General features: G+C 42.1%; 1 protein-coding gene across 2 annotated transcripts; it reads right to left on the reverse strand.

Moving 5' to 3' along the window:
• Positions 1–5611: 5611 nt before the first annotated feature.
• Positions 5612–100486, reverse strand: trim9 (tripartite motif containing 9). 2 transcript variants are annotated; one of them, XM_061743786.1, is made up of 11 exons: positions 99520–100486; positions 60734–60829; positions 56871–56993; positions 36488–36598; positions 35973–36126; positions 34246–34391; positions 24445–24583; positions 16964–17002; positions 11147–11450; positions 8450–8612; positions 5612–5705 (listed from the first exon to the last, which is right to left on the reverse strand). In XM_061743786.1, the coding sequence occupies exons 1-11, from the start codon at positions 100393–100395 to the stop codon at positions 5628–5630; spliced, it is 2229 nt and encodes a 742-aa protein (XP_061599770.1). In that variant the 5' UTR covers positions 100396–100486; the 3' UTR covers positions 5612–5627. The 2 variants fall into 2 exon arrangements, with proteins under 2 accessions (XP_061599770.1, XP_061599771.1); XM_061743787.1 differs by lacking the exon at positions 16964–17002.
• Between the last annotated feature and the right edge of the window lie 43693 nt (positions 100487–144179).

Here is a 144179-nt window from a genome sequence, read left to right on the forward strand (position 1 = left end):
CATTTTAACTAGAAATAAGACAAATATTCTTTTTAAGATTTTGAGTTTTTGCAGTGTAGCGCTAATTTTATTTTTATTCCTCGTGACAGGGGTTTGACTTTGGCCTGGGCTGGGGAGTTAAGTTCAGCATTTGCTTTAAAGATATCTGGCGCCATCTAGCGTTGTGAATGGGTATAACGTCTAGACCCCGAATGTAAGACGAACCCCAACTTTTTCAGTCTTATTTCAATGCAAAAAACACCGTCGTATATTCGGGCCAATACGGTATTTATTTACAACCGCTGCAAGCACTGAGGGGAACGGCGCGTGACACTCACATCCAAACATGACTGATTGATATTTTCGCCCTTTTTTTTTTGCGATAGAAAAAAGTACGTAGCAGCACGTGAAGTCGGGCATCACAGATGTTACCGTTGACTCTGCTGAAGCAATGACTCTCGTTTGTAGCAAAGTTTCATAAATCTTCTAAGAGATGGAAAGACACTAGCCCGGCCAGCTGCACTCTTTTCACTGGAACGTCTGCTATTTCCACCGGTACGTAACGTACCGGAGCTACAGGGCGGGATTTATGCCACGATTCAGAGCAGGCAAGGCTGCTGTTTCTGTCTGGCGGTCGACCTTTCCAGTGACATCCAAACGCAGTTTCTTCTGCTCGGCTGGAATATCTACTATTTCCACCGGTACAAAACGTACCGGAGCTAGAGGGCCGGATTTATGCCATGATTCAGAGCAGGCAAGCCTGCTGTTTCTGTCTGGCGGTCGACCTTTCCAGTGGCAACAAAACGCAGTTTCTTCTCCTTGGCTGGGACGTCTACTATTTACTCCGGTACAAAACGTACCGGAGCTACAGGGCGGTATTTATGTGGCATCGAGACGCAGTTTCTTCTGCTCGGCCTCCTGGAAATCAAAGCTGAACTCTGAGGAGCCAGAAGAAAACAGTAATTATGACGGCTGGCCGAGCTAGAAAGGCACACCCATGACGCTCAAACACAGGTTAGCAGCTCGGTGTATGCTAGGACGTGTGCTGTGTGTCTCCGGGCTACGATACTCTGGGAAACCTTTCAGGCGGCGGCTCCCTCCAACCAACCAGTCAACATTCTCCACTCCAGCTGTCGGCCGTCATCAGCACAGACGCACTCAAGAAACTCGAGTTCAGACGTCATTCATGGTCGTGCATACGAGAGTTTGATAGGCTAAATTACTGCTGCAGCTGATGGAGCCGATGGTTTTGTAATGAGATGAGCGGAAATTCAACGTTATATCAAGTTCCCGGTGCCGTTTTGGTCATGTTTCCACATGCACTTTGTCAATATTAAGGATCAAGTTAAAAAGCTAAAAGAAAACTAAAAGTTCACACCAGTTTTAAAGAAAATGGGGCCTTTTTTTCTGCAAATAAACGAAGCTCAATGCAGAAATAATTCCTACAGGCGTCCCGGCTTTTAAAAGATATTTAAAAACTCGGTCCATCCTTGTAAAAGCTGCACTGCAGAGGCGAAAAAAAGTTGTGAATTTCCAGCAGATTGGTGAGAAAAAGTCAGGATGAACCAAAAAAAAACGAATGAGGAAACAACTGGATAAAAGGCTTTAAGTGTCCAAACTTCACGTCTGGCTGGTTTAGCTCAACATGGAGGGAAAAACTACAGCAGAATACCTTGAAAAACTTTCATCACTAAGTTTGAAAGGATCTGAGGATTATTTTATGACATCAAGGTGAAAGATCCTCCTCAGACTTAAAAAAAATGACACTTAGGACTAAAGAAAGTGAGGCGTTTTAAAACCTTTTGAATGGAAATGTCGGGGAAAATAATACAAACATCAAGTAACAGCAAACATAAGAGTGTAATTAGTTAATATATTTAGTTGTAATTACATTTAATCTGTGAAACGATGAGGAGAAAAGAAGGCGAAATTGTTTCCATTAAATATCTGCGATTTTTAAAAGAAAAACCTGAACAAATCTGTCCTTGATGCCAAAAACACACCAGAAAGAAATAAAGAGTTTTCTAGACACAAAGTAAGTTTAGATGGACAGTTGTTCTGTGATCTACGGAAGAATATCCGGCCATGCAGGAGAAAAAATATTTGAGAGGAGAAGATTTTCTTTATTGTGCACTTTGAGAAAAAAGTCGAAATGTCGAGAAAAAAGTGAAATGTCGAGAATAAAGTTGAAATACAATTTCGAAAAAAAGTCGAAATGTTGAAATTAATATTGAAATACAATTTCAAGAATAAAGTTGAAATTTCGTGAATAAAGTTTAAATTTCTCCTCCTTCAAATCCAGTTAGCAGAGTGACTGTCAGCTACGCAGCAGCAGCCGTAACTAACTAACTAACTAACTAACTAACTAACTAACTAACTAACTAACTAACTAACTAACTAACTAACTAACTAACTAACTAACTAACTAACTAACTAACTAACTAACTAACTAACTAACTAACTTACATCCTTGGAGTGTAATGTTAAGGGTACGTTTCTGAAGTTATGCAACTGCATATGTGTGATATGTGTTTACAATCAATATCGTAAAGCCAATTCGATTTTTTTCTCGAAATTGTACTTCAACATTAATCTCGACAATTCTACGTTTTTCTCGACATTTCAACTTTTTTCTCGAAATTGTATTACAACATTAATCTCGACATTTCGACTTTTTCTCGAAGTGCATAATGAAAAAAAAACTTCTTCGTCTAAAATATTATTTTTATTGTTCTCCTGCCTGGCCCTGATACTCTTCCGTAGTGATCAGACGATCAGAAACCCCACCTGGGCTGTGATTAATGAGGTGGACGAGCCTAGCATTCCCTTCCCCGGCGCTCCGGCGTCATTTACACGACGCCCTCAGCTGACTGGCCTGCAGTCCTGATTAAAAACATGAAAAGCTTCATGACACGACGGCGAACGAGCCTCAAGTTTCCGTAGCGCGCTGATGCCGCCACGTTGGCACTGCAAAAAATCAAAATCTTAACAAGAATATTTGTCTTATTTCTAGTTAAAATGTTTCATTTTTAGTAAAAAAAATCTCATTACACTTAAAACGAGAGTCATCACTGGAAAAAAAACAATGATTTTCACCTGTTTCAAATAGATTTTCACTTAAAATAAGTAGAAATATCTGCTTGAAACAGGTGAAAATAGTCAAATAAGTTATTTTTCTGGTAATGACTCTTGTTTTAAGTGTAATGATATTTTTTGACTAGAAATTAAACATTTTAACTAGAAATAAGACAAATATTCCTGGTAAGATTTAGATTTTTTGCAGTGTGAGATTTAAAGCCGTGAATAACTTCCTAACTTTGTCAGTTTTTCATCTCATACCTGAAGATCCTGCTGTGCTTCTCTGTGTTTGTTTGGTGCTAACTAGCGTTATGTTATCTTATCTTTCACATTTGCATTACAGGGTGTTAGTTAAATGTCTGTGTTGCTCTTATTTTTATAGGAAATAAAACCAAGAAGCATTTTCATCTCAAGAATATACGTAAAACTACATTTTTAAAGCAACAAAAAGTGTCATTCTGTCCTCTTTGTAATAACTATACATCAGCCAAAGGAACAATGATGACTCATCATTGGAAAACATCAATAACTTATAACTTTACACCTTTTTCTCAATAGATCATTTCAGTAACAATATTACAAAACTACCAGTTTTCAGTCACCAACAGTAAAAAAAAGAAGAAGCTAAAACTATGCGAGCTGCTGTAGCACCTTATCCAAACATCGTCACAGTCATGAACTCGCTCCTGTAGCGCTTTTGCACGGCAATACTGCTATTGTTTGTTTTGTTTTTCATGAAAAAGAACAGCAAGGTTTCACTTCAGCTAAGCCACAAAAAAATGCTTCTCATTCACATGAATAAATGGACAGAAAGTCGGTCCGCCGCTCTGAGCGGTTCGTACTCTGATCCCGTCGTTCTCCGGGGTTTTAAATGTTTTAAATGTGGGCAGGTCAGAAAATGAGGGACAGAAGAACATTAAGTGTTCGAGAACGGTACGATGGGGGTCGTTTTTAGTACTGAACTCATTAACAAAAGCAAAAACCATCCACACTGCAAATACTCAAAATCTTAACAAGAATATTTGTCTTATTTCTAGTTAAAATGTCTAATTTTTAGACATTAAACTTAAAACAATTTTCACCTGTTTCAAGTAGATTTTCACTTAAAATAAGTAGAAAAATCTGCCAGTGGAACAGGATTTTTTGCTTGTAATGAGAAGATAAATCTTGTTCCACTGCTTGAGATTTTTTGACTAAAAATGAGACATTTTGACTAGAAATAAGACAAACATTCCTGGTAAGATTTTTTGAGTTTTTGCAGTGCATTAACTTCTGCTTATCCAAGGGGGGGCAGCAGCTTCAACAGAAAGGCCCAGCATGCACTGGGGCCCACTGGGGAGTCCAGCCACCGCCCGGTTCCCCCCACGACAGACCAGTACCAGTACCAGTACCAGTACCAGTACCAGTACCAGTACCAGTACCAGTACCAGTACTGGTCCGACTCCACTGCTCCCTGGAAACAGCCTTGTGTTGAAAGCAGAGGCTGATGGGAAACATCTTGCAGGAACTTGGAGGAGAAGAGTGACCTCTCTTTTATCTTTTACACGCGTCTACTAAATTCCTTGTGCTGCTGCAAAGCAATTAATGGAGTGGTGGTTGGTACACACACACACGCACATATATATATATATATATATATATATATATATATATATATATATATATGCGATGAAAGGCGCCTGACAAATAAAATGTGTTATTATTATTATATATATTTATATACATTTATATATATAAAAATATAATATATATAAAAAATAAAATTATATATATATTTATATACATTATATATATATATAAATATTATATATATATGTACATATATATATATGATAAATAAAAATTATATATATATAATTTGATTTGATATGTATATATACATATATATATTTATATACATTTTTTATATATATATATACAGTACAGAGCAAAACACTTCGCCATTTGTTTGAATGAGAAGGTGTGTACTGGTCTTTACTGTGTATATAATAATAATAATTTTAATAATAATAATAATAATAATAATAATTTTGTTAGGCCCCTTTCATCGCATATATATATATATAGACATTAGGTTGGTGTCAATCTTCTCCTTCAAGTTCTGACTGAAAAGCAGATTAATATATTTTCCAAAATGCTAAATTGTTCCTTTAATTCCATCATGATCATTGATTTTGAAGTGTTCACCGGACGTCGGATGGAAATCCAAATAACATTCCAGCAAATTGATTGAACTGTCTGCAATGAAATTTAAATTAAAAAATCAATGGCTTCCCGAATCATCATGTCCCCCGCCAGGATAATCAGATTGTGTCTCTGACCCCCAGTGTGACGACTGACGTCTTAAACTAAACTACCTGCATCACATCAAAACACAACGTCTGCCGGGACGGCGTCCTGCAGGGCCGACGTGCCCAGAGGCTCGGCATGGAGAAGGCATTGCTCAGGGCTGGACGGGGGGCGTCTCTCGGGGGGGGGCGTACAGAGATGAGGCTGGATCAGAATTACTGGCTAGCAGGATGGTGGAGGGAAGCCCGGTGCAGAGGGAAGCCCCGGGCAGCGGTGAGTCCTCAGCAGGACGAGCCGGTGGGGTCGGCCTCCCCAGGAGTGTAAAAGTCCGGGATGGGGAGACCGGTGTGCAGCGTGACCTGCACAAACACACAAACATACACAACTTCATTCCTACAGTCGCTGGTGTAATGATGCTTTTTCTTCCCTAGAAGGCCTGGGGCCTCATTTATAAAAGAGTGTGTAGGATTCATACTAAAAGTGTATGTGCGCTCAAAAGCCGAAAATGGTGTGCACACAAAAAAATCCTGATTTATAAAACCGTGTGCACGCACACTTGCACGCACATCTGCACGCAATGTTCGCTTTATAAATCACAGTCCAGCTGGAAGGTTGCACACGTGAATTCGCCTCATACCCCGCCCTCTACACGCCCACTTTATACCATAAATGGTCAATGCAAACTACATGATGACTGTATTTGCATATAAATGAGCCTGCTGAGCATGCGCAGCGCCACCTGCAGTCTGTTTCTGCTGTGCGTCAGGATGAATGAGACGTGTCGAGCCACCGTGCCACTAAATTTCACGGAGACTGAGATGGAGATGTTGTGGATGAGGTGGAGGCAGGAAAACCACATTATTTGGTGGTCCCAGTAGTGGCATCACTAACAAAAAGAAAACGAGTGAGCACGTCGTTGCTGCGCTAAACACCGTGAGTGCCATGGACAGATCTGTGGCTGAAATAAAAAAGAAGGGGTGTGATTTGAAGGTGGAGGCCCACAGGTACGGAGCCCCTAAAGGGACACAGATTTTTTTAATATAGCCTAATGAGTTTTACGTGCGCGCGTGAAACCTTTATGCGCACATAAAGGTTTATGTTAACTTAACATAAAAATAACTATGAAAGGGTGTCTAATATTGGGATAAGTTTTTATATTCATAAAAAAGCATTACTTTGCTCTTTAGATACATTTTCTAGATTTTCATCAGGTTTGTATAAGAGGATGCATGCTATTTTGCTATGTCCCAAGCACTGCTCATTCAATTTCAATGTGGGTAAAATATAGTCAAATCATAAAATATAAAAAAAAAAATGTCAATTATTTTTTTGTTAAGTAAGACATTATTCATCTTAAGTGTATTGATCATTTGGTAATAAAAATCATATTTATATTTAAAGGAGCATGAGGCTCCTTTTAAGAAATGAGACTCTCTAGCGCCACCCTTCACCACGACGGCCGTTGGGGGTACTGCAGCCAACAGTGAAGCCGGCACGGGAGAACGGGGAGAACGTGCATGCAGCGTCATGTGACGTCACATCCGCAGCCCAGCGCGGGAAATTCGGGACCGAATTGCAGCACATTTTGCAGCACACAGCCTGTTCAAGGCAAAGGAGAGATACACTAGAGGGCTCATTCTTTTGGGTTTGGAACGCTTCATCTGACATTATTACTAGAAAACTTAAAATGTATACGGATTTTTTTCATAAATCTTGCCACAATCCGGCCTCAAGCACCTTTAATAAAAAGGTTTTGTGTGCGTTCCTTAAATGATTGTCCACCCTGTCATATTGGAGAAAAGGCCATCCACTCTAGTGACATTATGACAACAGTTTTTTTTCTCTCTTCAGTGGCGGGACATTCAAGGCTGGGGTGAGTGAGCAGCTGACTTTCCTACTTGTTTGCTTACTTGCACAACCCAAGCTTAGCTTGTCCACCCTGTCAGCATGAAATATGCTGGAAGTGATTAGAATACAATATTTTCAAAATATGTAAGTTTAACTATATCAAATTCTCTTCAAAAACCAGCCTAGCTAGTTAGCTAGTGACAGTTTGTTGTAAGCTTTTATTCTAAGTGAAGCTCAAAATGTCCACCCTGTCGGCCCCTCAGATCCGACAGGGTGGACATGCACATGACAGGGTGGACATATAATTAATCTCGTTGATAATCATGTATAATTTTGTGATAATTAACCACACAGAGAGAGAGAGAGAGAGAGAGAGAGAGAGAGAGAGAGAGAGAGAGAGAGAGAGAGAGAGAGAGGGGGACAGACAGACACACACATACTAGTCTATATTATTGCTTATCCCATGTTGGATCACATTATATTTTAGTGTAGCATCATTATGAATTAATAAAGCCTTAATAAACATGAAATAACTGTTTTCTTCTTCCCTGTCTCTGACGCATGTTATTCAGCATCCTTGATCGTACACAGTGCATTATTAATTAGTTATGTTTTATCAATGTGTAATGATGCTACTCTTAATATACAATATGACCTCTTATTACATTACATTAGAATTTATAGAAACATCTGCAGTAGAAAATATTTTGTAATTTATAAAAATATATAACTTCTCGATGAAAAAAAAATAAGCTTTTTCTTCCCCTCCTGCAGGTGGAGCTGTTGATCCATTTCACAAGCAGCAGCTCAGCACTGCAAAAACTCAAAATCTTAACAAGAATATTTGTCTTATTTCTAGTTAAAATGTCTCATTACACTTAAAACAAGAAAAAAAAAACAAAGATTTTCACCTGTTTCAAGTAGATTTTCAGTAAGTAGAAAAATCTGCCAGTGGAACAAGATTTTTTTGCTTGTAATGAGAAGATAAATCTTGTCCCACTGGCAGTTTTTTTACTTATTTCAAGTGAAAATTTACTTGAAACAGGTGAAAATTGTCAAATAACAAGTTATTTTTCTGGTAATGACTCTTGTTTTAAGTGTAATGAGATTTTTTGACTAAAAATGAGACATTTTAACTGTAAATAAGACAAATATTCCTGGTAAGATTTTGAGTTTTTGCAGTGCAGTTCAGCTGTAAGCTGCAAAAGCACTCAAATCCATTCTCTACTCTAGAACTCAGAGAGCGGTCTTGTACCTGGACGTTCCGGTTGAGGCTGATGGCCGGGTAGTACGCCCCCTCCAGGCCCTCGAAGGCGACCGGACCCTGCTGCTCGTCATTGATGAGGAACAGCACGATCCGGCGGGAGAAGTCCAGCAGAATCCCGATGGTGGAGCCTTTGGTGATGCCGCCGTCCGTCCTGCACAGAGGTCACACTCGTTACTTTTCTTTTATCCCTTTTATCCGCGTACGCGTCAATCTCATGACATCACTGGGTGATTCTTTGGGGAAAATGTTTGTTTTTGCATGTTTTGTCACATTTACACAGACTCAAACACACACATTATATTTATATGAGTTCATGGGCTTGTTCTAGTTCTGCCTGCGGAGCCTGGTTAAAAAAGAAAAGTACAAAGGCTTGACATTTTGTGTTCAATTAATTTTCTTATTCTGTTATTATTGTATTTATTTTATTATTTATTAAAGTGCTTGAATTTACTTTAAGATTATTTTATTTTTTATCAATTTTAATTTATTTTATTATTTTATTGATTTAATTTGCCTGAAGATGATTATTTTGTACTTTTGTCTGTTTGAATGGTTGTGTTAAAAAAATAAATCAGACGTTACTCAACAGTTACTCAGTACTTGAGTAGTTTTTTCACCAAGTACTTTTTTACTTTTACTCAAGTCAGGATGATTACTTTTTACTTCTACTTGAGTCATATTATTCTCAAGAAACAGTACTTTTACTTGAGTACAATTTTTGGCTACTCATACATAAATACTTTAATTATATTCAAAGAAGGGTTGAGTTTCCTCACATGGAAAGACCGACTACAGGAAAATGGATCTCAGAACTTTCTTACAACTTGCGACTTGAAAACATTACGTATGATAAAGGGTAAACAGTCATTATTTGACCAGGGCTGGGGATCGATTCAAATGTCAAAAATCAATTCGATTCCGATTCTTAAGATTCAGAATCGATTATCAGGATTTGATTCGATTCAATTTTGATTTGGGTTAGTGGTATTGATACTGTTTTTTCAGCTGTTGCATGAATTATATGACTGTAGTTCTGCAACATATTAATACTAGTATTATATTGAGATTCAACAGCAAGTATTGCAGCTAATGATGCTGTAAGGACCAATCAGCTCCCAGAATGCTGATAGAACTGAAACAGAAACATCGTGGGGCAGAATTACCAAACAGATCCAGGGAGGAAACAGAGACGGATGAAATCGGTTTAAATTTTTAACACATTCCGTTTCAATTTTTCCATTTTCTGTGTTTTTTCGGTTTTTGAAAATTTGGTTTTTAGCATTTTATGCAAATTTAAGCCCAAGAAAGTATATAAAGCCATGATAACTGAAAACTTTAATGTTTTCATACTTTTAAACAGATTTAAAGGCAAAAACATGGTAGTTATTCTCGTGTCCAACAAAACATTCCTTTTTTGGACATAAACAAAAAAATACCAAAAGTTATTTGTATGAAATAAATAACTAAGAAATAAATAACTCAAATATGCCTTTCAATATCCATTTTAAGTGCAAAAAAAGAAAGAAATTGCAACAGCTCAACAGCGCGTGTGTGAATTAAATGATGTGATTACTGGGATTAAAGTTCACCAGGTGAAAATGTAGTAATGAAAAAAAAAAATCGATCTTTAGACATATGAATCGACTTTTAGTAATTAATATGAGAATCAATTTAGAATCGGAAAATCGATTTTTTTCAACACAGGCCTATATTGGGGGCTTGTCATTTAACTTTTTAAAAGGTCTAATTTGGATGATCGTATGGATGAATCTGGGGAAACGTATTAATGTGGCTCAAATTGGGCAAATCTCAAAGCCATTCAATCTGAAATTTAAGGCAAAATTTAACTACCTCAAAATAATATGATCAACTATAAATATTGCTGACAATCTGTTGTGTTGAGAGTAGGGATGGGCGGTATAGACTAAAAAATGTATCACGATAATTTCTGGCATTTATCCCGATAACGATAAAAATGATGATTAAAAAAATACCAATTCAACTCCACCTTTGTAACTATAAATCTATCACCACATTCAGTCTTTGGAGCCAAAACACTGCTCTAAAAGATACTAAATACTAAACTACACCAATTAAATTGAATTGATAAAAACCAATTAAATGAGTTACACCTGTACTGCAAAACTGGAATGACTCAGATCAGCCATGTTTGTTACACAAACTTCCTTCCTTCCTTCCTTCCTTCCTTCCTTCCTTCCTTCCTTCCTTCCTTCCTTCCTTCCTTCCTTCCTTCCTTCCTTCCTTCCTTCCTTCCTTCCTTCCTTCCTTCCTTCCTTCCTTCCTTCCTTCCTTCCTTCCTTCCTTCCTTCCTTCCTTCCTTCCTTAAATCCGGCTTTACACAAAAACGTCATCAACGGGAATTTATCGTTTTTACCGCGATATGACAAATTCTTACCGTGGGGAATTTTTTGTACGGTTTATCATGAACGGTAAAATATCGCCCATTCCTAGTTGAGAGGTGTCCCTGGTTTTGATCTTGATCTTTAGACATACGAATCGATTTTTAGGAATTAATATGAGAATCGATTTAGAATTGGAAAATTGATTTTTTTCAACACAGGCCTACGTAGCATCCCGACTCTATTTAACGTACGAGCTGGAAAACCAGCGGAGAAGATGGCGATGCGAGCGAACACAGCAACAACGGTCCGTTGTCATGGCTACCTGTTGGTGTGGGAGTTGTTGTGCATGAACCAGGAGCGGTTGTTGTCCACGTACATGGCCCAGGCCTTGTCGTCCTTGCCCAGCATCACGTCCTTCAGGACGTCGCCCCGGGCGACGCCGAAGGCCGGGTCGGGGTGGTTGTCGTAGCGATCCACCGTGATCTCCCAGTAGTGCACGCCGCGGGAGAAGGAGGCGTTGCCCATCACCACGCGGTCGTCGTAGCTGTTGCACGTCACCGTCAGGTTGTCGTTGGAGAGCAGGATGTCGGGGTGAGCCGACGCCGAGTCGAAGGTGAACCAGGCGACTGGAAAGTACGCAGGATTAATGACTCAGCAGTAAAAACACGACTAGAACATGCAATGATCACGACTCGGCAGAAATGGCATGAACCTGGTCTTTGACGGTTAAAAGATGGAAAACTACACTGTAAAAAACAAGAATCACTACGACTGTAATGATCACAAGGTTATGGGTCGTAACCTTCCTGTACTGCATTTACACACATCTTGCATGTCAATAAGCTTAATTACTTATTATTTCTATCTTATGAAACAGTCAGACAGTCTGCAAATCTCAGCAAGCGCCGCCTTAAAAGAGCAGACGGGGTTTTTAATTTATGATTCTCACAATTTAAATAGTAATTTTTGTGAAAGTTCACTTCATCTTCTCAAAAATTCTCTCCGACACCAATTACTTTGTGTGTGTTTCTGTTTTGGTTTTATACTCAGAGTAAAGCTGTAGTAGCTATTAAAGCAGTCTAAAAATATACAATTAAGAATCAAATCTCAAAAATGAAACTGTTTGAGGACGAAAACTTAAAGAGTTCAGATTCACTTAAATGTGTTTGATTTCTTGAAACCAAGTCCTTTAAATGTGCCGTCACAGATTTACACTGAATTCGGAATTCATTATTCCGAATTAAACTATTTTCCTTTGAGTTTATATGGAAATAGTAATTCTGAATTGAGGTTTACATGGAAAACACGTTTGATCGGCTTTATCCAATTCCTCTACAGGTCTGGGGGTTGGGAAGGTTCTGATTGGATAGGGGGCGGACCGGAAGTTAAACTACCGGAAGAAAAACAAACTTATATATATACAACTTTGAAAAGCTCACAATTTTTATGTTTCCTGCCATCTGTTCTTTTAATTATTTCTATTTATTAAATAAATGGTCTCTGCTCTTGACCAGCGTTTACTGCGTGCTGCATCTTGAAACTTTGTTTGGAAAACCAGCCCAGCGTGGAATATAAGCGTCATGGAGACAGACGGGCGAGGGAACGAGCAGAAAGAAAGACCGGAATTAATTTAGTAATTTAGTCATTTGTAATTTAGTTACATAGTGCTGCTTTAAGTTCGGCACACTTTTGAGTAAATATCAGTAGTATGCATTAATTCGGACATACTACTCAGAGCGCACACGTCACTTCCTGCCGTTGGGAGGAAGTGTCGTGTCACAGCAGCAGTAGCAGCTGTTACCATGGTAACAACAGCAGTAGCAGCTCCGCTCCGCTATTTCCCGTTTATCCTGGCCGAAACAAGATGACATTATATAATATTATTATATACGAATATAATAATATTAATATTATATAATAATATTACTATACTTATTATTATACTTATGGCATATAAGTATCACTTAGCAACCAAACACCGCTGCATTGCATTGTGGGAAGTTTCTGCTTAGCTAGTGTCCATCAATCCACACTAATACATTTCTCCAGAATGAGTATGGATAGAGCATACTAATGAGTACGTACTAATGTTTCGGACGCACTAAAAAATCTCACATACCCATTTTGCTACTCATTAGGGTGGCAGGATTAAATTTCGGACGCAGCCAGTGTAAACATGATCGCGGAATTATTCTATTCAGATTTAAAATCGGAATAAACCAGCCACTTACTTTGGAATTAAGTTTAATTCGGAATGGACATTTTCATTTGGAATTAGGTGTTTACATGGGAATTTTTAATCGTTTTAAATCGGATTTCATTTTAATTCTGAATTAAAGAGGAATTAAACTTCCCATGTAAATGCACTCACTGTGAGTATATAATTGTCTTGTCAGTCCTTTCTTTTCCTCTTGGGCCGCCTGGGATTTAGTCTGTTTGTCGTTCTACCAAGAGTATTTTCTTGTTTTTGTTTCCAGCATGAGCAGCGGTGAATGAAGTACTTGTGTTTGTACTCCCGTCGCTTTAATCTCCCGCGTTTGGGTCCTCGCCCCTCGATATGCGACTCTTTGTCAAAAGATTTGTGGCCACTTCATCCAGCATGTTTTATTAATGACATAAATCCATGGCAGGGTTTGGTTCTGAGCTCTGGAGATACTTTATTGCATCATAAAGCCTCGGCAAAACAACTGCTGATGCCACTTTTACTACAGATGGCAACGTCTTCAGAGGCTTTTTAGCTCAAACGGGATCTTTTCCTAAACCTAACCAAGCAGTTTGTTGTATATAAGTAACTGTGTGTTACTTCCTAACTAATGCAGCTATAATATATATACGGAAAAGTATTAGGGCCATGGAGGAGAAAAAATATTTGAGAGGGGAAGATTTTTTTTATTGTGCACTTTGAGAAAAAAGTCGAAATGTCGAGAAAAAAGTCAAAATGTCGAGATTAATGTTGAAATACAATTTCAAGAAAAAGGTTGAAATGTCGAGATTAATGTTGAAATACAATTTTGTGAATAAAGTCGAAATTTTGTGAATAAAGTCGAAATTTCGAGAATAAAGTTGAAATAAAATTTCACTTTTTTCACAAAATTTTGACTATTTCCTCGAAATTTCGACTTTTTTCTCGACATTTCGACTTTTTTCTCGACATTTCGACTTTTTTCCCGAAGTGCATAATGAAAAAAAAAATCTTCATCCTCTTAAATATTATTTTTATTTTTCTCCTGCCTGGCCCTAATATTCTTCCGTATATATGTATCATCCCTGTAAACCTTAAAAAACTAAATGAATCCACGTCCAACGTGTGGGTTTGGTTGAAGATACAGGGCGAACCCTGGCAGTCGGTTGACAAAGTACCTTTTCATATGATTTATGTGAACCTTTCCATTATTTTCCAAACTACACCAAATGCTAAATTTGCAAAACTGTCAAGACTGTGGTGTTTAAAAATATGATAAACTATCTCTATCCTCTACACAGAGAAAGGTGGAGTTAAACAAGAGGGGTAGGGGAAGGGAGGGGGGTGCGGTTTTATTTACGGGCTCCACCAGAAAAAGCTTGTTTACGGCTTTTACATCTCCACGTGCAGCGGTTTCATTACATGCTTTTTTATTTCCCAAAGGAAATAAAGCGGTTAGACAGTTATTACGTTTAATAGAGGGAATGCATTGACGTCACTTTCCCACTGGACCAGGACCCACTGAGTGGCAAAAATGGCTGGAACTAGTGGAGAAGACGGGATAACAAACGATTACCGGTATCTGCTTAAATTAAAGACAGTTGGACTTGACAGTGACCCGTACAGTTACCAAGAACCAGTGGTCCATGGACATTAATATTTGGTACAGTTACCAAGAACCAGTGGTCCATGGACATTAATATTTGGTACAGTTACCAAGAACCAGTGGTCCATGGACATTAATATTTGGTACAGTTACCAAGAACCAGTGGTCCATGGACATTAATATTTGGTACAGTTACCAAGAACCAGTGGTCCATGGACATTAATATTTGGTCACGAATCCAGTTTCCTGATATTTATATGTACTAAGGGCCAATCCCAATGTTCCCCCTAATTTCTACCACTAACCCTAAAAATGAGTAGGGTCCTTGTAATGTTCCCTAGGGATTGGGACACCACTTGCTACGTCACTGCGTGGTTTACGTTCGGGTACGTAAGCGACTGCGTAGTTACGTTTGCACAAACGTCACACCATATCAGGAAGCTGAGAGCTAGAAGCTGTTTTAATTTCCGCTGTAGCGCTGTTAATATGACACTTTATTAAGTTTTAATATTTTTTCAGGTGTAAAAGTAACCGTTAAGATCCCCAACCTGGGCTCAGTTTATCCAAATAACGCCTGTTAAGAAATTTGCTCCGATGTTTCCGATGGGTTACTCCTTTTAAAACCCGAATATTGGGTCATGTAAGGCCGCGTTCAGACTGCAGGCAAATATCCGATTTTTAGCCCATCCAGATTGAAACTGGATGACTCTTTTGAAGTCTGAACAGTCCCAAACCGCATGAGATCCGATTTTTGCAAAACCAGATGGAAACATCCTCCGGGAGGTAGTTTCATATCCGATCGTTATCTCATTTGGGCAGATGCGTGTCAGTCTGAACATCCAAACACTCAGATCGGATATGACTGTCCCAGACGCTCCAAACCACCCGCCCATTTCCAGTTGTGGAGCTACTCATCCTTTCACAGAGAGCATGTACAATCTCTGATGTCACGTCAAAAACTATTATTTGTAGTTTGAGTGTTGCAAATTCACATTACAAATCATGTTTTAATAGCAGAAAAAAAGACCGCATTTCCACGTACGGTGCGGGTCGCCGCGTACCCTACGCCGTAGGTCTGCGTCGGTGTAACGCGGAACCATAAATCAGCCTTCAGTCGCGCTGAGAGCCTGAACCTGCAGCCCGTCAGCCCCTCTCCTCCTAGGAGGACAGGTTATGGAGCGGGGCTGCCAGTTATTCATTGCTGGTTCGTTTTGTTAACTCTGAGCTTTGTTGGTTGGTTTGTTAGTTTGCTGATGGTTTTGTTCTGAACACTTTTCTCTGTGACGTCGGGTCCCTCCACCGAGACACACCGGTATGCGTTCATTGTTGTGTCTAAAAATGATGCGCAGTGCCGACCCAATCAGGAACGGTACAGATATTTGGGGATTTTTTTATATATAAAAAAAATACATGATTTCACACAATACACGCTCTGGGTGACGCCTCTGCTCCGACGTCGTTGCTACGGCAACCCGTCAGATCAGTCAATGATGTGGCCCAGTCTGAACAGAGCCAGATCTGGACACTTGCTAAAAACAGTGTGGACAGTCAGCCCTGAAAATCGGATATGAGAAGGAATGAGATATATATCAGATTTGCCTGCAGTCTGAACGCGGCCTAAACGCCAAACAGAATATCCCCATCCAACGCAACAGGAATTTGTTTTCTGCACATGCTCTGTTCACAAGGAATCCTGGTCTTTTGAGTCCAGGAAGTTCTTATAAACACGGAGAAACAAGACCAGGAGGAGACTAATCACTTCATAAATGTAATGAAGGATATGAACATTTCTGCATTTGTAGACGGTAGAAAGTACCGGGATAGCGAGACTTACAAGAAGGTGAGAGAAAAGTTGCGCGAAGCAGCATTTCATTTTGAATTTGGATACAGGAAGAAGAAGCAGAAATGACGGGAATTGCGTCATCACGTTCTCCGTGCGTCGCTGGTTTGATCCAGATATCCCAAATGATTAATTACCATGGATACGGAATATTCCAAATGTTTCAGTAACTGGAATATTAGCAATAACCCGAATTTTGACTGCATGTAAACGTAGTCATATTTGGGTTTTTAAAAACCTGAATATGAGCAAATTCGGTTTATTCAAAGGGGTTATTGGTGTTTACATGGCCGTGCAATTTCGGGTTATTGCCAATATTCGGGTTTTAAAAGGGTAATTGATGCATGGAAACGCAGTCAGTGACGTCATGTTCATTCCCTCTACAGGTGGAACCCGCGGAGCAGCAAGCCCCGCCCCCGACCCCGTCGCCATGACGACCTCACAGATGAAACAGGCAGTGGCCCACGGGGGGATACGTGTGGAAACAGTCAGCAAGGAAAGCCGTCCATACCTGTGCCTAGAGACTGAATATCGCATGGAGGGAGTCCAGCTGAAACGTGAAATGAGAGGGGGAAGAGGCAGAGCGGATAAAAGAGGTTTAATGAAGGGGGGGGGGCGAAGCGGTGAAGCGGAGGAGTAAAGGGGTCAGGGTGAAGGGAGGTGGAGAGGGCAAAAAGCAGATTTGATCAGGGGAGCTGGTTGAAACGACCCCCACCTAGGAAAGAAGAGCACCTAGAAAACAAGCTTTGGAAAGAACAAAAGACGGACACACATTTGAGTTCTGAGGAAGTAAAAACTGATAAAATAGAAAGCTGGTCCGGGTGAAAGCTGCAAATAAAATGTGATTTAGTTCACCAAACCCCCCCCGGCAGCTGCTGAGTGCTGGGTCTGGCAGGTACTGATGGGGGGGCCGTTTGGGCCTTTCAGGGCCTTTCAGGGCCTTTCAGGGCCGCTGATGGATGACCAGATTCCCCGTACACTCGGAGCAGCATTTAACTAATGGGAACGCCGGAGCATGAGTGGATTACAGGGAACCAGCTGCTGATGCTGATGCTGATGCTGATGCTGATGCTGATGCTGCTGGCCGACTAAAACCACATATTCATGCCGGATTCTCAAGTTACCCCTTGTGATACTTTAACATTCAGTACGTTTACATGCAGCAAAGAGATCGGATTTCTGATCGTATCAGATAAACATCCAGAAGACCCAATCACTTACATGCTGTTCAGAGAATCAGATAAATGTCCAGACCATGGCTGACTCCGTGACGCTATGTGGCGCTGTAACCATGGTAACCATTTCAACAAAGAGCCACTTCCGGTTGACGGTTGTTTTGTTTGGCGCCAATGTACGTTATTTCTATCTGCTCCGGTGTCCTGATGAAGCTTCTGCCATCTCTTTCGTGATCTCCATGTTGGTGTTTAAACAACTATTTAACACGGCCGTCTCCTTTCACTTCCGGGTGAAGGAAGGGAGGAAACGCCCCAGACGAAATTCTCCAGCTGCTCAGACTGCAATATCTAATGTCTCCGTATACATGGCGTTAACATTCCGACTGTGAACGAGTTATCTAGGTGTTGCTATCTGATTATTAAATGTCCGAAATAGGTCCGAAGTAGATCGGATTGAGGTGTTTACATGCAGTTTAAAAGTCTGAACGATGTCTTTTACGATCAGAAATCCGATTGAACTGCTGCATGTAAACGTACTGATTGTTGACTTCACACGGAGCACCATTTAAAGTGTGATAAAAGTTGGGTCTGAATTAGGGATGCCCCGATACCGATACTGGTATTGGGGCCGATACTGCTCTCATATACTCGCAAAAATTCTCCGATACCACGCACCGATACCACTTCATTGTTGTTGTAGTTACTGATTAGCGACGCTAGGGGGAGATGTTGAGCTGCAGTCAGTGTGGTGATGAGAAGAGAGTACGCGACCTGCAGTTCTCACTGTGGCTGCGAGTGGCGCTGGTCCAGGTCTGATACCAGCTGATTCAATGGCCTAACGTACCATCTCCGATGGCGCTGGCGGCATTTCCTTTGCTGAGATCACAACCAAAGCAATGTTATAATCTCCTACATCATCCAATGTTGTCATGTTAACTTGTTTGTTGTTCTAATCTGCTACTGCTACTACCGCTGCTACTAAATATTGAATCACTTTTGCAACTGTTGCTCTGCTTACTGCCCCCTATTGGTCACCGCCGGTACAACGCGCTCTCCTCGGGTACTACGCGAGCGACGTTGCAGTTGGTGGTGCACACGAACGCAAGCTCAAACTTAGTAAGGTGTCATGAGGAGGAAATGAGAATACGTCGTTTAATACCAGCAACTTGATAAAACATCTCAAGACGCATCATAAAGCTGAGTATACGGAGTTTGCTAATAAAACAGCCAACTTTAGCTCAGGTTCTGCAAAAGCGACAGACAATGGCAAGAGACAACCCACGGGCCGTTAAAATACCGGAGGCTCTAAGCCGTTATCTAGCGCTGGATGAGCAGCCACTGTCAGCTGGAGAAGACAAAGGATTTCACCTCGATGCACTCGAGCCGCGATATGATGTTTCATTGATATGTTATATGTTTGATATTTTCTTAAATGTGAAGACAGTGCCAGTGTGGAGACTTTATTTACACAGAAAGATTATTTTTTGTTTAAAATAGTTATTATACTCATTAGGGCCCGAGCACCAGCAGGGCTTGTGCGAAGCCTTATTGAAATTGCAACAATTATTATTATTATTTTATCCGAAAACACTTGCGTTTTTGAGCTGCATAACTTACTCGAAAAGTTGTGAAACTTGGCACGCACGTCCCATGTGGCGCGTGGCCTAATGGCTCAACAGCGCCCCCTAAAAAACTTTGTGCCTCAAGCCCCACAATACGGTTTGACGTACATGCACGAAAATCAGTACACACCTGTATCATGTCGCAACTTAAAGAAAAGTCTCTTGGCGCCATGGCTGAAACCGAACAGGAAGTCGGCCATTTTGAATTAATCGTGTAATTTTGGCGCAATTTATGCCATTTTCACGTCATACTTTAACGAACTCCTCCTAGCAGGATCCTCCGTTCGACATAAAACTCACTCAGGAGACACAAAAGACATTAATGATAAAAAGTTATCAAAATCGTGAGTTTTTGGGAAATGGCGTGGCCGTGGCGCCGTGTCAAACGTCAACGTTAAACAGGAAGTGATACTAGTAGCTGATTGGTCGATATGTGATAGTTCCTGTTTTCTGCCATAACTTTTGAATGGTTTGACATAGAGACTGGTGGGTGGTGTCATCGGACTCGGTTTTGAGTCCTTGACCTTCATTGGTGGAAATTGCACGTGCGAGGGCCCGTTCATCGCTGCTTGCAGCTTTAATTTTATTTATATTTATTGAATTTATCTGTTGCAAATAAAACCTGTCTTCTAGTTCTTCTAGTTCATTGCATTTTTCAATGCATTTTTAGCCTAGTAATTTTTGTGGTAGAAGTATCGTACCGGTACTCCGTATCGGCAAGTACACAAATTAAAATACTCATACTCATACTGTGAAAGAAATGGTATGGGGGCATCCCTGGTCCCTGGTCCCTGATCTTTTCCCCAAAATAAATCAACCTGGTTTTAGCCTGGCAGCAGCTCCTTATCAGCCTATTAATATTAATATTTGTTTACCATATATAAACATGTCACTTTAAGAGATATAGAAAGAGCCAAAACTCTGGTCCGTACGTCAACTGAGAAATGATTAAAGATGTGTATTAATAATAAACCTTCTAATGAAACTGTTTGACACCGTCGCAGGTCGACTTGAAGGACGCGTATTTGGTAGCCATGGCAACGGGTCCATGTCTCGTACAAGTGCCTCCTGGATGCTGTTTCTGAACAGTTTAGGGTCTTTTTCTTGGATTCCTGCTATGTTGGTTCTGACCGACCTCAGTGGATTTATTTGGAGTAACTTGCGTTGGTGTTTTGAGAGTTTCATAAACTCCTATTGTAGCCAAACGCTACGTCAGTATGATTATTTTGCTTTCTAAGGATGGAGATATTAACTGTGCATTGTGAAGAAACGAATATACTGACCTTTCTAGTGAAGGAAAGCAGAGTATCTAAAGCCAATGCTGTCAGTCAGGCTCAGAATGGCTGATGTAGGTTTATTCTGTACCTACACTGCAAAAACTCAAAATCTTAACAAGAATATTAGTCTTATTTCTAGTTAAAATGTATAATTTTTAGTCAAAAAAAATCTCATTACACTTAAAACAAGACTCATCACTGGAAAAAACAACAATTTTCACCTGTTTCAAGTAGATTTTCACTTAAAATAAGTAGAAAAATCTTCCAGTGGAACAAGATTTTTTTGCTTGTAATGAAAAGATAAATCTTGTCCCACTGGCAGATTTTTCTACTTATTTCAAGTGAAAATTTACTTGAAACAGGTGAAAATTGTCTAATAACAAGTTATTTATCTGGTGATGACTCTTGTTTTAAGTGTGATGAGATTTTTTGACTAAAAGTTGGACATTTTAACTAGAAATAAGACAAATATTCCTGGTAAGGATTTGAGTTTTTGCAGTGTGCTGAACCTTCCTGTCTCCGATAACTGAAGATCTGGACTCAGTTCATTTATTTGAACGAACTTGTGTTGGTGTTTTGAGATTTTGAACAACGCATATTGTAGCCAATGCTATTTTCTTGGTATTTAGCTGGATTACTTTGCTTTCAAAGGATGGAGATTTAAACTGTGCGGTGTGAAAATACAGAATTCAGTAAAAAAAAAACCTAATATTCTGACCTCTCTGGTGAAGGAAAGCAGAGTATCTAAAGCCATTGCTGTCAGTCAGGCTCAGAATTTATTTATTTATTTAAAGGTTTAGTTATCAGGGACAATGCACATTAACAATACATTTAAACAAATGTAAAATATGCCAGAATTAGCCAAAAAGGCTATTTTGCATCTGCTGTCCCTGGACTGGTGTAAAATAGTCAACCTAAAAGAAAAATTATTAAGATATAATCAATAAAACATTTCCAAATAAGAAGGCTACATCAGAATAAAGATTAAAAGGTAAGAGACTAAGATAAAATACATACACACACAGGTTAACATAAGCTCAACAACAGACAATTGCTACAAACAAAAACAGAAACAACGTGAAGCAGCAACAGTAACATCAACATTAATAACACGAGACACAGTAACACACTAACAGACCAAAAACAAACTAGACAAAAGCACTAAACACAGAATAAAAAGCCATGCACAAAAAGCAACAGTGTAACTAGACAAACTTATAGGCAACATGACAGGCAGGGCAGCAAGACAGGAAAATTAAGCACTAAAATGTAATGTTGACAACCTTCGCCTTGGCCACTAATTAACCACTTGTTTAGATAAAATTTAAAAGATGCATATTTGATTGGTTTCTAATCTCAGTTGGTAGTAAGTTCCACTCACGAGTAGGGATGCAAATTATCGATTATTTCATTAATTGATAGTTGATAACCTTATCGATCGATCATCGATTAGTTGATAGCGGCGTTTTTCCCCCATCTGAGATACAAACATAATTTTTTTTGCTTATATAAAATACAAAGGACATTTTAATGTATTCCTTAATCAAATATTTATTTGATACAAAAGTAACAAAAAGACATTTTTGTACCACAAGGAATATAATATAAAGTGCACTTCAAGGCTATTAGTAGTAGCAGCAGCCATAATAGTGTCATTTGTGTCAAGCAAATTTTAAGTTCTAGTTACGTTTTAAGTTAGAGTTTGTACCGGGTGAAGGTTGATTTATGGTTCTGCGTTACAACAACGCAGAGCCGCCGCCTTAGGCTACGGCGGCGGCTCTGCGCCGATTTAAGGCGGACCCATAATTCAGGCTTTAGGGGAGCATATCGGAGAACAACCAGAAGAATATAGAGTGGATTAAAAATAAAAGTTAAGCACAGAGCTACATGTGTCTCCCGTCTGGGCCATTGCAGACTCATTGCCTGAGCATGATGTTACTAAAACCAAACATATCCGCCGTCTCTTTCTAACTTTATGTGCGCGGCGCAGCGAGTTGTGTCGCATTAAATGTGGTCCAGGCGTAATACCAGCTGGTGAAATTAAACGGAAAAAAAAAAAAATAGATTAATTGTAATCGTTCATTTTAATCGGGTAATTTCATAACGGCAATTAATCGAAAATCGATTAATTTTTAACATCCCTACTCACGAGCAGCCCTGATTGAAAATGCAGACTGGCTAAAAGCACTTTTCCTAAACTGGACCACACAATCTCCTCTAGCTGCTCCTTTATAAACTGGTTCAGTACAGGAGGAGCAAGTCCATCAATGATTTTATACATTAGACATAAGTGTGAGTATTTGATGAGATTTTCCAGATGGAACAACTTATATTTCAATAAAATATGGCAGTGATGATAGTCATTGGATTTCTTGTCCAGTACCTTAATGTTTTTTTATATAAAGATAGTAGTGGTTTAAGTGCAGTGTTACTAGCAGTACGTTATATGGGAGAAGATCATTGAGTGCATGTACATTAGTGCAGCTTTGGTTGACATGCAACTGCGAACATGTCTAAAGTTTGCCAGATTGAATTTGATGCTCTTAGAAACCTTTTTGACATGTTCTTTAAATGTAAGATTACTATCAATGACCACCCCGAGGTATTTAAAATCTGAGAATACGCATAGTCGCTCCCCATCTACAACCACATCGGGCTCTGGAGAGTGAGTTTTAGTTTTACTAAAAAACATACACACTGTTTTAGTAACATTCAGTTGAAGGCAGTTTTGCTTTAACCATTTTGTGACGCATGGCATTGAGTTGGTTAAGCGATCAGCGACTTGGGCTGCGCTGCTACCATGCATAAAAATTACCAGGGGTGGGCAAAAATATCGATATGGCAATATATCGCGATACTTTTCCAGCCGATTCAATATCGATATTCAAAATCTGAATATCGATTTTTTTTCTTTTTTTTTTCTTTTCTTTCCCCCCCGATCTTTTTCCCATTCTATCACCCAGTGCTCCTACCTAAGTGACAGTCCTGGGCATTGCCACTCTCTACCAACCCTGGGAGGGCCCTGCACTGAGCTCAGGTTTTATTTCACGTTTTATTTCATTTTATAATTTATTTTTTAAATAACGCAATTGCCTGTCCTTAAAAAATGAAAAATAATGGACAGAGGTTTATTTATTTATGGATTTATATCTATACTGACTGATCACTGTGCCTGTCCTTGGTTTTAGTTCCCATCTTTCTTGTGTTTATTATCATTTGCCACATAATTAAAGCAACCTCATACTAAATTTAATGTTAATTTCATATGATGTAAATAATATGAAAAACATATACAAATATGTTGTAACTTTAGCTTGTATAGTTATAATAAAACATTGTTTTGACTCAGTTTGTCCCATGAATTGTCACTATAATCTGATGAACGTGCAACTCAGATTTTAAGATCCATCACTATCATCTGATGTACATATATACAACTTGGATTTTAAGATGTATAATGCATTTTTAAATTTTTCGGTGAACTATGTAGAATATAATAATCGGGATATCGCATAATCGGGATATCGCAATGTGTATCGTATCGTGGCTCAAGTATCGTGATGCGTATCGTATCGTGAGGTCCTTCCCAATACCCACCCCTAAAAATGACAGTGTCATCTGCATACATTATGGTGTTTGAATTAGGGCACACAGTTGGCAAATCATCAGACCCAAAATGGAGAATGGTTTATTCTGGACCTAGATATTGAAGAGTTTGGGTGTGAAGAAGCACTGATGTCTGTTTTCTCGCCAGCACAGACTGGAGTTTTGGCTCTTTCTGGTTTCAAACTTAATCCCAAATAACTGACTGGATCACAGGAGTGAATGTATGAATTCTGCTGGACGGGTTTTTGTGTAGTGCTCTAGAATCATATCTGCTGAGGAAGAGGAGGAGGAGGAGGAGGAGGAGCTACGTACTCTCGGAGGTCTGCATGATGAGCGTCTTGCTGTACTGGCCGACCCCGCTGGCGTTGAAGGCCTTCACCCTGGACTTGTAGGTGCTGTGGAAGTGCAGCCCGTCCACCGTGCAGATGGTCTCCGGCCCCACGTACACTTCCTGTGAGGACACACACCGACTTCCTGTTAGAGAAGCATCATGAATCTGAGCAGACCTCCCTCTCTGCTCCGTTTCTGCACCGTTATCTCACTGGGAGGTGATGGTGGAGGTTTGAGAGTGTGAGTGTGAACGAGAGCGTGGGCCGGCGCGCCCACGTACCAGTATAAATAGACCCGGGGATCACAACTCTCCAGGCTGGAGCCGGCGCTGCGTTGGAGAGGCTGATGACTCAGAGAGAGGTAGAAGAGGAGAAACGTCCTCTGGTGATGGTTTCACCAAGGCTTCAGCGGTAGTGTAATGTTTGGTTACAGGAGCCCTCACTGGTACGTTAAACGGGTACCAGTACCAGTACCAGTGCCAGTACCAGTACCTCGCGTGTAGGAATCCATTCTGGTCAAATACAGCTGCTTGTGAAGGTTGTATGTCGTAATGCAAGCTTTACTTTGGCATTGTTTTGGTTATTACCAGATATTCTGGTGAGCGACTGTTTGTCTTTGAGGTTTCTTTAAAGCAGACCCGCGGCTCTTTATCGCCGCCCTAGTGGCTCCTGGAGCTTTTTCAAAACAGTTTTTCCTTTTTTTCCTCCTTTTTTTCTCTTTTTTTCTTCCTTTTTCCTTTCCTTTTTAACCTCGACATTTCAACTTTTTTCTCGACATTTCGACTTTTTTCTCGACATTTCAACTTTTTTCTCGACATTTCGACTTTTTTCTCAACATTTCAACTTTTTTCTCGAAATTTCGACTTTTTTCTCGACATCTAAACTTTGTTCTCAAGATTGTACTTCAACATTAATCTTGACATTTCAACTTTTTTCTCGACATTTTGATTTTTTTCTCGAAGTGCATAATGAAAATAAATCTTCCCCCAGTTCTAACTAATATACAAACATGCAGCATGTGTTGTCTTCATTCTAAGGCTGATACAAGACTTTTCATTTTTTGCGGCTCCAGACATATTTGTTTTTTGTGTTTTTGGTCCAAAATGGCTCTTTCAACATTTTGGGTTTCCCACCGCTGCTTTAAAGGATCTCACGGTACCAGTGTCTCCTCAGGAACGACTCAGCAGTTCATTCAGGAATTATAATAGTTTTCAAGCAAAAATGCTAGTTCATATGAAAAATATTCCTGCTCTCAGAGAGCAGAAGGGAGAGTGTTTAAAACCCACACAAATGTTATTGTGGGAGTAATTTTAGCATCATAGCGGCTGCACAACGAGCTCCTTCGTGGCACATTTCTGCCGTAAATCACAGAGCGACAGTAAAAGGCTCGGAGCGTTAACACAATTTGGCCTGGACTGCCTACCAATCAGCGTCCGGCGGACGCAGTCGGAGAATCAGCTGGCAGGCGGGAACGTAAACCATCATCCGCTTGTGCAACAGCTGTAATTAAGAGGGATGGAGCGGCAGAAATGCCTGGGACCAGCTGGAGAGGAGTGACTTCAGGTCACTGCTGCTTTTACTGAATTAAAACACAAGGAGCTCCACGAGCAGCTGCAGCAGCAACTGGCCCGTCCTCGTCCTCGTCCGCGGTGACCGAACCTAACGGTTTATTAACATAGCTGCACTTTAATATCAGTTTATTAACATAACTGCACTTTAATATCAGTTTATTAACATAGCTGCACTTTAATATCAGTTTATTAACATAGCTGCACTTTAATATCAGTTTATTAACATAGCTGCACTTTAGTATCAGTTTATTAACATAGCTGCACTTTAATATCAGTTTATTAACATAGCTGCACTTTAATATCAGTTTATTAACATAACTGCACTTTATTATAGAGTTTATTAACATAGCTGCACTTTAATATCAGTTTATTAACATAGCTGCACTTTAATATCAGTTTATTAACATAGCTGCACTTTAACCCTTGTGCTGTCTTTGGGTCAAGGGAGGGTGAAGGGAAGAAGGAAGTAAGGAAGAAAGGAGAAAAAAAGGAAAGAAGGAAGGAAGTAGGAAAGGGAGGAAGGAAGGAAAGAAGGAAAGGAGAAAAGAAGGAAGGAAGGAAGGAAGGAAGGAAGGAAGGAAGGAAGGAAGGAAGGAAGGAAGGAAGGAAGGAAGGGAGGGAGAAAAGAAGGATGGAAGGAAGGAAGAAAGGAAAGAAGGAAGGAAGGAAGGAAGGAAGGAAGGAAGGAATGAAGGAAGGAAGGAAGGAAGGAAGGAAGGAAGGAAGGAAGGAAGGAAGGAAGGAAGGAAGGAAGGGAGAAAAGGAGGAAGGGAGGAAGGAAGGAAAATAGGACGGAAGGAAGGAAGGAAGGGAGAAAAGGAGTAAGGAAGGAAGGAAGGAAGGAAGGAAGGAAAGAAGGAAGGGAGAAAATGAGGAAGGAAGGAAGGAAGGGTGAGAAGAAGGAAGGAAGGGAGAAAAGGAGTAAGCAAGGGAGGAAGAAAAGAAGGATGGAAGGAAGGAAGGGAGGGAGGAAGGAAGGGAGAAAAGGAGGAGGAAAGGAAGGAAGGAAGGAAGGGAGGAAGGAAGGAAGGGAGAAAAGGAGGATGGAAGGAAGGAAGGAAGGAAGGAAGGGAGAAAAGGAGGAGGGAAGGAAGGAAGGAAGGGAGAAAAGGAGGAAGGAAGGAAGGAAGAAAGAAAGAAGGGAGGAAGGAAGGAAGGAAGGAAAGAAGGAAGGGAGAAAAGAAGGATGGAAGGAAGGAAGGAAGGAAGGAAGGAAGGGAGAAAAGGAGGAAGGAAGGAAGGAAGGAAAGAAGGGAGGGAGGAAGGAAGGGAGAAAAGGAGGAGGGAAGGAAGAAAGGGAGAAAAGGAGGAGGAAAGGAATGAAGGAAGGGAGGAAGGAAGGAAGGAAGGGAGAAAAGGAGGAAGGAAGGAAGGAAGGAAGGAAGGAAGGAAGAAAGAAGGGAGGAAGGAAGGAAGGAAGGAAGGAAGGAAGGAAGGAAGGAAGGAAGGAAGGAAGGAAGGAAGGAAGGAAGGAAGGAAGGAAGGAAGGAAGGAAGGAAGGCAGTACAAGGGTTAAAACACGAGCAGCTGCAGCAGCAACTGGCTCGTCCTCGTCCGCGGCGACTGAACCTTTCAGTTTATTAAAATTGCTGTACTTTAATCACGGCTGTGTGGTGATTCTGCTGAACGACGGGGTTGGGACCAACATTCGTGGGATGTTTAGGGTCTCTGCGTCTCGCCGCTTTTGCTCCGGCAGTTGTTCACACGAGCACGATGGGAATGTTGGTTTTGAAGTTATAATTGGAAAGCAACAGCTTGAGAGACACAACGGACGGGAAACCGCGGATCAGTCGGGTTTGCGGCGGCTCAGTCGCAGCCCGTCTTTGTTTAAACTTCCGTCTCCAAGTATAAGTCTCAAACTGGACCCAAGTTTACACAGATGGAACCTGACAAAGATGCTGTCGCTCACTGATTCTTTCCCACTTGCTCTTTATTTGTCCTTCTTGGCTTGCCGTAGCCAGTACTGGAGTTGAGGGGGGATGAGGGAAATAAAAACGGTTCAAATCATCCCCCCTGTAAAACTGCCATCCCCCATTCCCTTACAGTATGTCATTTCATCAATGAATGTGGTTTTACTGCTATTTCAACATTTAGAGTCATCACCAGAAAAATAACTTGTTTGACAATTTTCACCTGTTTCAAGTAAATTTCACTTGAAATAAGTAGAAAAATCTGCCAGTGGAACAAGATTTATCTTCTCATTACAAGCAAAAAAATCTTGTTCCACTGGCAGATTTTCTACTTATTTCAAGTGAAAATCTACTTGAAACAGGTGAAAATTATTGTTTTTTTCCAGTGATGAGTCTTGTTTTAAGTGTAATGAGATTTGTTTTACTAAAATGAGACGTTTTAACTAGAAATAAGACAAATATTCTTGTTAAGATTGTGAGTTTTTGCAGTGATCCATGTTACTTATCCTGTGAAGGACAGAGTCATATTGATAAGTTCAGAAAAGTGTTTTTTATTGTTGTGTTTTGATGTATTTGATGTAAGCCCAGTGGATATTTAAAGCTTACAGAAGGCTGCATTTAACTGCTGCTATGTCATTCCTGCAGTATTTCTGCAGGTGTTTTGGTCACTGCTATTATTTGTAATATATTATATTATTTGTAATCAGCACAAATTATCTGTTCCCATATGATAAAATCCACCATCCCCCCTGATTTTTTTTTACAACTAGAGTACTGGCCCTAGCCTAGACACAGGCTTCAGGTGAGATAAGCAAGCGTAAAAATGTCAGAATATATGGACCAGCGGCGCCAGGATACGTTAAAGGGCCCGATCAACCCGGTACCGATCACCTCGGAGACGCCTGATAACCTCAACACCCCCGGCATCTACAGATGTATTCAAACACCTTCATTTACACTGAGCATCTACGTTAAGAATCCGTTCAAACACTTGGAGTCAGAGCCGTCTGGGAGATTTGCGAGGCACTGTGCGAAATGGCCGGGGGGGGGCCCTTGCGCGCTCGCTACGCTCACGCGTGCAAAATTTTGGGGTTTTTCGGGTTGGATCGGGTGTCTAAATGCGCAATTTTAACTCTCCAATTAGCAAAATACTGGATACCTTCCCCTGCCTCATCATCATCTCTTGCCTCGACGTGGGGCCCCATGGCTGCTTGAGACCCGGTCGGATCGGTGATTTTTGTAACAAATTTATCAAACGTGCCTTTCAGAGAGGCATTAAACTCTTCCATTTTCTTTAGTTTTTTTCTTTTTTCATCCCCTGATGGAAATTTCCTGAATCTGTCTCGTTCTCTCGACATTGTGTGACAGTTTGTTCCAACTCCACCGTCTGGATCAGAGCAGCTTGTGTCTGCGCTTGGTCTGATCAGTTGTATTGAACAACAGACACGCGCATCATTGCACATATATTTATTGATATGCACAGACTAGTACACATTTAGGTCTGTAATGGAACGTGACTCTTGATATTTATAAGGGAAAGAAGGAAAAAAAAAAAAACAAAAAAAAACGGCCCATAGCGAGAGGCCCCGTGCGGTTTGCACACCCCTAGCGGCGGCCCTGCTTGGAGCAACATCTTAAAGGGGACCTATTATGGCATTTAATGTCTATTTTAAACAGGCCTTGAATGTCTTAAAAACAAGCTTTTGATTGCTTTTGCTAAATAAATTAGAAATTCAGCCTCTAAACCATGTCTTTATCTTTACCGTTTCTAACCTCATTATCTATGCAGGATTCTGAGTGGGCGGGGCTATGGTAATGAGGCTCTGTGCTGATTGGCTGCCTGAATGAAGCGATACACCGCTACGGAAAAATGGCAGAAGCTCCGGCCAGCGGAGTTAGTTGTGGGCGTGGTTTCACACATCGCTCCTGTCGTGACGTAACTTTGGGAGCAGAATCTTATTGGCTCGTAGATCCACATCAGACTGGACGGCTCATCCGGGCGGCTGTACAGACACTGCAGAATTTAGTTGCTTTCCTCCTTCTCTGAGTTGGCAGGCTGAGGGGAGACCACTTTATATATGTTAAAGCAAGAAAAAAACCTGTTTTCCATAATAGGTCTCCTTTAAACAATCTTAAAGGTCCAAGAATCTTTTCTTTTAGATCAACTATAAATTCAACCTGTTAATCTCCAGGGGATTTTGGAAGTGAATTTCGCCTAAAAACAGGCCTATCCTAATTAAATCAACAATATCTCCACAATTATAAGGACAATATGCATAATCCTGGTCTCCATGTATAGCTAAGACCTCCCAGCATACATTTCCAGTGTCAGAAAAATGTCCAATGTTCACATGCCTGAGGGAATTGTGATAAACCAAAGAAAGAAAATGACATTTTTATCCTTGTCTAATTTGTTTTTAGTTTGCACAGTGGAAAACACCATGATAGCAATGCATCCATGCATAAATATACCACTGCCTTCTTGCCACTCCTGGATTACGGTGATGTTGTTTATGCGAATGCCTCTGCTCACTCCCCACATCTACTGGATGCTGCATAGCACGGATTTCTGAGATTCATAACTGGTTGTAAACCCCTCACATCATCACTGCACATCGTACTCTCTCACTGATACCGTTTTTCCACCAAACCGGTTCCAGAGCTGGTTCTGGTTCACGACTCGTTCAACTAGGAACCAGCTGAGAACCAGTTTGTTTTTCCACAGCTCGGTGCTAAGAGGAGCCACATCATTACATCTCTGCAAATGTCAGTTACATTGCTGCGTTTGGGTGAAACAAGTAAAAATGTCATTAACTTCCTCAACAATTTAAGATATATCTGCTTAGAATCAATTTTATTATCTAAATTGGTTCCTTTTTTTTGTAAACATGTAATACTATCTAAAGTATCTTCAGTCTGAATAAGTAAATAAGTCCAAAAAATGTTGTGATTAGATAAATACACTGAATCCAGGTGGATATTTTCAGCTGGGCTGGTTTTGTCTCAGAATCAGACCTTTGTCTCCTCGCTAACATCTCTCTTTATCTTTCCCTCTTTGTGCTGAGTGTAGCGTTTCAAGCTCGGAGGTTGGTTGTATTTGGATGAAGTTACACGGATATCCCCAGCCATTGTCCCCCGGAGCCGGGGCCCTGGCATCCAGTTCCCCGGGGGAGAATCGCTGGCATGGATTACCCTGAGGGACGGGAGGGAAGACGCTGTGATCCGAACCTCCTGCAGGATCGCTGCACCGACAGCTGACGCCGGTCCGGGCCCTCGGGGGCCCGTCACTCAAGACCCCGCTGTCACATGACCCTTCCTTTGAGACCAAGGGTCCGGCCGTCACAACACCCTCCTCTCACATTCCCCAACGAGTCTACGTCTGAAACAGGTCTAGTGTTGTTTCCGTCAGCCTGTTTCTATTCTAGTTTGAGTCTAGTCTTTGGGTCAAACCACTAGCGGAGCAGGCGGGGGGGCAGGAGGGGTGGCCGCCCCGGGCCCACTGCTCCGTGGGGGCCCACGCCCAAGAGGAAAAAAAGAAAAAAGTGTTCTGAATAAAAGAAGGAAGCTTGGACTATATAACAATTGCGTTCATAAGGATAAAGTTACTGTGGCAGGGTGGAGGAGCTGCAGCCACTCAGGCTGATGGGACACAGGTGTGACCCGTCAACCTCTCCACCCTGCCAGCCTTATAAGGGAGACTGAAGCTGAATCTGAGGATCTGCTGATCGTGAGGTGCTGCTGGTGTGAGGTGCTTGTGCACTGTGTCCTGGGCGTGTGGCGTTGTTACTAAAAAGGGTTCTGCACTAAGCTCCGTGTCCTCTCCATCCTGTCGGTCGGGCCCCGTGGCACTCGCCGTGCTACAGTTACTTTCAGTAGAAATGAAAGAAATAGTCCCTTCTCCCCTTGTGTGTCCAGAGAAGATCCCCGCGTTTCTCTCTGTAACTTTGTTTTTAATGGACGTTAACTAGAGCTCTGCGTTAACGGCATCAGCCTCTAACTCTGCAGCTGATTCTGGATCTGATTCCTGCTGTAGCGACTGGGATTGAGGACTAACGTCACCAGCAGAACTAAACCAGAGAAACTACTGAAAACATGGACATTAAACCAGAGGAAACTACTGAAAACATGGACATTAAACCAGAGAAACTACTGAAAACATGGACATTAAACCAGAGAAACTACTGAAAACATGGACATTAAACCAGAGAAACTACTGAAAACATGGACATTAAACCAGAGAAACTACTGAAAACATGGACATTAAACCAGAGAAACTACTGAAAACATGGACATTAAAGCAGAGAAACTACTGAAAACATGGACATTAAACCAGAGAAACTACTGAAAACATGGACATTAAACCAGAGAAACTACTGAAAACATGGACATTCAGGATCTTTGGTAGAACATTTAGTCTCGTTTTGGTCAACGAAAATGAAGACACATTTTAGCAGAGCTTTTATTTTGTAATCTACATTTTAGTCTTGTTTTTATTCGTCGACGATTTTGTATTATATAATTATCGTTATCGTCACATGACCAGCATTTTTGTTGCATCTCGTCTCCTTTTCCTCAGGTGATGAAGGTTTGTTGACGACAGCAACTTTGGATGGATGGTTGGATGAATGGATGAATGGATGGTGATTGAAGGAAGGAAGGAAGGAAGGAAGGAAGGAAGGAAGGAAGGAAGGAAGGAAGGAAGGAAGGAAAGATGATTGGATGGATGGATGGATGGATGGATGGATGGATGGATGGATGGATGGATGGATGGATGGATGGATGGATGGATGGATGGTGATTTTAGTCAGAATTGTCCAGGACCATTTTAGTCTAGTTTTTATTCGTCTACAATATTGCATTCTATATTTAATTATCGTTATCGTCACATGACCAGCATTTTCGTTGCGTCTCGTTTTCCTCGGGTGATAAAGGTTCGTTGACGACGATATTTAGTCATAATTTTCGTTGATGAAAGCTGCTTTAAACCGGTCCTCTGAGGGTGAGGTGTCAGTATCACTCCTCTGTTTTCAGGGAGAAGCACTAGCGGAGCAGGCGGGGGGTCAGGGGGGGCGGCCGCCCCGGGCCCACTGCTCCGTGGGGGCCCACGCCCAAGAGGAAAAAAAAGTGTTCTGAATGAAATAAGGAAAGTTGGACTATTTAACAATTGCGTTCATGAGGATAAAGTTGTTTAAAAAATAAAAATGAAAGAAATAGTCCCTTCTCCCCTTGTGTGTCTGCCTGTCATGAACGGGTACGTGCGCGCATGTCTGTTTACTTTTAAGAATGATTTATGGTTCTGCGTTACACCAACGCAGAGCCTAAGCCGTAGGGTACGGCGTAGGGTGGGTGTCGCCGCGTAGCCTACGCAATGTGTTGTGGTTCTCTGCTCACCGCTGGATGAAACCATCATTGGTAAACTGTCATAATATTTATTATTTCTGATAACATTGTCATGACGCTGGATATATGGCCTTTCCTATATTGTTTGTTGCTGTTTGACCGCCGTGTCGCTCATTGTGTTAAATACATGTCGTCGCACATTGTAAACTGTTGTCGTGTAGGTTGAACACGTGTCTGAATTGTGCTACTCGGCGAATCCGACATCTATGGAAGCCCATTTCCGTCAGTAAAAGAAAAAAAAATAAGGTGAAAACTTAGCCTTAAAAATAAAAATATCCCCACGGTAAGTCATGAGATAAAAAGTCGAAATTATGAGATAAAAAGTCATAATTATGAGATAAAAAGTCGAAATTATGAGATAGAAAGTCATAATTATGAGATAAAAATTGAAATTATGAGTTTTTATGTCATAATTATGATTTACTGTGGGGATATTTTTATTTTTAAGGCTAAGATTTCATCTATTTTTTTCTTTTACTGGCAGAAATGGGCTTCCATAGACATCACTGGATGTCATTTGATTTTTATCTCCAGTTTGATACTTATATCTTAAAGTCTGCGTTAGGCTTTTAATTAGGTTTGACATAATGACTGGTAAATCCATGGTGCTGAAACCTCATGTGAAGGTTCTGACCGTGTTCCTCCTGCTGTGGTTGTGTGTCAGAGGGGCTGATCTGTGGCATTTTTAGCGATTATGTTTTAACGGGGATGTTTAGGCCACAAGGGCCCATCTAGAATGCTTCACCCCCCTTAGGCTGGGACCCGTGCTCCACCCCAGGGGAGAAGGTAATGTTTTCACCCACTACCTGCCCGGAGATCCCCTGAGCGGAGATCACCTGCGGAGGAGAAGGTAATGTTTTCACCCACTACCTGCCCGGGGATCACCTGCGGAGGGAAACGTACCCGGAAGGGCCCTCCGTTGCCGTCGTCCAGCTCCAGAATATATCCCTCCACGGCGATGGTGGAGAGCGGCGGCTGTTTCCATGACAACGTGGCGCTGTTGTTCTGAGTGCAGCATTCCTCCAGCTGGAGCATCGGAGCGGCTGGGACTGGAAGGGACGGGGGAAACAGGACAAATTACAGATTACAGCATACTGAGACACCAGAAGACGCTGCCAATAGGCCCGTGTTGAACAAAATCAATTTTCTGATTATAAATCAATTCTCATATTATTCCTAAAAATCAATTCGTATGTCTAAAGATCAATTTTTTTTTTCATTATTACCTTTTCACCTGGTGAACTTTAATCCCAGTAATCACATCATTTACAGTAATTCACACGTGCGCTGTTGAGCTGTTGTAATTTCTTTATTTTTTTGTACTTTAAATGGATATTAAAGGAATATTTGAGTTAGTTATTTCTTAGTTATTTATTTAATACATAAATGTATTATTTTGTTTATGCCCAAAAATTGAATGTTTTGTTGGACATGAGAATAACTACTGCCATGTTTTTTCCTTTAAATATGTTTAAAAGTATGAAAACATTCAAGTTTTCAGTAATAATTGCTTTATATACTGCCTTGGGGTTAAATTAAAAAAAAATGCTAAACCGAAAAACACAGAAAATTGAAAAAATTTAAACGGAATGTTTTAAAAAATAAAACTGATTTCATCCGTCTCTGTTTCCTCCCTGGATCTGTTTGATAATTCTGACCCACGATGTTTCTGAAAGCAGTTCTATCAGCATTCTGGGAGCTGATTGGTCCTTACAGCATCATTAGCTGCCAATACTTGCTGTTGAATCTCAATATAATACTAGTATTAATATGTTGCAGAACTACAGTCATATAATTCATGCAACAGCTCAAAAAACTGTTTTAATAACACTAACCCAAATCAATATCGAATCGAATCAAATCAAATCCTGATAATCGATTCTGAATCTTAAGAATCGGGAATCGAATCGATTCTTGACATTTGAATCGATCCCCAGCCCTCGCTGCCAAACAAGTTACGACTATATTGATCGAAATCGAGATTTATCATCATCGGTCGCGGCCCCCGTCACAAACACACCGGACCTCCTGGTTTTATACGGTGGCCGAGACCGCCATTGCTGAAAATTAAAGAAACGCTGCAAATAAAAAGAAAGGCCTCTGCAAATAAAATAAACACTTTGCAAATAAAATAAAGGCTGCAAATAAAAACAAACGCTGCTGCAAATAAAAACAAACGCTGCTGCAAATAAAAGAAACGCTGCAAATATAAAGAAACGCCGCTGCAAATGAAAAAGCCACAACAGAAGTGAATTACCGGGGACTATTTTTGCTGATGCACCGGTGTTTTTTACGTGAGAGGAGAAGAAGAAGACGAAGAGGATGTAAGTGAAAAGGAAGAAATAAGAAGAGCGAAGAATAAGAAGAACATCGAACGAGAAAATAAGTGAAAAGGTTAGTGTTCAACATCGCTACGTGTAATTTTTAATGTGCAACACCGGTGCATCGGCAAAAATAGTCCCCGGTAATTCACTTTGGTTGTGCCTTTTTTATTTGCGTCGTTTTTTATTTTATTTGCAGCGGGGTTTATTTTATTTGCAGCGTTTCTTTTATTTGCATCAGCGATTGTTTCTGTTTGCAGCGTTACTTTTATTTTCAGCAATGGTGGGTCTCGGCCACCGTAGTTTTACCTTTCATCTGTACGAAGTCCAGCTGGTGGATGGTCTGCAGGAGCGGCCCGCTGTCCAGGGTCAGGTCGAAGTCACTGGTCATCCTGGGGGTGAGCGTGCCCTTCCCCCACTGGCTCTCCGTCATGTGCACCCGCCGGATCAGAGCGTCCGATATCTGGGGGGAGGACGGGACGGATTAACCCTGACGGGGAGAACATGGGATCGTCTGCAAACATTTGAGTTCCGGTGAGTCGTTAACGTCCCTCAGATTCAGGGTTTAGACTAAATGAAGGACTTGAACATCCGTCCCTGGAAACTTCAAAGAAAATGATCGTGATCTGTCCATCCATCCATCCATGCACTCATCCATCCATCCATCCATCCATCCATCCATCCATCCATCCATCCATCCATCCATCCATCCATCATCCATCCATCCATCCATCCATCCTCCCATCCATCCATCCATCCTCCCATCCATCCATCCATCCATCCATCCATCCATCCATCCCTCCCTCCCTCCACCTGTACTTCACCTGCAGGAACCCGCTGGGGTCGTTCTCCTTGATCACCTCCAGGCAGTACTCCATCAGCCCGGTGGTCTGGCGCAGCTTCACCGTACAGTGGGAGATCTGGTCCCGGACCACCTGGACAGAGAGAGAGAGGGAAGCGAGGGATGATGGAGGAGTGCTGAGAGAATAACAGCGGGGCGCTCGTCGAACAGGAGGTAATCAAACAAATAACAGTCGGTGCCCTTTTCCGTTAATCCCACCGGAGGGGAACATGAATGACGCTGCTACTGGATGAGATGGCGCTGAATCAGGTGTCCTGCAGGAATACAGATAATGAGATTAAAGGAGCATCATCCGAGTGATTGATGGAGGGATTTCTTTCTCTTTCTCTGGACATGGATTCAGGGAGGAACTGGGATTTAGGGAGGAACTCGGGTTCAGGGAGGAACAGGGATTAAGGGAGGAACCTGTCACGGGGTGGTTGGATGAGGACCCAGATGCAGGAGAGCGAGAGGCAGAAGTTCCAAAAAACTGGGTTTATTCCACAAAAGCAAAAGAACAAAAAACACTGCAGCGCAGGATCAAACCAAGAACTGGGATCATGAATAACAAAACAGTACGGAACCACAAGGAGCAAAGGAAAGACAAGACCAGATATACACAAGGGGGTAACGAGACACAGGTGTGAACAATCAGGACAGATGGACCACAGGCGGGGCAAAACAGAAACACAAACTGGGGGAAATGTCAACCACTGACAGAACCCAGATATGGATTTAAAGAGGAACAAAGATTCAGGGAGGAACAAGGATACAGGGAGGAACACGGATTCAGGGAGGAACAAGGATTCAGGGAGGAACAAGATTCGGGGAGGAACAGATATTCAGGGAGGGACACGGATTCAAGGAGGAACGTGGATTCAGGGAGGAACAGGGATTCAGGGAGGAACAGGATTTCAGGGAGGAACACAGATTCAGGGAGGAACACAGATTCAGGGAGGAACACAGATTCAGGGAGGAACAGGGATTCAGGGAGGAACACGGATTCAGGGAGGAACACAGATTCAGGGAGGAACACAGATTCAGGGAGGAACACAGATTCAGGGAGGAACACAGATTCAGGGAGGAACAGAGATTCAGGGAGGAACACAGATTCAGGGAGGAACACAGATTCAGGGAGGAACACAGATTCAGGGAGGAACAGGGATTCAGGGAGGAACAGGGATTCATGGAGGAACACGGATTCAGGGAGGAACTTGGATTCAGGGAGGAACACGGATTCAGGGAGGAACTCGGATTCAGGGAGGAACACGGATTCAGGGAGGAACACGGATTCAGGGAGGAACAGGATTCAGGGAGGAACACAGATTCAGGGAGGAACTCGGATTCAGGGAGGAACTCGGATTCAGGGAGGAACAGGGATTCAGGGAGGAACACGGATTCAGGGAGGAACACAGATTCAGGGAGGAACACCGATTCAGGGAGGAACAGGATTTCAGGGAGGAACATGGATTCAAGGAGGAACAGGAATTCAGGGAGGAACACAGATTCAGGGAGGAACACCGATTCAGGGAGGAACACAGATTCAGGGAGGAACACGGATTCAGGGAGGAACACCGATTCAGGGAGGAACACAGATTCAGGGAGGAACACAGATTCAGGGAGGAACACCGATTCAGGGAGGAACACAGATTCAGGGAGGAACACAGATTCAGGGAGGAACACGGATTCAGGGAGGAACAGATTCAGGGTGGAACACGGATTCAGGGAGGAACACAGATTCAGGGAGGAACAGGGATTCAAGGAGGAACAGATATTCAGGGAGGAACACGTATTCAAGGAGGAACACAGATTCAGGGAGGAACACCGATTCAGGGAGGAACACCGATTCAGGGAGGAACACAGATTCAGGGAGGAACACGTATTCAAGGAGGAACACAGATTCAGGGAGGAACACGTATTCAAGGAGGAACACAGATTCAGGGAGGAACACCGATTCAGGGAGGAACAGGAATTCAGGGAGGAACATGGATTGGGGAGGAACTCGGATTCAGGGAGGAACAGGGATTCATGGAGGAACACAGATTCAGGGAGGAACAGAGATTCAGGGAGGAACACGGATTCAGGGAGGAACACGGATTCAGGGAGGAACAAAATTAAGGGAGGAACACGGATTCAGGGAGGAACAGGGATTCAGGGAGGAACACAGATTCAGGGAGGAACAAAATTCAGGGAGGAACACGGATTCAGGGAGGAACACGGATTCAGGGAGGAACACGGATTCAGGGAGGAACACGGATTCAGGGAGGAACACAGATTCAGGGAGGAACAGGGATTCAGGGAGGAACAGAGATTCAGGGAGGAACACAGATTCAGGGAGGAACACAGATTCAGGGATTCAGGGAGGAACACAGATTCAGGGAGGAACACAGATTCAGGGAGGAACACGGATTCAGGGAGCAACACGGATTCAGGGAGGAACACAGATTCAGGGAGGAACAGATATTCAGGGAGGAACAGATATTCAGGGAGGAACACAGATTCAGGGAGGAACACAGATTCAGGGATTCAGGGAGGAACAGGGATTCAGGGAGGAACAGATATTCAGGGAGGAACACAGATTCAGGGAGGAACACAGATTCAGGGATTCAGGGAGGAACAGGGATTCAGGGAGGAACAGGGATTCAGGGAGGAACACAGATTCAGGGAGGAACACAGATTCAGGGATTCAGGGAGGAACACAGATTCAGGGATTCAGGGAGGAACATGGATTCAGGGAGGAACAGTGATTCAGGGAGGAACAGTGGATTCAGGGAGGAACACGGATTCAGGGAGGAACACGGATCAAGGAAGGAACATGAGCGGTGTTGAACATTGGCAGAAGATCCTGTTCCTGAAGTAAAATGACGTTATGTTTTCACACGGACGCCGTGAAAACTCATATCACATCACAGGCCAGTGCGTCATCTCACCCCGAGGAACAGCACCATCAGGCCCTTAAGACGCTCACAAACGGGTGGCCATTAAACCCGTTTGAGGTCTCATGAATCAGCGTCGGCTGATAACCGTCTCGACAGGCGGGAACACTTTCGTGTCAACAGCAGAAAAATCCATCTGCAGCAGGTGAAATACGGGACGGGAATACTGATGAACACAAGCTGGGAGATCCCCTCTCTCCCGTTCTGATGACACCGCCGATGTCCTCGGTCTCTTCGCAGCAGTGTGAAATAAATGGAGGCGCTGGACCGAGGGTTGCTAGGCAACAGAAAGTCTGAGGGGCTCCGAGGCTGAACGGAGAGGAAAATCCTTCCTGCAGCCGCATGGAGACTGACGGGGAGCAGGAGGACGACTCGCCACCACAAACTAATCAACGGCTGACGGGAGTTTGCATGCCATCAACCGTCGCCGTGGAGACCAACTGTAAGGTTTCACAGCGGGAAGGGGAAAGGTCAGGATTTTCCTCCTGGTAAAAACAACGACTGATGGAAACGCTCGGCTGACAGCTGAGATTTCCTTCCTGCTTGATGCAACACGCCTGCAAGTAGATGATGATGATGGTGATGACAGAGAGACGGGAAGATCCTGCTTCTTAAGCATAAATCACAGCAGGGCTCCAGATCAAACTGTTGCATGATGGGTTTGTGGTTTCAAACACGTGTCGAGCATCTAAATCTGCTCCGGTGGAAACTCTGACAAAGATCTGTGGTAGAAAACAGCAGATCTCACTTTAGTTAATGTTGAGGACAACAGCGACCCCGATACCCGTCATAGGCGAACTTAACGTAAAGCTTCTGTCTCGCTTTGGTTTGTTCGGGTATCTGGGAACCAAAACCCAGATTCAGTGATCCAAAACCCAAGATCTGAGAACCAAAATCCAGAATGTGAGAACCAAATCTCAGAATCTGGGAACCAAAACCCAGAGGCTGAGCTGATTTATGGTTCCGTGTTAAATCGACGCGTAGCCTATGGCGTACGGCGCGCGCCGCTGCGTAACCTGCGTGTAACGCGGAACCATAAATCAGCCTTTATTCTGAAGAGATCTTTGCAACAACGGGCAAGTGATGGATTATATACATTCACTGAGTGAATATTATGAAAGTAAAATATATATTTCTCGCTAGAAATGTAATCAAAACACATTTTTGTGCAGAAACTAACTCAAAATATTGATTTTATTCACAAAAATTAGAAATGTCTTTTTTGTTTGATTCAGTCTCCAAATGATGACGTAAAGCATTCTGGGAAATTTTTCTGGCCCTTTTCGGGCCCTCCGATGAGTCAGCATCTGAAATCCCTCGCTCTGAAGGGCTAGATTCATACACACTAGCCCTCGTTATGTCCACTACCCCTACATGCAAAGAGGAATTGGGACACCACTACCCTCACGGGAACGTGCAAAATTTAGGGGTCGGACTGAAAAGTAGGACTAGGGGGGGATTGGGACTGGGCCTTATGTCTCAGGTCCGTTCAGACGAGAGCGGTGCAGCCTATTGTCTGAAGTTCAGACAATGTTTTGGCCGTGACCTCCGTCAGCGAGAGGACGTTATTTAACCGAGCTCAGATTATCCTCCAGGTCGGCGTTACCGAACCACGGAAACATCCTTGTCTGCAGTGACCTGGCGGCGCTCCAGGAGGAATCTCTCAGAGCTGTCGCCGCTCTGTCTGTGCTCCGCATGCAGAATATCTGCAGCATTAGGTGCAACACGCCGAGACAAGAGTGACCACACCGGTAAAGGAAAGCTCACTACTTCCACTGTCTTTCTCTTTTATTTTCTGAGCTTCATCTGGAGTCTTCCTCTCCTTTTTCTTACAGAACGGCTTCCCTCAGCAGCTCCGTCGTCTCTCCTGAAATCTGCTTTAAACATCCCACAATAGAGGAAATGCACTCACGAAACTCGGCATGGAGATGACAGATGTGAGAAATCAAACCAAAATTATAGCAGGGCAGAGTCTTGTGCACACATGGACCAGAGTTTCTGCACGGGGCGGACAGACGTCATCATGTGATCTCTCTGGTTGTCACGGAGATGAAACAGCAGCAGCTCAGCAAATGTACATATGGAGATGAAACGTGCAGCTACATGTCCTTGTTGGTGTTGTGGACGCTTTGACATTTGTACGGTCGGAGCATCACTTTCACGTCCCATAATTCACTTTTAAAGCCCGGCTATGTTCAAATTCCACTTCAGCTGCAAAGCACTCACTAATATCCACCTACGGTTTCTGACAGGTGTCTTTATTATCCAGTCAATGCAACGATAAATGTAGCACGGACCAAAACCCAGAATTTGAGAACCAAAACCCAGAATCTAAGGGTACTTTCACACCTGTCCCGTTTGCAGCAGTTGTTCCGGAACAGGAAGCGTTTCCCCCTAAAGATTGGATCGTTTGGTATATGTGAACACAGCAATCGCGCTCGGAAACGGCACAAAACAAGCGAGCCGAGATCCCAGGAGAGGTTAAGGTTAGGTTCTCGGTAGGGCTGCAACGATTCGTCGACGTTGTCGACAAAAATCGATAATCAAAATTGTCGCCAGACGTGTTTTTCCATGCCTGACAAAGTATTAAATTAAGTCAGATATTTGGAGAAACTGCGTTTAGTGTCTGTGGAGCATCTTGGAAGAGAGACGCACGGGACCGCAGTCTGTCAGCAACATTCTCTCCCCCCACAGCAATGTAATGGCCAAGCGATTCATTTGTTAAATTAATTTGTTTCATTCTAAACTTTGTTTATTTTATGTTATTTATTAGTGTTATTTGAGCCACTCACAGCTACTCTCGTTATAACCTCAATCATAATTGATGCAGCGCGAAAAGCGAAAAAAGGCTTGTGCGTTGATGAAAATTGAAGGATTTGCATCTAATTTTCAGTCAGGTGCTTATGAACTGTCAATTATCCATCAAACTCCACAATGATCATTTTAACATTAAATCAGATAGATTTGTCTGGACATTTCTCTTGCGGGACGGGAGAAAACACTAAATCAATGCATCTCTATTATTGCGCGCCGTGCGGGCATAAATTCTCAGAGTTTTGCGGGAGGGATGGGAGTGTAACACACGTTGGAGGCGGTAATGGTCAGAAATTCAGCGGGAACAGGATGAAAAAAACATTCCCGCTATAGCAGGATGAAGGAAAAAGTCCCGCTATAGCAGGGCTCTAGTGCCATCTTTCTTGTGCTGTTTATCATCATTTGCCACATAATTAAAGCAACCTCATACTAAATTTAATTTTTTTTTACTAATTATCCGATTAGTCCACTAATCGTTTCAATAGTCGGTGACTAGTCGACTATTAAAATAGTCGTTAGTTGCAGCCCTAGTTCTCGGCCCGATTCCATTCCAGACCTGGAGCGGTGCGTTTTTTTTATTTGCAGTGAGAACATAATCCACACAGCAACCGATACAACTCCATTCATGTGTATGTGCTGCCGCGGCGCAAGGAGAGGAGTCGGTGCAGCCTCCACCACCTTCTCTCCTATTGGACGTGCTGAGATGTCGTCCCACGGTGAAATAAAAAAATGTTCAATTCGGGCAGGGTTTGCGCCGCGCAAACCCGGCGGCAAGCGCCCTCTCGCCTGCAGGGCGGTCTGCTCTTGCACCGGCAGCACATACATGAACGGGAAAGCCGGCGGCGGTCTGCGCCCTCTCTGTGAAAGGGGTTTGTTGTTTTTCCCGGGGTACGGAAGAGGAAACTCCTTCCGCGTTCATTTCTGACCAATCAGAGAGCAGTTGGTTCGCCAATGGCATTTGTTAACAGCTATAGACGTTTGCCTTGTGAACACAAACCCCACAAACGAAAAACGAAACAACTGTATCGATTTAGCGCCTGAATCGGAACAAAACAAACAGGTCTGAAAGCAGCCTAAGAACCAAGAAATCAAAATCTCTTTGCCATCACACGGATCATGTTGCTCGGTGTGATATTGTGGGATGTTTACTTGATGAAACCCAAACTGCAGAGCAGCAGGATGCAGAAAAAAGATTAACGGTGGGAACCTTAACAGTGTTTTGTCTACTCTGTTTCATCCTCATTCTGCATCAAGACTTTTCTCTCCATCATTTATAATGGTCAAACCGACTTCCTCAGTTGTGCTTTTTTTGTTTTTACGGTTCTGAAACGGGTCAAATCAGTCGCCTGTCAATCTGCAGTGAGGAGGCGGGACAGGCTCACGTCCAAGGTCGTTTATGTCTGACACTGACAATTATCATGCATGACAACAAAGTGACAGGCGGAGCGGTGAGAGGGTGAGAGGGTGAGAGGGTGAGAGGGTGGGGGGGTTAGGGGGTGAGGGGGTGAGAGGGTGAGGGGGTGGAGGGCTTATTAACAACAGATCAGCGGACTGAGCTCCCCAAGCCAATGTAATCCGGGAGTAAAAACCCCAAATCCAGACTCCATGAAAGGAAGACATGGAGGGTGAAGTGGAGACACGGAGGAGGAGGTTTAAACCTCTTCTGCTCCTGATTATGATGGTTTGAATTAGGCCCGAGCACTTATGACATAAAAAACGGCAGGTAAGAGGGAAGAAACCTGGATCAGGACCTGGATCCTCCAGCCGAAGGCCGGCCAGGTTACTGTGAAGGAGCGTCTATGCATCCTGGATCCTGAAACAGTTCACACCTGCAAATGCTGCATGTGATGTCATCAGCGTTGCTACTAACATAAATCAGTGGATTCACGTGCGGTTTTCCCCTCAAAGATTTATTCTGATTAATCTGTAACAATAAATGTCCAGTTTTTTCAGGATTTATTAAGTATTAGTTTTGGTTCCGTGTCATGTTTGTCCTGCTGAACGTGGAGCTGGTTCTGCAGCTCTCCACCTGTTATTTCTGGGCCACTGCGACAGTCTCGGCCTCGGTACGTGGGGGGGGGGCAGTTGGGGCCGCGGCGCGGCGTTTGCTACAGCTCAACCTTTCGCCAGCGCTCGTCGAGGATTTACAGCAGAGAGAAAGAAACGTGGAGGGACTTTGAACGGGAAACACACAGTACGTGCACATGCAGCGATTCAAGGTGGTTGGAGATCTGATCAGATAATGACATGCAGAAGATTGGATCACTTGTCTGATTACACATGCTGTTCTGAGATCAGACTGAATCAGATTGAATAAACCACTGTAACCAGAGCATGGCTGACTCCGTGACGCTAGGTGGCGCTGTACCCGAGGTAACCATGGTAACCATTTCAACAAAGAGCCACTTCCGGTTGACCTCTGCTTAACAACGAGGAAAGGAAAAAGTGCATTCTAAGGGCCAATCCCAATTCTCCTTCACTCGCCCTTCTTTTCTCCACTCGCACTTCTTTTCTTCCCTAACCCCTAAAAAAGAAGGGGGAGATTTTAGGGCACTTGAGATCTAGGGCACTTGGCCCAGGTGCCTGTCCCATTTCTCCTACTCCCCCTCGTTTTCATCCCTAACCTGATCAGGAAGCAGAGAGCCAAAAACTGTTTTAATTTCAGCTGTAGCGCTGTTAATATTGCACTTTATTAAGTTTTAATATTTTTTCAGGTATAAAGGTAACCTTAAGATCTGCAACCGGGGCTCAGTTTATCCAAATAAAGCCTGTTAAGAAATTTGACCCGATGTTTTCGGAGATGAGAAGAGCCGCCGCCCCCGGGGAGCAGCCTCAGCTCACAGCCCGAGAAGAGACGTGTCCGCCGGGTCAAGCTGCTGCGTCAGCCCCGGGAGAGAAACTCTCTCTGGGACGCTGCTCTGTTGAGAATCACGCCGGCTGAAATAAATCATTTAGGAAGATGTTGGTTTAATAGATGAAATCTAACAGTTGTAGCTACGCCTGTTAAGAAATTTGCTCCGAAATTTAGAGATTTCTGTCTGCCGGCTCCGGAGTTTATGCCGCGTTCCATTTACCTCGGAAATCGGAAGTGGGAACTGGGAATGGCAGCCATCTTGGAATGGTAACTCGGGGGTGGTGAAGACTCCCACTTTCCCAGTGGGAAACCCCACTTTGAGGGGCGTTCCAGTTGAAAATTCCGACTGGGGACTGGGAAATCCCCACTTCCGAGGATAAATGGAACGCGGCATTAGGTCCGCGTTAAATAGACGCAGCCTACGGCGTAGGGTATGGCGTATTTTGTTTTTTTTATGCCACAGTTTGCAGATTGATTGTTGATGCGTGGGCTAACGTGTCTGCTGGGATTATTTTGCGAGCTTTTGCAAAAGCGTGCATTTCCGAGGCACCGCACGGCACGGAACGTGACTCTGACAGCGAGGAATTCGGACTGGCACAGCTGATTTAGCGGAGCTCTTTAATACAGAAACAGAGGATGAGACTTAATGGGTTTGATTAATGTAAAAACTGAAATAAAGTAGCCTACAATCAAACAAAGTTTTGCTCCCGCTGTATTTTTAAATACGCACACTCCTGTGCTTGTGTGTGTGTGTTCTTGTGTGTGTGTGTGCCGTTTCGGTCGGTGCGCCGTGTGTGTTTTAAATACAGAAATATGACACATAAGACTGAGGCTATTGCCTTTTCACACGGCGCCCGTATGGTCGCGAAAATACAGTATTTATATATGAAATGTCAGAATAGGAAATATTTTGACGACACCCCTGAAGCAGTCACACGACACCCCAGGGAGCTACTACTGAGCAGCGTTGCGTCGTCTCAAAAAAAAAAAAAAAAAAGCGTTGCGTCGTCTCCTTTCACTTCCGGGTGAATCCCCACCCGGGGGAAATTCTCGAGCATGCGCAGACTGTAATATCCATGTCTCCGTACACATGGCATTAACAAGGCGGTTGCGACTGGCTTATCTAGGTGCTGCAAGCGGGTTGATGAATCCAGTCTGATCAGATTACTTGACTGATTTAAGGTGTTCACATGCAGTTTAAAAGTCAGTACGATGTGTGCAAATGATCTCCAACCAGTTTGAATCGCTGCATGTGCACGTACTGACAGAGACATAGACTACGTTTACATGCAGTCAAAATTCAGATTATTGCTAATATTCCGGTTACTGAAACATTCTCAATATTCCGTTTACATGCGTGAGCAAATTGGGATTTTGAATATCTGGATCAAACCAGTGACGCGCGGAGAACATCATGACGCAATTACCGTCATTTTTGCTTCTTCTTCCTGTATCCAAATTCAAAACAAATGCTGCTTCGCACAACTTTTCTCTCACCTTCTTGTAAATCTTCTATCCCGGTACTTTCTACCGTCTACAAATGCAGAAATGTTCATATCCTTCATTACATTTATGAAGTGATTAGTCTCCTCCTGGTCTTGTGTTTCTCCGTGTTTATAAGAACTTCCTGGACTCAAAAGACCAGGATTCCTTGTGAACAGAGCATGTGCAGAAAACAAATTCATGTTCCGTTTGATGGGGATATTCCGTTTGGTGTTTACATGACCCAATATTCAGGTTTTAAAGGAGTAACCCAGGGCTCATATTCAGGTTTTTAATAACCAGAATATGAGCAAATTCAGGTTATTCAAAGGGGTTATTGGTGTTTACATGGCCGTGCAAAACCGGGTTATTGCTAATATTCGGGTTTTAAAAGGGTTATTGATGCACGGAAACTAGGGGTGGGTGCAATTCATCGATGTGTCGATGCATCGCGATGCGTCACGTGACGATTTGGAATAGATTAATTAAAAAAAAAAAAAAGTTATCTTATCCAGATTCCAGACTGAATAAGCTGCTGAATCATTTCATTTTCAAGAATGCACATTTCTTATTGTTCACTTGAAATATGGCAAATATGTTTACACTAAGTACATATCTTGTTTACTTGAATTAATGAACTCATTAAATCCAGGGCTTGACCGTTTTCAGTGTTTTCCACCAATAGAGGGCGCTCTCATGCAAGTGCAGCTTTCCCTGGTCAAAGTTAAGTAAGTCAAAGAGCAAATGTTTACATAGTCATAAAATATATTATTTTGTGTCTTTGAAAAATACATGTCAAAGGTTCAAAAAACCTTGTTATTTACTTAATGAGTGTTGTTAGAGGAACTGAGTTAATTGATTGGCTATTTATTTACAAATTTAGCCACAGATGAAGACAAAATCAATCTTGTATGGAAAAAAGCATTAAAAATCACAATAATCCAAGAATCGTGGCACCAATAATCGAATCGAATCGACAATCGTTAGAATCGAAGAATCGAAGAATCGAAGAATCGAAGCTCCAATAATCGAAATCGAATCGAATCGTGAGGTACCCTTGTTTGCACACCCCTAATGTATACGCAGTCATATTTATCCCATAAAAGTATTGGAAGGGAAGTCCGGATGAACGGATGAACAACTTGACATGCGGCAGACTGATGGTCGGGGGAAGTGACAAGTGGCGTTTCCACGGAGACCGACTGACAGAAGGAGCTGCCGCTGGTCAATACTAATACTGAGACCTGTGTGGAGTTAGAGGAAACAGCAGAGGTTTGAAACAGACCTTTCCCCCTGGTTTTAATTCTGTTACTCATTTGAAGGCCTGGAGACACAAAACAATATATTTATTTATAAATTAGAGCCAGAACAGTTTTCCATCCGTCCAGAAGGAGGTTGGTCTGGCAGCTCTGATTGATTTCTGTTTTCCTGAGTCTTCTGGAAAGTTACAAATCACGCTGACCACCGATGATGAGGAACTAAACTTACATCTTTAACACCGGGTTTACAAATGAATACTGACTGCATATTGGACGGAAGCAGAATCTGGAGACCAAAACCCAGAATCTGAGAACCAAATCTCAGAATCTGAGAACCAAATCTCAGAATCTGGGAACCAAAATCCAGAATCTGAGAATCAAAATCCAGAATCTGGGAACCAAAATCCAGAATCTGAGAACCAAAACTCAGAATCTGGGAACCAAAACCCAGAATCTGAGAACCAAATCTCAGAATCTGGGAACCAAAATCCAGAATCTGAGAACCAAAATCCAGAATCTGGGAACCAAAATCCAGAATCTGAGAATCAAAATCCAGAATCTGGGAACCAAAATCCAGAATCTGAGAACCAAAACTCAGATTCTGGGAACCAAATCTCGTATTCTGGGAACCAAATTCCAGATTCTGGGAACCAAAACTCATAATCTTGGAACCAAAACTCATACTCTGGGAACCAAAACCCAGAATCTGAGAATCACAACCATGAAATAAGGAAACAATCATTAGTAGCAAAACTAAAAAGAGCGGCTGAACAGCCTTGTTGTCGACATGCCGGTGATTTTACAAAGAAAAAGAAAATTCTCTGAGCTGACGCCGAAATTCAGCGGCAGACTTAATATTTAATGTTGGTCTTCACAAAACTCCCTGAAAGACGGTCTCTCCTCCGTCTGATCCCTCTGCAGCGCTGAAACAGAAATGTTGCTGCTGTGAGAGAATTTTTAATCTGATTTGTGCCTCAGCTCGTCCTGCGTGTCCTCGGCTCGTCTCCCAGCGAAGACGAGGAGTAAAGAAGGTGGACAAGAAACCAGTACGATAAGGAAATAAGAACATGTTCCAGCTTGTAGTCGCTGATTCACCCTGGAGGAAACTTGTTGGTGAGCAGGAGAAGCCTCCAAAGCTTTTAAATAATGCAGCATTTAAATGTAAAAGATCTAAAAGTGCTGGTTCCCAGAATCTGGGAACCAAAATTCCAGAATAGGAGAACCAGAATCGGGGAACCAAATCTCAGAATCTGAGAACTAAAACCCTGAATATTGGAACCAAAACCCAGAATCTGATTCAAGGTGTTTTACATCGACATTAAAAGCAGCAAGCCATAATTGTACAGTAAATAGCAAATAAAATGAAATAAAATAATAAAAAAGGTAAAATAATAATAATAAATGCACAGGATTCTAATTTAAGAGCACGCTTAAATAACAAATAAATGAAATAAAATGATAAGAAAAGAAGTAAAATAATAAAAAGCACAAGTTGTTAAAGTCAGGGCAGTAGAGTCCAGCAGGTAAGTATTTAATTTAGGAGTACGCTTCAGTAAACAGTAATGTTTTTAGGTCTGATTTAAAGGAGTTGACAGTTGTATTTTAAACAAAATTCTAAATAAAATTATGTTTTTTTTTTTTTTACTATTTTTACCATATTTGTGAAAGAATAACAACATGGCAGTTGACATGTCCAGGAGGGGAAGAACTGATGTTTCCAAAACAAATAAAGTTATTGCTAACAGGACATTGAAAATAAAATATTTGTGATTATATGTTAGTTAATAATCATTATTATTATAATCATCATTATTGGGGGCCTCTCTGGGCCCCCCTCAATCATGGGCCCCTAGAATCCGTCTCCTTTACCCCCCTTCATAAACAAGTCATGCTGGTTCAGTCCGTTTAATTTAACGTTTAACCGGCTAAGTGGTGCAGACTGTGTTTACAATGTTCTGATCTTTGCACATTTGTCTGACATTTGAGTATTTATCACTGGTCAGTCACCAAGCTTCACGGTCCGGGTCCAGACTCCAGTTCCCAGAACTGGAGACCACGAAATAAGTGTTGAAATTACTGCAGATATTATAATTAGGACTTTTACGTGGTGGACTTAAAATAAATAAATAAACTCCAGCTGGTTCAGAACAAAGTCTTGTTCTCCAGTGTCCATATAACACCAGTATAAACAGCTGCACTTCTGTCTGAAATTGTTAAAAGTTGAGGAGATAATGAATGCACTTCTGTTTTCAATATGGAAGGTTTTACAAATGCAGCATCATCAAACGCGCTGCAAATACAGAAACGATGCAAAGCACAAAACGATATAAAACAAGAAACCATCTTCAAAAGAAAAACGCTTCATAACCGGTCACTGCAACCGGAAGTCTCCAAACCTGCAGGGGGCGCTGCTGACTGAACCACAGTGTTTACATCCATGGTTTAAACATACAGCGGGAACGGTAATGTGATTTTTATCTGACTATATTTATATACCTTATTTTGTTTTATATCGTTTTGTGCTTTGCATCGTTTCTCTATTTGCAGCGTTTGATGATGCTGCATTTGTCTTTGTATTTTGCAGCACGTTTTTTCATTTGCACCACGTTCCTCTTTTTGTACCTCGTTTTGAGTTTGTGAATTTGAATCGTTTCTGTACTTGAAATTCGGGACCGAATTGCAGCACATTTTGCAGCACACAGCCTGTTCAAGGCAAAGGAGAGATATACTAGAGGAATCATTCTTTTTGGTTTGGAACGCTTCATCTGACATTATTACTAGAAAAATTAAAACGTATACGAATTTTTTTCATAAATCCTGCCTCATGCTCCTTTAAGATAATGATTTACAATACAATACAATACAATACAGAGGTTCTTTTCAATTCAGGAGACTCCGTATAACTTAGAGGTGTCTGCGATTTTACTGTACACAAAAGCTAAAAAAGGTATGAAAAAAATCTCCATTACTGGAGTTAAATTCTGGAATGATGCCAACATAAATTTAAAAACATGTCATTCTCTTTTGGTTTTTAAGAAAATGGTTTGTAAAGCTATTTTTGAAGCTTATAAGTGCAATTGACTATCTGTAAATGTCTCTATGCTTTTCTGTTGTTTCTTTGCTTTTCTATTCTCTTTTTGTTTTTCTGGAGGTCGGTAGCCACAAAAAGAAAGTTGGTACTATAGGATAGGCTTTTATAAGCATTTTGCTGCAGCCTATGCCTTTTCAGTCATTGTTCAACACATTTTTGGTTTTGTGTGAAATGTTAATGCTGTGCACAATGTTTTTTTTTGGTGTTGTGTTTTGTGTTGTCATGACTGAATAAACTTCATTCATTCATTCATTTACATTTGTCATGTTATTTAGTTTTCTTTCTTTATGTCTTGATTTTAACTGTATGTTTTAAATGTATTGTTTTTAATGTGGACCCCAGTAAGACGAGCTGTGTTTAAGGGCATAGCTAATGGGGATCCTTACAAATAAACTAATAAACAAAATAGTTTGCATCAATAGCTTCTCTAAGATGGTGCTGGTATCTTTTCCTCGTTGGCGTTATGTCAACACACACCAGAGTGGTCCAGAACCAGCAGAACATGTTCTGCAGACTTTAGTGGACCTAAAGACGGGGACCTGATGACCGGCTGGGCCTCGCCCTCCTGATTCCTTCCTCCTCTCTCGATAAGGAGGTTCGGTAACTGAATAATGGAGCACTTTCCTTTCCCACACCGGCGCTCTACTCTACATGGTAATCATCCTTTTTGTCGGGGAACTGTTTGGCTCCCGTGTGGCGGTTTTTCATTTCCAGGCGATGAAGCGACGGCTGCGTGGGCGTCGGAGAGCAGCTTTTGTACCGACAGGCCTCCATTAAAACCACTCTCTCCTCCTCTGCCGTCTCTTTACACAAATGCATCGGGTCCTCCTGATGCATGAAAATATGAACCGGACTGATGTGAAGGACTACTGTACTCCTCGCCCCCGCAGCCTCCAGATAGCAAGCTCAGTGTGTCGCCATGGCGACAGCGTTGGGTTTCAACCAGTACTGGAGTTGAGGGGGGATGAGGGGGGGTGGCATCCCCCCTGAAATAAAAATGGTCCAAATCATCCCCCTGTAAAACTGCCATCCCCCCTTTCCATCCCTTATGTCATTTCATCAATGAATGTGGTTTTACTGATATTTCAACATTTAGAGTCATCACCAGAAAAATAACACCAGAAAAATAACTTATTTGACAATTTTCACCTGTTTCAAGTAAATTTTCACTTGAAATAAGTAGAAAAATCTGCCAGTGGGACAAGATTTATCTTCTCATTACAAGCAAAAAAATCTTGTTCCACTGGCAGATTTTTCTACTTATTTCAATTGAAAATCTACTTGAAACAGGTGAAAATTGTCAAATAACAAGTTAGTTTTCTTAGTTTTCTGTTGTTTTTTCCAGTGATGAGTCTTGTTTTAAGTGTAATGAGATTTTTTTTAACTAGAAATAAGACAAATATTCTTGTTAAGATTGTGAGTTTTTGCAGTGATCCATGTTGCTTATCCTGTGAAGGACAGAGTCATATTGATAAGTTCAGAAAAGTGTTTTTATTGTTGTGTTTTGATGTATTTGATGTAAGCCCAGTGGATATTTAAAGCTTACAGAAGGCTGCATTTAACTGCTGCTATGTCATTCCTGCAGTATTTCTGCAGGTGTTTTGGTCACTGCTATTATTTGTAATATATTATATTATTTGTAATCAGCACAAATTATCTGTCCCCATATGATAAAATCCACCATCCCCCCTGATATTTTTTACAACTTGAGTACTGGTTTCAACGCGTCTCTCTCAGCTGCAGGACGACCTTTGTCAATAAAGTAGAAGAGCGTCAGGTCGACGGCTCCGTCACCTGTGATGGAATCAACCCGTGCAAAAACACAAACTCAAGCAGCAGATTATAAGTATTCGACCCGGAGAGGTGAAATGTGCATCTCGTGATTAATGTTGAGATGCAACCGAATCTGCATTCAACACATCCAGATTCTTCTGGGTTGGAAGTAGGAATGGGTGATATTTTACCGTTCACGATTTACCGTCAAAAATATTCATCTCCCGGTAAAAAGGATAAATTCCCTTTGATGACGTTTCTGTGTAAAACCTGATTTATGGTTCTGCGTTAAATCCACGCAGAAGGAAGGAAGGAAGGAAGGAAGGAAGGAAGGAAGGAAGGAAGGAAGGAAGGAAGGAAGGAAGGAAGGAAGGAAGGAAATGAGCCTGAAAGAAAGAAAGAAAGAAAGAAAGAAAGAAAGAAAGAAAGAAAGAAAGAAAGAAAGAAAGAAAGAAAGAAAGAAAGAAAGAAAGAAAGAAAGAAAGAAAGAAAGAAAGAAAGAAAGAAAGAAAGAAAGAAAGAAAGAAAGAAAGAAAGAAAAAACCCGTTGATGACGTTTTTGTGTAACAAACATGTCGGATCTGAGAGCGAGATAGATTTATAGTTAAAAAGATGGAGTTGAATTGGTATTTTTTTTATCATCATTTTTATCGTTATCAGGATAAATGCCAGAAATTGCCAGAAATGCCAGAAAACTAGAATATGGTGTAAAAGTTAATCTATTTCAATAATTCAACTAGAATATGGTGTAAAAGTTAATCTATTTCAATAATAATAACTTAAAAGGTGAAACTAATATATTACCTAGTCTTACTGTACATGCAAAGCAAGATATGTTGAACCTTTATTTGTTATAATTTTGATGATGGAATTGTTTATTGATTTCATAAAATATTCTCTAATTTATTTTTTATTTGGGGTTTTCATAAACTGTGAGCCATAATCAGAGAGCAGCGTCTTGTTGGTGCAGGAAACTGCTGCACGCGGTGACGGACAATGGCTGATTTATGGTTCCGCGTTGCACCAACGCAGAGCTTACGGGGTAGGATACGCGGGACCACGAACGTACGGCACACGTCGCCGCGTAAAATCATGCAGCCACTTCTCGGCGAACACACGTTTTCTGTTTCTATCCACGGGTAGTGGTTCAGTTTGGCGTCTCCTTGTAGTTGGTGGTGGTGGAACGCCAAAATAATTACTTAATGGCGCTTGCTTCTTGGATATTTTGACGAGACGTGTCAGGGTTTGTTCAGTAAAGCTGATCCTTACCTCTCTTCCTGCCCAACCCACTGCCGCAACGAGCATGGAGGGGGAGTAAGGACGCGCTGTGATTGGTCAGTACCAACTTTGAGTGGCAGTTCTGGGGAAAAGCTCTCCCAATAGATTTTTTAATAGTATTCTGGTCTGGCCACAACCAATAATATGAGCCCCAGCTGTTGGTACGCAAAAGCGCTTCGCAGCACAAGATTGACAGCGCACTGTGGATTTTGACGGCGCATGCGCTCTGGCGGCCCACTTATGTGCAGCCCTGGTTATAACTCCAGTCATTATATTTTTCCTCCAAAAAAACACAAATGTCAGGTAATCCAGTGACTGTGATCATTATTAAAATATGAACATGAGTGTGTGGAGATGGACTGGAACCAGGAACAAGTACCGGGCCGGTTCCAGCCGGCTGCTCGTTCAGAACCGGCTCCTTTCAAACGCTCCACACATAAATCAATCACACATGAGGAGGACAGAAGAGCGTGGGCGTCTGTGCACATGTTGACATGCATAGTGCCATTTTCCTCCACCCACATACACGTGTGAAACTTTGATTCTGCACGGCATCCAAGCATGAAATTGGAAGCAGTTCAGCACAAACGCTGCTTCTCTCCCTCCTCCCTCTCAGGCTGAGTCCCAGCTGACGGGGAAACTTGTTGGTGAGCAGGAGAAGCCTCCAAAGCTTTTAAATGTTGCAGCACTTAAATGTAAAAGATCTAAAAGAGCTAGTTCCCAAAATATGAGAACCAAAACCCAGAATCTGAGAACCAGAATCTGAGAACCAAAACCTTGAATCTGGGGACCAAAATCCCAGAATTTGAGAACTAGAATCTGGGAACCAAAACCCAGAATCTATCAAAACTCAAGATCTAAGAACAAAAACTCAGAATCTAAGAACCAAAATTCAAAATCTAAGAAACAAAACTCAGAATCTGGGAACCAAAATCCAGATTCTGAGAACCAAAACCTTTAATCTGGGGACCAAAATCCCAGAATTTGAGAACCAGAATCCGGGAACTAAAACCCAGAATCTATGAATCAAAACCCAGAATCTCTCCCCCTTCCCTCTCGTATCTCAGGGCGACGAAGATGCTTCAAAGAATACACACATCTAAAACTGGACAGAACTGAGGTCAGTTATGATCTTTACGATGGACGATCAGTGCAGTGGAGAACATTCAAGCCGTTTTGCATGTTATTTATCAGATAAAAATGTTATATTCCAACAATAACTGCGTGTCTATCAGTCGTTTTAAGAAGATTTGCTTCAGCGTCAGCCGGTAATCAGATTACCTTAGACACTAGTGAGGCGCCGGTTTCTGTTGTTCTCTCACGATTCAAAATCTAATTTACAGCGAATACTCGTCCATCAATCACAATTTTCAACTTGTTTTTATCAGGCAGTGTGTCAAATGTTAGCCCAGCTCCACAACTGTAACTCATGTGGCATGAAAGAAGCTAAATTCATGTTGAAATCATTCATCCATCCATCATTTCTGCACGTCTTCCTATCCAGCCCTTTCCAGCGGATTCCCAGCTGATTTCCCCTTGAGGTAAACTTGTTGGTGAGCAGGAGAAGCCTCCAAAGCTTTTAAATAATGCAGCAATTAAATGTAAAAGATCTAAAAGTGATAGTTCCCAAAATATGAGAACCAAAACCCAGAATGTGAGAACTAAAACCCAGAATCTGGGGACCAATCTTTGCACATTTGTCTGACATTTGAGTATTTATCACCGGCGAGACACCAAACCTCACGGTCCGGGTCCAGTCTCCAGTTCCCAGAACTGGAGACCACAAAATAAGTGTTGAAATTGCTGCAGATATTATAATTATGGCTTTTACTTAAAATAGTTTGCATCAATAGCTTCTCTAAGATGGGTGCTGGTATCTTTTCCTCACTGGCATTGTGTCAACACAGACCTATCTAGCCTCTCCCAGCCAATTCCAAATAAATGGGCTGCCAGTCCAGGAAAGTTCAGGAAAGACACTTTTTAAGAATGATTACCGTATTTTCTGGACTATAAGCCGCTACTTTTTTCATAGGTTTTCAACCATGCAGCTTATACAAAGGTTATTCTATTCTGTGGATTTTTCTTCCACCGCTCGGGGCGCTCTAACCGGAATTAGAATCAAAACTAAGACAAAATAAATGCAAAGAAGAATACACTACTTCTTCTTTAGCAGATAGAAGTAGAAGCAGATTTCAAACAGATAAATAGATAAATAAATACCGGTTATTTTCTCTTGGTTCTGTCCTGTTTTAATCAGCAAAGTTGCTGCCGTGTTAAAAGACACTGTTAGGAAAGGATCTATTTAGGTACAAACATGTACATCATTTACAGTTTAAAATCCTTCTGTACATGTAGTAAATATCTAATCTAACAACATATATACAGGACTGTCTCAGAAAATTAGAATATTGTGATAAAGTCCTTTATTTTCTGTAATGCAAAAATGTCATACATTCTGGATTCATTACAAATCAACTGAAATATTGCAAGCCTTTTATTATTTTAATATTGCTGATCATGGCTTATAGCTTAAGAAAACTCAAATATCTTATCTCAAAAAATTTGAATATTCTGGGAATCTTAATCTTAAACTGTAAGCCATAATCAGCAATATTAAAATAATAAAAGGCTTGCAATATTTCAGTTGATTTGTAATGAATCCAGAATATATGACATTTTAGTTTTTTTAATTGCATTACAGAAAATAAAGAACTTTATCACAATATTCTAATTTTCTGAGACAGTCCTGTATCTGCGGCTTGCATATCTTTTTTTTTAAATAGAGCGGGTGCGGCTTGTATGCAGGTGCGGCTTATAGTCCAGAAAATACGGTATTTGCCAATGTTCTCCAGGAAGTAAATGCAGTCACGCCTGCTCACCTTCAGCTTGTGCTCGTGCTCCTTGTTCACCTGGGCCAGCAGCTGGGCCTTGCGTCGGTTCAGGGCGTCGATGAGAGCGTCACACTGCGCCACCAAGCACGCCTCAAACTCCACGCCGTTTTCCTGCAGGACCGGAGAATGCACACAGAGGCTGAATAATCAAAATCATAATCACACAACAGACAATAAAACAACCACAGACGGGAAGTATGCAGAACTTCTGATATCTAGATATCAAAGTCCCTCAACCGGCATCGGCGCCAACTATCCGCAAGCAGCATTTGATTATAACTGGGTTAGATATAGATTGGAAAATTGGGTTTATGCTAAAAACGTTGACATCTAATTACAATAAGGTAACATCAGTACTGGAGTTGAGGGGGGGTGAGGGGGGATGAGGGGGGATGGCATCCTCCCCTGAAATAAAAACGGTCCAAATCATCCCCCTGTAAAACTGCCATCCCCCCTTTCCATCCCTTATGTCATTTCATCAATGAATGTGGTTTTAGAAAAATAACTTATTTGACAATTTTCACCTGTTTCAAGTAAATTTTCACTTGAAATAAGTCGGAAAATCTGCCAGTGGGACAAGATTTATCTTCTTATTACAAGCAAAAAAATCTTGTTCCACTGGCAGATTTTTCTACTTATTTCAAGTGAAAATCTATTTGAAACAGGTGAAAATTGTGGTTTTTTTCCAGTGATGAGTCTTGTTTTAAGTGTAATGAGATTTTTTTTTACTAAAATGAGACATTTTAACTAGAAATAGGACAAATATTCTTGTTAAGATTGTGAGTTTTTGCAGTGATCCATTTTACTTATCCTGTGAAGGACAGAGTCATATTGATAAGTTCAGAAAAGTGTTTTTTATTGTTGTGTTTTGATGTATTTGATGTAAGCCCAGTGGATATTTAAAGCTTACAGAAGGCTGCATTTAACTGCTGCTATGTCATTCCTGCAGTATTTCTGCAGGTGTTTTGGTCACTGCTATTATTATATGATAAAATCCACCATCCCCCCTGATTTATTTTCACAACTCGAGTACTTGGTAACATGGACTACTGTAGGTGTTGGATGATGGTTGTTTGCAGCGCTACATAATTAGTTATCTAACGTTGTCTGATGTTTAAACCCGTATCCAATCAAGGACTGACTTTATTGTGTCTGACATCGAACAAGCCGAGCAGCGGCGTTGCTACCAAAGTCGCGCTAAAACATTTTGACTGATTTTTGAGCACAGTGTACCAAATAAAACTGGATCGAGCTCAGTAAGCACAACAAGATTCATATATAAGGCGCCACGGATTATCGGGTCCACTGCTGATTTTTGAAAGGCTTTTAAATGCGCCTTGTTGTACGGAAGATACGTTATTTTTCCCATAGAACATTAATGGTGAAATCAGTATGTTTATTATGCTGATGCTGTGTTTTAGTTCTGAAAGTCCTTATAGAATTTACACTTTTAAAATTCATACAGTTCATTCATACAATTCATACAGTTTATTTTACACTTGATTGAATTTTTTTTCTCTTCCTGGTTAGGCAATTGTTGATTTTAATGCACAGTGTCTTGCTTGTAAATGTGCAGAGTCCTGTTTGTAAACGTACAGTGTCTTGCTTGTAAATGTGCAGATTTTTGTTTGTAAATGTGCAGTGTCTTGCTTGTGAATGTGCAGTGTCTTGTTTGTAAATGTGCAGTGTCTTGTTTGTAAATGTGCAGTGTCTTGCTTTTAAATGTGCAGTGTCTTGCTTGTAAATGTGCAGAGTCTTGTTTGTAAATGTGCAGAGTCTTGCTTTTAAATGTGCAGTGTCTTGCTTGTAAATGTGCAGAGTCTTGTTTGTAAACGTACAGTGTCTTGCTTGTAAATGTGCAGTTTTTTGTTTGTAAATGTGCAGTGTCTTGCTTGTAAATGTGCAGAGTCTTGTTTCTAAATGTGCAGTGTCTTGCTTGTAAATGTGCAGTGTCTTACTTGTGAATGTGCAGTGTCTTGTTTGTAAATGTGCAGTGTCTTGCTTGTAAATGTGCAGAGTCTTGTTTCTAAATGTGCAGTGTCTTGCTTGTAAATGTGCAGTGTCTTACTTGTGAATGTGCAGTGTCTTGTTTGTAAATGTGCAGTGTCTTACTTGTGAATGTGCAGTGTCTTGTTTGTAAATGTGCAGTGTCTTGCTTGTAAATGTGCAGAGTCTTGTTTGTAAACGTACAGTGTCTTGCTTGTAAATGTGCAGTTTTTTGTTTGTAAATGTGCAGTTTTTTGTTTGTAAATGTGCAGTGTCTTGCTTGTAAATGTGCAGTTTTTTGCTTTTAAATGTGCAGTTTTTTGTTTGTAAATGTGCAGTGTCTTGTTCATAAACGTGTAGTGTCTTGCTTGTAAATGTGCAGTGTCTTGTTTGTAAATGTGCAGTGTCTTGTTTGTAAATGTGCAGTGTCTTGTTCGTAAATGTGCAGTTTCTTGTTCATAAATGTACAGTGTCTTGTTCGTAAATGTGCAGTTTCTTCTTTGTAAATGTGCAATTTCTTGCTAGTAAATGAGCAGAGTCTTGATTGTAAATGTGCAGAGTCTTGCTTGTAAATGTGCAGTGTCTTGTTTGTAAATTTGCAGTGTTTTGCTTGTAAATTTGCAGTGTTTTGCTTGTAAACGTGCAGTGTCTTGCTTGTAAATGTGCAGTCTTGATTGTAAATGTGCAGTGTTTTGCTTGTAAATTTGTAGTGTGGGATGCCGATGCTGAATGTGACATTTATGTGGATTTTAACGTACAACTGCCACACCTTAAGCATTTAAGCCGTTTGTTGACTAATCTTTATTCTGTTTTTATTTTATTTTTCCTCACGCTGCAACAACCCCCCACCAGGGATTAAAAAAGTATTACTCAACCCTAAATGTTCCCTCCTCCTCCTCTCAGTCAGGCTTTTCAACACTCATGTCTCCGGGTCTCGCTGTGTGACGATTATCAACGGGGGCATTTAATCCCACCTACCTCCTCTAATCACCCCATTAAGCTCACGACAACTGTCTGCACACAAGGATCTAAATTTAGCCCTGTTGTATACAGTATATCAGGCCTCAGCAGGGATATTGTCAGTTCCATTTAAATCCTTGTCATAGCGACAGCAGAGGAGTGTTCTGCTGTCAGTCAACCATCTCCGCTCTAACTGACATGACAGTTTATTCCTCTGAATTTATCCAGCTGAATGTGAAAGCACTTATTGTTTCATACAGTTCTGTACGATGGTTGATGTACGGAGCATCTCTGCAGGCTCTCCAGCCATCAGAGAAGCCTTTGAAAATATAACGGTAGTCCTCTGCACCGTGTGGCCGGACAGAGAGCTGGTCCAGGACATTATTGTCTTCTTATTTCAGCGGGAGGACAGACTGGGTTCACAGCAGGAGACGACGGCTTTGCAACACATTTCCATCAAGGACCATGTAGAGCAGGGGTCGGCAACCCAACATGTTCAAAGAGCCATATTGTCGAGATTAATTTTGAAGTACAATCTCGAGAAAAAAGTCGAAATGTTGATAAAAAAGTCGAAATGCCGAGAAAAAAGTAGAAATTTCGAGGAAAAAAGTCAAAATGTCAAAAAAAGTTGAAATGTCGAGGAAATAGTCAAAATTTCGGGGAAAAAGTCGAAACGTTGAGAAAAAAGTTGAAATGTTGAGAAAAAAGTCGTAATGTTGAGAAAAGTCAAAATGTCGAGAAAAAGTCAAAATATCGAAAAAAAAGTTGAAATGTCGAGATTAAAAAGGAAATGGAAAGAGAAAAAAGGAATAAGCCACTAGGGCGGCGCTCTAGAGCCGCGGGTTGACCCCGGTGTAGACAGATGTGGGTGGCTGCGATCAGGAGCGTTTCCGTGGGTGTTTTACCTGAATGTGCTGCACCATGTTCCGCAGCTGGACCAGGAACTCCTTGGCCTCGGTGGCCCGGTCTGACAGGCCGTTCAGAGCCTGGGACAGCTGACCCTGTGGAGAGGGAACACGTTAGCGACGCCAATGCACCACTGAGAAAAACTCCTTCTTGAATTCACGCGTCAATGACTGCGTTTCCATGCATCAATAATCCTTTTAAAACCCGAATATTGGCAATAACTCGAATTTGCACGGCCATGTAAACACCAATAACCCCTTTGAATAACCCGAATTTGCTCATATTCCGGTTTTTAAAAACCCGAATATGAGCCCTGGGTTAATCCTTTTAAAACCTGAATATTGGGTCATGTAAACACCAAACGGAATATCCCCATCAAACGGAACAGGAATTTGTTTTCTGCACATGCTCTGTTCACAAGGAATCCTGGTCTTTTTAGTCCAGGAAGTTCTTATAAACATGGAGAAACACAAGACCAGGAGGAGACTAATCACTTCATAAATGTAATGAAGGATATGAACATTTCTGCATTTGTAGGCGGTAGAAAGTACCGGGATAGTGAGATTTAAAAGAATGTGAGCGAAAAGAAGCAGCATTTGTTTTGAATTTGGATACAGGAAGAAGAAGCCATGTACACGGAATATTCCGAATGTTTCAGTAACTGGAATATTAGCAATAACCAGAATTTTGACTGCATGTAAACGTAGTCTATAACATCTGGCTATATAATGTACCAAGATTTAACTTCTTTCTGGAGTTTTCAGAAAGGTTTTTGAAGAATAATTTTTATTTTAGCCAAACTTTCCAAATTGGGTATTTTGGGATATTTAGGCACACTTGTTTTCAGCTTCCAAACTATTTAACTTGCTTTTTCTGATATATGTGTCACATAACGTAGACTACCAGTCCAACGTTTGGACTAGACTGGTAGTCAAGACCCCTAAACCGAGATAAATATAAACACAAAACTGTAATTAAATACAGACACATGCAGATGCACCAAAAAATAAATCAAATCAAAATACAAATAGTTTACAAAACTGTACATTAACCAGAGGAAGAACTGCTGATCACCAGATTCTGTCACCTTGGTGTGGAACGGACTCTCAGTTATCAGAGACCTACAAGTCTAGTTTGGACACACGTTCCCATTAAAAGGAAAAACAAAGTGTGTCCAAACCTTTGATTGGTCATGTAACTGTTTTTCAGTTAGATTTTTATCAGCTGAACTCTTCAGCGTGTGGTTTTGCGTCGGGCTGAAGGTTGTTATTATTCAGAATAATAAAGACTCATCTGGATTATTGATGTTTCTAATGAAACTTCACAGCCATGCAGAAATGATGGACAGTTCACAAATCCATGTCACTTCAGTCATTACTAGAATAAAGAACAGATTGGACGTGTCCTTAAGACACCAGGGCTGGGGATCCATTCAAATGTCAAGAATCGATTAGATTCCCATCCTTAAGATTCAGAATTGATTATAAAGATTTGATTCGATCCGATATTGATTTGGGTTAGTGTTATTAAAACTGTTTTTTGAGCTGTTGCATGAATTATATGACTGTAGTTGTGCAACATATTACTACTAGTATAATATTGAGATTAAACAGCAAGTATTGCAGCTAATGATGCTGTAAGGACCAATCAGCTCCCAGAATGCTGATAGAACTGCTTTCAGAAACATCATGGGTCAGAATTACCAAACAGATCCAGGACAGCAAACAGAGACGGATGAATTCGGTTTTATTTTTTCCCACATTCCGTTTTTATTTTTCCCATTTTCGTTCTATTTCGGTTTAATTTTTGAGAATTTGGCTTTTAGCATTTTATGCTAATTTAACCCCAAGACAGTATATAAAGTAATGAAATATAGACAATGTATGCAATTATAACTGAAAACTTTAATGTTTTCATACCTTTAAACATATTTAAAGGCAAAAACATGGCACTAGTTATTCTGGTGTCCAACAAAACATTCCTTTTTTGGGCATAAACAAAAAAATACCAAAAATTGTAATGATGAAAAAAAAATCGATCTTTAGACAAATGAATCAATTTTTAGGAATTAATATGAGAATCATTTAGAATTGGAAAATCGATGTTTTCAACACAGGCCTGTAAGAGACTGCTCAGTAGTCTGGCTTTCCTGCGGTAACTAAAACAATCCAGTATCGATTCTGAGAGAACTGACATGAATCAAGTGAAGGTTTGAGCTTGAATTTGATTTATGATGAAATATCAAACGGAAGAGTTCAGAGGAGTTTTGAGGATTGTAGAAAGTGAAGTTTGGTCCTTTTGCTTTTCTTTAACTGGTAGCTGGGTGACCTTTCATCTCAAAGTGTTTATTCTTACAGCGTTGCCGCCTGTGGAGACTTTCATCTGGAAGCAGCCAAATGTTAGTCGCAGCAAATGGTTTTCACTTCTGCTTTTCTGTCAAATGCTGGTTTTTATGGGACTAAGGGCCAATCTCAATACACCCCCTACTTTCTACCACTTCACCCTAAAAATGAGTAGGGCCCTTGTAATGTTCCCTAGGGAGTGGGACACCACTTGCTACGTCACTGCGTGGTTTACGTTCGGGTACGTAAGCGACTGCGTAGTTACGTTTGCACAAACGTCACACCATATCAGGAAGCCCAGAGATAAAAGCTGTTTTAATTTCAGCTGTAGCGCTGTTAATATGACACTTTATTAAGTTTTAATATTTTTTCAGGCGTAAAAGTAACCGTTAAGATCCCCAACCTGGGCTCAGTTTATCCAAATAAACCTGTTAAGAAATTTGCTCCGATGTTTTCGGGATGAGAACCGCCTGCCGGCTCGGGAGCTGATTTATGGTTCCGCGTTACACCAATGCAGAGCCTACGGCGTGGTCTCTGCATTGGTGTAACGCGGAACCATAAATCAGCCTTTATTCTGGCGAGGTTTGAAAAGACTTCGCAACAACGGGCAAGCAAGTGATTATGTACATTCACTGAGTGAATATTATGAAAGTAAAATATATATTTCTCACTAGAAATGTAATCAAAATGCATTTTTATGCAGAAACTAACTCAAAATATTGATTTTATTCGCTAAAAATGAGAAATGTCCGCCATGTTTTTTTTACATCATTTACATCAGAATATAAAGAATATATTTATAAAATAATGAACCCTGAATTACCAAAATAACCTTCTTAACAAAAATAAATCTCCTCTTAAACTTATACGGTGAGCATGAATCAATCTTTGTTATGATGTAAAATTGTATTTATTTATTTACTTTTATTCAATTTATTAAATTTTAGTTGCTAAATTTCTGGAAAAGGAAAAAGTCAAATCATACATGAGAGAAACTATTCAGTTTGTGGCAAAATATTTGTACTTGTATGAAACTGAAGATCATAATGCAAACCTGACATTTACTTTAAGTTCAGTTTGTGGAAAATGGTTGGCCTGGCTTTCTCTTTAAAACTTAAACAGTTATAAAGCATTACAAACTGTAACAATAGGGCAAATGCACAGCATTGTTTTGTATTTTGTGTCTTTCAAATAAAAGACTATTTTTTCCAGTCAAATGTTCCTCATGCAAGGTTGTTAAAAAAATACAGCTAAAATTTTGTATTGTATCGTTATCGTGACCTCAATCTCTGCAGCCCCCCTAGGGGTCACGGACCCCCGGTTGAACACCCCTGCTTTAAATAGTTTTCACCAACCAACTCCACCACATGTGGCTGCTCTTATCTTATTTATGTGAGGACTTTTGGAGGAAGTGCGTACCAGCGTACCAGAGGGTTATACTGGCAGGAATACTAGCAGGTTGTAGTTCAAAAGATTGGGTTTTTAAAGCAAAGCAGGGTCAAACGCTGCTTTTGAAGTCAATGATGCAAACTGCTCAGACAAGGAGAAGAAAATACCAGCCCTAAACTAAAGTTCCCATACATAAAACAAAGGATCAGCAACAGAGGAACAGAGACGAAAAGCAAAAGAACAAAAGGCTTGAAACGGTGGTTCAAAGACGATCCAGGAAGTTTGTGAAACCAATCAGAACAGTGGATGACAGGAAAAGACATGCACAAAAACTAAATCCTAAATCTTTCAGAACATCATGGGAAACGGATGAAATGCTGAATAACATGAGGAGACCTCTAACAGTCCGAGCTTGAGAAGAATTTCTCAAACAAAGCAGCGTTTCAGCTGCTGAGAGCCTGACATTTAGGAGCGTCTGAGCTTCAACCCCTGAGACAAAACACTGCTCTAACAGCCCGAGTCTTAGCTAGGAAATTACTTTTTCAGCTGAAACTGGGACAAATACACATGTATATTCATGTACATGTACATACACACATACATATATATATATATACACATACACACACACAGTACAGACTAGTGTTATCCCGATCGATCGACCGCCCGATCGATCAGGCCCGATCACGGCATTTTCAAAACATTCGGTATCGGCCAAAAAAGTATCGGGACATACCTAGTTATTAATGTTTAATATATATTAAAATCCTTTTATATATATCGTTGCATTTACCGCCACTTCCGGTCGGCGGGCGGAAGTGCCGAAGTAAGTGAAACTAACATGGTTTCCATGTTTGAATTGTGAAACGTTCTATCTGTTCATGTTCATTAAGCTGCTGCTATTCATTTCATCCATTCAGAATGTTGCACTAAGGTTAAGCCAAAAAGTATTTAAATTTTCTTGTGTTTGTGAGTTTGACTGGAAGTCATTCAACTACCTCTTACAGTTTCATGTTTTTACATTTTGTGGCACCAGAGCTGATAAGCTTTGTTGAAATTTATATCCATATTGTTTCCAATTGACAATAACAGAAACTTGGGATAATCTAGTTTTAGTCCTCTTTTTTCTTTTTTTTTTAAATTCATTGCCAAAATGTATCTGATCGGGAAAAAGTATCGGAGATGTATCGGGAGCCAAAAAAAGTAATCGGATCGGGAAAAATCGGGATCGGCAGAAACTCAAACTCAAGTGATCGGGAGTTAAAAAATCCTGATCGGGACAACACTAGTACAGACCAAACGTTTGGACACACTGCCCCATTTCTTTCAATGAGAGCCGTCCAAGAAATGAGAAGTGTGTATGTACTTACATCTAAATGTACAAACATCTAAATACATACATCTAAATGTACATACGTCTACATGTACATAAGCATTTCCCACTGTTATTATTGGAATGAAGAGCTGAGCGGCTCACGTGACAGGAAACGCCGTCGTCATGGACGTGTGCGTTGACACGGAGCTGGTTGTGTTTGGACAGGCTGAGAAAGCTGTTCATGTGAGCGGAGAGACGCCGTGTGAACGAGGGAAGAGAGGGAAGAGGGGCCGGGTCCTGACCCCGTGGGAACCTCGTTCACTTCACTGAACACCCGTCAAGCTGGGGACGTATCGCCTTTCCAGGGTTTTCAGGGGCCGATACGTAAACCGGAGAAAGGAAAAGGAGGGCAATAACTCCGGTGGAAACGCTGTGGAAACAATCCCTCACTACCTTCTAGTATGGACTCAACAAAACAAATGGGCCAGTAAGGGACTGGTATATATTGGTCAAATGTTTAAGGGTCAAACCATGAAGTCATTTGAGCAACTAACCCAGGAGTTTGATCTTCCAACTCAGGACTTTTACAGGTTCTTGCAGCTGAGTCTTCAGAAACATGAGGAATGGACGGTTATTAGTGGAGATCCATCTAAACTAGAGGATCTATTCATATCCTTTACAAAAGAAAATACTAAAAAAGGGATTGTATCAAGGATTCATGAAACCCTAAACCAGGAATCAGATGGTGATAATATGGGGGTCAAAGAAAAATGGGAATTGGAAGCGAACATTATAATAACCGATGACCAATGGGAGGAAACATTTAAAGCAGGACATAAATGGACTAATAGCCCATTATGGAGGGAATTTGACTGGAAGGTGAAGATGCTACTTTGTCATCACATCACAATACAGCAATATGTCTGAGCTGTGATTGAGAGGATGTGGTCTGGTTGGAGACTTTATACATATATTTTGGGGACTGCCCAAAGCTCACTGACTTCTGTAAGAAGGTTGAGTTGGAGATAAAACTGATTCTACATGTAGATTTTACGATGGGGCCGGCCCTAGTCATACTAGCTATACTTCCGGAGGATATGATGGAGAGATCTGGCTTCTCTACTGAGAATTCTGCTTTTAGTCGCCAAAAAAATGCTAACAGTCAACTGGCTGAAACCACAGTCCCCATCATGACACACTGGAGAGAGAGAGAAGATGTGTGTATGTGATAGGGCTGCAGCTATCGAATATTTTAGTAATCGAGTATTCTACTGAAAATTCCATCGATTAATCGAGTAATCGAATAAAACACATTTTTGTTTAGTTAAAGAGCAATTATAAATATACATAAGATGTTAGATGTTAATTGACATCACTAAGACTAAATTATATAATCCAGTAGGTTCATGGCTGTGCATTTAAAAACCCTGAACAAATTCACTGCCTTCACTCAAAAAACTAAGGATCTTACCAAGAAATATTCTTATTTCTAACCTAAAAATGCCTTTACACCTGATAACACACATCACTTAAAAGATTAGGTGTTTTTCCCACGTGTTTCAATTGAACTTTCATTTGTGTCAAGCAATTTTTAAGTTCTAGTTAAGTTTTAAGTTAAAGTATAGGATTTTGAGTTTTGGCAGTGTTCAAAATATAATTCTGAGACCTGCTGTATTGGAGCACATTTTCTTTTAGTTAAAACTGTAGCGGAAACAGAGGAACCTATATATGTACCGGGTTAGAGGGGGAACACATCGGAGAACAACCAGAAGAATATAGCGTGGATTAAAAATAAAAGTTAAGCACTGAGCTACATGTGTCTCCGTCTGGACCATTGCAGACTGCCTGAGCATATATATATATATATATATATATATATATATATATATATATATATATATATATATATATATATATATATATATATATATATATATGTGGATATGTGGATCTATGCCTAAGCATGCCATGTTACTAAAACCAAACAAAACCTCTTTCTTCTTCCTTTACGTGCGTGGCGTCAGCGCGTTGTGCCGCATTAAATGTAGTCCTGGGGGGAAAAACCTGCTTTGAGCTGCAAAATTAAACGATTCCTCGAGGCAGAGAAAATTCCTCGATCATTTTTTGTAATCGAATTATTCGAGGAATCGTTTCAGCCCTAATATGTGATGGAGAAAATTACAGCAAGATTAAGGCTAAAAACTAACCAGTTCAGTGACGGCTGGTCGCTAGTAACAGAAGCATTAACCAAGCTATGAACTCCTCCTGTTAACCTTTTGTTTTGTTTTTTCACTCTCAACTTTTATTTTATTTTTTGGTTTATTATTTTTTTTTCATTGCACCTGTTCTGTTATGCCGCTTTTCCACTAGTATCTGCTCAGCGCGGCTCGGCTCGGGATGGCTTGTCTCGCCTCTACCCGTTTTGTCCCCGTGTGTTTTTCCACAGCCAGGGGAGAAGTGGGGGGGTTAGGGTGAAGCTGCTGTGACGTACTCGATTGCTCAACCGCTTTGTTCATGTCGGCGCTGATGAGAAATCAGCTGGAGCCGCGAGCGGCTGAGAGTAAAACAGCCCGTCTACATCCCTTTTTTAATTCTCTCGACAGCCACCAGGTTTATGAACATCTGCACCTCAGAGTTGGATCACCAAACAGACTTTTGCGCTTTATAATAAAATCGCCGCGAGTTGCTCTCGCGCTGACTCCCGCTTCCTGATTCAAACGTCTGACGGCCCCCCGACCAATCAGTGGCACGGAGGGTGGTGACGTCAAAGTATTTGTACTTTGTTACTTGACACCTTTGCTGACGACCAAATGGGAATGTGTCTGCGAGGGCCGGGAGTTGACCTTTGACCCCGGTGTTTGGGAAGCTGTGACAGCTGGGCCTAACCCAAACCCACGGTGGGGGGCGGTGAGAGCCGGCAACAGCTGAGCAAAGCCCTAAACTCTGCTGAGCATTCCCTCTCAGATAACTACGCACCCACGACTCAGCGCCTCAGGAGACCACACTGCAAAAACTCATGAGAAACACATGAGAAAACGAGCGTCTCGTTCTCGCCGCTGCAGTGCAAAAACTCAAAATCTTTGAGAATATTTGTCTTATTTCTAGTTGAAATGTCTCATTTTTAGTAAAAAGAAATCTTGGGTATCTTGGTTGCATTCTTTTCATAAAGTGACAAAAGTTTTTGCATAGTTCACATCCTCCCACCTTTTCCTGAATTTTGGTTGTAAAAACTGTCAAAAAATGTCAAAGAATTTTGAAAATCGGGCCCAAACTTATATTTGTACAGAATAAAACAACTCTGAAGTGTCTACCTGCCTCTTTCTTCATGCAAATATCGAGTACGGTTCATTCTGTTTCAAAATAAATATCAAATTTGCCAGACAAAGAAGCTGCGGTTGATTTCCAAGCCACAGACGTAGAAGCAGATATTCTGGAGCTGCAGGGGCAGCCGTGCTTTTCTCAGCCGCTCCATCGTTTCACGATCCTGCCAATCACTTTCCAGCCGCCTAAAACCTAATACATATACATATATATATATATATATATATATATATATAGTATACATATATAGTGTAAACTGTAGTGTGTTAGAGTCAGTAGTCATAGTTGCAGCTATAGAACAAGACTATAATAGTTAGTCTCAAACATATCTTGGCGGTAGATATGCTGCTATAGGCTTATGCTGCAGGGGGGACCGACATGATCCGCTGGGCGGTGCCTCTCACCATTCTTCTCCTCTCCTCTTCCCTTCCTCTCTTCTCCATTTCCATTTTTATTTATTATAAGTATCTCATAGCCATCATTTTTGTCCATCGTTCCTGTAGTTTCTTGTGCCGGTCCCCCTTTTTTCTCTTTTGTGCATGTTTGCAGGCCGGAGCCTCGGGAGCTGCGTGCTGGCCTGCGGTCCAACATCCCCCGGGCATCCCGTTGCTGCTTCCACCTGACTGCCATTATCTTTTTTGCTGCTGTTAGGCCAGCAAGCAAAATTCGTTTTTGACATGGTGAAGCATTAATTGTGGATACATTATTTAAAATAAGTGTTTGAGGGTTTACTGGAATATTCTGTACTGTTATCGAGGATAATGCAGTTGCAACCTGTTGACAGAAGTTTGCAACAGGTTGGCATGCATGCAAAGGCAAAGGCAAAGGCAAAGGCAAAGGCAAAGGAAAAGGCAAAGGAAAAGGCAAAGGAAAAGGCAAAGGCAAAGGCAAAGGCAAAGGCAAAGGAAAAGGCAAAGGAAAAGGCAAAGGCAAAGGCAAAGGCAAAGAAAAAGGCAAAGGCAAAGGAAAATGAAAAGGAAAAGGCAAAGGCAAAGGCAAAGGAAAAGGCAAAGGAAAAGGCAAAGGCAAAGGCAAAGGCAAAGGAAAAGGCAAAGGCAAAGGCAAAGGCAAAGGAAAAGGAAAAGGCAAAGGCAAAGGCAAAGGAAAAGGCAAAGGCAAAGGCAAAGGCAAAGGCAAAGAAAAAGGCAAAGGCAAAGGCAAAGGAAAAGGCAAAGGCAAAGGCAAAGGAAAAGGCAAAGGCAAAGGCAAAGGCAAAGGCAAAGAAAAAGGCAAAGGCAAAGGCAAAGGCAAAGGAAAAGGCAAAGGCAAAGGCAAAGGCAAAGGCAAATGCAATGCAGTTGCATTTTCATATCTTGCCAGTTTAAGAGATTTCCCTGTCGCGGTTGTGGATCTGGATCCTCGGACAGCGACAGAGAAGCTCCGGCTGAACAATCCTCCACTTGCTTTAATGCAAAGCGACATCCGGCCGTCCCCGGGGGTGAAATAAACTCTGCTCGGTGAACGGCTGAGGGAAAAGCCTCGCGCCACAGCAGAGTTTGTGGAGGTAGTTGGTTTGGAGGCGGCCGAGAACGTCGCTGCCTTTTCGGGAGCCGCTAATCATCTCAGTAATTAAGTGGAGTGGGAAGAAAATGCTCGGCATGAATAATTCACGAGCGGCTCCGGGGCCGTTCTGCGAACTTCACCAATCTGTTGCAGCAAAGCGCGAACATTAGAGGCCTCAGCGGCAGTTTGGATTAAAGCTGCAACCAAGGACAGAGGGAGGTAGGTAATGTTTTAAACCCTTAAACCCACACCGGCGGAGAAGTAACACTGCTACGAGATGATTAAAGGGAAAACACTCATCTAAGTGTCCCATTACTCCCACAGCAAAGATAGCTTGTGAGCTCCAGTAACCTACTTTCATACATTTTTAAGCGCCCTACTCTTCCTTAGTGCTTCAGGGTTAAATACTTTCTCTGTGTCTCTTCAAACAGACTCTTTAGTCTCGCTTAATCCTGCACGAAACACGTGAAATAGTCATGACAGTTTATCCACATATTGGTTTCCACAGATGTTTTCGGTGCAGATGGAGAGGAATATAACGACACACAAGAACAGTTAGGTTTTGTGCAGCTTTTGCTCTTGATTTTCGGAGGGTTAGGTACTTTCAGCCTGGACCAAAACACAAGGGGCATCATTTATAAAGATTGCGTGCGCACAAAACAGGGCTTGAAAGATGCGCACGCCACCTTCTAAGCAAAGGTTGGGATTAAAAAAAAAAAAAACTAACGGAAAAATGTGCGTATCTTTACGTCAATCCTGACCCTAGCGCACAAACATTTTGAAGATATGGGGAACTGGCGACGCAGGCGGTGAGGTGGTGAAATGAAGCCAGAGTCGACACGTCTCATTCATCCCGACGCACAGCAGAAACAGGCTGCAGGAAGCCGCTGCGCATGCTCAGCAGGCTCATTTATGTGCAAATACAGTCATCAAGTAGTTTGCATTGACCATTTATGGTATGAAGTGGGCGTGTAGAGGGCGGGATATGAGGAGAATTCACCTGCCTTATCTTCTCATTACAAGCAAAAAAATATTGGTCCACTGGCAGATTTTTCTACTTATTTTAAGTGAAAATCTACTTGAAACAGGTGAAAATTGTTGTTTTTTTTCCAGTGATTGAGTTTTTGCAGTGTAGCTAATGGGAATCCTTACAAATAAACAAACAAACCCTCACAATCTTGAGATGAAAGAGAGTGAAGATGAATATTAAAAGCTTAATTAGTGATTAGTCTCCCTGCAGAATCGGTCGCTGGAGACCCAAACACGAAGGGTTTGTTGTTTACGACGACGGCTGAGTCTTGGGAGGATCCAGTCGTCAGTCTCCAACAGACAGGACGGGACAACTGCTCTCTCGGCCAGATTGTCTCCCGGATGAAACCATGAAACCTAAGCGGCCGCTGCATTATTCATCTCTTTTCATCTGCCGTCTTCAATAATTCACCGGCCGTCATTAACAATCCACACAGCGATTTAAGGAGGAAACCCCGTAACTGAGACTCCGGAGGCGTTTGAACGTTGATCTTTTGGTCAGAAGAGCGTCCTGACCGCTTCATTTAAACCGGCCGCCCGGCGCGGCGGGAGAAAGGCCAGAGGTGACGTTTACGAGAGGACGTCGCCTGCTCGACGATCAAAACTCCTACAGCTGGTCTGGTTTGGAAATGTCAGAGAGTGGGAGCGTTAATGCTGCTCAGCGTGTGCACGAGGAGGAAGAGGAGGACGGAGCTCTTCCTGTCAGCCGTATGAAGCCACGATAAGCTCTCAAAATAAAGAAAACGTGCACATGTTTCCTCTTTTCCCTGATGGTTTTTTCCCCCTCAACCATTGAAACTGTGAGAAGTTCCTTCGTCCGCCGTAAAAAGAGTGTCGGCCGAACATCTTCATGAAAATCTTTTCCGTGTTTCATGTTTCTGTATTTAGGTCTTATTGACAAGGTTTTGTTCCCATCTCTAAGTTTCTGCCCTAAACTCATCAGGGGCCTCATTTATAAAGCTTGCGTGCGCACAAAACAGGGTTTGAAAGATGTGCAAGCCACCTTCTAAGCAAAGGTTGGGATTTAAAAAAAAAAACTTAACGGGAAAATGTGCGTATCTTTACGCCAATCCTGACCCTCGCGCAGGAACATTTTTAAGATATGGGGAACTGGCGACGGAGACGGTGAGGTGGTGAAATGAAGCCAGATTCATGTCATACTGTTAATGTCATCACATATCAGACTTATAATATAATAGCGTTGATCGTGTTCCTCTGTGTTTGGAGCTCAGCGTCAGTCAGGACTCTGGTGCTGCAGCCGCAGTGCAGGACACGCCGGGCTGGTGTCGTGCCAAAAAGTGGCTCCCGCAGCCAGAATCTGATTTCTGGCCACGGGAGCGCGTACAGCAGCCCGTTGAGCGACAGCACTAAAACGTCAGATTTTCAGATTACGAAGCTCCAGAATGAGATCAAGTCATATTTAGGCAGAAACAACTTTTCATTAACTGTATTTGCCCTTCAATCAATTTTTGGCAGGTAAAAAGACCCATTTTCAGGGGAGAAATCAGATTCTGGCAGGCAATCACGTTTTGGCACGACAACGGCGTTTAGCGCAGCAACGACGTGCTGCCATTCACTCGCTTTCTTTTTGTTAGTAATGCCACTACTGTGACCACCAAATAATGTCGTTTTCCTGCCTCCACCTCATCCACGACACGTCTCATTCGTCCCGACGCTCAGCAGAAACAGGCTGCAGGAAGGCTCATTTATATATAAATACAGTCATCAAGTAGTTTGCATTGCCCATTTATGGTAGAAAGTGGGCGTGTAGAGGGCGGGATATGAGGTGAATTCACCTGCGCAACCTTCCAGCTGGACTGTGATTTATAAAGAGAACATTGTGTGCAGATGTGCGTGCACACGGTTTTATAAATCCAGATTTTTTTGTGCGCACGCCATTTTCGGCTTTTGAGCGCATGTACACTTTTAGTATGAATCCTACACACTCTTTTATAAATGAGGCCCCAAGTCAGCAAAACCTAGCCACTGAAAAACCCACTAAACCTTGTATATAAACCCAAGATCCCTCTAGATCACTTCCGACCACCTTAACGGGCCTCTTGGTGCTGTAATAAGAAGCCGTAAGGATTGGCTCATTACTTGAAACCCCTCTAAACTCCAGATTTCTTTCAAGCGTCTGAATCAACTAAAGTTTTCCAACAATTTTCAAGAAAATTCTCATAAAATGTAGGAGGCTTCATCAACGCTTTTAATAGCACACTTAAAACCCACCTGCTTCCCCTGGGTTTTAAACATCAATAGTGAGAGGATTGTTTTATAACCATCATGTTGATTTTGTCTACTTTTTATCTGTATCATCTTGTTTTAAATTGCATTTTTACATTTATTGTGTTGTTTTTAATTCTTTGTGAAGCACCTTGTGACATTCCCTGGTCTGTGAAATGTTGTCACTGCAAAAACTCAAAACCTTAACTTTGTTAACTGAATTTTTGTCTTATTTCTAGTTAAAATGTCCCATTTTTTAGTCAAAGAAAATCTCATTACACTTAAAACAAGACTCATCACTGGAAAGACACAACAATTTTCATCTGTTTCAAGTATTTTTACTTAAAATAAGTTGAAAAATCTGCCAGTGGAACAAGATTTTTTTGCTTGTAATGAGAAGATAAATCTTGTTCCACTGACAGATTTTTCTACTTATTTCAAGTGAAAATTTACTTGAAACAGGTGAAAATTGTCAAATAAGTTATTTTTCTGGTGTTATTTTTCTGGTGATGACTCTAAATGTTGAAATAGCAGTAAAACCACATTCATTGATGAAATGACATAAGGGATGGAAAGGAGGGATGTCAGTTTTACAGGGGGGATGATTTGGACCGTTTCTATTTCAGGGGGGGATGTCATCCCCCTCATCCCCCCTCAACTCCAGTACTGGTTACAGTATATCTTAAAATGGTGATAAAATCACTCACTAGATAGTCAATGGCTGGATTCAGAGAGTTTTGCAATGATTTGGAAATCTCAGATTTACCATTTATCAGTCAAAACATCAAGCATCATAAATGCTTTAAAAGTATTCAAATCAGCTCCTCTCTTGCCGAAACATTCAGGCGTTTGTTTTGTCATCTAGACAAAGTTGGACGAGTTAGTGAAAACAAAAACACCTTGGGTGCAGAAGCCAATGTTTTCTTTGGGGACCAAAGACGAGTCATTACCCCGATAATGAACAATCCCCCGTTCCTCCGGGTTCAGTCGCTGTTCCAGCTCCTCTCATCCGCCAGCCCTTCCATCTATTTCCCTCTCTCTCATTAACATTTACACGGCTAATCTCTTCACACGCCGCTCCAGTATGGAGCTAGAACAGTCTCATAATTCACAAATGCACAGGACAAGTTTTACAAATGCACGGACCGATTTGCAAATACACACACCGTTTCACACGTGCACAGGACAAGTTTTACAAATGCACAGACCGATTTGCAAATACACACACAGTTTCACACGTGCACAGAACAATTCACACGTGCGTAGGACAAGATACACAAATGTATTTTTGATGCACACACAAATATAACCTGATTTACACATGTTTTTTTGTCTGTGAGCTGCGCTGGATTTGTGTGTGAGTTTTGAGACTCCCCTGACGTGACTAGATGCACAAATAGGTTTTTTTTAACACGCAACCAATCAGATGTCTTCATTTGTTCCAGCCAATCATAAGAGCGCACCCACGTGGGGGACGATTTACTCATAAACCAATCAGATTAAAGGGGCGGATACACCTGCTGTTTCAACTGCGTTAGCGCTGTTCACATAGAAAAGTGATTAATATTTCGAGTTGGTGTAGTAAAGATGAATAAACATCAACAGGAGATAAAAGATAAATAAACAGGATGGAGAGGAGATCACTGCTCTGATTTTCTTGTGATGTCGGTAAAGAAAACAGCGCGATCAGAGATGGTTTGTCGGGCCGTTCAACCAGAGCCGTCAGGAGACTGCACTCCAAGTCCTGCCGATGCAGCAGCTGATGAGAAACAGCGGATATATATATATATTTGAACTACAGGTGTCTTTCAGGAGAACGAGCCTGTTGACGGGGGTGAATATTGCTGCAGTCTCGTTCTGGCTCTGGCCGCGAGCGGCGCTGGTCCCGGTCAGACACCAGCTGACCACAGTGACCAGATGTGGAGGTCAGAAACAAGCAGCTGTTATCCTCACATTTATGATGTGACATCGCCACCACACAGAGACAAACATGTGTCAAAACAGCGGTGGCAGATCAACACATTCCCGGTGCAGATAGAGTCATGCATGGGAAGATGCAGCCGTGATGATGCTGGTCGGGGTTTAGTCCACCGATCATCAAACATCTGAGCTGATACAGAGGTTCTTCGGTTATCAGTCGACTGATACCAACTTTACTCCAGATATTTGGGTAAATTAATCTCCTGACATGCGCGTGATCGCTCCACCTGGCCGCTGCTCGTCCCCGCCAGGCAGCGCAGCAGCTCTCTGCTGTCTGTCTGGTTCTGAGCTGAATCAGCGGGACAGTAATACTTCGTGAAACCAAACGGAGCAAATATATAAAAATCTCCGCTGTTTTTCATCATCAGTTGCTGCATCGGCAGGACTTGGAGTGCAGTCTCCTGACGGCTCTGGTTGATCAGCCCGACAAACCAGCGCTAACGCAGCTCAAACAGCAGGTGTATCCGCCCCTTTAATCTGATTGGTTGCAGATCCTTCCGTGTTAAAAAAAACCTACGTGTGGATCTTGTCACGTCAGGGGAGTCTCAAAACTCACACACAAATCCAGCGCAGCTCACAGACAAAAAAACATGTGTAAATCAGGTTATATTTGTGTGTGCATCAAAAATACATTTGTGTATCTTGTCCTACGCACGTGTGAATTGTTCTGTGCACGTGTGAAACTGTGTGTGTATTTGCAAATCGGTCTGTGCATTTGTAAAACTTGTCCTGTGCACGTGTGAAACGGTGTGTGTATTTGCAAATCGGTCCGTGCATTTGTAAAACTTGTCCTGTGCATTTGTGAATTATGAGACTGTTCTAGCTCCATACTCCAGGGGTTAAATGTTTCGGTCCAAACGAAACTGTGAAAATCCATCGTCCCTCAGCCTCGGTTTGCACTAGGAATGGGTGATATTTTACCGTTCACGATAAACCGTCAAAAAAATTCCCCATGGTAAGAATTTGTATCTCACGGTAAAAATGATAAATTCCTGTTGATGACGTTTTTGTGTGAAGCTGATTTATGGTTCTGTGTTAAATCCACGCACAACGTACGTGAAGGAAGGAAGGAAGGAAGGAAGGAAGGAAGGAAGGAAGGAAGGAAGGAAGGAAGGAAGGAAGGAAGGAAGGAAGGAAGGAAGGAAGGAAGGAAGGAAGGAAGGAAGGAAGGAAGGAAGGAAGGAAGGAAGGAAGAAATGAGCCAGAAAGAAAGAAAGAAAGAAAGAAAGAAAGAAAGAAAGAAAGAAAGAAAGAAAGAAAGAAAGAAAGAAAGAAAGAAAGAAAGAAAGAAAGAAAGAAAGAAAGAAAAAAGGATAAATTCCCGTTGATGACGTTTTTGTGTAACAAACATGGCAGATCTGATAGATTTATAGTTAAAAAGGTGGAATTGAATTGGGTTTTTTTTTATCGTCATTTTTATCGTTATCAGGATAAATGCCAGAAATTATCGTGATACATTTTTTAGTCCATACCACCCATCCCTAGTTTGCACTTCGTGTCAGAGCGTCCCGTCTGGAAGCAGGCAGGCCTAGGGCTGGGCGATATATCGAGTGTAGTCGAGGTATCGCGGCTTCTACTCTGTGCGATGTACAAAATGACTCTATCGTGAATATTCCAGTATACATTGTCACGCATTTGCTTTGGGCATTAAATGACAGGCTTTTCTCACTCTCTTGTCTCGTCTCTCCTTCTCTGAGAGATAAAACAAGAGCACCCTGTTAGATACGTCAGTCACGTGCTGTCGTGTATCGTCATACGACCAGCTACAGGTGTCGGCGCTGCTGTCCGGGACCGTCGGTCACTTCCACCCCGCTTTAACTTTAACTTAACTTTAACTTTCCCAAACTTGGTTTGCGCCGTGAGCTCATCCGCGCGGTTGCTATGCGCGACGGACTCTTTTCAAAGCTGCAAAGCAAGCTGGGACGGTTTAGTAAAGACGAGAGGGGATGTTTTCTCCTCGCACGACTATCTGGAGAGCGGAGGAGCCGCTTAGCGCGACACGCGCAGCCGAGCCTTTAGGCTGATTTATGGTACCGCGTTACACCAACGCAGAGCTACGGCGTAAGTGCGCGTCGCCGCGTACCCTACGCCGTAGGCTCTGCGTCGATTTAACGCGGAACCATAATTCAGGCTTTTCTCTTCCAGAGCTGAAAACGTCACCTAGTGTTGCTTAAATGTGGCCACATGAAATCAATCACTATCATCGAAACAAAGTCCAACAAGACTATATGACGTCATATTTCTAAATGTAAGTGAAAGTGATGCAAAGTAAAGGAGGAGAGAATGAAACATTGCAGCCCCTACACTTACATTAGTCTGAATATAAAGGTGCTGTAAAGGCCTGTCCTGCTCAGAGCAGCTCATCTTGGTAAAACCAGGTAAAACCAGGTAAAATCAGGTAAAAACGGGACCAGAACATGTTCTTAGCAGATGTTCTTCAGACGGGGAGTCAGAGATGCAATGTGCACTTTCTGTTTTGAAATGACACTTTTTATGTTTGTGCCACTCTCTGCTTAGTAACTGTTTAATAAATAAAGGAGGTTATTGACAACGACATAAAACCACAGCATCAAACTGGTTCCGGTTCTGGATTTGGGTTGTGATGATGAAAATTATGGGGTTTATTCCTGTCAAAATGAACATGTAACTACCAAGCATGATAATTATGAATAGATAAGCATAATTCATGCCAAGATTCATAATGCTCAGTGTAATTATTGTTGGAAAAGTCAGTGATTTTCTTCTCTTTTAAAATGCAAATAAGTGACTGTAAAATAGCAGAATAAAAGACATGTCATGTTCATTTTTGTTTATGAGATGCAAGTGATGTTTAGTCATTTCACAATGATTCACGTCAACAAAGCTTCTCACGTGACGACAATTAAACGACGGCGGACTAACGATCCCCAACGACAAAAACAAAACAGTTCCTCCTTAAGATCTTAAGATTTCTGAACCAAAAGAAGCCAAAGTCCTGTCAAGAAAAGCGCCTGCTGTGAAGAACAAAACAAAACGTCTCAGGTGGAGGAACCGAGAGACGGGAGCGTCGATATCAAAGGTGAAACTGAGTTGAAAATGACAATTTCCCAGAAGGCCGTGTCAATCTCCTAATGCAGCGATGATTGCTGGTAGACGGGGCTGTAGCTGCTGTTTACAGAGACAGAGATGAGTTTATATGAGTTTATATGTGTTCTTGCTTTCTGAAATGGAAACATATCGTGTGCCCTGGATGAAAACAAGAAATACGGCGCCTATACAATCAGAAAAGGTCTCTGAGGGGGTCATGGGTAAAACCTGAGAGCTGAAAGTGGAGCGATGTCGTCCCTTTAGCTGCTGCGGCTCCAGTGATGGACTCGGTAGGATCTACTGACTTAACAAACTACCAACCCAGACAGCCATCCGAGTCACGGCAACCAGGAGCCACCGTTAAGGTCGTTGGGCATTCTTGGGGCATTCTTCCCTTCCTCTCTTCTCCATTTCCATTTTTATTTATCTGAAGTATCTCATAGCTATCTTTTTTGTTCATCGCTCCTGTAGTTTCTTGTGCTGACCCCCCTTTTTACTCTTTTGTGCATGTTTGCAGGCCGGAGCTTCGGGAGCTGCGTGCTGCGTGCTCGCCTGTGGCCCCCCCCCCCCTCTGGTCATCCCACTGCTGCTTCCACCTGCCTGCGGCATGTATCTATATGTATCTGAATGTTTTGTCAAATTATTCAACCGCAAATAATTCAACTGCAAAATATCCAACCGCAAAAAATCCAACCTCAAAAAATGCATCCACAAAAAATTCAATGTTAAAATATTCAACCGTAAATAATCCGAACGCAAAAAATCCAACCTCAAAAAATTCCACCGCAAATATCTGAATGTTTTTCAACGTTAAAATATTCAACCTCAATAAATTCAACGTTAAAATATTCAACCGCAAAAAATCCAACCGCAAAAAATGCAACGTTAAAATATTCAATCGCAACACCCGGGAGGCCAAGGAAGAGCAATTGATTCTAGATTCAAGATCGGAGCGAGCGCGAGTCGCCTCCGTACAACTTCGGCTTGTTTTGTGGTTGAATATTTTAATATTCAATATTTTAACATTCAATATTTTAACATTCAATATTTTAATGTTGAATTATTTGCAGTCGAATATTTTAATGTTGAAAAACATTCATATCCATAATTTCAATGCGTAAATATTCAGAGCGCAGCATATGGCTGCTCTTCTTCTATGAATTAGCCTCACGTCAGCAGTAGGGCTGGGTGATATATCGAGATTTTAATATATATCGATATATTTTCAAACGCGATATGGTACGAGACTATATCGTTTATATCGATTATTTAAAAAAATAATAATAATTTTTTTTTTTTTTTTTATTTATGATTTTGATAAAGCTTATTTTGTGACAAATTGACTTGAATGTTTTATTTGAGATTTGCACAAATGTTTTGTTATTTGCACAACTGTCAACCTCAGTGGAAAAGTCTGCCTGTTACTGTCTACATTGTATTAATTGCACAGTGTATTTTAATGTAATTGTTATGCAGGAAAGGGATATTTGTTTTATTTTATTCAAGAAGCATTTTATTCTATATATGCAGGCAGTTTATTTTTATTTCATTTGTTTTATACATTTTGATATTGTGCAGACCTCTGTTAATAAAGGAACCTGTGTGACATTTGGCACGAGGCTTTGTATTAAAACTGACTGTTTTTTTAAGGGTTTGCCTCAGAAAAAAATGAAGCTAACAGAGATGCTAACAGAGATGCTAACAGAGATGCTAAGCTATAATGCCCAGGGGGAAACCCCAATTATGGCACAGAAAAAATATCAAGATATATATCGAGTATCGCCATTTAGCTAGAAAATATCGAGATATGACTTTTGGTCCATATCGCCCAGCCCTAGTCAGCAGTGACTACGTTTACATGCAGTCAAAATTCGGGTTATTGCTAATATTCCGGTTACTGAAACATTCAGAATATTCCGTTTACATGGTAATTAATCATTTGGGATATTTGGATCAAACCAGCGACGCGTGGAGAACATCATGACGCAATTACCGTCATTTCAGCTTCTTCTTCCCGTATCCAAATTCAAAACAAATCGCTATCCCGGTACTTTCTACCGTCTACAAATGCAGAAATGTTCATATCCTTCATTACATTTATGAAGTGATTAGTCTCCTCCTGGTCTTGTGTTTCTCCGTGTTTATAAGAACTTCCTGGACTCAAAAGACCAGGATTCCTTGTGAACAGAGCATGTGCAGAAAACAAATTCATGTTCCGTTTGATGGAGATATTCCGTTTGGCGTTTACATGACACAATATTCGGGTTTTAAAGGGAGTAACCCAGGGGTCATATTTGGGTTTTTAAAAACCAGAATATGAGCAAATTCCGGTTATTCAAAGGGGTTATTGGTGTTTACATGGCCGTGCAAATTCGGGTTATTGCTAATATTCGGGTTTTAAGAGGGTTATTGATGCATGTAAACACAGTCACTGATGGTGTGTCTCCCTGCGACCAGAAGCCGATGAGAAAGACGAGCGTCCACCACCTCGTCCGGACACGAGGCGGCATCAGCCTCCAGACAGCGACAGGACTTTTAATAGTCGTCCCGGCACCTGCGCCCTCGTCCGTCCTCATTAGCTGGGTTTTTATGGTGGATGAGCTGAACATCCGTCTGAATGTCGGGTTTTGTTCGGCTCGTCTCTTCCTGAAGAGCAGCTTAGGATCAAACACACGCTGACATTGAGGAGGAGAAATATTCCCTAAATTGCTTTGGAAATGAGTCCGACCCTACAGAGGGAGATTTTCCAGGGTCTGTCTGGATTCAAATCCTCTCTTCAGCCCCGGATTCATCACCCCTGTAGCCTGAAAGAGAAATGAAACTAATTTCCTGCTGCAATCTGACTTTTTTTCCCTCCCTTTTGTACTCCAGCTTTCATCTGATTAGTCACCTTTAATTGGTGCCGGGACGGCGGAGCGTGACCCAGACTGCATTTAGAGTCCTGTGTCAATTCCTACGACATCCATGAAGAGTGGAATACAACTCAGCAGGCGGGGGCTCGATACTCTGACCCCGCGATCTACACTCCATAATGTGATTTAAGGAGATTAATGCCCGAGTCCTGCGACCACATCCAGCCCTCTGACGCAGAGCTGCAGAGAGCTGAGCCGGTCATTGTTGTGCGGCTGAAATTGACTCCGGGTACATCAAATTGATTATCAGTCTGTTTATACGTGGAGACACAGTCCAACAAAGGCGGACTTAGAGATAAATGGCAAGGGGGTTTTATTTCCAGTGAGATCCGAGGAGGAAATGGCAGAAAAGGGAGCATGAAGATCTCCGGGGGGGGGGACGCTTTCAGTAAACAGACGCACATGCGGCGGGAGAAAGACGAAGTTGAGGGGGGATGGCATCCCCCCCTGAAATAAAAACAGTCAAAATCATCCCCCCCTGAAATAAAAACGGTCAAAATCATCCCCCCTGTAAAACTGCCATCCCCCCTTTCCATCCCTTATGTCATTTCATCAATGAATGTGGTTTTACTGCTATTTCAACATTTAGAGTCATCACCAGAAAAATAACTTATTTGACAATTTTCACCTTTTTCAAGTAAACTTTCACTTGAAATAAGTAGAAAAATCTGCCAGTGGGACAAGATTTATCTAAAAAAATCTTGTTCCACTGGCAGATTTTTCTACTTATTTCAAGTGAAAATCTACTTGAAACCAGTGAAAATTGTTGTTTTTTCCAGTAATGAGTCTTGTTTTAAGTTTAATGAGATTTTTTTTTACTAAAAATTAGACATTTTAACTAGGAATAAGACAAATATTCTTGTTAAGATTATCCATGGAAGGATACGTTTATATATCTATGGGCGGCGGCGTCGGTGACTCGTGTCTTAACAACATGCTTTGTGATTGCTTGTTGATTGAAAGACAGACGAGTAAACGAATCACAAACCAGCTTTTCCTCAACACTCCGCCTCCCAGTCATTGTGACGGTTGTGATTGGTTTGTTGTTTCGGAGCCGGAAGTGCTGGAGTTTTTTCGGCCACGGAAAAATATATTTTTGCGTTAAAATTTTTTATTTAATTTGATTTTAATTCGATTTTTTTACTAAAATGAGACATTTTAACTAGAAATAAGACAAATATTCTTGTTAAGATTGTGAGTTTTTGCAGTGATCCATGTTACTTATCCTGTGAAGGACAGAGTCATATTGATAAGTTCAGAAAAGTGTTTTTTATTGTTGTGTTTTGATGTATTTGATGTAAGCCCAGTGGATATTTAAAGCTTACAGAAGGCTGCATTTAACTGCTGCTATGTCATTCCTGCAGTATTTCTGCAGGTGTTTTGGTCACTGCTATTATTTGTAATATATTATATTATTTGTAATCAGCACAAATTATCTGTCCCCATATGATAAAATCCACCATCCCCCCTGATTGTTTTTTACAACTGGAGTACTGGGGACGGCGGACGCTTTTAAAACAAGTGGGACTTGCTCCTCTGGTCCGGTATCTTGGAGACTCTGCTGCTCTGACATCCGGGGGGATTCGGTTGCCATGGCGGCAGAATGTGCAAGTCTCTCTCCACAGGGAGAGAAGTGTTACGTAAAGATGGAGAGAGTTTCCCCCCCCGACAAAGATGGTGCAGATTAACAACAAATGAGCTGTGTCACCTTTAGCAGCATCAACCTGAAGGACATCGTCACTCTGCTGCAATATCGCAGAGAAACTCTTCTTTACTTTCCTGCTTGCAGGCAGGTACTTGGGCATTTTCAGGTCCCACTAAAGCAGTGTCTCCCAACCTGGGGTCTGCGCGTTTTAAGCGCGTGGTTGCAATTGAGCCTTTTTCCTGGAAACTGTTCATTCACACTGCAAAAACTCAAAATCTTAACAAAAATATTTGTCTTATTTCTAGTTAAAATGTCTAATTTTTAGTAAAAAAAAATCTCATTACACTTAAAACAAGACTCATCACTGGAAAAAACAACAATTTTCACCTGTTTCAAGTAGATTTTCACTTAAAATACTGTAAGTAGAAAAATCTGCCAGTGGAACAAGATTTTTTTGCTTGTAATGAGAAGATAAATCTTGTCCCACTGGCAGATTTTTCTACTAATTTCAAGTAAAAATTTACTTGAAACAGATGAAAATTGTCAAATGACAAGTTATTTTTCTGGTAAAGACACTTGTTTTAAGTGTAATGAGATTTTTTGACTAAAAATTTGAAGATTTTGAGTTTTTGCAGTGTAGCACGAAGAAGAAAAATAAAAAAATAGTGGTAAGGAAGAAAAGAAGAAAATAAGAGAAGAGATAACAGAAAATGGAGAAACGTAGCGACAATCTGGACAAAAGTGGGTCGAAGATCGGCAGGTTAACCGGCAGCTGGGGAGATTTTTTTACTAAAAATTAGACATTTTAACTAGAAATAAGACAGATATTCCTGGTAAGATTTTGAGTTTTTGCAGTGTACTTCTGCACCAATGCCGTGATTGGTTGCGATGTGTATTTTTTTACTTCTTTCTTTCATGTCCTCATACATGCAACATCACAAATGAAGCAGGGTGTAAAAGCTGCAGCCCTGCGTTCATTAGCATCACTTCTTTAATGCGGCCGTTACTGAATCAACATTAGACGACGCTGATGAGAACTGAGAACCGAGTCATAAAAGAGATCAAACAACCAACAGCTTTGATCAGTTTAGCATCAGGCTGAAAATCGACATGTTTATGTGCATATTCTTGAGTTGTTTGGAGCGCGCCTGATGGTTATGTATTCATGGAAAAACCCATAAATCTGTCTTGTTCCTGAGTTTCTGTTTAGTTAAGTTTTCCTGCGGTCTTCTTCTGTCTTTTCTGATTCACTACTGTGGTTTAGGAGATGATGTTCTTGGTTCTGGTTTTCCTGAGGAGTTGCTTCTGCTCAGTTTTCTTTTCTCTTTCTGCCTCATCTTCTTGCTGCCATCCTTGATTGTTCACTCCTGTGTCTCGCCAGCTCCTGGGTGCTGCTGTTTCTGAAGTATTTACCTGCTACCTCTTCTTCTAGACATTATTACTTTCCTCCACTTCTGGACCACTTCCACTTCCTCCAATTCTGCAGCAAACAGATTCAGAATCCTAAAATATCTCAGGCAATCAAAAAAGCTTGAGTTGAGGCTGTAAAAAGTACATTTACATTTTTAACTTATATCTTGAGAAAAGTTGTCAGTTTTACTTTGATTCCTTGGAGGCTGCAGAGTTTAACCCTTGTGCTGTCTTTGGGTCAAGAAAGGAGGAAGGGAAGCAGGGAGGAAAGAAGGAAGGAAGGGAAAAAATAAGGAAGGAAGGAAGGGAGGAAAGAAGGAAGGAAGGGAGAAAAGAAGGAAGGGAGAAAAAAGGAAGGAATGGAGAAAAGGAAGGAAGGAAAGAAGGGAGGAAAGAAGGAAGGAAGGGAAAAAAGAAGGAAGGAAGGGAGAAAAGAAGGAAGGAAAGAAAGAAAGAAGGAAGGAAAGAAGGAAGGGAGGGAAAAAAGAAGGAAGGAAGGGAAGAAAGCAGGAAGGAAGGGAGAAAAGAAAGAAGGAAAGGAGTAAAGAAGGAAGGAAGGGAGAAACGAGGAAGGGAGAAGGAAGGAGAGAGCAGGAGGAAAGAAGGACAGTAGAATTAGGTCATTTTGACCCAAAGACAGTACAAGAGTTAACTGACTTCTGCAGGAAAAATAAAACAAAGTAGTCTGAGGATGTTCGTCCACAGAAGATGCTGAAAAAACGTTGGTATAAGAAATTTGAACTGATTCAAAGTCAATAACACGTTGACCTGTACCTTGTGATGTTGTAATGACTCAAACCGGATCAATCTTGATCAATGAGGTTGTTTGGAAGCACATCAGATTTGGATGAATTACACAAATAGGGGGCGCCACATCTCACATGTAAAATTCTGAAATTTGCTTTACAGTAAACAAGACTTCAGTTCAAATCATTTTTACTTCCAAACTAAAGTAAGAGAGTTGTTGACAATTCATGTCTGTTTGCAGTGTGCGTAACTTGGTGTTTGCACGCATTCAGGGCCCCCTAAATCCTAGGCCCAGCCCTGGCTGACCGGCCAGAGACTACAAACACGAGAAACAAATGTTTATAAAGCCTTAAAGGCTTTTTATAATGGCATCTGCAACTAAATCTGCAGCTTACTAGCCAGTACAGTGCTAAAATATGAAGATCGATGTTTTTCCACACACAGTATCTTGAGAAATCACGTGGGCGAGATTAAAAATTACTTTTTCCATCCCTCCCCCCTCATCTCTGCACCCTGGATATTTAACTGTGAAGGAGCATCTCTGCACCCTGGATATTTAACTATTAAGTAGTATCTCTGCACCCTGGATATTTAACTGTGAAGAAGCATCTCTGCACCCTGGATATTTAACTGTGAAGGAGTATCTCTGCACCCTGGATATTTAACTATTAAGTAGTATCTCTGCACCCTGGATATTTAACTATTAAGTAGTATCTCTGCACCCTGGATATTTAACTGTGAAGGAGCATCTCTGCACCCTGGATATTTAACTGTGAAGGAGCATCTCTGCACCCTGGATATTTAACTGTGAAGGAGCATCTCTGCGTCCCTGGATATTAAACTGTGAAGGAGCATCTCTGCACCCTGGATATTTACCTGTGAAGGAGTATCTCTGCACCCTGGATATTTAACTATTAAGGAGTATCTCTGAACCCTGGATATTTAACTGTGAAGGAGCATCTCTGCACCCTGGATATTTAACTATTAAGGAGTATCTCTGAACCCTGGATATTTAACTGTGAAGGAGTATCTCTGCACCCTGGATATTTAACTGTGAAGGAGCATTTCTGCACCCTGGATATTTAACTGTGAAGGAGTATCTCTGCACCCTGGATATTTAACTGTGAAGGAGTATCTCTGCACCCTGGATATTTAACTGTGCAGGAGTATCTCTGCACCCTGGATATTTAACTGTGAAGGAGTATCTCTGAACCCTGGATATTTAACTGTGAAGGAGTATCTCTGCACCCTGGATGTTTAACTGTGAAGGAGTATCTCTGCACCCTGGATATTTAACTGTTAAGGCGTATCTCTGTACCCTGGATATGTAACTGTGAAGGAGTATCTCTGCACCCTGGATATTTCACTGTGAAGGAGCATCTCTGCACCCTGGATATTTAACTATTAACGAGTATCTCTGAACCCTGGATATTTAACTGTGAAGGAGTATCTCTGAACCCTGGATATTTAACTGTGAAGGAGCATCTCTGTACACTGGATAATTGACAATTGACAACCGCTCGGAGGCTCCTCGTTTGAATTTTCTCAAAACTTGCTAAAGTTTTTTGATCGGATACATTTCTATATAAACAAGGCACAAAGTTACTGTTTGACCTGTAACTTGTGATGTATTAATTCAAAATGATACCAATAAAATGGTACTGCCAGTTAGCGAAGCGCAGTAAAGGAGGCGTTATTTCACGAACCAACCAAAAGCTTCCCTTGTAGATTGTAGGCGGTACTTTGGCCTCAACCATCAACGCCTGCAGCTGTTTTTGTTCTCGGACCTCCCCACCTCCACCGCCCATATCTCCTCTCCGGCTCAGGCCATGACAGCGACTTTCAGCTGCCTTTGCCCCTCCACGCCTCCTCTGCTTTGCCTCTCCTTCATTAAGAAGCCGTTCCATCAAGCTGTGTCTATTGGCAAAAGCTACATATCTAAAAGCTTTGCCACCTGTCCCCCCCGTTAAAGAGCCAACTATTTCATTTAGGGCACAGGGGTGTCCATGCTGGACGCTTCTGGTGACCAGAAATGCAACTAGCAATCCAGGTCAGGCTCATCTAAACTAGCTGAATAGAAGGAAACTGGGTTGAGAACAGAAGCCCAGTCGCTGCATGTGTGTATTATGTCTTCAGTGAATGGTAATATAGAAATATACTCTGCAGCCCTCCTTGTAAGTTAAATATTTTTTCTTTCTCTTGGCTTTTAGTGCAAGTCCCCAAAGGAAACCTAACATTAGGAATGCATAGTAAGCGTATGTGACAAAAATGCACCATGCTGAATAATCTGCAGTAGCCTAGTTTTGATTTAGGCCACGTTTACACATAGCCGGGTATTTACAAAAACGGATATTTCCCCCTCTACGTTTTGAAAAATACCATCATTTACACAAACCTGCATAAATAGCTGTTAAGGTGCTATGAGCAGCCAAACCTACAGGGGGCAGTGTAACGAGAAGATAAAGTCATGCTAGCCAATCAGAATCCTGGAAACAAATGACACGTGGACCAACAAATTGTAAACACAGGTCGCACACATGACGCTGGTGACATTTCTGTTGCATAATGTGACGTTCTGAAGCCTAAATGTCCGTTTCCCTCCGTTTACAAGCAAATTTGAAGTCGGGGTTTTCGCAAAAATCTCCACTTTGGCCGGAGTTTTCAGGAATGATGGTTTTTGGTGACTTTGAGCTTCGTTTTTGTGTAAACCAACGGCCAAAACGCATGAAAACACCACCGTTTTTGCTACGTGTAAACGGGGCATTAGTTTTAAAGACCTGGACTGGTTGCTGTTTGTGTCTCTGCCTGTTTCCGTTTCTGTTTGGTTGTTTTCTCTCTTGCAGATTCCAAAGGCTTGTGTGCCCGTTAGGGATGGGCGGTATGGACTAAAAAATGTATCACGATAATTTCTGGCATTTATCCCGATAACGATAAAAATGACGATAAAAAAAATACCAATTCAACTCCACCTTTGTAAATATAAATCTATCTCGCTCTCAGATCCGCCATGTTTGTTACACAAAAACGTCATCAATGGGAATTTATCCTTTTTTCTTTCTTTCTTTCTGCCCACATCTTTCTTTCTTTCTTTCTTTCTTTCTTTCTTTCTTTCTTTCTTTCTTTCTTTCTTTCTTTCTGGCTCATTTCCTTCCTTCCTTCCTTCCTTCCTTCCTTCCTTCCTTCCTTCCTTCCTTCCTTCCTTCCTTCCTTCCTTCCTTCCTTCCTTCCTTCCTTCCTTCCTTCCTTCCTTCCTTCCTTCCTTCCTTCCTTCCTTCCTTCCTTCCTTCCTTCCTTCCTTCACGTACGTTGTGCGTGGATTTAACACAGAACCATAAATCAGCTTTACACAAAAACGTCATCAACAAGAATTTATCGTTTTTACCGTGAGATACAAATTCTTACCGTGAGGAATTTTTTTGACGGTATATCGTGAACGGTAAAGTATCGCCCATTCCTAGTGCCCGTTGTGTGTTTTACTGTGTTTCTCACATACTACTTCCCCTTCAATCCCCCTCATATATATGTTTTAAAAAAAGAACCTCCATACAATGATGAGAAAACTGGCTTATAGGCTCCTGGCCTGTTTTTGCTGGTACCTCTGACTATTATAGAGAGAAAAAGGAATAATCTGCAGCATTTGGAGGAAAGAAACAGCATCTTTTAATTGTGAGGAACATCATGGAGCTCTAAATAAACGTCCGTCCCTAAACGGTGCCAGCCACAAACGCTGAGCCATCTGCTGCAGCTCCGTGGGAAGCAGCTTTAGACGACAACTCGGACACATCCAGGGGCCGCCGTGAAGGCCAGAAAACAATGGAGGCTCACCTGGATCCTGGCACCGGCGCCACCCGGTACCAGCGCCGGGCTTCTAAAAATACTCCTCGCTCACTTTTTACATGAAGAAACAGGAAAAACGCGAGGGTGGCAACGTGATGTTGATGTGAGGGACGTACCCGAACTCTGCCCACTCTCCTCTAGGGATGGACTAAAAAATGTATCACGATCATTTCTGTCATTTATCCTGATAACGATATAAATGACGATAAAAAAAATACCAATTCAACTCCACCTTTGTAACTATAAATCTATCACCACATTCAGTCTTTGGAGCCAAATCACTGCTCTAAAAGATACTAAATACTAAATTACACCAATTAAATTGAATTAATAAAAACTAATTAAATGAGTTACACCTGTACTGGAAAACTGGAATGACTCAGATCCTCCATGTTTGTTACACAAACACGTATCAACGGGAATTTATCCTTCTTTCTTTCTTTCTTTCTTTCTTTCTTTCTTTCTTTCTTTCTTTCTTTCTTTCTTTCTTTCTTTCTTTTTGGCTAATTTCTTTCTTTCTTTCTTTCTTTCTTTCTTTCTTTCTTTCTTTCTTTCTTTTTGGCTAATTTCTTTCTTTCTTTCTTTCTTTCCTTCTTTCTTTCTTTCAGGCTCAATTCTTTCTTTCTTTCTTTCTTTCTTTCTTTCTTTCTTTCCTTCTTTCCAGGTGTGTGTGTGTGTGTGTGTGTGTGTGTGTGTGTGTGTGTGCGTGCGTGTGTGTGTGTGTGTGTGTGTGTGTGTGTGTGTGTGTGTGTGTGTGTGTGTGTGTGTGTGTGTGTGTGTGTGTGTGTGAGTGTGTGTGTGTGTGTGTGTGTGTGTGTGTGTGTGTGAGTGTGTGAGTAGAGCAGCCTCATCCAGCTCCACATCCTCCTCCGTCATAGTAGCTGGAGTGCAAAGGTGACGGTCGGTGTGGATAAACTTCTCTAAAACGCTGCTCCTGGCTGCCCACAACAAACTCGGCCTCCAGAATAACATCTGAACCCACGCAACGGGTTTCCATGCAATGGATACTGGATCGTATCCAAGCACAGCGCCGACATTAGCTTCCTCTAATGATCTACACGGTACCTGTGAGCCGCCGCAGCGCCGAGGAGGAAGGAACAGAATGGAGGGAATACAGTACATAGACGTCACTGCAACTAGTAGGGGAAACTGTGGAGAAGACGGGATAACAGCCGATTATCAGCTTAAATTAAAGGCAGTTGGACTTGACAGTGACCCGTACAGTTACCCCAAGAACCAGTGGTCCATGGACATTAATATTTGGTACAGTTACCAAGAACCAGTGGTCCATGGACATTAATATTTGGTACAGTTACCAAGAACCAGTGGTCCAAGGACAGTAATATTTGGTACAGTTACCAAGAACCAGTGGTCCATGGACATTAATATTTGGTACAGTTACCAAGAACCAGTGGTCCATGGACATTAATATTTGGTACAGTTACCAAGAACCAGTGGTCCATGGACATTAATATTTGGTACAGTTACCAAGAACCAGTGGTCCATGGACATTAATATTTGGCCACGAATCCAGTTTCCTGATATTTATATGTACTTATTTCTACGCCGGGGAAATACACGAAGCAAAGCTTGAAGGAATACAAAAGTCTTGACACTTGGTCCGACTTCAAGGCAGGATTTGTTATAGAAATTAAAGTGATGAGGACACCGAACTTTATGATTTGACCGTTTAGCGTTAGTTACCCAAAAATCCAACATTACCTGATACAAAATGGGAACCACAAATCCACACTGCAAAAACTCAAAATCTTACCAGGAATATTTGTCTTATTTCTAGTTAAAATGTCTAATTTTTAGTCAAAAAATCTCATTACACTTAAAACAAGAGTCATTACCAGAAAAATAACTTGTTATTTGACAATTTTCACCTGTTTCAAGTAAATTTTCACTTGAAATAAGTAGAAAAATCTGCCAGTGGGACAAGATTTATCTTCTTATAAGCAAAAAAATCTTGTTCCACTGGCAGATTTTTCTACTTATTTTAAGTGAAAATCTACTTAAAACAGGTGAAAATTGTTGTTTTTTCCAGTGATGAGTCTTGTTTTAAGTGTAATGAGATTTTTTTTACTAAAAATGAGACATTTTAACTAGAAATAAGACAAATATTCTTGTTAAGATTTTGAGTTTTTGCAGTGCACGTTTGGGTGTCTGGAATCCAGTTGTTTCTGTGAATTGCAGCGATCCATTTGTCTCTCTTAAGCTTATTTTTCGGCAGTCTGTAAAACGATAACGTAAGTTACGGATGTAACTATGGTTCTGTGAATTCCTGGATGACTGCCAGTGGCAGTAAACAGAGTGGATATGTCTCCTCGCGCTCCGCGCAGGTCGAGATTTAATAACAACAGTGTCACGTGAGTGACGTGTAGGCTACCTGTGCGTCTATAAATACCGCCCGGTAGACTACATCCGGCCTCCCAGAATCTTCTCGCAGGAAGTTCGGAGTGACCGGTGTGACTGGCAGTCATCCAGGAATTCACAGAACCATAGTTACATCCGTAACTTACGTTCTGTTTCATTCCTTCCAGACTGCCAGTGGCAGTAAACAGAGTGGATGACTCATACCAGCACTGTCACGAGGAACAACACCCACCTAGTGGTCAGCCGCAGAAGCCAAAGGCAGAACGGCCGAAGCCAGCGTGGACCCAGAGGCCACGTTAAGGCGATAGAACCTGGAGAAGGTGCACGGCACCGTCCAGGATGCCGCTGCACAGATCTCAGACAACGGTACCCCTCTCATTGCCGCCCAGGAAGTGGCCACACCCCTGGTGGAATGACAGACAACGCCTGAAGGGGCAGGTCTACCTGCCACGTCATAAGCCTGTTTGATTGCTTCAACAATCCAGTGGGAGAGACGTTGCTTCGACAGGGCACGGCCCTTGTGCGCCCCCCTGTAGCACACAAACAACTGCTCAGAGCGTCGAAAGCTCTGTGTTGCCTGAAGGTAGAGCTGCAACGCCCGGACTGGGCACAGCAAATTAGCCCGCTCCTTCAGCCGGGACTCAAACGGGGGAGGATGGTATGCTGCCAACTCTATGGCCTGATTGGCATGGTCAGGGGGTAACACCTTTGGCAGGAAAGCGACATTTGGCCACAGGGTCACTCCTGAGCTGTCTGCCTTCCACCGAAGGCACGTAGGACTGACTGAAAGGGCGTGGAGCTCGCTCACACGCTTGGCAGACGTAACAGCCAACAGAAAGGCGGTCTTCCATGATGTCGTCCTCAAGGACCCCCCTGCCATAGGCTCAAAGGGTGCCTCGCCCAAGGCCTGCAGGACCAGCGGCAGGTCCCATGCTGCTGCACGCTGCACTCTGGGGGGGCGCAGTCTCCTGGCACCCCGCAGAAACTGTGCCACCCAGTAATGCGCACCAACTGGTCTACCATCGATGTGGCCATGGTGGACAGAAATAGCCGCTACGTGCACCTTCAAGGTCGAGGCCGCCCGGCCCACCTCAAACAGATACTGCAGGTACCGCAGTACAATTTGTAACGGACAGGAGATCGGGTCAAAACCCCCGTCCCTGCACCAGGAGGAGAAAGCGGCCCAGCAATGCGAATACACCCTTCTTGTGGAAGGAGCTCTAGCATTCTGCAAGGTCTCACATACCGAGGGCTCAAGGTGCGTCAAGAATGACCCTTCCCTCTCAACGGCCAGGCCCAGAGTTGAAGGAGGCTCGGAGAGGGATGCCATACCTCCCCGCCCAGCTGGGACAGGAGGTCCGACCGTACTGGGAGCTGCCAAGGCTCCCCGTCCAACAGGCTGAGGAGCGTGGAGAACCAAATCCTCGAGGGCCACTTGGGCGCCACCAGGAGGACCCTGTGACCCGATAATCTCACCCTGTGAAGCGTGGGCATCACCAGGGGAATCGGAGGGAACGCATAAAGGAGGCCTCTCGGCCAAGTGTTGGCGAGAGCGTCCATCCCGAGCGGGGCACTGGTCTCTGCCAAGGAGAACCACAGTGGACAATGAGTCGTACACTCCGAGGCGAACAGATCCACACGGGCTTCCCCGTATCGATCCCAAATCATTCGCACCACCTGGGGGTGCAACCGCCAGTCCCCCGGGGGCAGCTGCCGGCGTGAGAGGGAATCCGCCACCACGTTGGCTCTGCCAGGGAGGTGCATTGCCCTCAAGGAGGCCAATTGAGGATGAGCCCACATCCACAACCTCCGGGCCTCGTTCAGGGAGTCCAGCGACCTGGTTCCCCCCTGGTGGTTGACATGAAACACTGTCGAAGTGTTGTCTGTCCGGACGAGGACATGCTTGCCCCTGAGAAAGGGCAAGAAGTGCCTCAGCGCCAAGTAGACAGTCCGGAGTTCTAGGACATTGATGTGCCGTCCCCGCCACAGAGGGCCCCAAACCCCCTGGACTGACCTCTTCTGCCATACCGCACCCCAACCCTGAGGTGAGGCATCTGTTGTCACCACCTCTCGCCTCGAAGGGACTGAGCCGAGAGGAACACCGTGCAATAGAAAGGTGCTGTCCCGCCACCGGTGGAGATGAATAAGGCACTGGTGGGTAACCTTGACCTTGACCCACCTGTGAAGGCGAGGGTCCATCTGGAGGCTGTTGAACCACATCTGCAGGGGGCGCAGGTGCAGCAGCCCCAGAGGTGTCACAGCCGAGGCCGCCGACAGCATCCCCAGCAATCGGAGCCATGCGTGGACGGGCAACCTCATCCCGAGGCGGAAGGACCGTAGCAGGTCCTGAATCCGCTGTGCCCGCTCTGCAGTAAGGCGTGCCTGCATTGACACGGAATCGAGGGACAGGCCGATGAAGGTGGTCTGCTGCGTAGGACGCAACAAGCTCTTCTCCCAATTTACCGACATGCCCAGAGCCTCGATATGTGTGAGGACCCTGGATGTCATCAGCTCCGCCTCCTGGAGCGAGGGGGCGCATATAAGCCAGTCGTCCAGATATGGGAGAATCTTTACTCCCGACAGGCATAGCGATGTCAAGGCCGCCCTCATGCATCTGGTGAAGATGCGAGGAGCCAGGGACAGGCCGAAAGGCAGGACGGTGAACTGGTAGGCGTGGCCTTGAAAGGCAAAACTGAGAAACCGTCTGTGGTCTGGGTGTATTGGGACGTGAAAGTAGGCGTCCTTGAGGTCTATGGAGGTGAACCACTCCCCTGGAGTGACAGATTGAAGGACGTCGCGTGTACGCAGCATCCGAAATGGGAGGACCTTCAGGTACTGGTTCAGACCCCGAAGGTCCAGCACAGGCCGAAGAGAAGTGTCTTTCTTCGGAATGAGGAAGTATGATGAGTAAAACCCACTGCTGTGATGGCCTTTTTGTCCAAGAGTTTGGCTATCTCCTGTGACAAACACAGGGCCCTCCCGCGGTCTCTGACCGAGGTTTCCCTGACCCCGGAGGGTGGTGGGGGCCGGCGGCGGGAACTGCAACCTGTAGCCCTGGGACAGTGTTCTCAAAACCCATACATCTGGAGAATGGGCTGCCCAATAGGCCAGGTGCTGATGTGAAAACCTGCCCACCGCCGGCCCGAGGCCCTCATAGAGTGCCTCGAGGATTATTTGGGGGTTTGGGGGGACGCTGGTGTTGCCCCTGCACCCGCTGAGACCGGCGAGGTGGAGGGTGTGCGCCCCTGGGCTGACGCCCACCACCCCCAGCAACCCGGCTGTGCTGCCAGGGCTGCGGAGGGGGGCTCGGGGGATGTGAGCGGCGCAGGTCTTGTGCGCCCCGTCTCCTGGAGTGCTGAGCTGGGGGTCCCATGCTCGCACTCCGACGACCCCAGGCCTCTGATGCCTGACCCGACTGCTTCCTGCGCTCCAACGCCTGTTCTGCCTCTGGCCCAAACAACTGGCCCGGCACTACCGGAAGCTTCCGTAGCGTCTGCCTGCAATCATCAGACATGGGTGCCTGCGCCAGCCACACCTGACGCCGCGTCACCACCAGGGTGGACATCAGGCGGCCAAGCTCTCTGGTCATCAGCCCGAAGGCTTGGAGCGCAGCGTCGTTAGTGTCACCCAACTCCCCGCCCTCATGCTCCGACTGCAACATCTGGGACTGGGCGAGGAGGAGCACGGAGAGGGAGTTCCCAATGCGAGCCATGCGGCCTGCCGCATCATAAGCCGTCGAGAGAAGGCTATCCGTTACCCGGCACTGAGGCCTAGGACAGCGGGCCTTATCTTTGAGCGCCTCATCTGGTGAAAGGACCAGTGAGGCGATACACGGGTCCACGGGAGGCATGTGAACCAGGCCATGTTGCTCCGCCTGGCGCATGGAGGCCAAAGTCCTCGCATCCTTGCCATGGTAGGCAAACGCCTTTGTATCTGCCCAGCAGCGCCGCAGCTCCTGCAAAAAAGCAGGCGAGGGCGGGACATCAAAGGGCGGGGCTACAGGAGTCCGGCGAAAGAATGGGTTGCTCGCCGGTTGGGCAGCGGGCGCATCATCCAGCCCGACCTTAGCCAGGGCCGCACGTAGTGTTGCCTGCAAAGGGCAGGGGCCCTCTCCCAGCTCAGTGCTCCCAGAGCTCCTGAGGGATGTCTCCGAGCCAGCCTCTGCCTGTATGCTAGCTGGGTCAACCACCAGACACGGCAGCTCAGGGGAGGGATACTCGCCAGAGCTAAACACACTGTCACGGCCTTGAAACATGGAGTTTGAAGCCCTGGTAGACATAGCATCGTCTCCACAATCTGACTCCCAGGGGACCGCCAGAGGTGGGGAGGGCAGAGCCCGCTCCCTCACTAAGGCCTTAAGCTGCTCCAGTTCAGCCCGTAAATCCTCCATCTCACTGCGAGAGGGAGCATCCTTCGCCTTCTTCTGCGTAGGGCCACTGCGCTCGTCATGGGGCCCCGCTCTGCGCTTGTCCCGGTGCTTTTTGCGGGAACCTGCACTGACATGAGCGGGCCCAGAGGGTGGGAGGTCGCTCCTAAAGAGGAGGCCTTCCACCTGACGCAGCCGGTCCTCTCTCACCGAGAGCGGCAAAATGCTGCAGTTGATGCAGGGGTCAGACAGGGCCTCCCTCAGGTGCCCCACCCCCAGACACTGGGGGCACAATTCATGGCCATCCTCTACCAACAGTAGAGTGCCACATGATGTACAAGCCATCATCGCTTCCTCCAAAAAATAAAAGGGTCAAGTTAGGAAATCTGGGCGAGAACCGAGACTCGATCAGAACATCTAACAGACTCCTCACACCACTGTTCTTAATCCAAACAATTCAGTGTGGAGCCAGGCAATCCAAGCGAGAACTGTGGCCGCCACAGAACGCGTCCGGAACCTCTGGACTAGCTTTTTTTTTTTTTTTTTTTTTTTTTTAATATATATATATTTTTAAAATTTATATATATATATATTTTTTTTTTTTTTTTTTAAAGCTTAAGTAAAAAATACTCACCAAGCCAGGCTAGGAACCAACAGACGAGAGCAGTGGGCGGACCACTGAACGCGGCTGGGACATCTAGCATGTGGAGGAATCAGCTCAGCACAAACAATTCAAGACCGTTTGTGTGGCTGGGGAGCGAGCCAGCCCGACACACGGGCGCTCGGATCCTCCCGATGGAGAAAGGGAGAGGTAAGATGGCTTGACAGCCACAGCCTTAGAGGGCACAACGTGCGCTCCGACCAAGAGTCACAGGCAGGCTGTCAAACACCACCAACCAGAGTTGAGCTTACCTCCCCGAACCTGCAGAAAATATAGATCCGAAACACGGATCTACGGAGCAATTAACCAGCGATGTACGTCAGGTTAACAGCGAGAAGATTCAAGAGGCCGGATGTAGTCTACCGGGCGGTATTTATAGACGCACAGGTAGCCTACACGTCACTCACGTGACACTGTTGTTATTAAATCTCGACCTGCGCGGAGCGCGAGGAGACATATCCACTCTGTTTACTGCCACTGGCAGTCTGGAAGGAATGAAACAGAACTCCGATTTCTTGCTAAATCTATAAGTACAGTTGATCGCACAACAGCTCTTTCCCATTTTACATGTTTTCCAGTTGTTCAAACTGAAGGTTTACGCTGCCACTCAGTCTTTCTGACACTCAGTCTTTCTGACACTGAGTGGGCATAACCCGCCGTGAAGTCTCATCTGTGACGTCATGCACATTCCCTCTATTAGACAAATGTTCTGCTACGTCACTGTTATGGGTTTTCTGATGAGTGAGTTTCAAAGCCCCGGCCGCCTCATTAGCAGCAGCCGACTGCAAACCAACTCCACTTAATTGGGAGAAACAACCAGAATGAATAAACCCAGATGAATGTGCTGTAGGTTGCAGCCGCCAGCGGCTCCAGTCCAGCCACTTCCACCACCGGGCCCTCCGGGGACAAACCCACAAGCCTTTATGACCCTTCATTCGTTTAATTAACAGAAGAGCAAAGCCATGTCGTCTTTAAAATAAGAATTATGCTGCGTTAGGTTTTAATTTACAGCTCAGAAGTCTAGTTCAGTGAAAAGGCTTTTAACTGATTTAAAAACAAAAAATCTCCATAATTATGCAGAAATTTGGTGGTTTGAAATCATTTTAGCCGACGAGGTACAGTAGATACAGGAATTGTAGAATATGTAGAATCGTCAAATTAGTTTAATTCACCGTACGAATTGTTACAGATTACTTTTGTAATACCGTATTTGACCCGGTCTTTGTACGTTTTGACCGTATAGAAACGTAATTCTTGCCATTTTGACGTCCTGGCCTACCTCTTTTCTTATCATTTTATTTCATTTTATTTGTTATTTACTGTTTAATTGTGTCTTGCCGCTTTTAATGTTGATGTAAAGCACTTTGAATTACCTTGTGTTGAATTGTGCTATACAAATAAACTTGCCTTGCCTTACAAATTCATCCCTTGCTCAGTGATCCTGAATGCACAATCTAGCTATGGAGACCAAAACTTTAATTTTAAATATTAATATACTTATTAGGCTATTTATTTCTTCACCAGTCTGTAAATATCTTTAATTCTGCTGCTTGGTTGAACATTTTAATATTACGGTCTTATAATAGTTAACTTGTGGAGCCACTAGTGGCCGTTACAGGAACTGCAGGTTCCCGTACTCGTACCTGGCTACCTGAAAACAGGATGTGACTCCTGTATTTATCCAGAATCACATTATAAATGTACCTTTTATCATTCAGAGGAGGAGCGCGGAGATGACAGGGTCGTGCGTCATCACACTTTAAGTAATAAATTAACATTTCCAGAACTTCCAGTAAATGCTGAAAATACAAATTATTTTCTAGACATTAGTTACTCAAATCAGAGATTGATTTATCATCCTGAGGAAGGTTTGACTCTCAGAGAAAAATCACAACAAAGTGCGTAAGCAACAAGGACTCTGCTCGATGAGCATTTTTCGCACGTACCTTACTCATTTAGGCTATTTATTTCTTCAGCAGTGTGTAAATATCTTTAGTTGTGCTGCAAAGTTGAACATTTTAATACTGGGGTCTTATATGAGTTAACTTGTGGAGCCACGGCCACTAATGGCCATTACAGGAACTGCAGGAACAATAAACATTTCACGTTATAACGTGATAAGTTTGTATATTGTATTAACGTGAAAAATATCACAAAGTTCTGGATATATATATATATATATATATATATATATATATATATATATATATATATATATATATCCAGAACTTTCCCTAAATGCTGTGTCATTTCCCAGACATTAGTTACTTCTATACTCAGAGATCTGAGGAAGGTTTGACTCTCAGAGAAAAAAAATCACATATGTACACACACACATATATATATATATATATATATATATATATATGTGTGTGTGTGTAAAAATATATATAATATATAAAAATGCATATATATGCCTTAGGTTTTTACCAACTTTGCGTTAACCATTAATATATATGCAGACAGGTTAAAAAAATAAATAAATAAAATAAATGAACATTTCCAGAACTTTCACTAAATGCTGTGTTAATTATTTCCCAGACATTAGTTACTTCTATACTCAGAGATCTGAGGAAGGTTTGACTCTCAGAGAAAGAATCACAACAAAGTGCGTATAAGCAGCCAGACTCCTGCTGATGAGTATTTTACGCACGTACCTTGTGCAGCTTCCACATGGCGCCCAGCGCCTTGACTTCGTGCGCGCCGTGCCGGCCCTCCTCCAGACACTGGTAGCACACGGGCGTCTTGCACTGCACGCAGTACATGCTGAGGTTCTCCAGCTCGTGCTCCGTGCAGGTGGAGGTCTTCCTGGGCCCGGCGCGCCGGCCCAGGCGGCCCTGCGCCGGCGGCAGCAGGCGGTGCTGCGCCAGCGGGCCGCGGGGCGGGTGGCAGCGCAGCCGGCACGGGTCGCAGTACAGCACGTCGCACTGCTCGCACATGGCCGTGGCCTCCCGGGGCAGCTGGTCCTCGCACAGCTGGCAGCGCAGCGCGGCCGCCCGGCTCTGCTGGTAGCGCTCCACCACCCCCTCCAGGACGCGGTTCCGGGCGAAGCCGCGCAGACCCCGCTCGTCCAGGATCAGGCTGCGGTGGCACTGCGGGCAGGTGAGGCAGGAGTTGCGGGGGATGGTTGTTGCGGGGCCGCCAGGGTGCAGGAGGAGGTGATGCTGGTGCTGATGCTGATGCTGCTGATGCTGATGCTGAAGCTGCTGCTGCGGGACGGTCGGGGGGAAAACGCGCACCCCGTTGGGGGACTTTTGGCACGGGGTGGTGGGCGCGCTCACGAAGCCCCCGTAGGATCCGTATCCGCTATCCGCCTCGCTGTACAAGCTCATCTTATCCAGATCCAGGTAGTCGTAGTCGGAGACGCCTGATCCGGACGCGCGGCTGCTCTGCGGGGACTCAGCCTCCGGCGTCTGCACCAGGATGTTGCGCGCACAGGCCAGGCAGATGCTGTGCGAGCAGGGCAGGATGATGGGCTCCCGGTAGAAGGAGCCGCACACCGGGCACTTCAGCTCTTCCTCCATCTCGTCCATGGCCGGCTCCGTGGTGGTGCGTGTACGTGGAGCTGGGGAATCAGCTGTTTCCGTGCGTAAACCGCGGCTCCAGTCTGCGGCTCCGGTCGCGGCTCCAGTCGCGTCCTTCTGATTCTGCGGCTGCAGGAGCAGCCCGGATCCGTGCGGGGGGGCGTCGGTCCCAGGGAGGCAGAAACAGCCGAGGCCAATCAGGAGGAAGCATCGGCTCAGACTGGACTCCTATTGGAGGACCGGGGGAGGCCAGAGAGAGATTGGACAGACGCGCTGTCAACTCTCCCATAATGAGCTTTAACATGGGAAATAGAATAGAATAGAATAGATTAGAATAGAATAGAATAGAATAGAATAGAATAGAATAGAATAGAATAGAATAGAATAGAATAGAATAGAACAGAACAGAATAGAATAGAATAGAATAGAATAGAATAGAACAGAATAGAATAGAATAGAATAGAATAGAACATAATAGAATAGAATAGAATAGAATAGAATACTTTATTGTCACTATTCATACAGTGAGATTAAAAGCAGCATCACCGTTCCAGTGCAAACAGATACAAGAAATATAAATAATATAAAAGGTTAAGGTGCATGAGGTGCATTTTTAAATAGTCAGTTAGTTAATTAGTTTAATTAATTTCGGTCAATTATAAGCATAAAAATCAATAAGCAAGATAAACATTTACAGGTTTTTATAGGTCAACATGATGCTTATTTTGACCGGAAAGGTCTGGGTTTGAAGCATAAAGCTTATCTTGCCCATCTTTTACCATAATAGAATATGCAAAAAGAACAACTGAAGTATCATGAGGTTACACAAAATAATAATAATAGTAATAATAATAATAATAATAATAATAATAATAATAATAATAATAATAATAATAATAGCTGTAATAACTGTAATAATAGTAATATTAATCATAATGATAATAATGATAGCTCTGAAAACAGAAAGTGAAAAGATGCTAAAGAAACCGACAAAACCAATTTAGGTTGTCAATTCATCTCATGCATGTGCAGAGCCGGATTAATGCAAAGGCAAACTAGGCATGTGCCTAGGGCTTGATTGGCAGGGGGGGGGGGGCCAGACAGAGGGACAAAAAAAAAAATATATATATATATATTATATATAATATAATAAATGTCCTATCTACAATTTATTTCAGTGTTAATATATTAATATTTATTAACTAATTAAAAATAATGACGTTGTTTACTTTAACGTTACGTTACGTCACATTAGCGCCAGTCAGTTAAGTCCGAGAGGATTACTAAGCGGGACAATTAAGCTATCAGGCAGCCAGGTTGGTTTTTGAGTAACATTCAAGAGGCTTTCAGGTGCGGCAAAACGTAAAAAGAAAAAAAATGAAGAGGAACAAAATAAGAGACAGCGAACAGTCCAGACCAGGAGCTGAGAGGTGATGTTTGTCCATGAAAATAAGCATCTTTACCACTAAAGCACACTTTGTCTTACTGCAAATTTTATTGGTCTTCGTATATTTGACTGCTTATTTAACTATTCAATTTAATCAACACATTTAATTAAGATTTTCTGCAAAATGCAATAGCTTAAAAAATTTATCTTATTTGCTCTGTTTACATGGCAATGCTGACACCTATTGGTGATTTACTGGTACTAATACCTTAACAATGACACTCGCTATCGATAAGATAAGGATAATTTAACAGCATTTAATAGAGCGGTATAAACGTATAAATAATAAAAATCAAAAAATAGTCTGCTAGACTGTTTAATATACAACACATGACTTATTTTGGAATACAAAGAACCAACTTGACTATGACTATGCTATGTAAAATGTGAATTAACTTTTATTAGTAACTTTGGTAAGTTTAAGATTTCATAAATAACATCGATGGAGGGGGGCCCAAAAATCACAGTTTGCCTAGTGTAGTCCATTCATTTAATCCGGCTCTATGCATGTGTATCGTGTCTATACATCAAATCCTACATACTATACATGCATGTGTTCATACCGGTACACACACACACACACACACACACACACACACACACACACACACACACACACACACACCTACACACACACGTGTACATTTCACTTTATTGTCACTATTCATGGGTACAGTGAGATTAAAAGCAGCATCACCTTTCCAGTGCAAACAGATACAAGAAATATAAATAATATAAAAGGTTAAGGTGCATTTTTAAATAGTCAAATCAAGACGTGAGATCTACAGATAATTACACATACTTACACATGTGGTGGAATATTGCACAGAAATAGGTCAGGAAAAGGTATTGCACGGTAAAAACAGTAATTGCACATGAAGGCATTCACATTTAGTTCAGGGCGGTTATGGCTTTAGGGAAAAAGCTGTTTTTCAGTCTGTTGTTTTTGGACCTGATGACTCTGTAGCGTCTTCCTGATATAAATAAGCAAATTCTAGTGTTTTTACAGGATAATTCCGACCTAATGGTTCAGGAGATTCATTCTATACAATAAAAAACATAATAAAACACTTCGTTTGTTATTGAAACCAGATCCTGTGGTTGTAAGATAAGATGCTCTTCAAGCTCTGGAAGGAGAAGAGACTCAACGACAACATTGAGAATTGTTTTAGGAAAAGCTGCCTTAATCGGATTAGTCTGTGGGTGAAATAAGTGTTCAGAGTATTTACTCGATAAAGACGAGCAGCTCCACAACATGAGGATTTAATTACGAGCACAAACGCGCGGTAATTGGCTTGTGGTGATTTTATGGTTTATCACCGTAGATGCATCTCAGGCAGGGCGTTGCATGGAACTTTACTTTGTATTTTATAAACTCATCCTGTTGAAAAAACACAAACAAAGTCAATAAAAATAGCCGAAGAAGCTGGTTGGTTCATTTCAGCTCTGACTGTCCCAGGTTGGTGTAAAGTCCTTACTTTTGTTCAGTATTTGCATCTTCACATTTTTGTAGAAATAAGATTGAACATAAGAGAGCTTTAACAACTACTATTGTTCATTAAAGATATAATTTATTCAGTTTGGGTAGCACAGTGAACAGAGGTGGTAGTAACGAGTTACATTTGCTTGAGTAAGTTTTGGGAAATGTACTTTTAGGAGTAGTTTTGAATCACTATACTTTTTACTTTTACTTGAGTAGATTTGTGAAGAAGAAACTGTTCCTCTTACTCCGCTACATTAGGCTACGTTGAGCTGTTACTTTTCTTTTATCCCTTTTATCCGCGTACGGGTCAATCTCATGACATCACTGGTGATTCTTTGGGATAAATGTTTGTTTTTGCATGTTTTGTCACATTTACACAGACTCAAACACACACAGAGTTTCTATGAGTTCATGTTTGTTCTAGTTCTGCTGGTTAAAAAAGAAAAGTACAAAGGCTTGAAATTGTGCTACTTGTGCTTAATTTATTTTTTTTATTGTTATTATTTTATTATTTATTAAAGTACTTGATTTTACTTTAAGATTATTTTAATTTAATTTTTTTTTATTAATTTTAATTTATTTTATTATTTTATTGATTTAATTTGCCTGAAGATGATTATTTTGTACTTTTGTCTGTTTGAATGGTTGTTAAAAAAATAAATCAGACGTTACTCAACAGTTACTCAGTACTTGAGTAGTTTTTTCACCAAGTACTTTTTTACTTTTACTCAAGTAATTATTTGGATGACTACTTTTTACTTCTACTTGAGTCATATTATTCTGAAGTAACAGTACTTTTACTTGAGTACAATTTTTGGCTAATCTACCCAGCTCTGACAGTGAAGTAAATAAAGCACTTTTTGTTAGGTTTTTAGTTTCTAAAGTTTCTAGTTTTTCTTTTTGAGACATCAAATCTCATTTTGAGTTTGATTTGGGTCTAATTCTGCTGAAAGACCAACTACTTTTAACCTAAAACAAAGTGATTGGTCCGCTTGGTAGAAATGTTTTTTATTTACTCTGTTGTCATGTCCCAGATTCATAAAGGGAGTAAACAAGACAAAGCTCAGTGCTGCAGAACAGACCCAACACTGCCACCTAGCGGTCTGAGGTGGAATTACAGCGCGACAAAACAACGACAGACAAATATAGACTGTATAATGGCACTTTTCCACTAGAACCTACTCATCTCAACTCGGCCTGGTTTCTTTTCCACTACAATTCAGCTCCTGGAGCAGAAGTAGGAGGTTGGAGAAGCTGCTGTGACGTATTTGATTGTGTATCTAAAGGAAGAAGACAACAACACTAAAGATGTAGAACCTGGAGGAGATGATAGATGTGCTGCTGGGTCTGTGGCTTGTGTTCGATACCAAGTTAAAAAATGAGAGTGAGAGAAACTTCAAGCATTTTTAATTTGTGTAGGCGCTGGTAAAAAGTCAGCTGGAGCCGTGAGCAGCTATGAAGAGACAGAGCTCCTGGTAGATCTGGTCGTTCCTTATCGCCCGTCTAGATCCTTTCTTAATTCTCTCCTCAGCACCAGGTTTATGAACATCTGCACCTCAGAGTTGGATCATGAAACTACGACGGAGTATTAGGGCCAAACTAAGACAAAAAAAAATTGGAAAATTACGAGAATAAAGTCGTAATATTACGAGAATAAAGTTTCTCGCAAAATTATGACTTTATTCTCGTAATATTACGATTTATTTTTAGGGTAGGCAAATAATAAGCTTTGCTTCAGCCTACACCTTTTTCGGTCTAGATGGTATTTGTATATTGGAAATTTTTTGTAATGTTTTCTTGTTGTCATTTTTATTCTTTTTGTCTTCCGTTGTCTTTTCTTTCCTCTGTTGCCGTGGGAGCAGACCTCTCCTGAATGGGACTGCAAACATGAAACTGACACCGTGTGAGATGAGATAAAGCACTCGAGACAGATTCCTCCTGAGCAGCGACGGCCTCCTCAGTTCTGCGGCCAAACCCCCCTTGAGTCATTTTTGAGGCATCCATGGCAACATGACCCCCCCGTCCTCCTTTAGTCCTCCTTTAGTCCTCAGTTCTGCTGCTGACGGGGAAATGAAACGGACTAATCCATTTAGAGGAATGTGTTTGTCTCTCCTACCCCTTTTCCACCAAACCGGTTCCAGGTCTGGTTCTGGTTCTGGTTCTGGTTCTAGTTCTGGGCCAGTGCTGAGTTTGGAACCGGGCTTTCTGTTTCCACTGACAAAGAACTGGCTCCGGGCCAGAAGAACCGGTTCCAAGGTAGCACCAACTCTTTGCTGGTCTAGACCAGTGGTTCCCAACCTTTTTTCCTTGTCCCCCCCCCTACTTGTGTCTAAGACCAGCTGGGCCCCCGACCCGTACGTACTGGCACCAATAGAGTAAAGTTATTCGTTAAAAATCTTTAATTGAAAAAATGAACATTAAATATGTTTTTGTGATACATTTCTCTTTGGTTTACCCTGTATACATATGACTTTGTCTTTCTCACCTTCATTTTGTGTCACCAATGTATAAAATACGCACGAAAAATAATTGCAAGGACATATAATAATTTCTGAAAAATGTCTCTTTTAATATGAGCGCAAACATTTTTAACATTTTTCCTTTAACAACCTGTCGGAGTGGTAGTATGATTAAATGTTATGATTAAGTTTTTATCCTGCTAAATAACTTAGAAATATATTTTGGTCATATTAAAATACTAAGTGGGTTTATACAGACTTGGATTACAGTATTCCATTAGGTGTGTTATTATTTTTTTATTTATTTAACATGCGCAAATATAATTTTTACAACTGCATATCTTCAAAGCAGACAAAGATTCGCGACCCCCCAGAGATCTCAGGCACCCCCCCAGGTTGGGAGACACTGGTCTAGAGGAAAGAACCGCTTACCGCTTTTTTTTTTTTTTTGGGGGGGGGGGGGGTGACGACATCCACTGCCAATCCAGGAAGCAGGAACACACGGAAACACACGTCAAGCACTGGAAATCTGCAACAAAAAACCACAAACAAAGCACGAAACCGGCACGGAGCTAACCAAAACATGAACAGCAATCGACCTAAATCTTGAGATCTGATCGCAGTCTGAGCTAAGCTATCGCTACCGCTACCTAAACCCAAAAACTAGAGAGCCAGCATGCAGGTGAACAAGCCAGTGTGTATGTCTATGTGTGTGTGTGTGTGTGTGTATATGCGTGTGACTGTGTGTGTGTGTGTGTGTGTGTGTGTGTGTGTGTGTGTGTGTGTGTGTGTGTGTGTGTGTGTGTGTGTGTGTGTGTGTGTGTGTGTGTGTGTGTGTGTGTGTAATAAACCAAACAAAGCTCCACCTGAAGTGTATCTATAGTGGGGGAGGGGGGGGAGCAACCCCGCCACCCACGAGACCAGAGGCCGACACGGAAGAGCCCGGAACCCAGGCCACCGGCAACCCCACAGAGGGGAGAAGTAGGAAGGAGGCAACCCACCGCCTGCGAGGCCCCCCCCCCCCCCGGCGGCGGCCGAGGGGGCCCGCGGGCGGGGCCCCCACGGCGCGGGAAGAAGCAGCCAGGGATCCCGCGGCGGCGGACCGCGACCCAGGCAATCCCCGGCCACCCGGTCCGGGCCGGACACGCGGCCAGGAGGCCCTCACCCTTCAGGCCAACGACCCCCACCCGGCAGGGGGCCAGCCTGCCCGGAGAGACAGAGCCGCCCCCCACGAAAGTGGCCCTCCAAGACCAGAGGGCCCCTACTAATAATAATAATAATAATAATAATAATAATAATAATAATAATAATAATAACCATCTTTGTATAATATAATATTGATAAATTATTAAGTTTTGATGTCCTGCCAATGGAGGCCCAAATCCTCCATGGCAGGACCCTTCCATACCGCATTCTCACCGACACAGACACACAATCACGCACCGTTTCCCCCTCCCAGGGGGGGTCCAGCACCGCCAGAAGGCACCCCAGGCTGCACGGCGAGCCCCGCCAGGCCCGGGTATCCCGACCCACCTATCCCAGGCCGGTGAGGGAACGCTTTTGAAGTCTTTCTGATACTCAGTGGGCTAAACTCACTGTGAAGTCCCATCTGTGACGTCATGTTCATTCCCTCTATTAGAGCAAATACCTTGTTGTTGCTTCAACTTTCACGCAAACGCAGAGACGTAACTGACGTTTGCATAAAGTGGCTCTCCTTAGCACCCGAGCTGTGGAAAACTAACTGGTTCTTTCTTTTGAACCAGAACCAGAACCAGAACCAGAACCAGCCCTGGAACCGGTTTGGTGGAAAAGGGGCATCAGACACGAGGCCGGTCAAAGAGCGACTAGTCGTACAGATTTACTGGAGCAGTTTGGGAAGAGCAGAGCGGTAATTTGGGAAGTTTGTGTCACATGTTGCACTGCAAAAACTCAAAATCTTACCAGGAATATTTATCTTATTTCTAGTCAAAATGTCTCATTTTTACTCAAAAAATCTCATTAAACTTAAAACAAGAGTCATTACCAGAAAAATAACTTATTTGACAATTTTCACCTGTTTCAAGTAAATTTTCACTTGAAATAAGTAGAAAAATCTGCCAGTGGATCAAGATTTATCTTCTCATTACAAGCAAAAAAATATTGTTCCACTGGCAGATTTTTCTACTTATTTTAAGTGAAAATCTACTTGAAACAGGTGACTAAAAATGAGACATTTTAACTAAAAATAAGACAAATATTCCTGGTAAGATTTTGAGTTTTTGCAGTGTTGGGACGCATTTTGTAATAACGGTGCATTTCGTAATAAACGTCCAAAATGTAATAACTTTTTTATTTCATTTTGTAATAAAGCCACATTTTGCCACTGCAAAAACTCAAAATCTTACCAGGAATATTTGTCTTATTTCTAGTTAAAATGTCTCATTTTTACTCAAAAAATCTCATTAAACTTAAAACAAGAGTCATTACCAGAAAAATAACTTATTTGACAATTTTCACCTGTTTCAAGTAAATTTTCACTTGAAATAAGTAGAAAAATCTGCCAGTGGGACAAGATTTATCTTCTCATTACAAGCAAAAAAATGTTGTTCCACTGGCAGATTTTTCTACTTATTTTAAGTGAAAATCTACTTGAAACAGGTGAAAACTTTAGTTTTTTTCCAGTGATGAGTCTTGTTTTAAGTGTAATGAGATTTCTTGACTAAAAAGGAGACATTTTAACTAGAAATAAGACAAATATACTTGTTAAGATGCAAGTGCGGGCGTTTGATGCCGACTCTTGTTCCTCGTCCTCCGAAGCTTCAGCGTTTCTCCTCATCATCCTCCAGGATTTGTGAAAATATACAACAAATATACAACAACTGGCAAGTTCATCCGCGTAAATCCATCTCGGAGATAAAGCAAATACAATGTTTTCTCAGACCAAATGTTCGACACAAGTCCATCAGCTATTTTAGGATGCTCTCTCACTCCCACTCTCCCCGCTCTCCCGCCTCCAGCGCGAGAGCGTTGTTTCCTCTGTAATCTCCTCAGTTCAAACACTGCAGCTCTCCCAGTCTTTATGTTGTTGTTGTTGTTGTTCGGAGCCACACACACACACACACACACACACACACACACACACACACACACACACACACGAACAATGCAACAAACCTGCAAAGCCGATTCAACTCTGACTGTACTTCTAGAATCTGATAGAAACAATCAGAGATAACCGGATTATGCTCTCAAACATGTGATGTGATGAGATCCTCCTCTCTGCTGCCGTCTATCTCACAGCTCCATGAAAACCTCTTTTTTTAACCACAGAAAGATTAAATTGTCGTGATTTGCAGGAATTGAACAAACTCAGTTTGTGACTGACCTGATTTAGGCCACCGAGCTCCTACGGTTAGTTAACCTGCTGATGACGGGGAGGACTAACCATCTAAACCCAAGCACCAACCATCTAACGTCCAGATTTAGTCTAATCCCAGACTAAATTTCGTTGCAGTTCCTTGACTGACCACTAGAGGCTCTGGCCCTGTTAGAACCTCTACACTGCAAAAATGTCTCATTTCTAGTCAAAAAATCTCATTACACTTAAAACAAAATTCATTACCCGCATGCGGCTCTTTAGCGCCGCCCTAGTGGATCCTGGAGTTTTTTCAAAAATGTTTGACCTTTTTTTCCTTTTTTCTTTTTTTCCTTTTTTTCCTCTTTTTTTCTTCTTTTTTTCTTTTTTTCTTTCTTCTTTTTTAATTTTTTTTTCTTCCTTTTTCCTTTCCTTTTTAATCTCAACATTTTGACTTTTTTTTTTCGAAATTTGGACTTTTTTCTCGACATTTCAATTTTTTTCTCAAGATTCTACTTCAACATTAATCTCGACATTTGAACTTTTTTCTCGACATTTCGACTTTTTTCTCGACATTTCGACTTTTTTCTCAAAATTGTACTTGAACTTTAATGTCGAAATTTCGACTTTTTTCTCGATATTCGACTTTTTTCTCGATATTTCAACTTTTTTCTCTAAGTGCATAATGGAAAAAAAAAATCTTCCTCCTCTAAAATATTATTTTAATTTTTCTCCTTCCTGGCCCTAATACTCTTCCGTACAGAGGGACTCTTTGGATCCGTCTTTCCTCAGGAGATTTCAGTAATCTTCAGGTAAAAACATCAGAAAGTTCGACTTTTTTCTCGACAATTCAACTTTTTTCTCAAAATTTCGACTTTTTTCTTGAAGTGCATAATGAAAAAAAAAAGTTTGACATTCAGTCTTTCTGCCACTCAGTGGGCATAACCCGCTTTGAAGTCGCATCTGTGACGTCATGCACATTCCCTCTATAGTCACAGTGTACGTAAAATCAAGTAACCATGGCAACTGCAGCAGAGGCGGGGACTAACGGCGGCCCTGCTGGGCCCTGATTCCAGGTCTCTTTGCAGATTAATCTCTCCCAACATCAGGTTTACCTGTGAAGGGGCCTGTCCCCCCCGAGGTTTTACTGTATATTCAGCAGAACTGGAGCGTAATTAGACCCAACTGGATCGTCCTTAATTTGATTTGATAGGAACTCGTTTTTAAAGAGCCTTTAAATGACTTTTTGTCGTCAACCGCCGCCGAAGTATTGAAGTGAAATGAGGCGACTTAATGAACAATACGCGCTCATTTGAGGTTTGATAAGACATTAAATGTTCCCCCTCGCTCACGCTCGGCTGATTGCAGCCGCTCAGCAGTTTTCAGCCGGGCCGGTTACATAAAACCAGCGCCGACCTCAAAGACGGCAGGTTCGACCTCCGGTAACCTTCCCTTATGCAACCGCCCCGGCGTTATCACCATCTGTGATCACCGTTCTCCCCGAAGGGCAGGAGGAGGTGACGAGAGCCCACCGCCGAGCCTCTTGAGCTGTCAGGAGCAGCACCCCCCCCCCCAAAACCTCATGTTTATGGATTTAGAACCATCTGCGGTTTCTCACAAAGTGACCTGGGAAAAAAAAGAAGCATTTTTCTGCATGCTATGTTTGTAAATGAGGCCTTCGGGCGGGAAACTGGGAATGAAGGCTGGTATTTATGATCCAGACATCAACACGATCAAGTTAAGATGCTCTCTGTTCTAAAAGAGCAGGCGAGAAGAGCAGGATGACACACATCCACACTTTTGAACATCTTACATGTGCAGATCAGGGGCCGGATTCACCAATATGTTCTTAAGAACGATCTTAAGAAATGTCTTAAGATCTAAAATTAAGAAGTTCATAAGAAAGTTCTGAAGTGCAATTCCTCAATATTTTCTTAAGAACCGTCTTAAAAACTGTAATTTCTTACGAATTTCTTATTTTTCCTACTTAAGAACTTCTTAAAATATGGCTGTATCCGAAATGGCATACTAAGTACTACATGCTACATACTGCATCAGTATGTACTGTATACTGCATACTAAATGAAGGATTCAGTAGCCGCTCCAGCAGACCATTCACACAGCATTAGCAGCCAAGAATCCCAGAATTATATTATATTTATATTATTATTATTATTATTATTATTATTATTATTATTATTATTATTATTATTATTATTATTATTCATTTCATTATATTCAGTCATGCACCTGAAGCGAGACTTCACCACACCGATGCTTCGCTCCACAATATTGCGGGTCTTTGTTTGTGCAAATGTGTTAAAAAAGGTGATATTAGAGTCTTACCTTTTCACAGAAGAAATTTTAAGACAGGTCAAGGTTGTCTTAAAGTTAAGAAAAAAGTCAAGAACAAATTTGAGAACTTTTATTTCAAGAATACCATTTATTCTTAAGTTTTTTCTTAAGAAGAAAACTTTAGAAGAAAGTTGAGAAAATGCTTAAGAACTTTTTTGGAGAATATTACTTTTTCTCTTTTTTCTTCTTAAGACTGAACTTAAGAAAAAAAATTACACTTAAGAAGATTTTTTTCCTTAAGAATGTTTTGTGGATCCGGCCCCAGCCACCCACTGTCCCACCAGCCCAACCGAGGTCCAGCATTACATTTTAAGACAGAAATACTTATTCGTCCTAAAATTACTAATGGCCTGTCTATACTTTTGATTTTGACATAGTAAGTACTGTTCTAGGTTAAACTCTTACTTAATCTCTACATAAATATCACATGATGATTCAAGGTACCAGGATTTTGTCTGATCTTTTTGCAGACGATACGGGCCTGTTGGGTGGATCGATGCAAAGATGCTCTGGAGCAGTTTCCGAGATGAGAGTCGGCGTGGCCAGGATTGTGAGGGGACAAATGGACCGGCAGTCCATGAAGGTCCCCTGGTCCCGTCCGAGCACCCTTGCTGAGAGACTGTACCAATAAGCAACTTCTTAATGTTGCCATGGTAATATATTGGTGTATTAAGAAAATGACTAAAGCAGACGACAGCCTCTGGTCAGTTTGGTGGCCGACCTTGTGTATTATAATATACAAACACTTACAATAACTTACAACAATGAACTCCCTGGAAAAAATCCAAGTGATGTTCTCAGAGAGGAAGGGGGTTTATAACTTAAATCATAAAGTTCGGTGTCCTCATCACTTTAATTTCACCAACAAATCCTGCCTTGAAGTCGGACCAAGAATCAAGACTTTTGTATTCCTTCAAGCTTTGCTTCGTGTATTTCCCCGGCGTAGAAATTAAGTACATATAAATATCAGGAAATTGGATTTGTGGCCAAATATTAATGTCCATGGACCACTGGTTCTTGGTAACTGTACCAAATATTAATGTCCATGGACCACTGGTTCTTGGTAACTGTACCAAATATTAATGTCCATGAACCACTGGTTCTTGGTAACTGTACCAAATATTAATGTCCATGGACCACTGGTTCTTGGTAACTGTACCAAATATTAATGTCCATGGACCACTGGTTCTTGGTAACTGTACCAAATATTAATGTCCATGGACCACTGGTTCTTGGTAACTGTACCAAATATTAATGTCCATGGACCACTGGTTCTTGGTAACTGTACCAAATATTAATGTCCATGGACCACTGGTTCTTGGTAACTGTACCAAATATTAATGTCCATGGACCACTGGTTCTTGGTAACTGTACGGGTCACTGTCAAGTCCAACTGACACTAATTTAAGCCGATAATCGGCTGTTATCCCGTCTTCTCCACTAGTTGCAGCTGTTTTTGCTGATGTTTTGCCACTCAGTGTGAGTAAGGGGGCTGGTCCAGTGGGAAAGTGACGTCAATGCAGACCCTCTCCACATCTGCAGCTCCTCAACATCCAGAGGAACCGGCTGATGCTCAAGCATCAACCTGAATCTGGTAACGCCAAAGTTAACGTTTGGATGTGCTGACTAATGCACCGTTAGGGGCGTGGCTTCATGAGTGACAGCTGCGTTCCAGTTTATGTTGTCAAAGACCAAACGGAGTCATGAGGCTTGTTGTGTCTGGAGGGGTGAAAGTGGCTTAGCTTAAGACCCCTTCCACACGTAGCCGGATATCTGCGGATATCTGCTAAACCGGAGATATTTTCCTACGTTTTGACCTGTCATCCACATGAAAACGCAAATAAACGAAGGTTTAAAAAAACTCCGGGCAAAGTGAAGATTTTTGAAAACTCCGTTTATGTAGATGCGTGTAGACACACACAACCGGAGTTTTGCGTTTTCGAACGTCACATTATGCTCCAAAACAACAACAAATCTGCTCTGACGTGCGCCTTTTGTTTACTATAGATGATCCAGCATCTGTTCTCCAAGCTATTAAATAAATGGTCTCTGGTCTTGACCACCGCTTACTGCGTTACACCGACACAGAGCCTACGCCGTAGGGTACGCGGAGACGCGCACCCTACGCCGTACCCTACGGCGTAGGGCTGCGTCGATAACGCGGCAGCTCCTTGACGGGACACGGGGGGGAGAAGGAGACGCGCCTGCCGGGGAAGCGGAGCCGCGGAGGTGCAGCTTCCCCGGGAGCCGCAGATTATCTACAGGTTTGAATGCTTATGAATGTGGTCGAAAACGCAGATCTTCGGTTACGTGTGGAAGGGGTTTTTTTTTTAAACGATGTAATGTGGATGCAAATTATTTTATAAACGGAGGGGGGAAATATTCGGTTTTAAAAATACCCGGCTACGTGTGGACGGGGTCTTAGTTCCTGGAAACCTCCTTCCTTCCCGGTTCTCTCTACCTCATCGATGGGAATAAGTTGTGTCTCATTCTGGAAAAAAAAGTGAAATGTCACGTTACTTTTTTCAATGATTTTGACCCAAAAAAAACTTCATTAAAATGATGCAAATCAAGTTAGAGTTCATCTTATCTTCCCGCCTGAGCGACTTCCTGCCTCTGGGTGTTTCTGTGCAGAAGATGAGGCGGGGAGGCTGTAATGATGCGTTTTCGTAGCGGCTGACTTGGCGTGACCTTGGCTTCTCCGCCGTGTTGTTGATGCAGAGACGGAGGAGACGGAGGAGACGGAGGAGACGAAGGAGCTGCAGCAGCAACGCCGGACACTCGTCTGCATCTTCCTTCGTGGGAGGGGCGTAGGAAGGACTGGAGTTGAGGGAGGATGAGGGGGGATGAGGGGGGATGGCATCCCTCCATGAAATAAAAACGGTCCAAATCATCCTCCCTGTAAAACTGCCATCCCCCCTTTCCATCCCTTATGTCATTTCATCAATGAATGTGGTTTTACTGCTATTTCAACATTTAGAGTCATCACCAGAAAAATAACTTATTTGACCATTTTCACCTGTTTCAAGTACATTTTCACTTGAAATAAGTAGAAAAATCTGCCAGTGGAACAATATTTATCTTCTTATTACAAGCAAAAAAATCTTGTTCCACTGGCAGATTTTTCTACTTATTTTAAGTGAAAATCTACTTGAAACAGGTGAAATTTTTTTTTTTTCCAGTGATGAGTCTTGTTTTAAGTGTAATGAGATTTTTTTTTACTAAAATGAGACATTTTAACTAGAAATAAGACAAATATTCTTGTTAAGATTTTGAGTTTTTGCAGTGCAGGGCGTTTACATGGGAAGTTTAATTCCACTTTAATTCAGAATTAAAATTAAATCTACATAAATGTGATATTTAATGGTTTGCATTAATGGGCGTGGCCTAACGGCTCAACAGCGCCCCCTAGAAAACTTTGTGCCTCAAGCCCCACAATACGGTTTGACGTACATGCACAAAAATCGGTACACACCTGTATCATGTCACAACTTAAAGAAAAGTCTCTTGGCGCCATGGCCGAAACAGAACAGGAAGTCGGCCTTTTTGAATTAATTGTGTAATTTTGGCGCAATTTATGCCATTTCTTCGGCCGTTAATACGGCCCGAACCGTAACGTGCAGCCAGGTGTGTTATACATCAAAATGTGCGTCTCCATCCTGCGACAACACGCATTACTTTTCTCAGTCAAAAGCGTTACCGTGGCAACGATAGACGTGACTGGTGTCATCCGCTAAATGTCCAGGCCTGAAGAATCTACATGCAAGTCATACAAGCTTCCACTGCAGCCTGAACGTGCACACTCTTCTTTGAAACCCTGAGTTCCTCCATGATTCGCCTTGTTGCCGGAATCTGTGTAATGAAACCGTCTCTTGTTACAGGACGATTTGTTGATGGTCTGACGACTCTGGGGTCATTGGAAAACTAGCTGTCCGGTGCAGGTGCTGTTTTCTGCTCTCACCTGTTTAAAAAATCATGGAAAAAGGACAAAAAAACTAAAAAAAGCAGAGTCTGGCCTGATGAAAGTTTGATGTTTTCCATCAGACCAGGAACCTGGTCCATTAAACACTTTGATCAAATATGAAGAACCTATAATGGCGCCGGGCGCATGTAAACTCCCCCCCACCCTGTCGTAAAGCAGCAGAAGACTGAGGTGATAAAGGTGCATAGTTCACATCTCAGAGTTTAAATGTATTGAACCAATGACATTGTTTTGTCTCTCATACATTTATGAGAATTATAAACAACGCAGGTTACCAGGATCACACTAATCAATTATTTCTACAATCCAAATCACTAACATTTCTGGATCTGGTCAGTTTCAATCCAGCACAACTAATGTTCAAAGCAGAGAATAATTCATTACCGGGACAAATACAGGGGATATTTCTTGAAAGAGAGGGAGGAACAACCTCAGGGGTCAGTTTAATTTTAAAGTTCTCAACACAAACACTGAAGAGTTTCTGTGTGTCGACCTGCGGATGAAACTGTGGAGCTAAAACAAAGTCAAAACATATCATTTAAAAAAAGAGAGAAAGAAACATTCTATTCAAAATACAGATGCGAATAAACATTTAGATATGAGCATTTATTTATTTATTTTTTTTAAATTTTTTACCTTGTCTACACACATATTAATGGTTGATACGATACCATGTTACTATATTTACTATATACATATATATATACGCATACATACGCATACAAATACATATATATACACATACAAACCCAGTTTTTGTTTTTTTTTGTTTTTTTGTTGTTTTTTTGGGGGGGGGGGGTGACATCCGCTGCTAAACCAGGAAGCAAGAACACACGGAGGCCTCACGTCGAGCACTGGAAATCTGCAACAAAAACCACACATTGACTCTTGGGAAGATTAGCAGCTCTTTTCAGCTTTTTACTTGTGAATAACTCGAAGTTTGAAAATGGTTTCATGACCCTCCCCAGATTCTCTTACGTCATTACTGATGTCTTTCCTCCTTGGCGTTTTATTAACACACTTGAATCAGGTGGATTAGCAGCACCTGCTGCTACTTAGCCTCATTGTTCTTGCTGATCCAAGCATTTCAAGTATTTAATAATTAAAATGTGCACGCGATCCAGAGAGTCGCAACTGGGACTTATAACAGAATAACATATTCAACAAAACCCTTCACTTATGGAAGTTAATTAAGATAATATTTTCAAAATAAAGAATTCATAATTAATTGGTCTGCTTTATTATTATTGCTTTATTATACGTGTCTGTCCATTCAGTTTTAAGCCGTGTTTGTGCTTGTTTAGGGCCTCAGAAATCGTAGGACCGGCCCTGCCAGTGTGGGATCATTACTGTCTCCTGCTGTTTGTTTGTCCCTTGTTTTTTTGGCTGGGTTCAGGCATAGACATATATACGTAGACGCCGCATCGAGTGTTTTTACCAGCTGCTGCGATACATCAACGTCGCCGCCATATTGGATGTTTAAGACTGCACCGTAAACTAATACAAGTAAATGGACTTATTTTCATAAAGCGCCTTTCTACAAAGAAATGTACGTTTTACGTCTCATTTATTCATTCACACACGCACTAATATACTTGGGAAACAGTTAGGCATCAAATATAATATATTTAATTTTCTCAGATGGCAAAAATAAGAACTTTATTGATCCCACATAGGAGTAATTCATGTTATATCAGCTATAGAGAACAAGGTAGTGCCGAAAAACAATATATATCCCCCTCACAAAAATAAGAAAAATAGAGAAACATATTTTCTCATCAACAAAACATATTTTACATAAACATATTTTCAATTTTTCAAGTAAAAAAATAACGTATTTGAACAATTTTTCAGATTTTTTCACTTATTTTATTGTCTGAATCTCAAATATGTTATTTTGTTATTTTATTATTATTTATTATTTATTATTATTTTGCGCTTTATGAAAATAAGTCCATTTACTTGTATTAGTTTACAGCGCAGTCTTGAACATCCAATATGGCGGCGACGTTGACGTATCACAGCAGCTCGACGGGGCGTCTACATACAGGTATACATGTCTATGGGTTCAGGTACCAAACCCCCAAAAAATGACAATATTTGGGGTTTAAGCGGCCGGTTTCACCATCTGTAAAAGGCTTCTTTGTTTTTTGACAGGATGAAAAATCACGCAAAAATCTCATCTGTGCCACCAGTGATTTATCATAATAGCTTTGAAAGCTACGTTGACGAACAGAACATTTCCCGGGATTCTGTCGTTCAATCGTGAGCCACTGAACACATTCAAGAGATGTTTATGTGCAAATGTAGATAAATCAAGGGCTCATCGCTCAGACGTCTTTTACTTTTACTGCTGCTCGTGTTTAACGTCCCCCGGGGGCTGACGGGGGAGGAATTATGGAGCATCTCCGTACACTGCAAAAACTCAAAATCTTAACAAGAATATTTGTCTTATTTCTAGTTAAAATGTCTCATTTTTAATCAAAAAATCTCATTACACTTAAAACAAGACTCATCACTGGAGAAAAAAAAACTTTTTCACCTGTTTTAAGTAGATTTTCACTTAAAATAAGTAGAAAAATCTGCCAGTGGAACAAGATTTTTTTGCTTGTAATGAGAAGATAAATCTTTTCCCGCTGGCAGATTTTTCTACTTATTTCAAGTGAAAATTTACCTTGAAACAGATGAAAATTGTCAAATAATAAGTTATTTTTCTGGTAATGACTCTTGTTTTAAGTGTAATGAGATTTTTTGACTAAAAATTAGACATTTTAATTAGAAATAAGACAAATATTCCTGGTAAGATTTTGAGTTTTTGCAGTGTAGATCAATGGTCACCAGGCCGACGTCTCCTGAGCTGGAGGCACAAAAAAGCAAACAAAGAGTCAACTGAATAGTAATTACTGTTAAAAATGCCTCTTCCAGTCTTTTAAGTCTTGACCTTGATTTTTATTGTTTTTTGTGTTCAAATATTTTTATATATATTTCATTTTTTTAAATATTATAAACGGTGGCATCCACAATGATGTGAAATAAACATTATACACATATTTTCACCCCCTTGCAAACCCACCCCTCGCACCTAAGCATTCGATGAAAACAATACAACAATAAAAAACAAAGAAAACAAACAAAAAAAAGGACAAAATAAAACAAAGGCAAAACATAAAATAATAATATCAAAAACTGGACAAGGATAGCTGCAACAAGGTAGTCTATATCAATTTTAAATACATCTTTCAAGTTTGGCTTTAATTTGATCTGCTGCCATATAACAAAATAAAATATTTTGTTGTTTTGCATTCTGGATTCAGGTTGTAAATATTTCCAGATAGATAATATAAAAGAAAAGTCAAACACCAATGGGAGATGTTAAGGTGGTGTATTCCATCTTACTGCAATTATCTTTTTTGCTGCTGTTAGGCCAGCAAGCTAAATTAGTTTTTGACATAGTGAAGCATTAATTGTGGATACATTATTTAAAACAAATGTGCAATATTCTTTCATTAATTCATTTTTATAGTGTTTATATATTTATATTGTCTCTTTTTTGTTTTTACATAGCCTTTTATGGAGGTGCTGCTTAATCTCATTATACTATAATGACAATAAAGGCTTTCTATTCTATTCTATTTTATATTAATGACACCTCATGCATGGAGGGTTTATTTATTCATTGATATCATGTAATGAAATACTGCACAAGAAGCCTTTTAGGTGTTTTAAAAGATGCTGACTGGGTTTTTGGAGTAAACAGGGGGATGTCCGACTGTAGGGCGGAGGATGAATCGTCTTTACGGAGGAAGTTAGAGCAACGTGGGACGAGTCGAAGTCTTTAAAGAGCCAGACGGACCATCGACAGCTGATTTTAAGCTGCATTGGTCACGGTGCGAACCTAAAACCATCAAACTGATCTTGAACTGACCTTGAACTGCTCTGGAACCTTCTGCAGACAGATGTGGGGGTCACCGGTCCGACAGCTGTGGGTCAAACGACAGGAACTGTAGAGAAGAGTGGACACTCTTCACTGATGTGAGGCTGTTAACGTCACACAGAGAATAATTATTGCTCCTTGAGGTTGTTCTACTGAGTCCCGGGATGTATTAAATCCTGATATACGACTCTGAAGCGGTGTGTAATTTAGTGTCGGCAGATGTAATCATTGTCTGTATAAGAAGAGCTGGTCAAACTAGTCTGCGATGTGAACTGGAGGTTTTATATAAAAGCCCTTCAGAGGCCGCAAAGGCTGGTTTTAACGCTGCAAATGAGCCGAACCGTCAAACCTGGCAACACGCTCACCTCAGTTCAGCCACAGCGAGCTATTATCGGGAATAATTGCTACTTTTAGCCGCTGCTGAGTTCATCCTTGACCCCCATCTAGTACGACTTAATGCAGCACCAAGTAGTTTAAGTGATGACAGCAAGCCATTTACTTATTTTTTAGTTAGTTAATATTTATTTCGGGTCAATCACAAACATAAAAATCAACAAACAAGATAACACAGGTTTTCCCTGGTCAACATTGTGATTATTTCGACCGAAAAGGTCTGGGCTTGAAGCATAAAGCTGATCTTGCCCACCTTTGCACATAATAGAATATACAAAAAACACAAATGAAGTATCATGAGGCTACACAAAATAATAATAATAATAATAATAATAATAATAATAATAATAATAATAATAATAATAATAATAATAATAATAATAATAATAATAATAATAACAGCTTAAATAACTGTAATAATAGTAATAGTAATAATAATGATAATAATAATAATGATAGCTCTGAAAACAGAAAGTGAAAAGATGCTAAGGAAACCGACAAAACCAATTTAGGTTGTCATTTTATCTCATGCATGTGTACATTGTTCTTTGTTTGCTTAATGTGCTCCTATATACAATATGTGTCCATTACCTTTGCTTTGAATAATATCTTGTATGCTTTTATTGAGTTTGCTAGTTTATTGGTTGGTTGTTTCAGCTGCCAATCAAAAGGCCACACCCCTCATTTTTCATTCACGTGTATATAATTTGACCAAATGTGACACTAAAAATAAAGAAAGTTGAACTTTTCATCGCGATCAGTGGAGATTTACGGGCGTTTGGAGCCGCCCTGGTGGTTGGCCGATGAACTGCAGTTCTTGCAGACTCTTGTCTTTTGGATGCAGAGAAAAATGTATGAGATTGAAGTTTGGAAACTATGGAAGAGCATTAGGGCCATGCGGTAGAAAAAATACAAATATTTTAGAGAAGGAAGGTTTTTTTTCATTATGCACTCGAAATATTGAGAAAAAAAGTCAAAATGTTGAGATTAATGTTGAAGCACAATTTCGAGAAAAAAGTTGAAATGTTGAGAAAAAAGGCAAAATTTCGACTTTATTCTTGAAATTGTATTTCAACATTAATCTCGACATTTTGACTTATTTCTCGAAATTGTATTTCAACATTAATCGCGACATTTTGACTTTTTTCTCAAAGTGCACAATAAAAAAAAAAAATCTTCCTCCTCTCAAATATTTTTTCTCCTGCACGGCCCTAATACTCCTCCGTAGGAAAGACTTCTCTGTTATTTCTTTTAATCTAAATTATTTCTGAACATTCAGATATGAGTTATTTTGAGATTCTGGCCTTTTTTTAGAAATAATTATTTGTTTCCCGACATCTTGGAGAATAATGAATAAATGTTGCAGGCAGAGGAGATGTTGAAACTCCTCCAACGAGGAGAACGAGCAGCGACCTGTTTCCTGACGTAATTCTGCACGTTGGCAGGAATCATTACAGCTGACGTCAAAGGTGCATCTTTCAAAGGACGCCTCTATTTCTGTGAAGGAAACGGCTTTACTCACTTCGCTCGGGGCAGGAAGCTCGTTACGTAACGGCCTTTTCTTTTTTTAACAGTTTGAATGAGTGCGTTAGTTTGTGGGCTTCCCACCGTCATTATGAGATGCTGTACCTGCATCTCTCAATACGAGGAAACAAGGAAACGTTGGAGGAGCTGGAGACGGGTCCGTGTTTACCACTCGTTAGCTTCCCCGGGGAGACATGAAGCCGTATCTGGAGCATTTTCCTGTTGTTGAAACAACTCTGAGCACCGTAACATGGAAACAGAAACCGGAAGCAACTGTTTAAAGCTGGTACTGTCTTTGGGTCAAAATTACCTAATTCTCCTGTCCTTCTTTCCTCCTGCTCTCTCCTTCCTTCCTTCCTTCCTTCCTTCCTTCCTTCCTTCCTTCCTTCCTTCCTTCCTTCCTTCCTTCCTTCCTTCCTTCCTTCCTTCCTTCCTTCCTTCCTTCCTTCCTTCCTTCCTTTTCCCTTCCTTCCTTCTTGCCTCCTGCTCTCTCCTTCCTTCTTCCCTTTCTCTTTTCTCCCTTCCTCTTTTCTTCCTTCCTTCCTTCCTTCTTTTTTCCCTTCCTTCCTTCCTTCCTTCCTTCCTTCCTTCCTTCTTTTTCCCTTCCTTCCTTCTTGCCTCCTGCTCTCTCCTTCCTTCTTCCCTTCCTCTTTTCTTCCTTCCTTCCTCCTGCTCTCTCCTTCCTTCCTTCTTCCCTTCCTCTTTTCTCCCTTCCTCTTTTCTTCCTTGCTTCCTTCCTTCCTTCCTTCCTTCCTTCTTTTTTCCCTTCCTTCCTTCCTTCCTTCCTTCCTTCCTTCCTTCCTTCCTTCCTTCCTTCCTTTTCCCTTCCTTCCTTCTTGCCTCCTGCTCTCTCCTTCCTTCTTCCCTTTCTCTTTTCTCCCTTCCTCTTTTCTTCCTTCCTTCCTTCCTTCTTTTTTCCCTTCCTTCCTTCCTTCCTTCCTTCCTTCCTTCCTTCCTTCCTTCCTTCCTTCTTTTTCCCTTCCTTCCTTCTTGCCTCCTGCTCTCTCCTTCCTTCTTCCCTTCCTCTTTTCTTCCTTCCTTCCTCCTGCTCTCTCCTTCCTTCCTTCCTTCCTTCCTTCCTTCCTTCCTTCTTATTCCCTTCCTTCCTTCCTTCTTGCCTCCTGCTCTCTCCTTCCTTCTTCCCTTCCTCTTTTCTCCCTTCCTCTTTTCTTCCTTGCTTCCTTCCTTCCTTCCTTCATTCCTTCCTTCCTTCTTTTTTCCCTTCCTTCCTTCCTTCCTTCCTTCCTTCCTTCCTTCCTTCCTTCCTTCCTTCATTCCTTCCTTCCTTCTTTTTTCCCTTCCTTCCTTCCTTCCTTCCTTCCTTCCTTCCTTCCTTCCTTCCTTCCTTCCTTCCTTCTTTCCTCCCTTCAGATGGCTGCAGGTGGCTATAGGTGGCTGCAGGTGGCTATAGGTGGCTATAGGTGGCTGCAGGTGGCTATAGGTGGCTATAGGTGGCTATAGGTGGTTGCAGGTGGCTATAGGTGGCTGCAGGTGATTCCAGGTTTCCTGTTTAAGCGCCAGTCACACTGCAAAAAGCTGATTCATCTGCCAGCTCAGATTCACTAAAGCTCAGAAAATGCTGAGCGCTTAGCAGCTAAAGTGATAGATGGCGTAAAGGTCAAAGACCACAATGCAGCGGTCACTCAAAACCACAATTACACATTAATTTGTACGTAAAAGTGCTTAAAAAGTCACTTCCAGTGAAGCCCTCATGGACGTTAAAATTCATAATTGTTTATTTCCTCCGTGAACTTGGACTTCAGGAGGCAGATGGTTCTTCCTGTTAAAGGGCAGTTTTTTCTTTCCACAGTCGCCGGGTGCTGCTTCACGACGGGGAGTTTTGATGCCACCTGTCGGTTTCTGTAGCAAAGACAATTATTATTATTTTATTGGCTTTGTATTAATGTGACAACTTTGGAACAAGTTGAACTTAATTTATCCTGATTTATATCAATAAAGATCGCTTATAACTCACTTTTCAGGACAAGGAAGATCCCTGCAGAAGCTCAGATCAACAGGTTTTCACAGTGAAGCGAGTTGTCAGTCTCAGTGACAGTTTTCTTGTGGTTTTTAGAGCAAACGGCATCGTTTACACATGCAAAGCGCCCGCATCCATCTCTAACTGACACTTAAAAGCATAAATCAGCCCCGTGAATCTGAGAGGAACGCGTCGCCGGATCCCTGCCCTTGTCATCGCTCAGTTTTAGTGATGATGTGACACGTAGCCTGATATACGTCGCCCCCGGAGCTCGGAGTCACGGCAGGATCTGGAGGATTTCGTTCATAAATCAGAGCGAGAGCAGAGCCAGACTGAGAGCAGCATCTCCTCCCGGATCTCGGACCGGACCGACTCTGCACTGCAGACGTCTGGATCCTGGCAGCACAAACTCACACATGTTCAACATCCCAGAGCCTCGGCAGCAGAAGAGGATCTGATCTGTGCACGTGGATGCTGCAGATGTGAGGGTAAAGGAAGGATGTTTGTTTGCTGCTGGATGTGGATGGATCATCCTCCCTGAATCACGCAGAAAACAGAGATAAAGGCTTCTGAAACTCCCAGGACACGCTGGAGAGACTATGTCTCTCGGCTGGCCTGGGGACGCCTCGGACTCCCCTCGGAAGAGCTGGAGGAAGATCTGGATGAAGAGCTGGAGGAAGAGCTGGAGGAAGAGCTGGAGGAAGATCTGGATGAAGAGCTGGAGGAAGAGCTGGAGGAAGAGCTGGAGGAAGATCTGGATGAAGAGCTGGAGGAAGAGCTGGAGGAAGAGATGGAGGAAGAGCTGGAGGAAGAGCTGGAGGAAGAGATGGAGGAAGAGCTGGAGGAAGAGATGGAGGAAGAGATGGAGGAAGAGCTGGAGGAAGAGATGGAGGAAGAGATGGAGGAAGAGCTGGAGGAAGAGATGGAGGAAGAGCTGGAGGAAGAGCTGGAGGAAGAGATGGAGGAAGAGCTGGAGGAAGAGCTGGAGAAAGAGATGGAGGAAGAGCTGGAAGAAGAGATGGAGGAAGCGTCTGGAGGAAGTGTCTGGGGTGAAGGAAGTCTGGGTATCTCTGCTGAGGCTGCTGCCCCCGCGACCCGGTAACGGATAAGCGGCGGACGATGGATGAGGCTTCTGAAACAGACAGAGGCTACGGAAGAGAATCAGGGCCGTGCAGGAGAAAAAATATTTGAGAGGGGAAGATTTTTTTTAATTGTGCACTTTGAGAAAAAAGTCGAAATCTCGAGAAAAAAGTCGAAATCTCGAGATTAATACAGTTTCGAGAAAAAAGTCGTAGTGTTGGTTGACTTTATTCTCGAAATTTCGACTTTTTACTCGAAATTTCGATTTTTTTCTCGTCATTTCGACTTTTTTCTCGAAATTGTACTTCAACATTAATCTCGACATTTCGACTTTTTTCTGGACATTTCAACTTTTTTCTCGAAATTTTACTTTAACATTAATCTCGACATTTCAACTTTTTCCTCGAAATTTGACTTTTTTCTCGACATTTCCACTTTTTTCTCAACATTTCAATTTTTTTCTCGAAATTGTACTTCAACATTAATCTCGACATTTCAACTTTTTTCTTGACATTTCGACTTTTTTCTCGAAATTTTACTTCAACATTAATCTCGACATTTCGACTTTTTTCTCGACATTTCGACTTTTTTCTCAACATTTCGATTGTTTTCTCGACATTTCAACTTTTTTCTCAAAGTGCATAATGAAAAAAAAATCTTCCTCCTCTAAAATATTATTTTTATTTTTCTCCTGCCTGGCCCTAATACTCTTCCGTACAGAGGGACTGTTTGGATCCTTTCCTCAGGAGATTTACGTAATCTTCAGGTAAAAACATCAGAAAGTTGGGTGGATGAATCATAGATTACGAGTTTGGTCCAAAGTCAGACCCTGGAGGATAAACCGTCACATCTGCTTTGAGGTTCAGCTGAGGGACGATGCCACGACTTCATCTTCTGCTTCCACTGGAGATGAAAATATTCAACAGATGTGGAAGGCAGAGGACCATCTTCCAAAGAGTCACATGGTCTGGTCTCGTGTACATGTACTAATGTACTTACATACTTCCATAGAATTATTAACACTCAGACTCCTACATCTCTCTATAATAATATAACTTATTGTTCAAATATTCATTCATCTAACACTCGAGGGTCGAATAGTGGTGGGATTATCTTATCTTATCTTATCTGACTCTATGCAGATGACAGTACTTTATAGATCAATTGCATGTTGGAAAACCCTTCCAGGTGAGATTCCTGACATCAAAAGAGGCTGATTTGAAACAAAGACTAAGAACGTATTTGTTGTCATCACCTTAACATCATATAGCATATCTGATTGAGTGAGATCAATACATCAAATTATATATGATTTATATGATATTTAGGGCCCGAGCACTTACAGTGTGAAGGCCCTATTGTATCTGTAGGAATTTTCCTTCTTTTTTCTATTTCTTTATTTTTCCAACGAAATGACGGCCTTTTTTTCCCCCTAAACGTGCCCCAAAAGTCACCAAATTTTGCACGCAAGCCAGGCCTGGCTAAATTTGATATTTAATGGTTTGCATTAATGGGCGTGGCCTAATGGCTCAACAGCGCCCCCTAGAAAACTTTGTGCCTCAAGCCCCACAATACGGTTTGACGTACATGCACGAAAATCGCTACACCCCTGTATCATGTCACAACTTAAAGAAAAGTCTCTTGGGACCATGGCCGAAACCGAACAGGAAGTCGGCCATTTTTAACATTTTGAATTAATCGCGTAATTTTGGCGCAATTTATGCCATTCCTTCGGCAGTTAATGTGGCCCGAACCGTAACGTGCACCCAGGTGTGTTATACATCAAAATGTGCGTCTCCATCCTGTGACGACGCACATTACTTTTCTCAGTCAAAAGCGTTACCGTGGGAACGCTAGATGCCAAAAAGCGCACCACCCCTTCATCTGGTTGGTCCATATTTGAAACTTCCCTAAAAGTCTTAATCTTAACAAGAATATTTGTCTTATTTCTAGTTAAAATGTCTAATTTTTAGTCAAAAAATCTCATTATACTTAAAACAAGACTCAAAAAAACAACAATTTTCACCTGTTTCAAGTAGATTTTTACTTAAAATTTGTAGAAAATCTGCCAGTGGAACAAGATTTTTTTGCTTGTAATAAGAAGATAAATCTTGTCCCACTGGCAGATTTTTCTACTTATTTCAAGTGAAAATTTACTTGAAACAGGTGAAAATTGTCAAATAACAAGTTATTTTTCTGGTAATGACTGAGATTTTTTGACTAAAAATGAGACATTTTAACTAGAAATAAGAATAAGAACAAATATTCCTGGTAAGATTTTGAGTTTTTGCAGTGTAGTTTACAAAACTGTACATTAACGAGAGGAAGAACTGCTGATCACCAGATTCTGTCACCTTGGTGCAACGGCATCTCAATGATCTGAGACCGAGACAAGACCAGGACCACAAAAAACCGGTCCGGAGAACTCCAAGTCCACCTGGTACATCACTTGGGCCCCGAGCAAAGAGACATTAAAACTCCACGCTCTTGTTCTTCCTCTGTTTGTCATAACGGCCGAGACGATTCCTCGTCTGCACACGAGGTTCCTCTCAAGCCTGCATGATTAAAAAAAGTTGAATAATTGCTTTGACGGAGCGGAGCGACAATCTTTTGTTCCAAATGAATCTAGGTCTTCCTTCCACACGTGCAAATCCAATTAAAAGGGACCGGAGTGGCTGGTTTCCTCCTCTTCTGCCGGCAGGATCCCATTAACCGTCTCTGCACACAGACTCATCATCTCCCCAAAACCAAACAGAATATGAGAGCAAATGAACTCTATCTGCATGGAATGAAAGGACGAACGGAGTAATGATGTTCCATACAAACTACCGTATTTTCTGGACTATAAGCGGCTACTTTTTTCATAGGTTTTCAACCATGCAGCTTATACAAAGGTGCGGCTATTCTGTGGATTTTTCTTCCACCACTCGGGGCGCTCTAACCGGAATTAGAATCAGAACTAAGACAAAATAAATGCAAAGAAGAATACGCTACTTCTTCTTTAGCAGATAGAAGTAGAAGCAGATTTCAAACAGATAAATAGATAAATAAATACTGGTTATTTTCTCTTGGTTCTGTCCCGTTTTAATCAGCAAAGTTGCTGCCGTGTTAAAAGACACTGTTAGGAAAGGATCTATTTAGGTACAAACATGTACATCATTTACAGTTCAAAATCCTTCTGTACATGTAGTAAATATATAATCTAACAACATAAATATCTGAGGCTTGCATATCTTTTTTTTAAATAGAGCGGATGCGGCTTGTATGCAGTTGCGGCTTATAGTCCAGAAAATATTTCTTTTCCGATCCGATATTGTAAAATTCAGGCTGGTATCGATACCGATTCGATACCGATACATGGTGCAAATAAACCTAATGTGCTGGTAAATCTAAAAATAATGGTGTATTTTAGATAGTTTAAGGATACAAGACCTCAGTTATTTAGCTATTTAAGTCAGAAGTTAACTGAGGTAGCCGAGCTGTACAACAGAAAAACCAGAATGTTTGAAAAAGGTGTTTCCATCACTAAATTAGATCCAGAGTAAAATAATAAAATCATTAAAATAAATAAGAGAATAATAAATAAAAATAAGAACCACTATAAAAATGAAAATGAAAAAAAGTAGTTCCTACCAGCAACGTGTCATTTAGACAAAATCTGAATAGTTTAGTTACTTTCCAATGTATTCCTTTTAATGATATACACAGTACTGGAGTTGAGGGGGGATGAGGAGGGATGGCATCCCCCCCTGAAATAAAAACGGTCCAAATCATCCCCCCTGTAAAACTGCCATCCCCCCTTTCCATCCCTTATGTCATTTCATCAATGAATGTGGTTTTACTGATATTTCAACATTTAGAGTCATCACCAGAAATATAACACCAGAAAAATAACTTATTTGACAATTTTCACCTGTTTCAAGTAAATTTTCACTTGAAATAAGTAGAAAATCTGCCAGTGGGACAATATTTATCTTCTTATTACAAGCAAAAAAAAATAAAAAATCTTGTTCCACTGGCAGATTTTTCTACTTATTTCAAGTGAAAATCTACTTGAAACAGGTGAAAACTGTTGTTTTGTTTCCAGTGATGAGTCTTGTTTTAAGTGTAATGAGATTTTCTTTTACTAAAATCAGACATTTTAACTAGAAATAAGACAAATATTCTTGTTAAGATTGTGAGTTTTTGCAGTGATCCACTTTACTTATCCTGTGAAGGACAGAGTCATATTGATAAGTTCAGAAAAGTGTTTTTTATTGTTGTGTTTTGATGTATTTGATGTAAGCCCAGTGGATATTTAAAGCTTACAGAAGGCTGCATTTAACTGCTGCTATGTCATTCCTGCAGTATTTCTGCAGGTGTTTTGGTCACTGCTATTATTTGTAATATATTATATTATTTATAATCAGCCCAAATTACCTGTCCCCATATGATAAAATCCACCATCCCCCCTGATTTTTTTTTACAACTCGAGTACTGGATATACATTACCACAAATGACTGAAATATTAAAGGTATCTAAATTTTAGTTTGAGAATCAATTGTAGAGAATACAGATCTGGTATATTATGGATGGATATTTCAGTATTGATCCTCACATCACTACTCCAGAGCATTTTTGTGTTTCCTCAAGTGTTTTGCAGCCCTTTCACAAGTTCTGTCTTGATGGACGTCTATAGTTCATCTGGCATCAAAAACCAAGAGCGGCGGACTCTCTATTTATCTCTATTTAAGCGACGTTGGTTCTTTATCACGGCTTTAGTGGACAATAAAAGCTGTCAATCGAGATTGTGACGTAATCTGAGCTCACACGCTGACAGACGTAACAGAATCTCCTCCCATCTTCTCCGACAGCCTCACGTGACTGACCCTCAGAGCCAGAAAGCATCGCTCTTAATCGGGGTTTAAGAGGCTAATTACATAATTGAACAACACGATAAGCATGAAACAAGATTAAAGAGTCGTGTTTGTTGTAATGCCAACACCCCGGTTGCCCCTGGTTACCACCTTGCAGCTCAGGACTCTCTTGTTTCAGTCAAGACGGGTGGATGATTGGATTTTTGCTGAATTAAAACTCACTTCATAATAATCACTTCTTATTTTAAGAAAGACTTTTTGTTCTCGGATACAATTACAAATGTTTTGGTAAAAAGAGAAATATAGTTCCCAAGAAACTGACGACCAAGACAAAAATCATTGACTACGTTTACATGCAGTCAAAATTCAGGTTATTGCTACTGTAATATTCCGGTTACTGAAACATTCGGAATATTCCGTTTACATGGTAATTAATCATTTGGGATATCTGATACATACATACATACATACAAAGATGGTTATTATTAATATTATTATTATTATTATTATTATTATTATTGTTAGTATTATTATTATGTATAGTATATCTTATTATTAGTATAGGTATCGGATAGATGTATGGATGAATGAATGGGATGCCTGGGTCTGGGGCCCTCCGTTGTCGGGCCCGCGCGGGTGTCGCCCTGTTGGGGGGTTCCCTCTCTCCGGGCCCGTCTCCGCTCCCCCCCGCTGCCTCCGCGGCGGGGCGCCCCTCTGGTCTTGGAGGGCCACTTTCGTGGGGGCGGGTGCACCTGCCCGCGTCGGCGGCCGGGGCGGCTCTGTCTCTCCGGGCAGGCTGGCCCCTCGCCGGGTGGGGGTCGTTGGCCTGTAGGGTGAGGGCCTCCTGGCCGCGTGTCCGGCCCGGACCGGGTGGCCGGGGATTGCCTGGGTCGCGGTCCGCTGCCGCCGGATCAGGGTTGCCTCCCTCCTACTTCTCCCCTCTGTGGGGTTGCCGGTGGCCTGGGTTCCGGGTTCTTCCTTGTCGGCCCCTGGTCTCGCGGGTGGCGGGGTTGCCTCCCCCCCCTCCCCCACTATAGATACACTTCAGGTAGAGCTTTGTTTGGTTTATTACACACACACACACACACACACACACACACACACACACAAACACACACACACACACACACACACACACATAGCCACTTAGTCACATGCATATACACAAACATACACAGCCACACAAACATATACATACACACACACATAGCCACAAAGACATGTACACACACACGTACGCGTACGCATACACATATACACAGGCGCGTCATCTCCGCCGGGGACGGTGGGGACGCGTCCCCACCACTTTGTCTGACGAGCAGATTTGTCCCCACCACTTAAAAAAAAAAAAAAAAATTAAGTAAGACGCGATTTGTCCCGTATTTTCATTAACGCCCCATACACACGTCTGTCACACACACATCAACACTAAATGTATCAATAATGAACAAAATAAAACACAGGAAACATTAAGGCCAGCAAAATCTTAGTGGCGGGACAACAGGATCTGCTGCGTCTGTGCCAGATCTTTATATGTGTGTGACAGACAGCGGGGAGGACTCGAGCTTCACCTGCAGGTAGGGCTTGGGAAATGGGAATTAAAAGTTGCGTTCCGCAGGCCCGGTTCTACGAGGGTGCATAAGCATGCATTGCACCCTCATTTTATGTGTCTTCATGCTCAATTGAAAAGACGAAAAGTCTGAAAAAACTGACAAATGCGCCTGATTTATGGTTCCGCGTTAAATCGACGGCGTAGCCTACGGCGTAGGTTACGCAGCGTCGCGTATCGTACGTTCGCATCCCTGCGTAACCTACGCCGTACGCTTTGCGTTGGTGCAACGCGGAACCATAAATCAGCCAGTGTCCGTCACTGATCTGCTTCCAGCGCGCAGTTTCCTGCAGCAGCAAGACGCTGCTCTCTGCTGCTCCGTTAACAAAGTAACCGTGGATATTCGCAAGTGGTTCAGCACAACGACATAAACAAGTTTACAGGACTGTCTCAGAAAATTAGAATATTGTGATAAAGTCCTTTATTTTTCTGGAGTCTAAAAATGTCATACATTCTGGATTCATTACAAATCAACTGAAATATTGCAAGCCTTTTATTATTTTAATATTGCTGATTATGGTTTACAGTTTAAGATTAAGATTCCCAGAATATTCTAATTTTTTGAGATAGGATATTTGAGTTTTCTTAAACTGTAAGCCATGAAAGCAATATTAAAATAATAAAAGGCTTGCAATATGTATATGATGTTTCCGACGACCTAAGACCGAGCAGATGGCTTTTAATATGGGGACAATATCGCGTCAATACGCATCATCTAATGCAATGCCTATTATTTATCATGAAACCTCAATTCGGAAGTAATGGGCCTAGCTCGTACCCAGCACTTTTCAAACCTTACTCAGGTTTATGGTAAATGTCCCCAGCACTTCTGAAATCAAACTGACGCCCATGCATATACACACACACACACACACACACACACACACACACGCATGATCATATACATACACGCATACACACGCATAGACATACACACTGGCTTGTTCACCTGCATGCTGGCTCTCTAGTTTTTGGGTTTAGGTAGCGGTAGCGATAGCTTAGCTCAGACTGCGATCAGATCTCAAGATTTGGGTCGATTGCTGTTCGTGTTTTGGTCGGCTCCGTGCCGGTTTCGTGTTTTGTTTGTGGTTTTTTGTTGCAGATTTCCAGTGCTTGACGTGTGTCTCCGTGTGTTCCTGCTTCCTGGATTGGCAGTGGATGTCGTCACCCGCCCCCACCCCCCCCCCAAAAAAAAAAAAAAAATCACTGGGTTTGTGTATATTTATGTATGTGTATGCATATGTATGCGTATATATATGTATATATATTAAATATAGTAATAATGCACATATATATACCTTTGGTTTCTACCTTCATGGTATCTATCAATCATTAATATGTGTGCGGACAAGGTAAAAAAAAAAAAAAAAAATCATTTGGGATATCTGGATCAAACCAGACGCACGGAGAACATCATGACGCAATTACCGTCATTTCCGCTTCTTCTTCCTGTATCCAAATTCAAAACAAATGCTGCTTCTTTTCGCTCACCTTCTTGTAAGTCTTCTATCCCGGTACTTTCTACCGTCTACAAATGCAGAAATGTTCATATCCTTCATTACATTTATGAAGTGATTAGTCTCCTCCTGGTCTTGTGTTTCTCCGTGTTTATAAGAACTTCCTGGACTCAAAAGACCAGGATTCCTTGTGAACAGAGCATGTGCAGAAAACAGATTCATGTTCCGTTTGATGGGGATATTCCGTTTGCCGTTTACATGACCCAATATTCGGGTTTTAAAAGGAGTAACCCAGGGCTCATATTCAGGTTTTTAAAAACCCAAATATGAGCAAATTCGGGTTATTCAAAGGGGTTATTGGTGTTTACATGACCGTGCAAATTCGGGTTATTGCCAATATTCGGGTTTTAAAAGCTTTATTGACTGCATGGAAACGCAGTCAGTGACTAAGAATTTTTTTTTAGATCATTAGTTATATCTTTAAACCGATCGTTTTTCCCTTTCTATGAACCAAACCAAAACACGAACCTGAGTGGAATAGCTGGTGAAACGTGTGTTTGGGCTTTACTAAATTGACCCTTCGTCAATCTCCACCGTCCACTTCCATGTAAAAACAGGGTTTTACATCACTTTATTTCTAATTATTGGACCAAAGAAAATCAACAACAACTAGATATAATTAAAAAAGAACACTTCAGGTGCCATGGAGTTTAAAAAAATTTAGGTTTTCGGGAAAACACTGCAAAAACTCAAAATCGTAACAAGAATATTTGTCTTATTTCTAGTTAAAATGCCTAATTTTTAGTCAAAAAAAATCTCATTACACTTAAAACAAGACTCATCACTGGAAAAAAACAACAATTTTCACCTGTTTCAAGTAGATTTTCACTTAAAATAAGTAGAAAAATCTGCTAGTGGAACAAGATTTTTTTGCTTGTAATGAGACGATAAATCATGTCCCACTGGCAGATTTTTCTACTAATTTGAAGTGAAAATTTACTTGAAAACAAGTTATTTTCCTGGTAATGACTCTTTTTTTTAAGTGTAATGAGATTTTTTGACTAAAAATGAGACATTTTAACTAGAAATAAGACAAATTTTCTTGTTAAGAGTTTTTGCAGTGAAACAATGTATTTTGATTAGTTTAGCTGATAGCACGGTGGGAGGTGCGGCCGTCCACGTAGCTTTATCGTATTTTATCGTTGGTTTGGTAGTGAAATGTATTCCTGTGATTCTCTCTGGGTAGCAGGTGTCACTTTTTAACCATTTTAAGATAGATAAATAAATAAAACACTTTCACGGTTGTAGCTATGGGTTGTAGCTGCTGCTGAGCCGACTTTGTTTTGCTAATACAGATTGGATTTCTGCCAGTTTGGGGATAAAAATATGCTGCACCCTCACAATTATTCCTTTACTAATATAAAGTTTAGAAAATTATCCAGTGATTTAAATTTTGATACCAGATAAGTAAAAACTAATTTTTCCAGTGATGTGAACGAGAGAGACGGCTGTTTTTTCCAACCGGATAAACCGGATCCAGCAACGGAGGATGATTTTTCTGACTGGTCAGTCAGGGATCAATCAGAGGGCTGACAAAGGGTCAATTGAGAGATGGCCGGCTGGCGGCGTGGACAGGGTTGCCACCCGTCCCTTGAAATACGGAATTGTTATGTAATTGGGAATTAAAAGTTTATTCCGTATTTCACAATTTTCACAATTGCCCCATGATGCCCGTCTGTCCCACATGAACAACGAACTAACAATCAACAAAATAAAGGACTGGATACATTAAAGACAGCAACATATGTTGGTTCGCTCTCTGTTATTTATTGATGTCATAATATACAGGTGAAGGTTGGAAAATTTAAATATATTGCAAAACTTCATTCGTAGTAAATTCAACTGAAAACCCCAAATAAAAAAAAAATAAAAAAAATTTGAATGTTTTATGAAATCAATAAACAATCATCAAAATTATAACAAATAAAGGCTTAAAATATCTTGCTTTGCATGTAATGAGACTATGTAATGTATTAGTTTCACCTTTTAAGTTGAATTATTGAAATAAATTAACTTTTACACCATATTCTAATTTTCCGACCTTCACCTGTAGCTGTATTTATATTTACTATAGGAGCATAGGAGGCTATTTTAGTTGCTATATAGTTGGCTGTCTGTACAGTCATGTAATTCAATGCTATTAAAGCACTTTAAACATTAAATCAAAGCATTTTGTTTTTTCAAATAAAATAAATACATTTCTATGCAGTTTAGAAGTTTTGGGGATGTCCCTTTTTTTTGGCGCCTGCGCTGCTGAAATCGGGGCGTCCCTTATTTCTATTTCTGAAAGGTGGCAGGCGTGGATACCGGGTCGGGGAGCTTGAAAAGCACATCAGGAAACATCACATTTTGATTCAAGATTGTTGCTGCCTGGAGTGAAAACACCAAACGGGCTTAAATTACTGACAAATGACACATTTATCTGCGTTTGAGCAAAGATTATTTCCCAGAGCGTTTGGGAATTTGCATAATGCATCTCGGTGCCGATCCGGGGGAAGGCGGTTAATGTACCGCAACGGGAAAGTTACGATTTATCATCCAGATGAATGACGGGCGAACGCCGCCCTCAAAGGCCTCTGGGCCACGGGAGAACGGAGACGCATTCATCAGAGGAACCAGGGTTCGGTAATTCTACACTTTTAACGGGTCTGAAGGCGGCAGAAGTCTGCAGATGCAACGTGAACCAGAGCAGGTCCGGGGATGCAGAGTGATTTATCGTTTTCATGAGAGCGGCGGTCGGCGTTATTGCTGCTCCGAAGGCAATTACTGAATTACTGAGCAAAAACTGATAACGGGGGCCGAGGACGGGGGGAAGACCGGGCTGAAACTGGCTCAGCTGTTTCAAGAAGCTGGACAACTTTTATAATCACATTTATTTTAAAAGAAACAAAAGAAAACAATGAAAGAAACGCTAAAAAACAACTGTCGAGTTTGAATATCGACACTGAACTGCTACCATAATCCTGACTGAAGCCTGTGAAGCTCCGACGGCGGTGAATCCCTCGCAGGACGTCCACGCTGTGCAGGTCAGTAAGATATATGAGGCGACACGGAGGGAAATATGGAATATGCCCTCGCACCCTTGTGCACGTTCAGGCTGCAGTGGAAGCTTGTATGACTTGCATGTAGATTCTTCAGGCCTGGACATTTAGCGGATGAAACCAGCCACGATTCTCTATATCAAACCATTCAAAAGTTATGGCAGAAAGTAGGAACTATCAGATATTGATGAAGGGGCGGGGCTAATTTGCAGCAATTATGTTCAAGGACCCAAAACCGAGTCCGATGACACCACCCACGAGTCTTTATGTCAAACCATTCAAAGGTTATTGCAGAAAATCGGATCAATCAAATATGGACCAATCAGATGAAGGGGGGACGCGCTTTTTGGTGTCTAGTGTCGCCACGGTAACGCTGTTGACTGAGAAAAGTCATGCGCATCGTCGCAGGATCGAGACACACTTTTTGATGTGTAACACACCTAGGTGCACGTTCGGGCGAAGAAACGGCCGAAGGAATGGCATAAATTGCGGCAAAATTACACGATTAATTCAAAATGGCCGACTTCCTGTTCGGTTTCGGCCATGGCTCCAAGAGACTTTTCTTTAAGTTGTGACATGATACAGGTGTGTACCGTGCATGTACGTCAAACCGTATTGTGGGGCTTGAGGCACAAAGTTTTCTAGGGGGCGCTGTTGAGTCATTAGGCCACGCCCATTAATGCAAACCATTAAATATCACATTTTTCACCAGGCCTGCCTAGCGTGCAAAATTTGGTGACTTTTGGGGCACGTTTACGGGGAAAAAAGGCCCTGATTTCGTCGGAAGAAGGAAAATAAAAACATTTCCTACAGATACAATAGGCAGGGTCTTCGCACTGTAAGTGCTCGGCTCTAATAAAACACTACAATAAAGGTAGAAATATGATAAAAACAAGACAATACAGATAGAAAACGTCTAGAAAAAAAGTACTATAAAGATTAACCACAGCTTCACTCCTTTCAGGCACAAATATTCATGATAAATAAGAGTGTGAACAGCCGGAGACGGCGGAGACGGCGGCTGAGTTGTTTCCGAGGCTCCGTGTCGGCGCTCCGCCACCTCACTCCCACGCACCGCCACTTCTCACACTTCACTGTGGAAACCTTGAGATTACTGAATCCACCAGCTTTCAGAGGGACAGACTTTGAGAGGAGAGACGCAGCCCGAGAGCACATGAACAGATAAGTACCTGACCTCACATCTGCTGAACAGAGAGGATGAGGCTGATGTGGCTGCAGGGAGACGAGGAAGACCTCACTAAAGTTGCTTTCGTCCACGAAAATTATGACTAAATATCGTTGTCAGCGAACCTTTATCACCTGAGGAAAACGAGACGAGACGCAACGAAAATGCTGGTCATGTGACGATAACGATAATTAAATATATAATGCAGTATCGTAGACGAATAAAAAACGAGACTAAAACGTAGATTACTAAATAAAAACTCTGCTAAAATGTGTCTTCATTTTCGTTGACCAAAACGAAACGAAATGTTCTAACAAAGATCCTTAATCTCCATTTTTTAGGTTGTTTCCTCTGGTTTAGTCTTTAAACCAGTTTAGTCTTTAGATCTTTGGATCCACTTTCCTACATAGACGTGGAAAAGAAAACCCAATGTGTCGTTGAAAAAGAAAAAGATGGGGAGAAATGCAGGAAAATAAATATGTTGTAAACTCAAATTTGAGTCTTCTGTATCTGGAATGAATGTATTCTTGAGTCTATTAAGCTGGGCATACACTGTGCGATATTTTAAATCGTTTGATTCTGCCCCATCTCACACTGCACGACTAGATCGCTGAGTTCAAAAGTTCAGAGCCCACGATTTATGGTCTCACACTGTACGACCCGATGCTCGGATGCTCCGTCTGCTCACACTATACGATCATAATCCTCCCGTCGGACCTCTGACTACTGGAACTCGAGGCCGGTTTTGGGGGGCAGGGGTGGGCTGTTCCAACCCAAACGTGCGTCCTGCCCACCCGATCAAAGGTTATGGGATCCTTTATTTTTTTATAATTAAATTTTTTTATATATATATAAAAAATCCCAAAATATCTGTACCGTTTCTGATTGGGTCGGCACTGCGCATCATTTTTAGACACAACAATGAACGCATACCGCAAAAGTTGTGTCCCGGCGGAGGAACCCGGCGTCCCAGCAAAATGAACACTTCTTTTTTTTTTTTAAATATTTTTATCCCGGTTTTTTTCCCATTTTTTACCACCCCGTGCTCCTACCTACTGACAGTCCTGGGCATCCTCTACCAACCCCGGGAGGGCCCTGCACTGAGCTCAGGTCTCCTCCTTAACCTGAGGAGTGAGCAGGCCGCATCTTTTCACCAGACAGGGTGGGGTTTCTCCGGCCGAACGTAGCGCGTGGAAGGATCACGTTATTCCGGCCGGATCCTCCCCACCCCATCTGGCGCCCCGGTTGGCCAGAGGGGGCATGTATAGCCCAGGACTGTTGCATGTTTTTGTGAGGGTAGCTCACACTAGCTACCCAGGGGAACACGGGGAGAACATACAAACTCCACACAGAAAGATCCTTTCTCCAACCCCACCCATGGTGTGGGCACTGAAGTCATGGGGGAACTAACACGCACTTCAGCACCCACAGCGTCCCCCGGCGGGAATCGAACCCAGGACCTTCTTGCTGTGAGACCGCTGCACTACCAGCTGCACCACCGTGCCCCTTAAAATGAACACTTCTATGTGTTCAGAAAAGCGCAGAGCGCACTCTGTTAAATAGCAACATTTATAAGGCGTTATAAATAACAGGGGGGCTGTGCCTGGGCCGGGACTCGTGTTTGCAGAGGCAGATTGTGACTGCTTTGCCCTGAAGGCTGATTTATGGTTCCGCGTTACACCAACGCAGACCTACGGCGTAGGGTACGCGGCGACCCGCACCGTACATGGGAAATGCGGTCTTTTTTTCTGCTATTAAAACATGATTTGTAATGTGAATTTGCAACACTTAATATACAAATAATAGTTTTTGACGTGACATCAGAGATTGCGCATGCTCTCTGAAAGGATGATCCAATCGGGTCGTAGCTGCTTCAACTGTGCGATTCCTTCACGAGGAGCGACCAGGATTTCAAACACGTTTGATTTTCTTGCGACCTCACGATTTGTGATCGGGAGCTCGTCGTGAGGTGATAATCTCTCGCCGTGAGGTGTTAATCTCTCGTCGTTACCCCACGTACACTGAACGAGGCACGAGCAACAATTGGGTCAAAATCCGTCCCGATCCAAAAAATTGTTGCACGACTGGAAAATCGTCTCAAAACGAGCCGATAATCGCACAGTGTATGCCCGGCTTAAGGTAACAATAGTATAATAATAAGATAAACTTGTTTAAATTGTAAAATGGGTTTGGCTAAATACAATCCTTGACTAAAACTAGACTAAAATGGACAATTCTGACTAAAATAAGACTAAAATGCTCAGAGTTTTAGTCGACTGAAACTTGACACGACTAAAAGGAGAATGAACGTGACTAAAACTAATAAAAACTAAAATGATTGCTTGACCCAAAGACAGAAACAACAGTATCGGTCTCAGAGCTCCACGTTCTCCAGCGCCGGGTCACGTCGGGCGCCTGCGTCTGCTGCTCTGCACATGTGGAGATGCAGAGCTATTTCTCTCCGGTGTGAAGTGGAAAAAACCAGCAGAGTGAACCGAGTCAGGGAAGGTTTTGTGTCTTTGCTCAGCAGAAACGTCTGCCGGCATATCCTGCCGATGGGAAACGTCAGCAGAGCTCTGGACGCTCTACTTCATGCTGATACACTGCAAAAACTCACAATCTTACCAAAAATCTCATTACACTTAAAACCAGAGTAATTACCTGAAAAATAACATTTTCACCTGTTTCAAGTAAATTTTCACTTGAAATAAGTAGAAAAATCTGCCAGTGGGACAAGATTTATCTTCTCATTACAAGCAAAAAAAAATTTGTTCCACTGGCAGATTTTTCTACTTCTACTAAGTGAAAATCTACTTGAAAACAGGTAAAAATTGTTGTTTTTTTCCAGTGATAACTCTTGTTTTAAGTGTAATGAGATTTTCTTTGACTAAAAATGAGACATTTTAACTAGAAATAAGACAAATATTCCTGGTAAGATTTTGAGTTTTTGCAGTGTGTCTGACTCAAAAACGTAGCGACCCTCGAGGGGAAAAGAGTTCAAACAGAAAAATATCTGTAATTCCTAAATACAGGCTGCACCATGTTACCGGTTACCATGGAAACGGTCGGCTTCTGGCCGGCTATCAACAGTCTAATCGAGTCCAAATTAAATGAACAATTAGAAGAGATAAATATGTGTTTATGATCCCATCATCGTGTTCAGGTGCATCCACTTGTTTCCAGCCCGTTTCCAGGCCCCCCCCAACTCGGTCTGCCACTTAACGTTAGAGGAGAGGAGAGCTGACTGCCGAGCGGGAGGGAGATCCACTTTGTGCCGTAAGTGGAGCAGAGCTGATGGCTGGAGAAAGGGGCCGACGGATGGGCCACAAAAGGATGTCATCTGCAGGGTATTTTTAGTGCGTGAGGTGCAGCGACGCCGGGCCGCCGGAGCAGGTTAGATGCAGCAGCTTCTCTCACTCTGCAGATTCCTGTCGTGCAGAGGAACGACACTGGCGTGCACACTGAAGTATGAAAAGAGGACAAACACAAAGACAAACCTGGAGGTTTTTATGCAGAAACGTTGAAATGACTCCTGTAACCTCCGGCTGCAGACGAACCTCATTTAGGTCTAGATAGAGAATCTTTTAAGCATTTTTTTTCATTCTTTAATGGGTTTGAAGTGGGAAAATGCCTTTAAAATGCAATAATAATAATAATAATAATTCATTTTATTTAGAGGCACCTAAGTTAAAATACAATTAATACAAAAAAGCAGCAACAGACAAAATATAGACATAAAAAAGTACATTAGTCAATAAATAAAACAAACTGGTGTAGTGTAGTGCACAGTGTCCGGTTAGAGTGCGTGAGCGAGTTTGAACAGGTGAGTTTTGAGTTGGGTTTTGAATGTTGTGATGGAATCTGTCTAATAACGCTCAATAGGTCCATCAGTCCATCCATGAAATACCGTCATATCTGGGTTTTGGTATCCTGAGTAAAGGAGCCGCCTCCTTCAGGTCTTCCGGGGAAATGTGGAGGCATTCCCAGGTCAGATGGGAATTATAATCTCCTCAGCGTGTCCTGGGACGGTCGGGGCCTGGATCTGAGGCGTGTCCTGGATCTGAGGCGTGTCCTGGATCTGAGGCGTGTCCTGGATCTGAGGCGTGTCCTGGATCTGAGGCGTGTCCTGGATCTGAGGCGTTTCCTGGATCTGAGGCGTGTCCTGGATCTGCCTGAGGGTCTCCTTCCAACTGGACGTGCCTGACATACCAGCGTTTATGAGGATAGCCGAGGGAAGGAGCAGAGATCAGCTGATAAAAACAGCTCCTCTTCATTCCTACACATGGGTACAGATGTGGTACCAAACTGACCATCTATCAGTCTCCATCCGTTCTTCTAAAGTTCATGGACAACACACTTGAACTCATCTCCAGGAGGCAGCTCTGCAGTCCCAACCTGAAGGTGTTCCATCTTTCCTCCACAGATCTGTTCTTTCCTCCTTTTCTCTTCTGTACATGTCTGCAGGCCAGAGCTTCAGGAGCTCCATGCTGCCCTGCAGCCACCCCACTCTGATCATCCCACTGCTGCTTCCACCTGTCTGTATGGATGTCTGCTAGATTCCTACTGACATCCTGACCTCCATCCTAAAGGGGAGTTTTTCTTGACACCGTTTGGCTTAAGGTTTTTCTCCCACTAGGGGAGTTTTTTACGTGCCACTGTTTTTGTTATGTTTATGTAATAATTGCTTAGGGATCACGTGCTGGGTCTCTAGAAACCACCTAGACACAACTTCTGTTGTTATAGACGCTATATAAATAAAATTGAATTGAATTGAATTGAATTGAATATATCTTCATAGTCGGCTGCAAACCTCTCCAACGAGAGCTGGAGATCACAGCTTGGTGGAACCAAAAGGAGCACATCATCTGCAAAAAAACGGCAACTGAACCCTGTTTCTCTGTTCTTCATTCTCTCTGTCTGTTCTCTCTTTTCCTGCTCTGCCCAACTGGCCTCTGGCAGGAGGGTCCCCCCTTTATGATCCAGGTCCTGGTCCAGGTTTCTTCCCCCCTTATGATCCAGGTCCTGGTCCAGGTTTCTTCCCTCCTAAAGGGGGAGATTTTCTTGACACCGTTTGTCTTAAGGTTTTTCTCCCACTAGGGGAGTTTTTACCTGCCACTGTTTATGTAATAATTGCTCGGAGGTTTATGTTCTGGGTCTCTGGAAAGATCCTAGAGACAACTTCTGTTGTAATAGACGCTATATAAATAAAATTGAATTGAATTGAATTGAATTGAATTGAATTGAATTGAATAGGTCTTCACAGTCGGCTGCAAACCACCACAGCTTGGTGAAACCAATAGGAGCACATCATCTGCAAAAAAACGGCAACTAAACTTGACGTCCTCTGAGGACTGGTTGGGTAAACTCCCTCGCCCCTCCAGGGGCCATGGAGAGGGACTAGAGTTGGACCGAGAACAGGACAGAACCCACATCCCTCTATTAGTCAACCACTGAGTAGCTTCTAGCTCCAGAACATCTCCGACAGGTTCCCATTTAAACAAACGTTTAGCTTCTGTCATGTGAAAACAAGGACGTAAATTATTCTAAAAGGTCATTTTAGGCCCAGTCCCAATCCCCCCCTAGTCCTACTTTTCACCCCTACCCCTAAATTTTGCGTGTTCCCGTGAGGGTAGTGGTGTCCCAATTCCTCTTTGCATGTAGGGCTAGTGGACATAACGAGGGCTAGTGTGTATCAATCTGGCCAATTTCCCAGAATGCTTTACGTCATCATTTGCAGACTGAATCAAACAAAAAAACATGGCGGACATGCGTCATTTTTAGTGAATAAAATCAATATTTTGAGTTAGTTTCTGCATAAAGATGCATTTTGATTACATTTCTAGCGAGAAATATATATTTTACTTTCATAATATTCACTCAGTGAATGTACATAATCACTCGCTTGTTAGTTTTTTCAGATCTTGCCAGAATAAAGGCTGCGCGTCTCCGCGTAACCTACGTCGTAGGTTCTGCGCCGATTTAACGCAGAACCATAAATCAGCTCCCGAGCTCTTCTCATCTCCAAAAACATCAGATCAAATTTCTTAACAGGCGTTATTTGGATAAACTGAGCCCAGGTTGGGGATCTTAACGGTTACTTTTACGCTTGAAAAAATATTAAAACTTAATAAAGTGGCATATTAACAGCACTACAGCGGAAATTTTAGACGCTATTAGACGCTATATAAATAAAATTGAATTGAATTGAATTGAATTAAAACGGCTTTTATCTCTGGGCTTACTGATATGGTGTGACGTTTGTGCAAACGTAACTACGCAGTCGCTTACGTATCCGAACGTAAACCACGCAGTGACGTAGCAAGTGGTGTCCCAATCCCTAGGGAACATTACAAGGGCCCTAAAGTTTGTGGCTTCATTTTGATGGCTAGTGGTAGAAAGTAGGGTGAACATTGGGATTGGCTTTAGTTAAGTTTAGTTTCTCCATCTCCATGTTCTTTACCAAAAACAGTCTCTCCTGGCTCCAAATCACCAACCTGAAGGCCTCCAGGTGAAGATCACAGATGTCCCTGTAGCTCCGCCCATCTCATACGTATCCTCTGAATACACACATGCTCATTCTTCCTATTAACTTAATCACCGTTCCATCAACTCTGTCTTTATAAAACAAGGTCACAGAACGAGTTAAAGCAGCTAACAATCCCATCTCTTATAAAGTGTCTGCAGTTTTATTCTGTTTATGTGACTCTATCCTGAGTTCTATTTCGTCCCTACTGACCGCCAGGCGGTGCTGTAAGCACTGGATATCTCCCCTCGCGCATGCGCATGTCGAGTACAATACCAACAATGTCACGTCACCCGTGACCCCTGCATGACCCCCGGAAGGGGTATATCTTCCGGGGTCAAGCATGGGATCGGCTCCTCATTCTTCTCGCATCGCGCTGAAGTACAGGACGGAAATAGAAGGCTGGTTAAAAGCTTCTTCCTTTCCTCCCTAGAACCGCCGGCCTCTGTGCAGCTTCGTGCCGTAAGGTAGGAGTAACGATCTCTGTCGTCCTCCGAGAGGCTGTGGCCACGCGGTATTTATTGGTGTTCGTTGCGGCGGCGGCGGCGTCTCCCCGCCCCGCCCCCCTGGGCCAGCTGGCAGAAGGTAAGCTGTTGGCTGCGCCCGACACCTGAATATTCTGTGCAGTTATTTTTTCTGCAAAAAAAAAAAAAAAAAAGAGACAGAAAGGGATTATTTTTTTTTTCAAAAAAAAAAAAAACACCTTTTTTTGTCCTTCTTACAGCCGTGGTGAAGGCCACGCCCCTCTCCCACCGGCACACTTGTGGTGACGGCAGCGTTTCGCTCCCTCTCCCACTTTATTAAAGTGACAACATTATTTTTTTCCTTGCAGATTATTTTTTCTTTAAAAAAAAAAAAAAAAAAAGTAAATAATATAAGAAAGGAAGAGAACAGCGCCTTTTTGCCTGTTTTGTGGCCGTGGTGACGGCAGCGTTTCCGCTCCCTCTCCCACCGGCTCGTTCAGGGTGACGGCAGCATTTGCTCCCTCTCCCGCTTACTGATGTGATATTGTTATTTTTCCTTGCAGTTATTTTTTATTTTTTTCTTGAAAAAAAGGAAAAGAAACAAGAGAGGATTGTTCTCTTCTTTTT

The sequence above is a fragment of the Cololabis saira genome, chromosome 16 (genome assembly GCF_033807715.1).
Source record: "Cololabis saira isolate AMF1-May2022 chromosome 16, fColSai1.1, whole genome shotgun sequence".
Taxonomy (NCBI): Eukaryota; Metazoa; Chordata; class Actinopteri; order Beloniformes; family Belonidae; genus Cololabis; species Cololabis saira.

Excerpts from the sequence above, each read along its gene's own strand:
- trim9 (XM_061743786.1), bottom strand. The coding sequence starts at position 100,395 with ATGGACGAGATGGAGGAAGAGCTGAAGTGCCCGGTGTGCGGCTCCTTC. Across the intron at positions 8,613-11,146 it reads AACAACTCCCACACCAACAG|GACGGACGGCGGCATCACCA; the intron begins GTAGCCATGACA and ends ACCTCTGTGCAG. Across the intron at positions 5,706-8,449 it reads GCCTCAACCGGAACGTCCAG|GTCACGCTGCACACCGGTCT; the intron begins GTACAAGACCGC and ends GTGTTTGTGCAG.